At 36.1% G+C, this 144179-nt stretch overlaps 2 protein-coding genes and 1 long non-coding RNA gene across 6 annotated transcripts; all 3 read right to left on the reverse strand.

Moving 5' to 3' along the window:
* Window positions 1-22836: 22836 nt before the first annotated feature.
* LOC125760982 (uncharacterized) lies at window positions 22837-90416 on the reverse strand. The gene is made up of 3 exons (XR_007418073.1): window positions 88415-90416; window positions 67112-67152; window positions 22837-29781 (listed from the first exon to the last, which is right to left on the reverse strand). It is a non-coding gene; the product is annotated as an uncharacterized LOC125760982 (long non-coding RNA).
* A 9268-nt stretch (window positions 90417-99684) lies between these two features.
* LOC125760970 (homeobox protein abdominal-B-like) lies at window positions 99685-125893 on the reverse strand. Of its 3 annotated transcripts, none has more exons than XM_049421632.1 (9): window positions 124346-125886; window positions 123490-123580; window positions 116849-116901; window positions 113896-113947; window positions 109222-109659; window positions 108693-108880; window positions 108413-108572; window positions 103513-103724; window positions 99685-103418 (listed from the first exon to the last, which is right to left on the reverse strand). In XM_049421632.1, the coding sequence occupies exons 2-9, from the start codon at window positions 123503-123505 to the stop codon at window positions 103224-103226; spliced, it is 1314 nt and encodes a 437-aa protein (XP_049277589.1). In that variant the 5' UTR covers window positions 123506-123580; window positions 124346-125886; the 3' UTR covers window positions 99685-103223. The 3 variants fall into 3 exon arrangements, with proteins under 3 accessions (XP_049277589.1, XP_049277588.1, XP_049277590.1); XM_049421631.1 differs by having other exon boundaries at window positions 123490-123681; window positions 124520-125885; XM_049421633.1 differs by having other exon boundaries at window positions 108693-108862; window positions 123490-125893.
* A 6747-nt stretch (window positions 125894-132640) lies between these two features.
* On the reverse strand, window positions 132641-138988 carry LOC125760963 (zinc finger protein 271-like). Of its 2 annotated transcripts, none has more exons than XM_049421621.1 (3): window positions 138784-138988; window positions 136261-138638; window positions 132641-135724 (listed from the first exon to the last, which is right to left on the reverse strand). In XM_049421621.1, the coding sequence occupies exons 1-3, from the start codon at window positions 138864-138866 to the stop codon at window positions 135438-135440; spliced, it is 2748 nt and encodes a 915-aa protein (XP_049277578.1). In that variant the 5' UTR covers window positions 138867-138988; the 3' UTR covers window positions 132641-135437. The 2 variants fall into 2 exon arrangements, with proteins under 2 accessions (XP_049277578.1, XP_049277579.1); XM_049421622.1 differs by having other exon boundaries at window positions 138717-138793.
* Between the last annotated feature and the right edge of the window lie 5191 nt (window positions 138989-144179).

The following is a 144179-nucleotide window of genomic DNA, read 5'->3' on the forward strand; positions in this document are numbered from 1 at the left end:
TCCGGTTCATCCGGCAAATGTGTTTTATTTTTAAGTGCAATAAAAACAAGTTTATCTCATTTTTTGAATTGCTTTTAGATTGTAATCCATTTACAAAATAAAGATAAAAACTAAGCGATAGCACTACTGTTTTACACTGATCTTTTGAAATAGCACTGTAAATTAATATAAAACACTATAACAAAATAAAACAAATCAGTAAATTAATAAGCACGGATTTCATCTCATTTTGCTACAAATGCCCTCGCCCGTATTTATAGTTCCACTAAACCTAATACACAAAATAATAAAACAAACGTAGGAAAAATGTGTTAACATGAGATGAGATTACTTCTTTAAATTATCGCTATTATTAATCGCTTTTCATAACACCTCTAGCTTTAGGATATTTAAGCAATTAAAAAAATAGAAAAAAAAAATTTCATACTTGTTTCAGTTCAACTGGGGCGGCCAAGCAGTGTATGTGACAGTGGCATTGATTTCATATGACAGAACTCGTATAAAATCGCTTTTGGACAGTTCCGCTGTAGTAACGGTTGACAACACACGTTGGCAGTACAAGTAAGGTTAGTAAACCAAAAATGACCAATATAAACCATTAACTCGTTATGCCTAGCAGAAGAATTCATATCAAAATGGAAAAATTATATTCATACGGAAGTAGTTCAATAAGGTGTTGCGAGATGACAACAACCCTAACATATATCGTCTCTGCCTATCGTGGGTGGGCATCGTTCCCTATGATGATTAATTGTACGTCTTAAGCTCCGAGAGGATCGTAAGTAAAAATATTACACGCAATAGGACACATCATCATGTCACAGAATATATGATTTATAGAAAACAGCTATCGTTTTCTTTCTAAATACCGTTGTAGAATGCTTCTATAATAATAGATAAAAGAAAATTCAAAACTTAAAACAAACATTTATTAAATCGAAAAAAAAAAGTTAATAAATGGAACCCTTTAAAAGTATCCTTTATTTAATAATTCTGCCTTACATACAAGTTAAATAAATAAATTCTCTAAATGATGGTTTGACTAAAACAATGAAACATATACGTTTACAACAATGTACAAAAAATTTCAAGCATTCCTTCCTTCTTGCAGCAGACGCATATGTTTCCATGTCTTTAAAATGTCAAAACAAGCTCAAGCTAACAAAAGAAGAAAGGATAAGCGTACAGATTTGCAAATAAAACGCAGCAATAAAAAGTGTGTAATTGCTTCCTGAGCACATATGCATACAAACGCTTGAAGTGAACACTCGTTTTGAAACATTTTCCAATGCAGTAAATATCCTATTGCCTGTAGATACAAACAGCAGCAACAGAGAAAGCCATATATTTCAAAAATAATCTAGTATCGAATCTGCTTCAAGAGGATTTCCGTACATGAAGAATTCCGAATGCTCAGATGGAGGTTTCACAAACGATTTAAGGTGCATGTGTGTGAACAAACCACACACTACCGCAACCTTATGACAACGCATGCTTCACACGTACACCAGTAAAATTTCAAACTCACATTGGTCGAATGGTCTATATGAAGCACCTCGTTTCTTTGCTTAGAACGACCATTCAACCATTGAAAGATTGTTGACGGCCCATCAACGATTTGCTCAAGTTTGATGGTCGGGATGATGATCCATCAAATGCATGATTAAGACGGTAAAATTTAAATTTGATGTACCATCGGAATCGCAGACAAAAGATAGCAACAACAACAACAACAACAACAACAACAAAAAACCTTATGTGCTACTTGGCCGTTCCACCACCTCAAACTACTCATGCATAGCCGTGTAGGCAAATGCATCCGAACAGTAAATTTATGACATCTCCTTGTCCTTTTCTGGTTCAATAGCAGCAGCAACTTCGCTGTTTTTTTTATTTTTCTATTTTTCATTCTGTTTCCATCACGTTGTCGTTCTGTGCGGCCGGCATTTATGCCATTGGGGTTTTGTTTCTCCCACACTAGCCACAATGTCTATGGTATTAGAAACGTTTCAACATGTTTCTGTGAAAGAAGAGCTCTGGGCTTGGTAATAGACCATTACGATGCAGAATCAGCTCTTTTGTCATTTATAAATATTTATTTTTATTCATTAAATCGCTCGTTTGCTCACTGGTAAAAGCAATTGTTAGTTCGTTATTTCATTCGTGCTTGTCGCTGGATTTCGTGGTACAGTAGTAGCATGGTACCATGGTTCAGAAAATTCTGTTTTTATAATTTTAGCCCCAAACAAACTAAACACTATCGATCGGTTTTTCGAAAATAGTTTGTAATAAGCACAAGTTTGACTTTTCAAACATATTTTACTCATTACCCTCTCTCCGAAGAAAGCGTCGAAAAGAAAGCAGATCCCATAGAAAACGGTGCTCTACGTGGGTAAACGTTGATGTTTTCCAAATTGTGAACATTACATACTGCAGTTTGAAAAGTACACGATGAGAAGTGTATTAATTTTAAGACGCTTATTTCTAGCAGAATCATGAAACACATAATGACCAAAACTATTGACAAGGAGCAATAGGTAACTTACGCTACCAGATAAGCGATCGCTAAAAAATACACGTAGGAATGTGTTAGCAAAGCGAGTCGTAATTGTAGCGCATTATAAACGTAGCGCTGTTACAGCATTTTATTACTTCTTTTACTACTCATGCAGGCACACACAGCCACGAGGTGGAAAATATATTTCTTCAGTGGGTGCTACACATCTCTCTCTTAATTACTGAAGTGAATTTTTCGTTTTCTTTTACCACGCATGTTTCTTCCCCATTTGTCTGTATGCGAGCAGCACCGCTCATTTTCGATCAGAATTCATTTGAGTGGGCACGGCTAGTTTACGAGATTTAATTGTGTTGATAATTGGGTAGTAATTTATCAGTTATTTGCCATAAACACTAACAATATCAAACTCTAGACAATGTGCGCATTGGGACCGACAGAATGATCGAAATTAGCATGGTTGTTCAGTGAGCTTGTTCGCACTAACACTTACAAAATGAGGCGGAAGCCATCATTGTCGATATACCCACCATCATCAGCGCCATGGCGCGCGCGTACAATAAACATTCCGAGAGATACATTGATCTCGTTCTTGCACGTTCTTTCCGGGAGAGTTTCAAGCGTAGGGCGAGAGCCGACGTTTTATAGCTACGTATACGCTAGAGAGACGATTGGGTCTGGGGCATTGCGATTGAGTGAAACGAATCTATACGCATCAACTAAAATCAAAAGAGATGCAAGGATTAAAATCTAACTAGCTATGGCTCGCGTCAATGGGTGTTTGCTTAATACCCGAATAGTTTTTGCTTGCATTTTACTGTTGTGAAAAGAAACCCTTCAAACTAAATTAGTTGATAATGAAATATATGACTTATATATATGGGGTATGACCGTTCTTCAGCGAATAAACATAAAAGAAAAGTATGAGCAACTTGAAACACATCAAGCACAAATATGTGTGCTCATGTTGTTTCATAAAGATGATGCAAAATAAGACAAATTCAATAATTAAGTCAAGGAATACAATTAATAATATTTTCCATTTGTGAAGCTAAAGAGTTAAAGATTGTACAGCACAATAGTGAAAGAAAAACAAATCATAAAATTAACCATGGAATGTCCTTTTTTATGCAACATTTTTTGTTCACCATGGTGCGATATGTCGTGAATCTACAAAATTACGGATATTATAAAGACGAGGAATCATTTCTTCTTCTAGGTCTAACGCCAACGTATAAAATGCTACGGAAAAGATTTAACTAAACATCAATCAACATTAACAATAACCATAACTGATTACTGAAACTGATAACTGAAAAACATGAATCAGGGCAAAAACTTCTAAATGTGATATGATTTAGATGAGTTCAAGTTCCGCTTGATTAGTGTTTCGTATTGTTACAAACACTTTAACCCTAAGCATCGTAAGTTTTACCAGTGCATGTATGTTTTGTTGCCAATTTGGCTGTTTATCGATTTCGGTCTCTTTCATTAGTATGTACTTTTACTTTTCTTGATATAATTATTTTTTCTGCGAACAAAATTTTACTAAAACAGCTTTTAATACATGTAATACGCTGTTCGAGCTGAAAATATTGCCTCACCAAGAGCTCTGTCTAAAGCGGCCTTTCAATTTCGGATTCAACGGGGAGAATGTAAGTGGTACGTTCTTTTGCTTCGAAGTAAAACGCAGCACATGGAATCACGCTCAGAGCAAAAATCGAAACAAAAGAATTAAATTACCATAAACTTCAATATTTATGGTCTTTTGGGGAGTCGCTTCTCCCTGTTGTCCCTTGCAAGGGAGCACCATCGTCTACCTATCCCCATTACCGAAGGTCGTAAGTGCCGAAAAACTAGCCTTTAGGGAGGAAGTTTTCAGTACACAAAATTCAAACGTGTTTCTTGGGGAAAATGAAGTTTCATGGCCCTCTGCTCACCCCAAAACCCATCATTCCACTACCTCCCGCTCCCCCTCCTGCTTCCCACGTTTTGACACGGCACCACCAATTGTGCGTACGCTCTGCCCTGTTCTTGTTGTTCGTTGTACATATAACACACTGCTCCGTTCTAACTAAGGATTCAGTTCACTGTCCTCCCTTTTTGGAAGCGAGCAAAACATGCTTGCTTTGCCTTCGTTTCAGAACTATCGGTTGATGATTCTTGCGTGCAATCTTTACCGGCTCCCGCTGGGACGCGCTTCGAAACTTTGTTTGCTTGTGGCCGCTGTCGGCTCTACGTGACGGTGACACGAAAATCTCATTATCTTTTGCGAAAGAACGTTTCATAAGCCTGCCTTCCTTGTCGACAGTCAGACCTGTTACATTTTTTTTTCTGCTGCTACCTTTTTGTCTGATAGTACTGCTCTACGGACCAACCAAACGGAACTGAACGGGAGGCTTTCGTGAGAGAAGGTAGCATTTTCGATGAAAAACTTATATTGACGATTCTCGGTTGCTGCAAAACGGAAGAAGTTCTTTCAATTTCAACCCTCCTTTCCAACCAAATTGAGAAAGAATTCAGGAACGCACATACACTCAAACACTGCGGATTGTGGTTTCTGCTATCGGCAGTAATATATTGCAGCTTTTTACGGGCTGCTTCGAAGGAACTGCATTGTAGAGGTAGAAGAGTTTAAGGCGCGTAGGCTTAGAATAAAAACGGGAAAGAAGCGAAGAGTAGAAGTCACTGAAAATTGAAATCACCTCCACATGGTGAGACGCAAACAAAGCACCACGAATGAAGAAGCAGTGGGAAGTAAACGAGGTTGGAGCTCGACTGGCGACTTGGTAAAACGATGTGGTGTTACGCAGCGTTTCTGCTTGTTTATTTAGCCATGAGCAGAAACTGATAGGGACACAGCAAGCAGTGGGGTTGGGGGGAGCTATGTTTTAATTAATATTTACTCGTTTAGCTTGCGGATGACTTCGAAAACCATCATATCAAACGATCGTAATACGAGATAGGCTATCTGTTTTGTAGGCATTTACAATTTGAAAGACATTTTCAAGAACATATTTGATCGCGTTTGCAACGGTTTGAATGTAAAATTCATTTCCCTTCCGACGTATCCTTTTGATCATAATTGCCGATGAACTTAAAATTTCCAACGCTGTTCAACAGTTTTGTTAATATTTTAACGTATTTCTTCTCTAACAATCGCTTGGATCGAGCTCTACTATCTCTCCAAGCTTTATTTATATCAATTATTACACAACACATGTACAAATCGCTGTAATCGAAGCAGAGAGCCCGTTTTTGTTTTGAAATGTTTTTTTACAAAATATTTGTACAAAAATGCTTTCAAACTTAACGCAATCGCACATCCACGACGACGTTTCATTTTATTACAATTTGAATGTAAACTATATCACTTTTAAATTTGTATTCTCACACAACGGTCAAGGAATCCATTTTTCCAAATGTACTGCCATTAGCAGAACTAACATAAGGCTAAATTTGTTCCGTTAAAACTATTCCTGTTAGTAATCGATCAAACTCTCTCTTCTTCTTGGTTTAACGACATTTAATGCGTCCTTAGTATGCAGGGACGGTCGGTATGTCCAGATTTGATATCCGTTTCTCTCGCGTGGAACCGGCGCCGTGTATTACATACACAGCCGGCCGGACCTTAAATTTGATCGATCAAACTAGTTGTTGTAAAACAACAGATCTATAGAAGCTCTGCAAAAAATGGAATATTCTCTCAGCTGATTGAGATAAATCTAATGTATATTGGTTACTGTTATGTTGACAGGATTGAATCTTCTACCATTATTAATCTGAGTTAAATCTATGACGGTACGACCTACGACATATCCATCATATACAAAGAGGTTTTGTATACAGCAAATGCTGAGAGATTATGGCTGCAGGTCAACAAAACAAAACGGTAGTGGTGCCTGATAAGCACGTAAGGACGTGAGATTAATTTCTTCTAACGACCAATTACTAAACAACTGTGGGTTTTAATTATTGATAATATTATGAACTGATCGTCAATATTGTTACGATAGTTACTTGCTGCTTGTTTCTTAAAAATATAGCCTATAGGAAAATTTTAATGATTTCTTTATGCTTGGCGTGAAGTTTGTTTTTAAATGAATCAACATCATTTAACAGCTAATGTTTCACAATTTCAATTATTGGTCATACAAAACGCAAGACCAATGGTAATTTCATTATTGAAGGCTTAAAAAACATCGTTTTCATGTTGTTAGTTTCTACTTTCAATATTAGCAATCATTCAGCTTTACCGTTTAGTTTCCAATGTTCGTTCGTTCTTCTACATATTTAATTATGAGATGAGCTTGAATATTCAATACAATGTTATTCAGATCATATCTCTCACTAACAACATATAACTTCAAGCTGTATCACCAACTAACATAGAAACGAAATTAAATAGACGACACCTGCTCCTGTGCTGAGAGCCACATAGTATGAATAACATGATTATTCGTATAATCTCTAGTTTTATTTCGCTCTCCTTTACATCTTTTAAATTTACTTTGTAAGTTCTCTAACATTTCGTGGATATTCCATTACTGCGCCTTTCGCCTTAACCCACATGAGTAAATAAAAGCATTCATAAATAAGCTAATCATTTACGATTACACCTACCCCAGACCGACACCTGTTTGCATGAATGTAAAAAGGTTTCCAACCAATTTAAGAACGGAATGCAAGAAGTGATGCATGTCTCTTAAGTCGATGTGAACGTTGTAAAATGTAAATCTTGCGTATATTAAGGAAATAGAATATGCAAATTCCATGAATTTATGCAACCGTATGTTGAAGAAAAATGTTCAGTTGCGGTTTAATTATCAATTGTAGTTATATCTCCTTGAATTTTCTTAATTATGCTCCTGGTAGTCAAATAATCAGAGTTCAGTAGCAGAAGAAATTCAAAATATGTTTAAATTTGCCTACCCAAACGGATCATTGGATAGACTAAATAGCTAAAATTACTGAAATACTTCTATCGAAACATATTGCGTAAAATAAATAAATGATTAACCTAACGTTTGGTATTATAATGCAATATAAAAAATTACCTTATATGAAATATATATGGTCACACAGTAAACTTTTTGGTTGTTAAAAATTTAGAAATTTTTAATTATTTTCTTTTTCCTCTGAATCTGGTAATCGTCATACTGAAGATTTGGGCTTAGATTTATGATTTTCATCTGAAATGTTCGTACCATGTAGACGGTCTGCATTACTACCAGGGTAAAAAAGGTTTTGTTTTTCGGTATATCGGCTGGGGTGGTGTATGTGATAGCGGTGCCGGTCAAACACGGCAGAAGCTGATATCAAATCTCAACTGGACCGCTGAAGCAAGAACCGACTATAAGGATACATAAGAAAATAAGTCGAATAAACCAGAACTATTCAACATGACTTTTCAAGATGTTATACCACTAAGAATGTGTGTGTGTTTGAGAGAGAGATAGAGAGAGAGAGAGAGAGAGAAAGAGAGAGAAATGAGAGAGTGTTTTTATTTCTACAAAATCTCATTCTATTAAATGAGATTGCCGTTACTTTGTAATTCTTATACCTTACCTTATCAGCGTTACAATTTAATATGGTTAATAAACGAAGTACCTTCCATAACATGGTTTCAAACGTCATTAACTAATTTTTATCACCGGTAAATGTATCCTTCAACATTCTGTGACGATCGCGTAACGACATTGATCTTATACCTACTAGTGGCTTGTTAGACGACTTATTTTAGTACATAGTAGACTATCTAGAATATCCTTACCTTAGACCTTAGGGTTTGGAGTTACGTCCCGATCAGATTCGAATTCAAAATCTATGTCATGCCGCTAAGCATCTATGACAAAACATGGTATCGTGTCTCGTTGGAGCTTATGTATAAAAAGTTTGTTACTCATAACACGATTTTTAAATCGCGTAGTTACCTTTACGCAGCAATGTCTTTGTTTTTGTGTTATCTAAAACAGCAAAATATCACTGATACTTTCGGAAATTCCGTTCTTTGATAGCACAAGCAAGCACTGCACCCACTCTAGTTCAAATGTGAAAATAAACTGGACAGATCATAAGAAATAGCAATGAAAAGCAATTTGATTATTTTGCTTTTCGCATTCAAACACCTTTGACCTTAACAGCACAACCTGTGCTCCAGCAAAAGAGTTGCAGCAAAGGTTCATCGCTTACTTCTATGCTCATTATTACTCAACAATTTCAAGGACATAGTTCCACATCTATGGAATTCGTGAGGTAATCCCTGTAGACAAATCTACCTACTCGTATTGTTCAGGTTAAAGCAGAAGGCTTGCAATAAATAACGATCGTATAGGCTCAAGGACAGTAAGTAAAAAGCATCCCATGCAATCGAAACACACTCCCGGGGTAAGATAACGGCAATAGAACCCTTTTACAGCTCATTCCCACCATTGGTGGCCTTAACCTGCCTGTCAAAGCGAGGCCGACGAACGTCTGGAATAAATTGTCGTTCCATCACTCTTCCTACATGAAGATCGGGCAATACATGTGTGCATGTATGTATGTGGGGAATGTGTTTTGTTTTGTTTTGAATCAAAGCTAACCAGTCTTGCGTCGATACGATTGCAACATGGTGACACTCCCGACGGTGGTTACTTTAACTCTTTTGCCACTACAGCAGGATTTACACCAAATGTTGGCAACTTCACAATGCCAAAGCTTTGCACATCCTGAGCCAAACTGAGTGCCTAGTTCGGGATAAAATGTACAATAAAACAGCCTGTCACGACACGACAGGCGAGTATGCAGCACTTTCGACCGGGTAAACGAAAGAGTAAGGAAAACTTCAATGAGGGACAAATATTCGTACCCAAACATAAATACATAAAGAAATAGAGTTTATTGCGTCGTAAAATATGCAATTTTGTTGTTATATTGGCGATTTAGTCTTTTCGTTCTTTTTTGCTTTTAATTTGTATGGAACTGAGATTGTGGCTGAGGTGGTTGGAAAGATTTGCACGCCTTCGGAGCTAGTACCGTGCAACCGTTGCCAGATTGTAGCTCTTTTGACTTCTCGGTTAAGCTGAAAGGCATCGTCGCTTCGTTTCACTATATGTATTTCTACGGTGACGCACCCAAGCAGCGTGTTCCCAAATCGACGATCTTGTTTGCTGAAACGTAATGTTGTGATGATCAATATTTCATTATTCTTTTTAATTATGTTTTTCGTTTAAAGTAATGGTATCGTTTTAATAGAAAGTAGATACACAATAAATATACTGGGCAGGTGCTAGTAACTGTTTAATTACTTCATAAAATAATTAATAAGCGATTATTAAATAAATATTTACAATTAAAATATTTCGAGCTTCGTTTCATGATGTTTTTTTTTTCGTAATACGCTGAAGGTTATGATTCGTTACCAATCTCAATCGGTCTCCATAACACTAATTATTCATCATGTAAAGCATTATACAGCTGGATTGTGGTAAGTCCATAAGGAGAATTTTGTTGCGTTAGACATTATGTCTTGCATTCAAATACTACTTCATTTATACTGGTGCTATGTGATGCTAATCGATGAAATAAAAATATTGTAATTTTACAATAAAAAGAATGAAATGCTTATATTGCTAAATAGTGACTAACACGATTAAACGAGATAAATACGACCAAGAAAAAAAAACATTATTTTCAATTTCACGACTACAAGTATACCACAATTTCAGTGCCTCAGTATACTATTATTAAAACATATACAAATTTCTATCAATCAAAAGTTTGCTAAAGGTTGCCCATGGTGTATCATATACATTCCTTTTCATTATCTCCTAAACATCCACTGATTCTAAATGTCTATGTCGTTCGAACAAGCCTTGTGTGCAATTTAAATTTCGGGGGCAATCAGTAAAATGTAGATTGAGATATAACACAATGCTGATTTATATTTTCGATTCGATAATAAATTGTTAATCTACGGTACCAAATGAAAAAAACAGCCGTTTCCGAATGCTAGTGTATATAGCTCGTGTGTAATAAGAAAAAGAAACTAATCCGTTAGCAACGTTTCCTTGTATGGGCTAACATTCTCTCAATACCATCAGTATTGATTATTTCATTGGATTGTTCTCATAGAAGGTTCGATGGAAAGGGTTTGTTGAGCTAAACCCACAATCTATCGGACTTCGGGATTTGGAATAAGTAACGATAGAAGAGGAGTGCAGGGTTAGGCAAGTCATTAGCTGAGATAAACAGCTTGACATCAAACGCCACTATTTACGACCACGATGTGACTGTTACTTTACTAGTTTATAGTTGTACATTCATTTAGACTAGTTTGCTGATGTAGTTGAAAATAGTCCCAATTGGACAACGCACGAAGCAGTCATTTTCAATGGAATATGTAGTCTATGAGTCCTAAACAGTTTCGCGAATAAAAATGAAAGCAAGTTAATTAAGCAATCAATATTATTTGAAAAATAAATTTATTAACTTTCATTAAAGCATAAATCAATAAACCAAAAGCTTATAATACAATATTATTACTGCTACTAAAATATGTTCATATCCCCGTTTAATGTATTTAGTTTTGTACTTGGTATATAATTGGCTGTGTGACTAATCATTTATTTATCTTTTTTCAATAAACATAACAAAGATTTTTTTACGATCATAAATGTGTAAAAAAAAATTATTATTCAGGTAGAACGGCCTGGCCGTATTGATATGAGTAAAATTTAATACGATGTTAAAAATAATAACCTTTCATCAACGATGAAAACAATTAGGCTGTTGTACAAAACATCGGAATGGAAGTCAAATAAAGGTAAAAATACCGACGGAAGCATTTGAAAAGGTCGCTAGTAAATCATTAGTTGTCATTTAGTCAATTCTATAACCAGTCAGGGTTCAACAATAAAAAGTTTGTTTCTTTTTTTCGATTCTTCATCATCGATATCAATGGGTTGATTTTCCGATTCTTTATCATTGAACGCCATTTGTAGCTTTCTTGTTTTTCTTTCACAAATTTACAAAGATATACATTTCCGACGGCTTCCACATACATTATTACTGAATTTATAATAAATTTTTAAAGCTAATCAATAGAAATAGTTTTATTATATCTTAATTTAACAAGTTTTTTTTATCAATTATGACTTTACGCATATCTTTAAGAACTATCCACTATCCTAATCTACCATATTAAACGGTCAATCATGATTGGCAGCGTGCGCCGGTTTTTTCGATAGAAAAACAAAACAAATAAACTTCACACTCTATGAAAAAATGATTTAACAACCGAACCTAAGTGAGCTGCATAGCGTTTATGAAGCATAATTATTTGTTTACCTCGTTTACATACGTTAAGCCATCGTAAATACATTCATCATCATATCTCAACGGCGTGTGGTGGAATCTTCCTTCTCAATATTGATGATTGCAACAGCTGAGTCCAGTTTAGCAGCTATTTCAATTTTGCTAAACTCTACCCAAACGCAAGAAAGCTTTTTCATGGACGTTTTTCTCAAAATTCTGCACCTCAACTTGAGTTGTGCTCCTGAGCGGAGCATATATTGTTGATCCTTTTTTTCCTGTAGCGTGCAAAACGCAAATCTAACTTTCTTTCTCTTTTAGAAGAAAATCAAATCACCGTGGAAACCATAATGGTTGCCTTTTTCGGCAAAATGCGTATGCGCATTATACGATAAAGCAGGCTCGCTAGAGTTGCTACTCTGGACTGGTTTTTAGTACAGAAACCGATTTACAAACAAGAACGCAAAGCAAGAGTAACGAAAGCTCACAATTCCCGCCCCTATTTCGGTATATCGATTTTCCTTCTCGCTTTCGTTACCCCTAACGTGCAGCGAGAAGAAATAGCTGCGCCATATTTATCTTTTTCAACACACATCCGGATAGCTCACACTTTTAGTACAGCCTCGGAGAGTCTGTAACAGTCGAATACAAAGTCTAGCTTACTTTACCAAGTGCTTTCGTGGGTATCACCGGTAACCAAGGTGGAGGATTCCTCTTGCTCACTAAACAGGTCTCGACGAGCTCGGTAAGAGATATTCACTTTCTATCGCACCGAGTGCTAATGTTTGCTGGTAGCTACATAGGTCCCAGCTAGATGGTTTGTGCCTTTGCTAAAGTTGGGAAAAACTTTTTCCTCGAAATTTCCCGACAGTCCTTTCACCACTGGCCGATATCGGAAAATTTCCTTTTTCACCTTTGTTGAGATTTGTTTTCACCAACACAAAACCAATCCACTGGTGAAAAACGGCTCCTTTGGTAAGAATGTGACAACCTACGCTGCAACACAAATCATCTCTTGTCATTGACGGCAGGCCTTGGTTTTGTTTGTCAATTTTAAGTACTGTTGCGATGTGTGAGAAGGTTTTGGCTGTACCGAAGAGACAGTCAGTCGTGTTTTTGGGGGGTTAAAATAGAGAGTTTTTGTTTTGATCTTGTCAGCTGAGTTCGAAGAGTAGCACGGAACTATATTTAATGATTAATAGTGTTTGAAGTCGCTTGAAATTGGTCGCGATTTTTGTATTTTTTTCAACTGAAAGTATTTAATTTTATCACTTGATTCGAAGGGATTCACACTATGAATATTTATTTATCTTTTGCTTACTAGCTATTGGCCATGCCAAAAGACTGGGTGTTTGTCATACGATTATTGTTTGTCGCATGCAGATATGCATCTCTACTTTTATTCATATTTTTAATTTGTTTCTTTCGTAATAAAATAATCAATCAAAATAACAGACATCTTTCTAAAAGCTTTCGTCTTAATAGTTATGTTAAAATATGACTGATTTTCCAAAGACAACTGTCATACGTGTGAAGAATAATCGGTCGACTTTGCTCATTTCTTTCATTTTCCTTTAAACTGACCAATTGAAGAATCAAAGTTCCAAAATTTTATGTAAAAATTTTTGATTTTTTTTTCCTTTATTGTGTTTCTGGAAATCCATCTGGTATTTACTTTACAATAAGGTAATCACAAGCTAAGTTTAGTATAGCATTGTGACAAAATTCTACATTGTGTAGCATTTCAAAATATAGGTTTCATTGTATTTCTTGTACTTTTTCATTGTATTTAATGCTGTCTGCATTTTATTGATTATGTGAACAAATATTTAGCTTGTATCACTTCAAGCGATAGTGCCCATTCAGATTAGATTTAAACTCAAACCCAAAGCGTACATTTTGCACAGCACTATGGGAAAGCGGTAAATAAACGTGCAAAAGGAACCAACCTAATGAGATAGAATGTATACCGTTTCGTTTTATAGTTTATGCTTCGGAAGCAAGTGATTTTCATTCTATTTTCAGAAATTACTGCAAGACCTTTGGTTTTCTCTAGCTTGATAATAGATTCACCTTTTCTGAAAGTGCATGTATTGCAAAACAACATAAAAAAATCTATTGCTTATTTTGCCAGATATTTAAATAGTTTTGGGCATAGTTATGACCATATCGGATGGGCATGTGCGTATGTATTCTACGATACCGATTGTGCCGATGGAGGCATTGGGCTAGTGCAATTATCATCTTTCTTCTATCTATAGGTTGCCACCTACGCACACAAACACATGTAATGTTTAGCATTTGCCCACTCACCCCCTAGAAACAAGGCCGGCACAAATTTACAAACACCATTTCATCTGTCCATTCGTTTTCACTAACACTCGCCCGTACGGCATCCATTCAATTTCTTTGTCACATAAAACGTATCTGTGGTTGCTCGAAGCTGTTCGTGCAGATCAACCCACACGCGCACACAACCCCACGCTGCCCGGTTGTGTTGGTGTGTGCGTGTGATTTTGTGGCATCGCCTTACATATTCACATACACTACCAACAATATGTAACTCGCACACAACCGCATTTCTATCTACCACACAATGGTTGGTGTATTGTATTTACTTTGCAAACGGTTAGCTGCAAACGACAAAGGGGGTCATGTTTTTCACTACTGAACATTTTCCGCCTGCCGCCGTAGTAAGGCCGGGACCAACGTGTAGACTATCTAACTAGGGCTCGTGTCTGGGACAGTTTTTCACCAAAACGTGTTCAAACGTTGCCGGGAAAACATCGTCGTTGTTAGTAGGAATCACGCATTCGTTCATACGAAACACAAGTCTTTTGGGTGCTAGAGGCAACATTCGGTGTTCTGTGGAAATAAGTCTGGTTTCTATCTGGAGAGCTCTTTACCCAACTGTAACAATCACAGAGTCTCAAATGTTGGGAAGAGGGCATGTATCAGGCTACGGCGCAGAAAACCATAAGCTACCGCAAGTTGCATCACCAGTGAAAAACCCCGTTGGGACGTCAATAATGTCGAGCCAACACAACTGAAGCACACACAATCGAAACATTATGTTCGGCAAAGTTCAAGTTAAACGGATAAGAAGTAATAACACTTATCAGTGGCATCCTTTTGCAATGCCACTTAAGTTACAAGCGGCAAGCTTGATTCAGCATTTGTTACGCTGTTTCTTTTATATTGTTTGTCTGGTTTGCGATATAATTTGGGTTTTATTTCTATTGCCAGGTGTATTAATGTGTTTCTGTATATGTTTCCAATTGCTTTGGTCCATTACATTAACTTCAATTATTTGTTGTAAAACGCAACTTCAGTTTTCCTTTTTCGTTTTTGCTTAATTCATTTTTGCTACACTACCTTCGATAGGACTTGCAGATATGTGATTCATTATTAAGTGTCCTAGCATGTGTAAAAGTAAACAATCTGTACCAGCAGGATGCCGGGCTTTTGGAGGCCACGATCATAAATGTGAGTATTAAACATAAATATCTCCCTTTTTCGCTGAAAAACACGCAAAATGTCACCGATGTCTTCTGAACGACCTATCGGAGAGTTTAACCTTTGGCCAAAGTCTTGAAGCATGGGAACGAAATTGCGTACGATGCTTACGTATTGCTTAAAACATCGTCAGTTCATCATAAAACAAAAGTGTCACTGCGCTTCCACCTGTCTTCCCACTCACACACAAACAAAAACCTCGAAACATACATAAATACACTCGGCTCATGATGGAATCACGTAATGACACGTATTTTTTAACGGGGTGAAAACCCTTGCAAACTAACCATCTCCTTCTACCGTACGACGTTCAACCTTTCCATTCATTCATTCCTTCAACGCATGCATTCATCAATGCGTCAGTTGATGACTCCCTTTCATTAGTATTTCACCCACTGTGTTGATATTATGGCGTCTAATGTAAACCGTGTGCTTCTGCTAGCTTCAGAGCATGCGAGACATACTAATACGGCCAATCAGTGAGAGGATGTAGGTGTACTGCTTGGTGCGTGTTTACATGTCAGCTGGTGATCTGTCATTTATTCTTTCGCAGCGATGTTTCATTGCTATACACATCACTCACACCATATCACTTTCAATTCATTCGCATCATTGATTCGTAGCATGTGACACAGCTTTCCTTTGGCACAAAACGCTCTAGTTACAATACAGTTTTATTTGTTTTTCTTTGCAAAACTTATCAAAACCCGTAAACCGTGGTATTGGCAACGAAATATTATTCTTATTATATTTTATAATATTTTCCTTTTGGTATTACAGCTTTGAAGGTTTTGGCCTGTCATTTCTAACTTTTCTTGACTTTCGTTTACTCTTAGATGGATGGAGCTGGACTGAAGTGTTACATGTTAGGTATATTCTAATAAATTCATATTTCTTCCTTTGGGATTATAAGTATTTAACATTAACGGTTCAGCCTTTCAGCCAAAATGATTACAGGGAGTCCAACAGAAAAGGGATAGTAATAAAGAGATATGAGGAATCAGCACTCAACGCTTGTTAAAGTTGCAGAATAAGCCATAATAACATGCTACTTTCCAACGATACTTTTTTCACACCTCATGACCGTGTCACGGTGGTCGTTTGCTTCATTCGTTGTTTCAAATGCAGGTGTAGTATCTAAAATATCCTTTGTTCGGCATTTTATAAAAAGAATTCAGTATAGTATTTGGGGGCACGTTATTACACTCAAATGCACTTGCGCAAATTCAGTAATTGACAAAACGCACAGTCGGTAATAAAAACCGATAGCAGAGATAAAAGCATATCTGGAGCAAATCCAATTTTTGTTCTTGGCCATCTTCTCACACACTAGTAGCTGCTGCGCCCTGATCATAACAAGAAACGCAGAGGAATTCTCTTTCTCGTTTTCAATGTCCCACACCCACTATCACACACAACTACACAAGAAACAAACGTGGAATCGTGCATGTAAATACTGTAAAATGTGAAATAGAGGCGAGAACCTGTTTTGGTTGCTATAAAAGTTGCTCCTTTTCATTTCTTTACATGACGCTCCAACATATCTGGATGGGGAAGGGAATGGGAAGGGGGAGGGGGGGGGGGGGAGGTCTTAAAACTGGGCAACGCAGGAAAGCTAGTTACGAGGCGAGTAGGATGGTAATAAGGTTCACTTTTCGTCTTGCATGTATTGTGATGGTATTTGAAGTCTTTTTTACTGTTTTTGTTTGTTTTTTTTCATTTGGAGTTTCGCGTCCTATTGCAGAATATTCCTACATTATCGCGTTAGGTCACAGGAAAGAAATCAGAATACCCTCCGCACACAGTAGATAGCGAATGGCAGATAGTCGAACAAAAAAAAATGCGATGTGGGTGTTAAATTTGCATAAGTATGGAGATGCCATCGCTTGATTCGCCCGGGAGAGCGTTTTGGGTGTGTGTGCAGTGTCTTCATTTTGAGCATAATGCAGCTCTATACAGTTAGAAAGAGTAAAGTAAGGTATAAAAAGATTGTGGTGATAGAACAGCAATAACAAAAACAATGGGAACAGTAAAAAATACTAATCAATAGAAAACGATTCATTCCATTGGTTTTCTTAGAGTTAAGCGTCACAGTTGCATTATGTGCCATACGAGGTGCGTTTTCTTGGTTATTCAGATCAACATACAGACCATGCTTTAGTTAGTTTTAAATGTGTTTTCTTCTGTTGCATTTTGACACTATCACGTTTGGTAGTTTTACTGTAGTTTGCCTACTAGCAAATTGTTTGTAACTTTACATAGTAAACCTAGTACCTAGTAACGCGCATGTAGGGTTTAAGTATGCCCTTAGGTTATACGGTTGGAATAGGAACTTTTTGTTAAGTCGTGCGTTGAAGGAATCGAACTTAGATTAGATTCGACCATTTAGTTTAAATATAATCGAGATTGGCATAGATTTTCTGCTCAAGTCGTATAAGTCATATATGTCGATCTTTACTAATAAAAAACATTATCTTTCGACCGAGCAGAGTTAGATGTATTGACATATGTAACATTTATATTTGATTCGATCTGTGATTGTAAGTGGTAATAAAAACTAAACCAATCTTGACTTATAATGAATCAACAGTTTTACAACTTCAGTTGTAAAAATCAATGTAATCATGAGTATCAAGTCATACTCCTTACAACTTTTGCAAAAACTAGCATGGCTGAAAGTAAGAACTTCAGAAAAAAGTTCCAAGCATTTCTGATGATTTAATTTTATGTTAAGTAAGGAAATAATAATGCAAGCTTATCAAACAGAATGAATATATGCAATCGCACTAAAGGTTCAAGATTCTCAAGAGAGAATAAATACTTTCACACGTAGAAATGTAGGTTGAGAGAAAGAGCGTAAAAAGGCTGTCTGAGAATGAAAAATAAAAGTAAATAAGCAAAAGGTAAAAGGAAAAAAAAGCTAGAAGCAGAAGGTTGGCAGTTAGATATTCGCTAGGAGAGTCGAAAACATTTGACTCCCAAAAATTCTCGCCACAACCTATCAAATCTAACATTATTGCACACTCGAGGAAAATCCTGAACCCGTTCGATACATTCTGCAAGAAACATCCCTAAGGGTAGAGACTGATAAATCGAATCGGCACAAATAACATAGAGGAACCCATTTCTGCAGCGAGAAGGTAAGAAAGGATGTGCACGGGTCGACGGGCGAGTCGACGAACGAATTAAGAACTGAATACAACCATCAATGACGTTTCGTCGGGAAACAAGGAAACCCCGGGCAAGTGTGCTGCGTCTTGGTACCGCTTCACGCTAGTCCCCCGACCCGATTTTGCCAACGGTAAATTCGATGTTCGCATCATGAGAACGATTTCGTTCCGTTTCATCAATTGGTCCATTTTGTTTCGGCTGATGTTGTGCATTCGTTTGTTTTTTTTTATTTTTTTTTTTTTCAATTTCAAACCCATCGTTGTGTGTGCACATCTGGCCACTTCAAACGATCGAAGTAACCCTTCGAATGATATGACAGAATGTTCCTGGTTCCAGAAATCGTCAAATCTTCTCGCCCACCTAAACTGTAAAAGGTAGGTTTGGGTATATTTAAAATATTGGATTCTCTTACATTCTCTCCGTCCCCCCATCTCTTCACTCTTTCATTCTTTCATTTTTCTCTATCTCTCTCTCTCTCTCTCTTGTTCACAACCAAGGGTACAAATTGCCATTTGCTGAAACAGGTACAATTACATTAGTATGGTTACAGCAATATTTGAACTTTTTATATTTTTATCACATACTTTTTTTGGTAATTTGATAATCTCGAAGTTATATCTATTCTAAACTACGCATCTTAGAAAATCTGAGTGTTTGAATTATTTTCCAGTTGAACTTTTTAGAAGGACCGGTTTTCTTTAACACTTATGTTGAATACCCTACATGTACCTAAGCACCAGCATTTACATACAAAAAAAACTACACAACTTCTTTATCCTGAACAGCCTGATGGTTGAAAATCACACACTTCCCCTTGTACAACGACTCACAGGTGGCCAGCATCGGGTTTTTGGTGAGTACAGTAAGTTTAGTATAACGTTTCGTAATTTCTATACGCACATTGGCAGACACTCTGAAACGCTGGAAGGAAGCTGTATGCGTGCCGTAGGAGAAAGAAAAAAAATCGTTCAACGACCACCAGCGGATAAAATGAATCGACGGTAGAGTGGAAAGTGGCACCCATCCCAATCGAGATTTTCTTCAGTTCCTGTTTCCGACATCCACCGGGTCGGGTCGTCAACGATCCCACTTTACGCAAAAAGCGCACGCGCGCCAGGGCGCTTAGAGGTGTGCGTGCTGACTCACATAATCATTTCCGAATTCTTTTTCTCTCCAGCAGTTTTTGGGCAGTCTTCCATCGCACTCTCTCCTGACACCCAGTCAGCAGCAGCAGCTGGGGTGCTTTGATAGTCGAGAGAGGCACGCTCTTTCGGTGTTTTTTTTTTCTTTTCGTTTTTGATTATACTGAAGCAACCTTTGTCAATTGCCGGTAGCTACTTCTGCTTGCTATATTGTGGTGTAGCGTTTTCGGCCGTCTCTCGCAAGTTTTGGTACGAACAGTATATGCAACACGCTACACTCTCACAACCCAGCCATACGGCCAACAGAACACATCGTCGTCATCTTTAACGCCATCGCAGTGGACCGTGCGCTGCTTTCGTTGTCATCAACGGATCGTTTCTGTGTTTTCTGCCTTCACTCACCCCCAGTTTTCCGCGGCATCGTTTGCTGTTACGGCCATAGGCATGATGTGATTTTGTTTGCTTCAGTTGCCACTACAGGACGCAGTATCAGTGAATCCAATCGCTTTTCTGAATGAATCGAATCGTTGATAAACGTTGGTGCGAAATAAAACGTAGGGTTATAAACACAGTTCAGTGGAACAGTGTGTGGTTTTCTTTAGTTAGTTTTATATTTTCAAAACTCCATTCCGATTGGTGAACCTCTGGCATCTGCGAGGAAACGATTTCGACCTTACGTAGAGGTAGAAGAACAATTATGTGAACTGATGTTGTAGTGATTGCCGTTGATTGCTGCCAACTTCAAACCAGTGCATCTTATCAGTTTTCCGTGTGATTGTAAGTGTTGTTCGAGTGCCGCTTCATGAACGTATACTGAATGTATCCTGAGTGCTACTTATCCGGTATACCTTCAGTATACGTAACAAGAGGCGACACAATCATCGTTGCCGTTGTGCTAAGTGTTGTCCCGACAATCATCGTCGCATTAAACGCTGTAATAAGTGGAAAGTACGATGTTCTACTACGTCTTGATTTGTTGTTGAATCAATTTCGCCGAATTTCACCAAAAAGGATCATAAGTGAATCAATGTTGTGTATCTTCATGCATACGTCAACAGTAAAAATACTATTCGTTACCATTTCAGACAAATGTTTCCATTCTACCGTCACTACACCTTTCCATACCATCTTATTGTCTCAACTCCACAGGTATCAGCCGGTTGGCTTTTATTAGTCGTGTCTGGTATAGCTGGAAAACGTGAAACACTATCGAATCAGAAACACAGACAAGACACATTATGCACATCATAACAAATCATGAAGGTCGCGTAAAGATGAAGCATAGGAGGAATGAGAAATAGAATTGCATTTAAAACCCAACACGAACTCAGAGAGCAGGAGAGAGAGGGAAAGGCTAGAAAGAGCGAGTAACGTATATAGAAGAAATGCAGAAGAAAAGAGAGAGAGGAAACGTCTTCACCGCCAGAAGCAACCCAGGCCAACTTAGCTTAGATGTGTAGCAATCGGAAACCTTATCGCGATGATTCAGAATGTAACAACAACAGTAAGGGATATGAGAAACGAATTTATAAGTTAATTTCTGATTTCTGCAGTGCATGTTGGTATATTGGTAGACTGTAAAACTGAAAGCATCACCCAAGCTCCGAAAATATTGCCGATGGACGAGAAATTTTCTACTGACAGGCGCACTAACGATGGTCTGCCATCTCTCACGCACGTACAATCTCTAGAATATACCTATGTAACTGTTTTTGTTAAGCGAACCGGTGGTAGACTAGCGGAACATATCAACTACCTTCTATCGGTCCCTTGAGATATGTTGGTGAAATGAATATGAAATGTGATATTAATATTAAATTTTTGTTCGAATAAAGCTTTTTGTGGGATACAAAACACCAAATCGGGCGTGCAAATATCTAAAAAAAAATACCTACACAAATACCATTGAAAGAACTGTTAATCCATTGCATACTTTCCGGAGAAAATACTTTAGCTCCTCCCAAAATTTCTCTCGCTCTGTTGAAACTTTCTCTCAAGCATATACCAGCACCTCTAGCGGAGTTTTTGTGAACATGGAGGGAAAAAGAGATACGATCAAAAATTTAATGCTTATTGGAAACAGGTTTTGACCACCTTTGCAACAAACAACTTTTTTTACACACAACTAAGACTTTTACTCTTCAGTGCATGATGTAAATGTATATTATAGTCTATCGAGAAACTGTCATCGACCTTTTAGAAGTAGAACAATTCACATGATATGTTTTTTTATAGTTGATGCTGCGTCCGTTTCTGACGAAATACCATCAATTGCAAAACGTTTTCTAGACACGCAATGGTACTATGCGTCAGTTTATTTATACAGGTAGCGTGTTGTTTTGCAATTTATCGAACATAACAGACCATAACGGTAGTTAACAGAACGTTGTCTCCAACACAATACACATGATGTTGTTAAAAAAGCTTTCTCAGTACAGCTATGCTTATAAAAAGTAATGCAGTTTTTTGAACAGGAAAAAACATATTTACATTTCATACGTTTCATGTTTAATGCAATGTAAGAAAAAGAAAGAATTTTTAGTGATTTTTGTCTGTCCATGATACTTGAATACTTTGAGTCACAGGCTACGAAAACCCATTTTTATTGGGGCAAATAGTTGTAAAAGCGGCAGTTTTTCACACGACATGATCATTTTCACACGACATGCGACATGAAATTCCAATTAATAATAATAGTGATTTAAAACTACAAATGGAAAACCAATACCTTCAACAATGTAATATTAAAAAAGTAAGAAGCAGACGCATTCGTAGGGAAAAGAAAATATACAACGTTACACTTCAAAAACAGGTCTTTTCCTATTTCATTCTGCGCCTTTTTTGCTAAAGCGGGTCCATCGCAGGCATTTGAAACCTATGTTACATAGGAACGCATATTACTTTTGTTTAAACTTAATTTTGAACATATTTGATGTTTACTAAAGTAAGTATAATGTAACTGGTGTAGATTTTTTACGAACTTCAACACAAGATTCTTCTTATTTCAGTTGTTCGGGATCTTTTATGTTAGTTGCCTGATTAGGGTTAAGTTAATACATATAATTCCAAATTCAATTCTGTATTTCTGTACCTACACAACTGTACGGTTTACTCATTTTATCTCATAAAATAATCATATAAGTCTTAATACAAACAATTTTAAACTTATTATAATAAATCTCTTTATCAATACGGCCAGGCCATTCTATCTGAATAAAAAAAAAATACAATAAGTCTCCTTTAAATACGGTCAAAACAACTCCTTTATTCAAACAAATTTCGTTAAAGATAAACTCCAAGTGTTTGAGGCTAGAAAATTAATCTTGGTACAAAGGATACACATGAGATTTTTTGAAATAAAAATAAATTTATATATTTATATATATCTCTCTCTTAGGAAGCTTTACACACTAGTTAGAGTCTATTTTTTATGCTTCCAAAAAAAATGCATGTTTCCTTTTTTAGATAATTGTTAAACTTGGTTGAATCTACCGATGTTCAACAACTACTTATAGTGTCCTAAGCTAAGCATATCACGTTATTTTATTTATTTTCCTGAAGTTGCATTACACAATTTGCGTACGCAGTCTTTAAATGAATGACTTACTAAACGCGTCTCAGATTGGAAAACATCTTCTTTCTATGGTTTACTGCCAAAAGCAACATATTTCATATTAAGTTAGACAATATTCAGGGTACATGTAATACAAAATATTCGCCAATAAATAAAAACAAAACATGTTTTCATGGTTTGCAAATTCCATATCTTTTTGTTTTAATTTATTAGGCAAGCAACAGTTGACTTTCAACAGTGAATATGTTATAAAGCAAATATTACATTACATTATCTTAGGTATAATATGATTTTTTGCATTCATGTTACTGCATTTAATATTATTGCTTTTCTGATAGTCGCCCGAAACAAACTAAAATATGCGTTCAACGCATCACTAGCGCTCAGGTAGCTTTTCCCATTAAAATGTTTAATTTTATCTTTTATTTATTTTTATTCGATGAAACAGTTCCGAAAACGGTGAACCAAAAACCGCATTATCATCTGCCTATAAGGGCGATACATTATAATTCAGTAAGATAGAATGGGCGAGAGACCGAAAAAAGTATGGCATCAAGAAAAATGTCACACAAACATGGCCGACAGTTTCATTCGTTCTGCGCAGTTCCATTTCCCAGCGGCTTGAAAGTAAACGAAGAGCAAAAGAAGATGGAAACGAAAATGAGAAAGGGAAAAACTTGAATCTCACGCAGCCATCTGTAGATTACAGGGGTAAAGTGAGTCAGGTTGTGTGCACCGCAGCCATTATTGAGCGAGCTCCATGCGAACATCATCTGTTTCGTTCTGTTAAGAGGTTTCATCTGGCGTACGGTCTGCTTACAATACACCTAATAACTTTCAATCTTTTGCTTAGTTTCTGAACTATGTAATCCATTTTATCGAATGGAAACCACAAAATAACGTCTTTGTAGACAAAAGGCTTTTAAACCTGTATACATTACTGCAGGCATTTGTTGTTGATCGTTATATTTTATGAGGAATATATTTTATAGTTCTAATAATATATTTTTTATCATAATATGATTCAAAAATGGACAGGAATCAGGTTAGAATTCGTGTAAATGATGTTTTACTTTATTAGATGGTTATACTTATAACAAGTATAACCCTTTTTTTCTCGTTATCCGCCTATCTTGTTGAAGAAAATGTCCATTATTTAACAAATTTTGATTCAGTTTTGGCTTAGATAACAATATGTAACAAAAACTTTAGAAGAATTTCATAAAAAATGGGGTTTCAGCAAGCATTCAGAGATAATCTTTTCTGCAATCATGAAAAATTGCTTACTGTTACACAATTCTGTTTGCCAGGGGAATTAAATTAGTTGTATTTTAGTATTTTAGTAGTATATGATTAGGTTTTCAATAAAATTTTGCATGAACACTGCAAAAAAATATACATATTACTTTTTTTCGAAGTTTCTTTCGCCTATCTCGGTCTGTCTTGCTATTTTATTTGGCTGTTCTTTTTCAAAATCTGCTGCGGTTACTCTCTAAAAGAGATCCGTTTTCAACTTTGACCGATCGATTATCTTTTGTTCTCACGAAAGATGCTCACACACACAACGTAACAATTATGGATACGGGGTAAGCGTAATAAGAGGACGTGTGAGATTTTCACTGAGGCAACTTTCAGTATTACTTTCTCTTTCGATACCTTCTCCGTACCATGTTATGGAAAACGTACTACACAACATAGCAAAATATATTTCGTTGTCACGTTGCGATATCTCAAACTTGATTTTTTCTTGATAGGGAAAGACCACCGTATCATGTATAATGAAGAATTATTCAACATAATTTTGCACTGGATATAGGTTTGTGAAATTGTTTCTCCCATCAAATAAACATAATGACCAAAAATGACTATTTGTAGCAGTGTTAAAAAGAATTTTATAAGTTCGTAACCAGGCTATGATATGGCTGTGTAGTACATTATTTTATCTTAAACAAGTTATCTGCCATTTTATGAATAAACTGAAGAACACATCAATAGGGTTCGAGGTGGAAGTTTTATGTATGAATATTCAAGCACGGTTATGTTTCATCACACTATTACTTATTAACATTCTTTAGTTTTAATAATTCAGTTAAAAAATCTTTTTAACTTTAGTTTGCCAGTTTAACGTCTTCTTGTTTGAATGTACTAAAGCTTCTTAAGAAAATATAAAAACCATTGCTTTTACAACCATACTTTATGGCAACAAACATTGAAAACCACTTTTAAAGTACAATGATTATTGACAACATCAACAAAGTGTATTGCATGTCTCCTAGCACCACAGTAATTTCATGATTATAATTAAATATAGTCGAATCATTTTTTAATCGATAAGATCGATCAGATCGTGTTGCTAATGTTAGAAAACAACTTAATACAATACAAAACACTGCTGGAAGTCTCTTACGCAAAGCGATAATGGTTAGCAAGGGATAATGGTATTGCGTGAAGGAAAATCCTTGAACTTAGTAGCTGCAAAATACCGATTTTTATTTGCATGCTACCAAAAATTTCCACCACCATTCTTCCACCGGTTAGTTGTTGTTGGCAAACGTCTGGTTCCACAATTGTTCCTTTTTTACGAATAACTATCATTTATCATAAATGTCATCGATGCCAAAAGTGGCAATGCAGGGAGTGGCTCGCCCAATGAAAACCTTCGCTTGAGCCTTTTGTGAAGCTTGCAAAGCGACCGTTATTTGAAGGCAGGATTTTGTTTACGCTCTGTAAGCTCGACTGGTGTTATCGGTGACGTTAATAGGGTCATTTTTTAGCTAACTTTACTACCACACCGCTTGTATAAGTGCTGCGCCGCTGTGGAATATTTGTAGCAATCAACAAGAGCAGGAATTGCACCGCTGCCTCCAGGCGTTAACCAAACGCTAGCAAACGTCACATTCTTGTGGTGTCAATAGGTAGACTTCAAGACTTCATTCCAATCATAAGACCACAGTGGTTGTTATTGTTTGTACAGATTTTACAATGTGAAACGATATGGTTAACGTTTGTCAACACGACGCCTAAAATTTATGGCTCCGGATGCGTACCCTTCAGCTAGAAATTTTGAAAACAAATCTTCGTTCGAGTCTAGTCTAACATTGGCAGCCACACAATCTCTGAGAACTCGTTTGTGCAGGGTTAGATGATTGTTGAAAACATTTACAAACCATCGATACATCATTATTGTATATGCTATACCAGCATTTGTTTCAAGTAACTGTTACATGATACGTGACTAAAACTATTATTTCAAAGCATAGACTCTTGAAACCATACCACCGAAAATAATACTCACGGAACGTTCATAAATCATGCAGCAGCAGGGCTGAAGACTTCCAAAAACTAATTCATTAATAATAAATGCAGCCCCAAACGCGCAATCACGTTAATTAAACTCAATGTATTCTTACAAATCAATTAATTGTAGTAAAAACAATACAGACATTTGATTTCACGCAATACATTGAAGCATACTATTCTAATAAAAAATAATAACCAACGAGTAGTATTTCATCTCTTTTACATTGTACGGATATGAATGAGGTGAAACGTAATTAATGATGAAAAAACACGATTTCCACGGTTCTTCCATTACTGTCTAGTCACACCATCATGTCGAACTTATGAACTTTAAAAAGCTTTGTGCTATGCATTTGCAGTTCATCAAGAGTCAAATGGAAATGGAACGACATGCTCAATAATTGATTAAATTATTCCGCAATTCAACTGACCAAAAATCTACTGAGAATAGTTTTGAGAAGGTGCACATTTAATATTCTTTCGCTTGTGCTTTCTTTGCACATCCATCATCATTACTTGAGTATTGAGTAGAGGTTCACTTCGCACCTGAAATGATTCATATTTTAGCAATTGAAACCCTTTCCGCGGGTTAGCCGTTTATACTTTCAATAGTGTTGTTACAGTTGCCGTCAAGGGAAACACGGTCCATTTAGTAGCGTTTTTAATTGGACGCCACCGCAGACTACTTGTCTGTTTTCTTTAATGCCAAACACTCAATGTCATAATGTAAGACTGAAAAAATATAATCAGCGTTGCTTGACATCACATGGTTGAGACCCGAAACCATCACCAAAATCCACCGACTTGAAAGTAAGAAACAAAAATAAAACCAACACAAATAAGATATACGTAAGAACTATGCTATTCCCAACCGACCTAACAAATTCAAAGCATTGGATGAGTTTAGGTGAAGTAATTCCCTTCCCTTTTAAATTTGGTAGTGCTTTTGTATTTTTTGTTTTCCATGGCCTTCTCATTTGAGTCCCCAATATTCCAATTATCTGCAACCGCCCAACCTATCCCGCTAGCTCCCATCTCTGTTTTGTTAGGCTTTGTTTCGACCTTTTTTTCCTCAGTTTTTTAGTTTACCATGGATTTCGGCTTTTGCCCTCCATTGAATATAAATTAGAATAACAAATTTTGTGTGATTCTGATATTCCGTTGGCTACTTCTTTTTTTGTTGTTCGCTTTGCTTTGTAAGAACATCGTAGCAACTACAACGACATATCACAGGTAGCCGCTTGGTTAGAAAACTCTGCTCCGTAGGGTGGTTTTTTGGATTTGTTCCATTTTTGATTCCAGCGCGGAATATTACTTCTGTCATCAGTTTAGATGACAGCGAGTTGAAACAAAAGTTTCATATTTTCTTTAGCATCAACGCAGATGTGAGCATAAAACGAATGCTATCACTGCACCGATTATTTCCTACATTTTGATTAAAAAAAATACGGAAAAAGTTTTTGATTATGCTCTCGGTCTTAATCCTGCTGCGAATGGTGCTAATTACCCTTATAGTGTGCAAATCAATAGAGAAGCATTACAATAGAATTCTATGTGTAATATTACTGTAATATTTCATCATTTGGAAACTTAACAGTAATGAAGCACACATTCAAACAAAATGGTCGGGAAATTTTTTTATGGAATTTATCACCACGCAAATAAATGTTTGTTTTAAAAGTAATCAGCAAAAACAAAAGATACGACGAAAAGTATTATAACGGAAAAAACTTCATACAAAAGCTGCCATTCCTTCTCTGCTGCCTTTTTGTGGCAAATCCCATCGGTATTATCGAACGCGCTTTACCCAGAACAGTAGATCCGAGGGCTTTGAAGCGTTATAAAATATGCACTAAAACAGAACGTTCTTATTTGCATATTAATGAAATTTCCATTTTTCTGTGAAGTTTCGGCTTCGAAGTATTTGCTAACAAGTTATTCGCACATAGGTGAAGGTTTTGCAGATTTTAAAGTCGAATCAATATTTAGAAGCATTCGAGAGAAAATTTCATATTGAAGAAAGTTTTACTACTTCTACGAAAAACTTTCTGTTATTTTTATTCTAAAAATTTCCAAAACATTTATTTAAGGAAAATTGTACTAAACATAATTCGTCCACCTTCTGTTTCTACTGTTTTAACCGACTAAAACAAAGAGCATCATACGCGTAGAATCGAACCAAATGCTAGCTGAAAATGAAACAAATATATTTTGTTGCAGGTAGGGATACACTAATCCACAGCCACTTTCGCACTTTATTGGCCAAGTAGTTCCAATCTTCTGCTCTTTCAAGAAAAATATTCAGCAAATAAACGCAATATAGTGCTCCACTATGTAAGTTGATTAAAAGTGTCACATCTGGTTCGCCAAATGCTCTAGTGCGGGAAACTTTCTGGGGATAAAACTAATTATGGTATTTGGAAATGAAAAAAGAATATGCCGGATAGTGTTGTCTTCTCAATAACACACGGTGAACACGTAACAAATCAAATGCCACACATGGACCAATTTTGGTAAGAAACAACAACTCCATTTATATCCTTAAGCTTTTGTGTAGCCAATATCTTTATAATCAACTTCATTTTTACCGATGCTGTTTTTTGTTTTACTTGTGATGAACGATTAACAACAAAACAAACAAAAAATTATCTCCTTTTTAGGAGAAACTTGTTTCTACTGTAGACATTAATAACCATAAAATGTTTAATTTCATCATACTTGAACCATACTTTATATCCCGTCAATGATTTTTAGTATGAAACGAAATCTAGCCTGGTTTATTTACTAGGCTGTTTTGAACCTTTTTTAGTTGAAAAACACATATCTCTGCTCATTTTAGACAAAAATTGATTAAAGTATTTGCGAATAAAAAAACACTTTTTGGTAAATTTTCAAATACCAATATTTGAAAGACCATTTCAACAATACGTATTTTGAAAGTATTACTGTAAAAACGACTTTATTGATGAAGATAGTAATAGTTATCCATAATTTTTTTGTTGTGTCTGTGATCGCATATGAATATGTTAGCTGTAGCCACATATTTTTATGGGAAATAATCGATATTGTTTATTAAAACCATGTCTAACAGGATGCTGTGGCATTATTCTCCATTGTGTAAGAAAAAATCTGAAAGATTTTTTTTTGTCTTTTGCCAATGTGCGATCCTTGTTTTTTTTTATTTGGTGCATTTAACTAACTGGAAAAAGAAAATAACTTACCTAATAATCCACAAAAAATCGTACGAATGGTTGAAGATCCTGATTTTTCTGTAAAATAGAGATTTGAAGATATAGTTCACTAACATTGTGTGAATATAGTTTATTAAAAAAAAAACAGTTTATCAAAGCGAAGCTCTCGAATGTGGTTAAAATACCATTTGTAATAGCTAGCTCACTGTGTCCATTTTCTCTTCCTTTATGGATGTTAACTATTAACACTCTCATCGCTTTCGTCGAAAAGCAACACATAACTAAATGCTGGAAAAGGTTCGCCTTAATGTGGATTTTGATAAATATTGCAAGATAAAGTAAATCAATTTAGAACTAACACATAGATCCTACACATTCCAAATAAACACGCAAGGGAAAACTGAAGAATAAAACAGGTAATGAGAAACAAAAGCCTTTATCTAGAAATCTATATACGATACTAATCCTAATAACAATGTTAAACAACATTTTTTCGGTTCCTTCGTTGTTTACACAGAGCTTCGTAAGTTTCCAAAAAGTCACGTGCGTCCATCTGGAAAGTAAAATTTAGCTTATCAAAGGGATTCATGATATGGAATTAGGTAGTCCGTGAAGGTTTTTTTTGTGGAGTTGTTTGAACACATTTAGTAGTTGTGTGTAATGTCAACCCAACTAAGAATAATGCTCAAGTTCTACCGTTCAAGACTTCGTCTCCACAAAGCTACGCTTTTTGCTAGCATCACCAAATGCGCACGAAGAGCCATAGAGCTCCTTTGTTGTTGGAACTGCCTATGATGCATTAAAAGAAAAAAAACTTTCTATTTCTTTCGTAGAAAGTCTCTTCGGCAAGGACATGCCTCAAAGGATACTTCAAAGATACAGCATCGATTGACATCTTCCAAGGTCAAATATGCAGGACATGTAAGAAATTCTTCTGTCAAACCGGAACGTAACCCTTTCTGCACTTTCACCTAAACGCTCGGATGTGCATCGATTTGACTGAGCGCATGTTTCTGGGTTTTCATCCAACGTACAAAATGCATTTCGAAAGCGCAACAACACAGGTAAACGTAAAAGGTTTTTTATGGTTACAATTACCTGCCGTGAGCAGGAAACCTTCTTTTGATTTACAACAGTATTGTCTTGTTTGTGTGGACTGTTGAAGCAGGAAAAGGGTTACGTTGTATTTTTTATCTTCCACAAAATTTGCGAATCACAACAAATGTCAAGACGAAAATTTCTAATTCCGCTAGCAATTAGTGTACGCACTCAAACCTCCAGCGATACTAGATGTGTTATATGTTTTAATAATAATACTTAAAACAATTTTATTTGCTACAAACTACTTACACATCACATAAAAACTCATTACAAACTATCTCAGAAATATCGTTTATAGACTAAACGGTTAAACACAGAAGTACAGTAGTAACGAATGATCTGATTTATGATATTGAATGACAATATATTACGAAGATCATAATCTTCATATATGGAGCAGCAATGTACACATCACAAAATTGTTATCTTCCATGTTTGTCCATTCAAGGATTGTGTACCAATTAGCAACAGTTAAAAAACCACATTCCGATTGTATAATGATACTGAATCATATCGTAAGGGCCAATTAGTTGTTTTAAAACACAGTGATGGAAAACGCGATTGGAAAATAATAGCCGCTGGAAAAGTTCAGCCATTGAATCAAAAAACCTAACAAAAGTTGCTTACTATTTCTGTTGAATCCCTTACAGCATTCCCTACAACGTACAAGTTTACAGTTCAGTTGCTTCTGATAAACAGCTTAAACTTCCCATCTTGAGATGGTAGTATTATAAATTTCATCCATCCTGCAAGCCACCTACCTACGGTGATGGCAAAATGAATGTCCGCCCTGATGAAACGATTGGTGTGGAATCCATCCTATCAGCAGTAGGGGCCCGCAAGATGCGCCACGCAGTACGGCTGCGCGCAAAGCGGTAGTCAATAATTTTCATAGTTTTATTGCTCTTCGCCAGCGTATTCTTTTCAAGGCAGAAAATAGGTGATTAATAAACTATCCCAAGCGCTAGGGGTAACTGTGTCAGCACCAAAGCACCCGCTGGGGAAAAGACCGCCTAAATAGCTTAGAAAAACCTCCGAATAAGAAGGTGGGGTAGCAACAACGACATCTGAAACTAAATACAAAGTTTGAAATGCTGTTGTACCGTGAAAGAAAATACGGCAAAACCTAAGTTGCGCACGAGTTTTGTCCCATGTATTATTTGGATCGATACTTTCTGTGGGGTTCATCTTACGGGTACGAAGGATGAAAATAGATCTAAATATTTAGAGATGCTCTGCAAACCTATTAAATCTAACAGCAAAGGTAGGTTCTTTTCGTACTGCTACTACTTTCACATGCTTTAGAAAAAGTTTTTCTTTGCAAATCCACAATTTTAATCATAGTCCTACAGCCAACATTGTCAACAATGCCGCCTATAGTTTAGCAATCGATACACGTCTTTCAAAAATGCTGTTGAACACAGAATGTGGTCTTTGCCGCATATGACAGTACAGAAAGCAGTATCCATCTACCAAAGATGCAAATGTTGTTGATTTTTTTTCTTTCGTTTCATTCTTATTGATCATGCTACGGTTTTCCATCGATAAATATTTATAAGTGTCTTGGAAAAACGATATGGTTGATCTGATCGAACCTTTAGCGACATGGGACCGCGGTGTGTCATGTTGCGGTTGTGAGCATATGCAAAAATAAATGTCTAGCGAAACCGAATGGCACTCACACGTTCCGACATCCGTTGACATGTATGTGGATGAAACCAATAGCGCTAGCGGAAATAAGCGTTAGGGGGAAAAAGATCGTTACGATAGTGGACTTTGTATAGTTCCCTAGACTCAGTAATGGCCGGATGATAAATAGGTAGAACGTGGCAGGTATGCTGACAGCCACCGTTTGTCCCCTCGGGAGAAGAAGAAAGCAGCATTCTCAAGACACCGGTGGTTTGGATCAACGTCATGAAGAATTCAAAAAAAACCATTTCGATAAAATAGATAGCTACCGTTTCGTTTTGAAGCAAACTGTAAATGCGTACTTTCATGGGATGAGACACTTTTTGGGCAGTGCAAGTTAGTGTCGTTTCTCTTTGCTGGTAATATTCCTGATCCTATAACAATCATCCCATATAATTGTATTTTTTAACAGTTTCAAACAAAAATGCATCAACCTTTTATTACTAGTTTATGCATTTGATCTCACGATGAACGTGTGGAAGAAATATTGTGTTATTCTCATGCTGTAAAACTGCTTTAGTGTATGTATTATTAACTTTACACCTATTTAATGAAAGCACATTATGACCTTAGCGTTCTTAGATTCTAAGGTTTACAGTATTGGAATAATGTCGTAAGTTGCACAGATTATTTTAAAACAATTGTGTATGCTCACAAAACTATTTATATTTCTTTACAATACCAAAACCTTGCTTACATATGCACCATTATTAGGCGTTGGCTTCCTATTTCGTTCTACAACCGATATTAGAGCAACGCTTCCGCAATGCAGATTGGATTGCTAAATAATTTTAATCAACTATGTCAATTAACCATTTAACAATGAACAGATGATGCCTTCAATAAATGGTTAGCATTTATAGATGCTAAAACTATCTGCCATGAAATTTTATATTGTATCATGTAAACAACAGTTTTGTTCTAATATAGTACTGCAAATTACAAATTCAAAACCAACATTCCAAACTTCATCCTCCTACGCCTTATTTTCTGATCCTTTTTCAAAACAGAACCATGAGTACTGTTATACCCCGACGGCATTTTCATTTCATTTTCGTGACGTACTATTCAGCAAATTTCACAAGCTCTACATTCCGTGATTAAATATGTTTAAAGTTTCAGTTTTCTGATATAATTACTGAAGCATCTAACATAAATCATTTGTTTGCTGACCAGTTTTTCTAATATATTCATATGTATAGATTACAATAAAATTGGAATGTAATTATAATCATAATAATATATGTTTCTTAGGAACGGTCAGGCTGTTATGACTTATTTTTACCACGTAGCCGGATAGTCAGACTTTTGGTGTACGGCCCGGATGCGAATTGACACTCCGTCCTGCCGTGTGGAACCAGCACCGTTTATTACATACACCACTGGGCCGTGCCGAAAAATTTATATAATTTCATCTATTCATATATATAATAAATTTATATATATTTCAAAATTTTACTCAATAACCTTATCACACAATCTATTCGTTTGACATAGCTTTTACTGGGCATGGTTCTATCGCTTTTATCATAAGTTTAACACAATGCTGTTCTCTTCAATTTATTTTTTCAGTTTCTTTCATAGAAAAGAAAAACAGAATGAGAATTTTGCCGAATGGGGAAAAGAAAACAAGTGTAGAGTGAAAAACAACCCAAACGAAATATACATTCTCCCTCAGCCCTATAACCTCCCTCACCTCCCTTACCCCTTACTCAGGCTCGGCCATGGCTCGGAAGCGACGGTGGTGTGTGAGAGACTTTTGTCGACGATGAAATTTTCCATCCGCATCCCAAAAGAATCCTATCTTCCGCTTATGGCTCAAAGGAACACCCTCTTAAAAATAAACCACAACCATTTTTTGTACAAAAAAAGTTATATTTTCCTTCCTGACCACTCTGCGAATTCTATCCTATATTCCAAAGAAGCTATTACCATTGTTCATTTTCCTCACTTTACAAAAATGTGTATGTATTACAAAGTACAACGTTAGTTTTGGAAATTATTATATTCAGGCACTTTTTAAATTTCATACTTACACAACTGTATAATTCAATGTTTTTAAAAAAAAATTCTAAATATAATTTAATAGAATGTGATTGTATTTGACTTTTGAATAATGGTTTATACAAAAACATTCCTAACACAATCTTTGAAATACACATAAAGGAGAGCTCAACCAAAATGTTTCATTTTTCCAATTGGACTCCATCGATCTGAACGGTAATAATCCAACTACCAGATATATATTTACGGAGGAACATAATTCTGCAACCATACAACATAAACCATAATGTTCCATGATTCAATTTTGTGTAAATTATTTTTACAATTATATGGAAATTAATGTATTGTTTGTAAAGAACTTTTTTTTCATTTATCATTCATGCGGATTTGGATACATAATGAAAAGTGTATTTTTCTGCGAGAATTTATCTGTTTTAAATGGTATTTCCATTTTTTGAAATACACCATATTAAAAACAATTTCTATTACTTCTAATAGAAAAATCATAAAATCGAAAAGAGTTGTATATCTTTCTTAACATCTACCATTTATTTGCATTCCTGTAGACAGAACCGAAATTAACCGTTAACGAACCTAGCGTAGAACTGTTGAACTATTTTACCAACCCCAGTCACAAACCAGTGTTTAGTACAGACACAAACCTCGTCGGCAACAGCATTTGATTGAACTGAATATCCAACACATTCAAATGCAAATCGTTTAACAATTAAAAAAAACATTCATACTGATTATGCTGAAATGGGTTTGGAGTTTAGATCAAGTTTTTGCCAAGCGAAATTAATCACAAAAATCCTATCTGTATTAAATCACAACGTTTACGATCCCAAGCAAAGTGCAGGGTTTGATGCTACATTCACAGGAGCACGAATAAATAAAATTATAATTCATTTCGAAAGATTCTTTACTACTTCGTTTAACTGAAAACGTTCTTTTAATTAACATAAGGGGAAAAAATAAATCTAAACATAACTATCATTGATTAATTATTGCAACCTACATCATTAATTTGTGATAAAAAGAATCACATTCAATTTGTTTTTGGAATCAAAGTCTCTACCAAAGTCTCTACCATGAATATTGATTTTATGCATTAATCGAATTTAAATGAAAAAAATTAGATTGAGCTTTCATTCGTTTCACTTGTAACCAGTTCAAGCCAGCAGATGTTAACTAAATAGTTATTTGTACATGTAAAACATATTTTAGTTTTTTTTGTTACGTGCGATTTAACTCAAATTCGCATCAGAACAATATATTTACATTTCAAAAAATTTCCAAAACCGCTTTATCATTTCGTTAATACGATCCAGTGCTCTGCTTCCATAAAACTATTAACTGTTCACACTACGACCCCTGCAGTTCCTAGCTACTTTCAAAAAAGAGGCGTGGATTTTTTCATCTTCTTCTGGACCAAACACACACTACCGCAGAAAAATGCCAAACATGCAAAAAAACATGGATGCCCTCGCATTGCGTCGTATACAGTGCTTTGTGCGAGTGTGTGTACTTTTCAATATGCTAACGTGTTACGGTCATGCGCCGTATGAATCCCATTCAATCGATCGACCATCATGATGTATTAAAAGAATGAAATCATGGCGTTTACAGAAAACATTCTAACATTAAGCCCTTTCCCCTCAGAGCCTAAATTTAATTTACCAGGCTAACAGAATATAAATGGGTTTCCATTGATACTTTCAATCAAAAATTGAAAATTGTTAATAATTTATAGTAAAAATTTTATCTTGTTTTTCAAAACTGTTTACTTTAAAAAGCGTTTCGCAAATTACTAATTTTCTTATTCTAAAACTAGTAGCATCAATTATTTCATTTAAAGTTACTATAATTTTATTTTGGCATCACCCAAAACTAATTGTCATGTATTTAATTTGAAATTCGCTCATACCTGCGAATTACTTGTATTATTTTATTAACTAACAGCATTTAATTTTTTTACAAATCCAATCATTCAACACACATACAACTAGTACTAATTTAACTGCAAAGCAATGAAATGCGGCACATGAAGGTAATTCATGGCTGTTATCATCTGACCAGCTTAACCTCACAAGAAACTTTAGAAAAGCTAAGCGAAAAATGTTAAACATTCTTCCCGAAAACGTTGCTCAGCGCCCATCTTATGGATAAATTTAATCTCTCCAATAAAATCAATATGTTTATAACCGTCAATTTGGTCGATTAAACCGGTTTTCATCTTTTTGTCCCGATTCGATCTTCAAACAAGTTCTCCAACAAGGAGAAACTAAATCAGCGTTTTTAAGACCAGCATCGCATACTGAACAGTAAAACATAAGTGTATACAGGAAACACAAATTTCGAATCGTTCCGTAAGGAGTCTGCTTATGCTGTAAGAAAAGATGAAACCCACACTAGAATGCGATAAATTCGAAATGTTTATATGGACAAAGTATACCAATATTTTTGACAAAAGCAGTTTACGTTGGCATGTTCAAAGAGTCACGTATAAGGGATCTTGTGATTTGTTGTTAGACTGGTAAGATAAATTACATTTTCATTATAAGCAAACATATAGATAAAGCATAAAAATTTCACCAACCTACGAGCAAATGACCTCTGAGCACGATATATGAAAAATAAATCACTACAGAACTCCCAACTTAATCAAATACAATGAAAATCGTTTTCGTAAATATATTTTAAGTATTTAAGTATGTTATTATATGTCTCGATGGCAATGTCAATGTACAACTTCAATGTTTATGTTTAACACAATTTTATGTGTGCAGTATTTTCCTCGCGCCACTGCTGCAGGTTCATTTCAATTTATTCTTGTCTGTGAGTTTTTAAACGATATTTTGTTTCAAAATTATAAACAGTTCGCCCAAATTCCTGCTTATTCTGGTACACTTCTTTACTAAAGGCATCTCGGTCAGAAGATTTCAACTAAGCTAGGTGGTTTTGTACATCAATTTTGTATATGCCATCATTGTTTGTTCATCCTATCTATGCATTAATCTTGAGCTGCTTTCATATTTTCTGTGATGCTTGATTTCTACCGCCAGGGAGACACGGATTTTTTAGTAGTATGAAACGTCAGCAGCTAGCTTTTTCGCATGCCAATATTTGGTTGTTCATGCGCGTTGAGAGCAGGGAGAATTTGGTATTCGTTCAGAAAACTCGCTTCTACCTTTGCGACTCGAGACACGGCAAAGAAATTGCGAAAAAAACATAAGATATGTATAAAAATGGTAACCTTTTTTGCGCTTCGTTTCTTTTGCTGTACATATTTAAGAAGACGTATGATTAAATATTAATACAATGAGTATTTCCGTACCGTAAGTATAAGTTTGCCGGTAAAATGTACTTTGCAAACTGAACTAACATCAAAATATACTTTGGTAAGCTGGTATAATACAAGACTTGGTAAACAAATTTATGATGAAGGCTTTCCTCCCTTCATTGTAATATATAAAAACTTTCTCATTCGTGAGTTCGTTTCTTCCTTTTGCATATATATGCTCCCCAAAACTGGTATTTTTTTAACATTGGCACAAAGCCTTCAGCCATCCTTCCATACATATACGCAATACATACAGCCTTTCTACTGACTAGGAAGGTTTGAATAAGGGGTTTTGGAACATTTTCTATAAAAACCCATATTTCTGTTGCAAAATGGTTCTCCTGCCCACCGACTACACAAACATATTCTTCGCCCTAATCAACGCTTTTCTCACTCCCATGTACTACAGATGCGAGTAAAGTGCCGTCGAAAACGTAGATGGGAGAATAGGACGGGAATGTCAATACCAATTCTGCCTTAATTATGATAATATTTTCAAAACGTGGGTATAAGTGGTATAGAAATACGAAACACTCTTCACACTTGAAACGAGGGCTTCGATGTTTCGCACATGCTGCACATTTAGTTAGTATGCATCGAAAACCAACATTTACGTTGTTGCTGAAAAGAAGTCACGTGCTCGATCTGCGGTGCACAATATTGACTTTATCAGAATCAATGAAAGACAGAAAAAATACCAAGCGAATAAAGGGACATTATTTATTCTTAAAGCTGTCTTATTCCGAGTACAATTTCGATCATAACAAGAATCGCCAATGGAGCCTTAAATTGTGTGTTTTTTTGCGTAAGCATTAAATGTAACTGTAAATATTAAAACATAACTTTTTTCTGAAACCTTAATAAACAGAAGCAAAACATACTTTCCTCATTTTGTAAAATGATAATTATTTATTCTTGAACGAAGCGCCACCAATTTCCACAGCAACAACAACAACAAGCCCTCGCAACGACGGTGGATCCGATGTTCAGTTGTTACATAAACCATGGAAAACAACATGCGCAAACATTTTAGTTAGAGACAGTCTTCTTCGCTCGTGACGAGTAATATTGATTAAAATTTGAATATTTATCACAAACTCGAGAGGGGCTTTTGTGTACCCGGAAATAAGTTGAGACTTCGACGAAAAGTTATGTAGAATTAAATCACATAGGAGTGCGGTGGAAACATTCTGCTATAAGCTCCGTTGCCACCCTCGATTTGTCATTTGAATATGAAATCCGACTGTGCACCAGCGGTACTCAAGAACTTTGGACCCATTATCTGGGCGAGAGTGTTTCATTACCATGAAAACTGCTGACGCCCGCCGCGCAAGTAAATGAGCCCAAAACCTAGCACAGCGTCAAAAAAGCTAATCAAAATTATAATTAAAAAACACAACTCCGACCGCACCATTGCTTCCTTGGGATCTAGATATTTTACGCTCGCTTGTTTTCATTCTTATTACTAAGCAAGTAGATTATTTTTCTATGCATTCACATTAACAACTGAAAAAAAATCTTAGTAATGCCAAATTTAAGCTGTTGATTTTTTTAGGAGATAACCTAACTGTTCATAACAACGAAATTTTGTTTATTGTTCAATCAAAAAACACAAATAAAGTTGCTTATATTAGTGTGAAATAAATACGAATGAGTTTGTTTTTTTGTTGTTGTTAGGACGTCCATACGATTGTATAGATATTAAAAAGTTGACCACAGGTAATGTCTCGCTGAAATGAAAATGCAATACTATTTTAATAATGTATGTGTAAACAAATATGTAATAATCTTATAATTTTCGACCACCGATAGTACATAACTTGCTTCAATTATTAATAAAAGACAATGGCATGCTAGCATACTATAAACACAAATCACATAACCACTGAGCCAAAGGAAATCCTGTAACATTTTGAAAGATTCTAACAAATGAATCAAACACCCGCATTAAAAATATTTATCATTTCAAACACGTAGATACTGGAAATCGAAACCGTACGTGGTTTGATATTCTAAGCTATTAAATCTTTGTGTTATAACTGAAATCTTACATTAAATGAATGTAAAACATTTGTGAACGAAATGAATGAAATACGTGACGAAAATAAAGTATTACAACATGTGTTATCGTCCAAGTTCAACTTTTCCTTCAAGTGCCGTCGGCTCACAAGCCCGCGATTAGACTACAATCGTTTTCACAAAACTATACCGATTATGGTATTGCGTGCAGTAATGTTAAGTCGATTTAAACACTATATCCTCACACCTTCCAGTCAAAACAATGCAACGTAATACTCAGATTAACAATCGGTACACGATATGCCTTCTGCATTCTAATTATTGCATGGACAAAGTGCAACGATAGTCGATAAAGCAGCAAAGAGTGTTGTTCTGAACAATACTACATCAACTGTCATGTAATGTTTTTATTACATTCCTGTATTCTAAAACACAGTCAAACTAAATGTCTTACCATAAAGTTTACCTTCTTGCAATTAAATAGTTATAGGTTTAAATCTATTGACACGTAATCAAACACAATAATTTAATACAATCAATGGATTCATTTTCTCACATAATTCAAGTCTAATAAAATACATCTCTGTTCATTAGTTTTGAAAAGGCGACGTTGTTCATTTAAAATTATTTTTCAATTTCTGCAGAAACTATTCCATCCAGTTAGGTACGAAGGTAACAAACAGGTCGCAATAAACTGGAGCGCAAGAATACTTGTACAGAACAGGTTGAATAGAAACTTTTTCTAAACAAGAAATTCTTCACAATTCTTACTTTTTCCCTGTACAATATGCAAACTACTATTTATTTTTGCCACAAACAATTAGGCCAAATCCAGTAAATACAACGAATTAAGCGGTCGTGGTCAAACTTCAGCTAAACATTCCTCTTCCAGAAGGAAAATTCTTCTTCCATTCCATAGCAATACGGAGAATGTGTTTATATCCAAAAACTCGTAAATGATGAACAACCGGTAACAAAAATCCGTTATTATTACCATCGTAAAACGTAACGTAAAATGTCAAGACTGCCCAAGGGTTTGGCCACACTGACGAGACAGTTACGTTAACGTGTGTCGCAGATCCTGGGATATCTTCGCTACGTTAAAGTTACACGATAGACACGATGCACTGCCACTCCGAATGCTGACAAATAGCAGACGACAAGCAGCTGATTGACGAACGACTGGAAAATTTGCTTCACTCAGCCCAGCAAAGGCATCTTTAACCATGCACTTTCGGTCGCATCGTCACGTATGCATCCGGAAGCCTAAGCGGAATAAGTGTGAATGAAATCCGCGCCACCACGCTCTAACACGCTCACTACTCAGAGCATTTAGGGAAGGTATTTTATGGAACACTTTACAAGGCTCGACGAAACATTTGTTCTTCGTTTCAAGTTCTAGATTTATGACCATTGTAAACGAAACGGCTGACTTTATACTGGTCTGGCGGCCTTGGCTACCTTTATCCGAGGTCGTGGTAGCAAAAAGGGTGTGTATTTTTGTTGCCACTTTTTATGCCCTTCAAACCAATTTTACTGCATCCAGACACGATCGCTCATCTTTATTGTCTTTTTTGGTGCATCCCAATGTTATGCAGTTTACTTTCGTTCGTGTGTCCTTGAAGTTGAGGCATTCGGTGGTTTCCATTCGATTTTTCCTGTATGCGTGGTTAAAAATCATGTTTTTTATGGCTTGCAAATGCGCTTTAAATGTCAATTCTCGTGATTCAAGTTGGCAATTTTTTTATTAAGAACTTTAATTCTTCTGCTTTAACTAATTCCGTTTTCTGTTGAAATGTTCCATTTTTTAAATTTAATTAGGTAATGCAGGGTCAATGACCTATTATGGTTGAGGGTTTTGTTTGGATTTGCTAAATAGAGCTCCATGAAACAAAATCATTCTTTTGATTGTAATCAAAAGCTGGATCGTAAACAAATCAAATGAAAAAAAAAAAGATTTTTTTAGTTGAACTAATGCTACAAAGCTCAGATAAGCAACAAGAAAATATTTAAAGTGCAAAATTGCACTGCAGAGATTTTAAAGTCACAGCTTGTTGTAAAAAAAGTTACATTTTTTGGGAAAAGTGCATTTTTTCTCACATTTGTAGTCTGAAATTGTAAACCTATGCTATAAGTGCAAATTTGAAAAGAAATTGTTTGTATATTAAAATTAACTCTAAAAAAATTAACTGCAAAATCTGTTCTGTCGACTACTTCAATACTTTGTGTCTCTGGCAAATAATACTCAGTGAATTGTATTAACAAAAATTTTGAAATAGCTACAGGGAATTACAATCTGATTACAATCATGATGCAATATCAACAACCCATTCAATTCTATAATCAATATGAATATGTTATTATTAAAAAATAACATTTAAATTTGGCAAATTTAGTGTAAAACATCTTTGAATTTATACATATAAATATATAATATTATTAAAAACATTTATACACGTATCAAAAGGATTTAAAACTTTCAACTTATTTCAAACCTAACGAAAGATGACGCTTGTATTACCTAATTAAGATAACTAATTCAAAATGCGATTAATATAGGTATCTTCATAAATTATAACTATTCAACCTTGTTAAATAGTACATATTATGTTGAAAATGGTCTAGTTCGCGATAAATAATTTTGGATTAGTATTATTTTTTGTATAAATATAACTTCAGAGAATTTTTTTTATTTGTACTTTATCTTTCAAAACATAAACTGTTCTTCGCTGTAACTGTTCTTTGTAGCACCATTTCTGCTGAATATTAGGAAATAATATTACTTATCCGCACAGCATCATACCTTCAATCTTATTCAAGCTCCATTGACACCAACGCTACGGAAAATATATTTAAACAATGTTCCAAAACAATTCCTTTCCCAGGCCACCCGTTTCAATTACGTTTGTACTCGTTATGTAAAAAAATGCTACATTTCCTGTCTAAACTCATTATGGGCACCCTTACCATCGCTTCCCTTTTGCAATTTGCTGCGTGGTGAATCGATACTCCTTTCCCGGTAGCTACACTTTCATACTTTCCAATGTGAAATACATTTTGGTTTCATTACGGTAAGAAGTAAATACGCACTATGAAAGCAAAACGATGATGAACGAAAGCATGGAGGTAGAATCTACATTACGCCTTCTAACATCAACGTTACGTTATTCAAGGTAGCAAAAACAAAATTATACATCCGGGTGTAATTTATTTTCCATGTAAGAAAGACGATGAGATACCAAGGTAGAGATGCTCGATGAATGTAAATACACATGTCATTCTTGCTACTTTTTCACATTTTTTGGCATCTCAAACGAGCCTCGAACACAGTTATCTTATTTACGGGATTCTACACAATCCCCGAGCCCAGGCAATGTTTTATCTATGCTCCAGATGCTGCTTTTCTGCAATACCACTGACATTGTGATATCAAAACATAATTCACCAACACAAGTCCTAGGCTAAGCGGTTGACATACAATGTTATGTATTAAATATATTACGATACAGTGTGATACACGCCGTGGTATTGTAGTAGTGTTTAAGCGCCACCGAATTTCACACATACCACAGCAGATTAGATAAATCTTATATGGAAATATGAGACATGTATATAACATGTCTCAATACGCAGGGAGCCTTAAATAAATAGTATCACAGTACTATGTATTGTTCAAACTACCAGTCCTGCCACTTAGATTACAGCGCATGCCTCAATCAGATATGCTGCAAAATTACAAATCGTATGTATGGGTGTGTGTCATTTGCTCTTTCAAACAATACTTATGTACGATTCCTTGGCAATACTTCACAAACACAGCTTTTGCATCACGTGATTCGATTTCTCACAACCCTATTTGCAAGAATATGTTTATAAATTGTCAATTCCGCACTTACAGAATACAAAATACAAACTAAATTTTTGGTTCCTATAGGTAATCAAAACACCTTCAACAAACAACATTGAATGTACACTGTAATATTACAATCCATTAACGCAACTCATCATAGTTCTAAAGCACATTCACTACCATGTTAACATGTAAGCACTGTAAAACAAACTGAGTTTGAATCAATCGTAAGCATTTTAAGGCTTCTAGTTGATGTTTTTATTACCTAGTTTAAAAGATTTAAAATCATTATCGCTCTTATCGCTCAGATTAATTTGCTAATGACACTAAATAAAGCTGCTAGAAAAAAGAAGATGCTGTCTCGTATTTTCTAGAAAACAGTCGCTTCATTGAATCCTCTCGCATTTTTTGGCTTTTTAATATTTCTCTTCGATATAACTCCATGGGCCATCAGTTTAAGTCAGCATCTCCAAGTTCTACAAAAGAAATAATATTTTAATACCTTCAATCAATGATAAAGAGCAATTTCATATTTTAATTCATAATACGCATCACCTTTCGTTACCTGATTCGTGTTTTGTACACATAATAATGATAACCTTCACAGATTTAGCATAACTTTTGATTTCAAATTCGTCCAAACTTTTTTTTTTGTTTTAACTATTTGTAACCAAAATTGATCATCAACCAACCAAGACGATTAGTTACATCTAGCGCCCTCCATCAGAAAATTTCCGTTGCACAATCCAAGCTGTATCAAATGTTAAACTTTGTCCGAAGCTCCTTACACACTGGCAAGGTCTAGTGCTTTAGCAGTGGCTTATATAAAAGCGAAACAACATGTTCTACGAGAAAAAGAAGGAATCACCACTACAGTGAATGCGAGCACCGTTTCGTTCTTCTGGATGTGTCATTGGCCACGATACAGACAAACTCCTGCACCAACCGCTGAAAAAGACTATGAAAGCTAACACTTGCTACGTTCTTGTTTCCATTCGTTTCCTTACAGCGCTGATAAAAGTTGTGCAGTTTGAATACACCGTTCACTTGTATACGAGTAATATAAACAAAATGTGAATGTATTTATATTATTACTTTTTAATATAACGCATATTAAAAGCTAAAGATTTCTTAATTTTTCAATATTTTTCATACGCTGCAATACCACAAAGCGTATCCAGCAATGCTTTCGTCATGCTCCATATTGTTTTGCCATCGCCATTTTGTTTTGCTTCTGCCATTGGTCGGAAAGAAAGACTATGGAAGTTTCAGCCGCATGGCGAAACCGACTTGGATGTCTCTAACCGTCATTCTGTTGTGTATCGTCGAACGAGAAAGAATTTTGGTTCGTTTCCTGTTAGATGGAGTTACTTTCGTTACAAAACGTCAAATGTGCTCCGTTGTTTCTGTCAAAATGTGAAACCACGATCTTATCGTGGTCTTTAAAAAATACGCAACAGATGATATCTGTCCGTTTGCATCAAACAGCTGGGTTCGGAACCGTCGACAGTTTATTTTACAAAAAAGAAAAACAAACAAGTGAAAACATTTTGTGAATGCTAAATTCGCCAAATGTGTTAAAAGTTTTGTGTTTTCCTAGTGAATTTTATTACAATAAACCTACGCTTTTTCAAGTACATTAATTTTTATCATCAGCCACAACGGTCAAGATTTCAATAGAATTTCTTATTTTGGTGAAATGTGTAGTTGAAAGATGTTAGATACATTGTTCGATGGTCGCGGTGTTCAATTTCCCGTGTTCAGTACAACCTACCAAGTCATGTAGAAAAAAAAGTTAAGGAAATCTAAAACTACCAAGAATCTAGGGTATTATTTTGATATTCTTATTTTTATAATCAAAGTAATGTCTTGAATACACTAGACACTAGAAATTCTGTTTTCACCCTTAAGATAGATAAAGCACGTTGGAATCATAATATTCTTGCTATCAAGATGATCATTGGCAATTAAAATGTTATGCAAAATGCACTTGCACATATATTCAGTCTGAAAATCATTTTTAAGTAACATTTATACACACACAAACATACACATACACACACATACACGCACCCACTAATGCAAACCTTTACCCAATTCGTATTACCTACAAATGCTGTGATATCATTTGCATTTTAGAAATAGTGGAAAGAACATGTTTGAATAAATTATAAATGAACAAAGCTGATTAAAAGCAAACGATGCTTACGAAAAATATACCTTTTTTGTATCCTCAGAAGAAGATGCCCAAAAACGGAATGAACAAATTAACAATCCGCAAAACGTGAAAGAAAAGGCAAAAGATGTCTACGAAAGAAAAAGATAGCAAAAAAACCCATCGATTGCTCGCTTGCACGCAGAGGGGAAGCAAGAATCTAAATATTGCGGATACAGAGCGTAACTGGCCCAAAACACAAGATAATGATGATGGGAAAGGGTTAGAAGATGGCCGTCCTTGGGCACTAACAGCAGAGGCATGTGTTGGTTGTTATGTTTACTTGTTTTTTTCTTTTTCGCAAACGATAAGTCTGTTTTAAAATGTATGAAATACAAGCAGACGGGACCAAATGCAAACTAGACGGCTGGTACTCATAGCTAGAGCTAGGGAAGAAAGAAAGCAAAAAACACCATTCAACATTTAAAAAAAAACGTGATTAACAACACAACAGATTAACAAAACAAGCCGTAAGCATAAAGCTTGTAGCTCAGCTGTTTGAGGTTGAAAATGTATACAAATAAAAGAAGTTTAGTTTCTGCTTGTTATGCTTTGCTGTTTCAATAATAGTAAATTGTTTGTTTGTAATATTTTAATTCATGTATAATAACATTTCATTTCGGATTTTGAAAAATCAAAACGCACAAAACAAAAACAATATTAATAAATTATTATTATTGTTATTAGTACAAGTTATTTTTTCTTCTTGGCTTATTAGTAAGCTGGTTTGATTATTTTACTAGGTTAGAATACAACCTTGCACCTAGCAGTCGCTAATCCTTAAAACATCTGCTATGTTTTCTTCTACTTACTCATTCAATTCCATCCAATTTTCTAACCATTAATTTATTACGGAACAACTTTGCTCCAGCCAAACGGTGAATGGACTCGTTGCAAGGTGTTTGTTTGAAGTGCGATTTTTCAACAGGGTATTAGTCTCGCAGCACTACTTATCAAAGGTTATTATTTTTCCTATGCATTTTGTTTATTATCTTTGTTCATGGTTGGAAGATGAGCCAAAGCTTTGCGAAGCCCCTGTTTGCCGTTTTGTTTGTCAACATTGAATGACGAGCTGAGAAACATTATTGAGGACAAAAACTATCCTTCGTTTGGTCATTCTTTCGCTTCGTTCGACAAACGAAAGTTTTAATGAAAAAACTTTTACTAGTTTGTTGCTCCCTGTACTGAATGCTGGGATTCAGAAGTGTGACATTTTTTTTGTTTTGTGCTTGTCACTTGCTGGCCTAGGATAGATTTTTGGGGGTTCAACATCGTCGTCAAGCATTGCCGTAAATCTTCGTTACTTCGGTACAAGATAGGAAAGCGTGAGCGAATCCTACTTTTCCCAAAGGTGTTTCATCTTTTTTTTTTTGCAACAGATGCAAAACATTGGCATAAATTAGCCATCTTTCTTTCTTAAAGCGACAATTTGCGCGTCATATTTTTTCACACTGTCCGGTAGAAATGCTATTATTTACATATTTTTTAAAAACATCATCATAGTCACCAATTTTACTCAATGCTAAAAGTCAGTACAAATTGATTAAACAACTGTTGCTACTAACGATATTTTGGAAAAAAACAAGGATAATTTTAAAATGTACATTGAATTAAAATATTACAAAACTCCTCAAACTGTATTTTCATATGTAAACATAAACACAAAATCACCAATACTCAAACTTTTCTAAGCCACACTTTGCATGCCATACTTATCTTCTTTGCGTTTCCTAACATTAATTCTACATATTCTTTATGGTATTACAACCGCAAAGGAAAGAAGTGCTGCCATTTCTGGCTTCCCTTGACTATATTTTTTTTTCTATTGGATAAACATTGCTGCGCACGGAAGGCCGGTCCAGTTTAGATTCAGTCTTAGAATAGAACATTTTTCATGATTTTTTCAATTAAACTTTTTTAGATTTTTCCGGAAATCCTACAGTCTGCATGGGATTTGCATGGTTGTATGGTTCTGCTAGGCAAGATAATTTTACCACAATATTTCTTATTATTGTATAAGAAAAGATTGATATCAACTGGCAATACAGCGATCCACGTAACTTCCTAAAGCTAATGCAATTAAAGCATAGTCACATTGCATCATCGATGAATCTATGCACCAATTGTCTATCAACTGGACCACCATAATAACACGTTGTCTATGCATTACACTTCTGTAGGACGTGTGGTACCATAGGATGGGAAGAATGTTGGAAACACCAATTCGGTCTGCGTGTGAGTGAAGAGTAGCTGCAGTAGTGAACCTGGTATCTTTTATTCATAAAAGTCAATGAATAATAAACAATTCAATTTTCTGAAAAGAAGGCGTAGGTCAATACTCTTTTTCTTTATTATGGAGCAAGCTTTTGTATCACAATCTTGGGGAGCATTTTTTCTTGGATACAACACTATCCTTGGCAAGTGAATGTAGCATTGAAAAATGGGAGTATTTAGGTGAGAAATTCAATCCAACCTCAAACTATCTTTTGAGATATTATCAAACGCCGTATTCATCATAAAATCAATTGCATCAAATTTGTATCACCGTTTGTTTTGTTTTTTTTCCCTACACCAAATGCTCACGCTACCCACGCTAGGCATCATGCCTAATAAAAAGCCGCAAAAGGGAAGCGACGTAAACAACTGTGCGTTCCTCAACCCTCAGAGGGGACACAAAATTGCACCAAAAGCTACACGGTGATAGTTTTAGTCGTATGACGTTCAAGCACGCTAGCAATATGTATATTAAGAAAATAGGTTACACTAGTGGGTGTATGGAACAGAGAAAACAGCCGGATATGCACTGCTGTAAATAAATTCATGCATAATGCGGCCAGCATAACTATTCAAAATCAAATCGTTCAGATGTTATAAGAAACGATTGTTTATGTCTACGGCCTATGACGATCAGGTGGTAGAGGTTCGTTTGCTTATTACTAACTAATAAAAAATTTATAAAAGTTTTAAATTTATCAAAATATTAGCAATCTCCGTTTTTGAGAATGTTTCATAAAGCCAACCAGAAAACAAAATATCACATTCCATTACACTGCGCGATCATCTCAAGCGCCTGTTTGGAGGTGAACACTGTCTAGCTTTGAGGGCGACTGGAGAGAATTTACAAAATATCAATTAACTTTGAAGTCATAGTGCTTCTTGTTGCAGAACATCATCCATCGCAGGTGGTATTCAATTTGAAACCCATCACTCCGCACCAGAAACCACCAACTGGTCTGGTCATTGCTGTTCCACAAACATTTCCTCACCCGTTTCGTTTGGACGCCGTTATCCAACTTCTTATCTCGCTTTAAAGCGTGCTTTAACTCGAGTAGGCAGTCTGTTGTATAAAGGGCACGGTTCATTAATACAGCCGTACCTTAGACGGTTGGTGGACAGCGACGAAACATCTTTAAATTGTGCACACACAAAAACCAACAACCTGCCAGAGTATTGCTTTCGAGAATGATGTTACCAGTTGTTAAATCGACCACATCCAAGAACAAACTGCAATAGACCTCGACTGGCAAAGAGCTCCAGAGGAGAGTAGTTGGAGCGATAGAGAATTGTACTTAACTTGCAGATACTGCAATGTACTGTGCCACCAAACACAGCAAATAAATTCAAGCGACTCCTTCCTTCTCTCACATACCGTGTTTCGCTTGCTCGTATCCGAATCGACTGAAAAAACGACTGAAAAGGAGAACCTGTGTAAAAAAACCAAACAGGCGGGAGGAGATGAACACACCAAAAAACAAAGCATAGAAAATCACAGCGAAAGAGAAGAACAGATAAAACTGTAATGATGTACAAGAGTGATAATGAAATTCATCAGATTTATTCCTCAACTACATCTTACACCAAAGAACTTTTGCTTGCCAAAACTGAAAAGCGGACACAACAATACCCCGAAACAGACACACCCAAGATGGTTGGACAAAAGCCTCCCTAATTTTATTCAACCCGTACAATTATGATAATGAAATCGGACTGCAACGTTGTTGTTCTTTTTGTCGTTTCTTCTGTGGTTTTTCGTAGACAGGTAATGGTAAAGATTGGTTTTATAATTAGAATACAAATAGTTCGGAAGAACGATCGAGTGTTACAAAAGGTGCTTTTTCATATTGTTTTATCCAATGCTCAAATGAAACAACGGTGTTTTTGAACTATTTGTTGCACTTTTGTACATCATATTTTTCATGAAGAAACTAAAACTCAGTGTATGTTTCCCAATATCATACCATAAAAATGTGATATTTGGCATTCCAAATATACAACATTTACAACGACACATTCAGATACAAAACCAATTAATCAATGGAATTTAAATTTAATTCGATGCCTAACATCAACGCATCATTTGCGTGAGCATCAAATTAAATTCACATTGGTCTACCTTTCTCGTTCCCACAAATAATCACAATCGTTTTGGATGACCACCGATTACACAAGGAAGGAACATAAAATCTGATTCTTTTACAATCGAGTTCTTTGATAAATCTTCCAAACTCTATCTTCACCATCTTCACTAGGGCCAACCGCGGCTATAATAGACTGCTGACGGTGATGGTCCAGTTTATCTTTTTTTACAACCATCAATACACTTAAGTGCCACAATAAAGCTAACGCTTTTGCTCGTTTGCCCATACCCAAATGTACGAAAATAGAACTACAATTGCAGTATAATTTTACGGGCGCAGTAGTATCACTAACCTGTTTTTGTTTTCATTTTGTTCGATTAAACGGTGTTATTATTAATCACGATTTCATTAGATGTTGAAATTATCATAGGAAACCTGTTTCAACGAAGTTAGGTTCACAGACATTTTTTTTTTATTTTTATCGTTTTGAGATTCACATTTACTTTCACACTGTTTAAGTCAGATGGGTATGTATTATTTCACGCCATTCTTACTCACTATTGCATTAATTTTGTAGATAAAAATTTCATGTAAATTTTAACTCGCAACACAACAATTAAATAATTACAATATGTATTGTAGTTCCAGTGGCCGTTAAACTGCATTCAAACATAATTCTAAAACTATGTTCTCCAAACATGGTTTCGTATAACAAATATTAAAATCGCAGTGTGAGTTTCAACCATTGGTTCGCCCGCCGCACAACTCATATTGCGGAAATGTAAACGCTACCATAAAGCACCGTTTGGCCATTTACGACAATCCTTGGGTGATAGCTGTCACTTTCCGGCTGCGGGGATGGGTCTTGGTTGGAAGCGAAACATTTTATGACAGCAACAGGCATGGTATCATGCGGGTAACACTGAATGAGACCGACTGGCGACTCCGGTCGTATACGACGAGTGATGATCAAGAATGGGCCAGAAGGAAGGCCATAAGAATCATTTAATGTCGTTTGTTAGATCGTTTCACATTTGGAGGTATGCACAGAATTGCCCAAAGATGTGCATGTTGTAATATGCATATGCAATTCTAGGCAGCAACCCTTTTGCTTTGGGGGTTACTAAATTGCTTTCAAAGAAGCAAAGGGGTTTCAAGGTCACAACCAAGTGTGCTTCGTAATATTTCTGTGCCAAACTGAGAGTGAGAGTAATAAAAATCTTTCCCATTGAAGGTCAATGACGTTACGCCATGGGCAGGATGGTAAAACCAAAGCAAAAAAGCACGAACACACATGAAAGTAAAAGCATAGGCATATGTATTTTTATGCTGTTTTCAATAACAATAAAGAGAAAGCGTAATTATCTCCCAAACAATTAAACAGCAATTCTACAGTAAAAATGCAAACAAAATCAAAAACAACACAAAACTAATACAACGTAAAATTGCTACGATTTTTTTTTGTCAAAAAATGAGTTAACGCGTTGAAAATCGGTAATGCGAAACCAAAAAGTACCCTTCCTCGGCATGTATCAACCGACACCAAACATAATACTGACAAGTTGTTGTTGAAAGAGATATTTGCTCGTTTTCATCATTATCATTCAGTAGCAAGAACAAAACTAAACAGGATAGAGAGTGGGATAAAAACTTCATTTGCCAAAAATGAGAAAAAGCATAGGGAAACTTTTTGCCATTTTTTGGCTGGTGGTTGGCCGTTTTAAGCGGTGCAGTCGTTCTTGCTTTTGAGAAAAAGATGTTTACAAATCCTCATATTGGAAAACGTGATTGGGGAGACTATATGAAGTTGCAACGGGTGGTATCCTGCGCTACGAACGAAATCCAATCTTGTTTTCATTTAAAAAAAAATCTATTTTGTTTCTCCCCCCAAATACACCTACTCGAAAGACCGACAATCTTTTCTACTTTGTGTGTGACAATCGACTCTCTCTTCATTCATGCGCCTTACCATGCCGGGACAGACTAATGCAGAACAAAACCCCATTTTCTGTGATCCCCGAACGCTGTACAGTGGTAGGAACATTTGTGCGATTTCTTATTGCATTCCTTAGATGGAACTAATTTGTTAATGTGGTTGCATTATATGAACCAAAATTAGACACCAAAATCACATTTCAGGTAATAAGACAACATGTTCATGATCATGTTCGGATAACAATGATAAAAAAAAAATTTTATTTATTTTTTATTTATAATTCATGATTACGGCTTCGGCCGTATTGTCAGCCTCTGGAGCTGAAGCAGTACAATTGTCACAAGGCATTTCCTCCTTGTCCTTTGCCTTATCCCGGGCATACTCGGTTATAAAAAAAAACAAATTAGTAATTTATTTTGTTGGTTATTCATTGCATTTTTTCTCATTCAAGTGTATTTGGAAGGTTCATAATTATGAATTTTAATTACATCTATACAACTCCTGTTGTATACACGCGGGCGGTCCGGTGGTGCATGTGATAAACGGCGCCAGTCCACACGGCCGGACTGGGTTCAAATCCCATCCGGACCGTTCCCCCGTAGCAAGGACTGACTATCCGGCTACGTGGTAAAATAAGTCTAGTAAGCTAGAAATGGCCGGCGTGACCTGTAAGGTCGTTAAGCCAAGAAGAAGAAGATACAACTCCTGTTCAAAATATTCACTACAGTGACGTTATGCGCGATCAAAGGAAATTGGCCATTGACCTATAAAACAAATGTCTTTTGTTGCATAGCACAGTATAACTCTATTGGAAGGCGCACGAATAACTGTATTCAAACACTACGCTTAATCAATCTGTCACCACTGTTAGAGGACAAGCTAGACGAAATTATTTCAAAACAGAAGCGAAAATCAAGCAGCATAGCGTTGCACATACGTTTGATTGAAATTGTTGATTCTCTCGATGCCACGTATGTTTCAGATTTTGAGCACCCGATGGTTGTACCTTCGTTCGTAGTTCGATTGGAAAATCACAATAGAGAGAAGATGTAACATTTTCATTGATTGTCATGCTGGGCACCGTGATGCGATACATTTTTATTCAAATTTCATTCATCTTATTCGTACAGCTGCAGATACACTCTGCCTTCCTACAGAATTTTCCTTCACAGACAGACGCAAAAAATAAGGGACACTAAAAAAATCTGTATCCCAACCTCTATTGCAACCCCTCTATTGCTGGTTTCCGAAAATGATGTTCTCGACAAACCAACAACAAAGAATGGTGTTTGTTTCGGTGTTATCTTGTAATGATCGAATCAGCGTGCCTTTCTGATAGAAACGCAATGTTCCAAATGCTTTCATCCACTGCCACAATCGCCATGAATACGTAGAATCTGTACGACGACACACAGAGTCAAGTGAACCAAAACAGTTTTTCGATCGAAGTGAAAGGATTTGGGTAAATGAACGTAAGAGTAATCTGTGGCTGTACATTGGTATACTGTGCTTGTTTGTGCATTGCACGAAAACGTTCGTGTTGAACTTTTGATATATTTATGAATTTTAATTATATTTTCACTTTGGATGATGTCGTACTTTCTTTTGCTAATCTGTGTATTTTTTACCTGCAAAATTTTGATATTATAGTGTAAATATATATTTCCTTAATCTTAATAATTAAAATAAAACTCTCAATTTTCTAAATTGATTTTTTTTATTCATGAAAAACGGCCGTGCTCTAAACATTTCAATTGATGTAATAAGAAGCAAGCTATAACAAATTTTCCTTTAATTTATTTTTCATTCTTCTGAATCAGTATGTTAACCACCTTAAATACATTTTTGCCATATGTGTTCTTAAATTCTGATCATCCATCTTTCGGCAGTTTTTTATTCTTACTGGTGAAATGGTAAAATGAGATAGCAGGGGAAATGTTAAAAAACAATAACAAATAATGTTGTTGAACTTGCCTCAATATGACATCATCAGTTTACCCAAAAAAAAAAACGTTTTGAAGAAAATGTAACGAATTTATAGGTATATACCGATTATTTACGAAAGCAGCTCATCTTGCTCCTTTCTCTCAAAACCAATCATTGGATTATATCTCAAATGTGTTGTCTCAAATTGAGCCTCATAGCCTTGCATATTAAATAACGTCCTAGCTCATTGTAAATCTCGCCATAATATGTTTATTGCTAACAAATACAGTGTCTCCTATTACTTCACATAGTTCCAATAACTTATAAAAAATAAAAGCCACATCAATTTGTTCAAATTCCAATATTCAAACAAATCAAAGAATAATCAAGAAATAAGAATAAATAGATAAGAAATATAATCTGGTATATTACGTGTTTTCTTAACTGCTTTTTAAATGCGTTTTCATCTCACTTTTTCTCAGCTTTAAACAGGAACTGTGCTTTTAAATGTATTTTTTTTAACATAAAATATATAATTCAATGGATGTATTGAGTTTTTAATTTTTAGGTTCTAGGGTTTTATTGTACTTTTTTATTTTTTATTATCAATCAACATTTATCTTACTTTTATGCTTCCGAAAGTGGCTTTTTCAGTATAATGTATATATATACGATTTAATCTAACAATGATTGAAATTTAATAGAATCCCTTGTTCGCTATTCAACGCCACCGTTAATATGCTACAAAGTAACAATCGTCTACTTTATAATGTTCATGCTTTAACGAGGCAACGAAAAGGGGTAATGGTAGTGATAAGAAACTAAATACACGTGCACAAGTAATCAGATAAAATAAGACTTCTAGTACCCACCGTTGACTGCGACCGGCACAAGTGTGCGAAGACCAATCAAAACGACGGTTTAAAATGTGATCCATTCCATTTGTAACAATAGCAGCTGCCAACCCTTTCGATCTTGTTCGGACGAGTAACGTTTGTCGATATTCAGCAAGATGGGAAATGTGCGATTTCAATGCTTTTTAAATACATTTTCATAAGCTTTAATTTTGCAGCTCTTCGATTGTGTGACAAACATGGTAGGTTGCATAAAACTGCTAACGAAAAGGGTCAACGAATTTAAAAAAAAAACCTCCGGTCGGATGAACTAACGTTCAGGCTTCAATTAAGTAAAGTATTTTCGCTAAGTCAGAGGTTTTGAAACTTTTATTAGTTCAATAATACCACACCGTATTAGTTCAACCTGTACACAAGCAAGAATTAAACAGCAGTATTTTTACCGATAGGGATGTTGACCTCAACCATCGAAAGTAGAAGAACAAGCACAACAATAAGTCGACTGAAAGCATCATCAAACCGGTTTTCTTTTGCGACGAATCGCCACGCGGGTGGTGATTTAACTATGATCTCTGCGCTAAGAGATTTTTAAATAAACAAGTAACCAAATGAAATTGATGCCAGGATCAATCTACACTTGTGTGATGTGTTATCAGATTGACTCACGAGGTAATCTACATTCTATAATGGCAAATCGTCTCCTACAAGGGTAGAGGAAATTCGGGAGAGCAAATAAGATCGTACCTTTGCACCAGTGCTTTAACGAACGAACGTGGTCAAAATGCGGTGGCTTGGGCCATTGAATTGAACCAACGACATTTCCACTGTCTCCTAAGCCAAGAGCAACTGTTTGTTGTTTTTGAGAGCAGGAAAACACCGAATATCTCACCAACATTATCTCACAGTTGCCAGTGTGTGTTTGTGCTCTGACTCCGCCTTTCTACCAACACTATTACAACTGCTTCCCCTCCGGGGTATAAGTGTGAGTGGGTCGGCGTAGTGTGAGTGTGCCATCTTCACCGTGAGATGCTGCCCTCTCGTGGTGGTGGACGCAACTAACCACGTGGTTTCAAGAGCAGTACGTGTATATAAGAAGCAAAACATACATCGTGTTATATTTTTCCAACTTCTCCTATATTTGTATGCTACGCTTTTAACGCGATAGATACAAGCGAACCACAGAATGGTGCAAACATTTTTAACACTAACTCAACTACTAGACCACCAAAGGAATGCATCAAAAATATTCAAAACATAACTTCAAAGAAAGACTGTTATTTTGTTTTTATACTATTAGCATCAATTGAATTTTTGTACTGCAGCATGATTTGATTTTGCAGTGAAGAGAATCTTAACTAATTTGAAACAGTTTTAGCTCTGTTATCTCAAACGTTCAAAAACTAGCAGAGCAAGAAAAAGGAACAGACAACCTGAAACGCAAATAAACACATAAATACACATATTTAAGGCCCGCCGTTCTAAAATTGTCAACCAAGCAATATTTTTTAAACGTTTCGAGTATTTATGTGACGTGTATAAATACTGAACAGAAAATCAGAGAAACGCTGGCCTACAGGGGATGAACTCTCGGAATACTTTTCTTGTCACGTATGTTCTTCGCGCTTCTTTAACATTTCAAGCGGTAACAAGCGGAGACAAAAGAACCACGATACACTGATGCGATGATGCTGCCGGAATGTGATATGCGTTTGCGATGCCAAAATAAATTAATCTAATGAATGTTATCATAGCGTCCGTATCACAAAAAATGTATTTTTTATCCATCGTATTTCATAACACCATGGCGAGAATCCAGTTGGAATTTGATTTTCATTCCAATTTAAGGGGTATTGTTGGTATCCTATTGTAGATATTGTTTCAAATTCCATTTCCCAATTAGCCTTCCATTTTCCAATGAACAGTTCTTTCAATATCATACAATAGGCATAGGCCTTTAAGATTTGGCCTATAAGAAATAAATTATACTTTTCACATATTTTATATACACGCAAACGACAAGCATTTATTTAAAGCACAATATTTAAAAGTTTTCTACGTTAACAAAAATTATGAAACCGGTTTTTGAACCAGTAACTGGGATGGATTATATGTATGTATTCAAACACTATTGATATACATTTAACCGAAACTACAAATAACGACTGACAACATATGTTGGTTAGGCTGGAATGCAAAAGTACATCTATTACAGTCGTTTTGTCGCACATGGCGGTGAAAGAATAAATCATTTGAGCCGATCATTTGAAAGTCGTAAACGACTTTTACGACTCTTATTATAAATACAGCTATTTGGCTACCGTAAACCTGCTGAATAAAGCCATCACATGTTCACAAGCTATGTTTCGATTTCAAAACGATTATCACCATAATCAACACTATTTAATCGACCAAATGTAAATGCTTATTAATAAATCCATTAACACTTAGTAATCCAACAAACTTATTTTTTGTGGTTATCATTAAACCTTTGCGAACGATAGATGCTATATTTTTTTACTCATCAGTATTTGTATAGCTGCAATTTCATATATTGTTGCGTATATACATTCTGTTCTGTCTGTTAAAATATATTTATCTCAAAAACTACATACTGGTTGAAACGAGACAAACAACTTCTATTTCATCAAACCCTTGATAGTAAGCATCCTATATCATTATCTTATCTTTAGAGCTTCATAAATCAGTCTCACTCATTAGCTAAGTTATTTATGACATTCGTGTGCCGTATTTTGCTGCATTTCATCTTCTCATCATGCATAATTATCATGCATAATGTGATCTTGGATGAAACAAACAACAAACCTTAATACTTACTTTTGACAGCCTGCTGCTGCGGCAGTGAATAACAAAAATAACGCATTTTATAGTGTCGTCTATCAGCAAAGTAATGTATGAAATTATCAAATTAACTAAATAACTGCCATCGAGATCATAGACAAATATAAGACCCATCTTAGTTACTTGGCATTACAAAACATGTTTAATGAAAACTATAGCTCATATGTTTTTTAGTCACAACTCATCCAAACTGAAGCTATTTTGAAAGTTAAAAATTATTTTTGACATTTTGATTTACTTTATTCTCGCTAACCATTTTTATTATAAAATTAATATTTTTAACCAAGTTTATGTTTTTAATTATTCCGCACTGCCTATTAGGGTAAATCAGTGTAGTTACTATTTGTGAGATCCAACATTCTGAAATAATGTGTGAAAAAATGTGATTTCCATTCAACCACCAGAAATTTAATCTTTATCCTACTCTTTATTTAAATATAACAATAGAAACATTTCGTAAAGATCGCATTAATTTGAGAAAAGGCAAAAAGTTTTTCATTTAACTCGTCTTCTTTTTCTTCTAAGCTATTTATTAAGTGTTTGTGTGTGTGTGATTCTTACATCTGATGGTGTTTGATTTCAAACCATATCCAGTACCATATACTCACATGGCAGATTTTTCTATGCCTAATAAAAATACAGGAAACCATAACCTTAACAAACCCCTCAAATGACGGTTTTCAACTGTCATCAGCCTTTAAATATCTTTTCTTTTGTTTCATTCTTTTGCATCAGTTTTAATTTTTCGTCGATTGTAAACAAAATTCGCAACTGGAGCCTTATCTTGCATACGAGTATTACGATCATCGCCCGGGAATAAGCTCAGTAACACCGATAACTGTCAACATTGTGTCAACCGTTGTGCGATTTTTCTCTTAGACCACACAGCGCGTTCCATTCAAAATTTTGCATATTTCGTTTTTTCTTAAGAATAAATTAGGTTTACTGATTTGTCTTGCTCTGATAGAAGCTTTATAATTTGTCAACTCATCTTGATTTCTACAACCATTCACTTTTCTCAAATCATTTTAATCAACTTTCCTTCTGCCTTCTGCCACGACGTTCCCACACCGCAACGAAAAGTGTAATGGACGGAATCTAGCTGTTCGCACCATCAACCACGATTATGAACGGACTGTGTGTATGGAAATTTATAGGCATACTTGCGCTAGATGTCTGGTTTTGACTAACAACACGGTTCACGTATAATCATCAAGGCTCTGTCACCGCAAGCACTGGTTGCAACGTGGCACGAATTCACTTAATTTATACTCTTGTGAATATTTTCCTCCATTTTTCTTCCTTATTCTAATTAAAACCAATGCCATCGACGCCCGACACCAATCTTGCCGATTGGGGGACTGTTCATCATCGGACCATGTCTATGATATACAAACGAAACGATCCTTCCCCAGTATTTGAAACTTTGTGGCTGAATCGTACCATTTCTAGGGAGCAGTTCAGCCTAACGGAAAGGTCAGCAAATTAAGAAAATAATGATCCACTAGTTCAGACCGTGTGCCGAACTTTTGGGTAACAAAGGATGAAGGAAAGTGCCGTACAAAACACAATTTATTTCAACTCAAGGTATAAGCAAAGAAACTGCAGAGGAAAATAGGCCTCGGTATCAATTTACAAACGTTAACCCGGTACACAATTTCATCAAGCATTCAACTGCAGGAAAACCAGGGGGTTGTAACTGTTTTCTCGATATGAAAAGATTGATGATTCCGACTCGTTCTATCAAGCACCTTTATCGAAATCAATTACAGCAAGATTCTAAATGTATAGCTACTGTTTTTTTCATTGGAGCAACATGCCAATCTTTTTCGTTCTTTGCTACACTAGACCATTCGTTCAGTACGCAGGGAGCTACTATTTCAATTACTAGTTTGCTCTTGTTTCATTCACTTGATTGTTTTCTTTTAAAAGCCAGTTTGTTGGCCCACTATCTTAGCAAGGCTAAACTTGCTACTAAAAGGTTAACTAAAAGGTTAATTACGGTTTTTCGTTGAAGTGAGTTATTGTACTTTATATTTGAATACAAAATACAAATGATACTATAAAAAGTATATATAATGTACGATTTATATATATATATATATTGTTAAATAAAGTATACGAAAAATTGGTTTGGTATAGTTTGACGCTTTATTTATTAAACTAATATGTATAAATATTTAGTCAACAAAAACCGAAAAAAAGGTTACACTTTATTTTTCAAATCGTTTCCCATGTGTTCGCGCAGTTTATTATATATTTGAAAGAATGACTTTATTTACATAATGTTCAACGTTGCTTCTTCATACTAAACATGCTCTCAACACAAAAGCTAGCTTTTATAAACTTTCTTTAAAACTTACTTTTGCAAATTCCTCATGCATTAAAAATAATATGATCTGCTGCTTTCATCCGCAAAAATATGCACAGCTACACCTGATGTTATCAACTCCTTTCGTTATTTCGCTTTAAAACGATTCTTTCACTTCAAGTACACCCGTACCTTCGGTTTAAGCATCCACTGCAGAATGCTGTAGTACTATACATCCAGGTATGCAATGAAAGTTTTTGGGGATTGTAAAAGGCAACCAAAGGAAGGATAACAAAGAATTTCTCGCTTGATAGAGCCTTCACCACACCACAAGATCCAACATCTAAAAGATGGTACCCCTTCGTAGACGCACAGATGTGTGTCCCTCAAACCGGATAGTTGATGAAGCCAATAGGTGCGTTGAATTGAAAGGGAGGGAATAATGCACGAAAGCAGCGCGCTTTCCTTCGCCGCCGAAAGATAGATGGCTCCGGCTCACTGTGTTTGGTGCTCCCGGTTGGTTAGACTGCCATCCGGTAAAGGATGCAAAAAACGAAGAGAAGTATAATTCATAGGACGCAGGATTTACCCCAGGAGATTACCCTAGATGACGTTGCCGTTGTTTGGCAACAGCAAACAGATACCATACTGCCACAAGCTCTGGTACACGTCCTCGCCAGTCACTGATGATGGAAAAATCTTCTCCCGTACACTTTTCCATTCCTTTCCATCCTTTGGATGAGGATCCGACTTTTCATTTGGTTCTGTCGAGCTTCGTTTGTATGGTTGAAGGATAGTAGGCGCAAGTAAGGGCGCAGTCCGAGGATCCACATCCGGAGGAGTGGTAACCAATTTATTCCTCCGAAAACCCCGTTCAGGCTGCACCATCGTTCTCGTGGGGAACTTTATTTACTATTCATATAATTTTTCTTCCCCGGAAGGCAACCCTCACACGATTGAGGCTGGGCTAAGGTGAAAACAAAAAACCACTCGATGTGCTGGTCATTTTTCTTCTTCATCAAGAAAAACTCTTTTGCGTGTTCTATTTCAAATGAATTATTAAAACTTTCATCAGAAAACCTACTTTAGTATAGCAAAAGGAGAACGAAACATGCGCTTCATTATGGGAAACATCCATTAACTAACAGAATGCAGAAGAAGGCACACAGAAACCTAAACAAACAAACGATACTGGGCTCAAATGTGGAAACTAGTTGTGTTGATCAACTTATTAAATTAAACAAAACTTGCCTAACACGCTACTTCAACTCCACATGGACCAAATATAAATAAATATGTCCCAAGCGTTGTCGTAGTCATATTGCTAAATCAAACAAAAGCACTTAAAGCTGAGAAATGAAAACAAACAGAATGCCCCAAAACGGAGATGCGCATAATATTAAGTCAAAAGTATAAACAAGCACATAACCTAATATTTCACCACCTGACTGTTTTATGTTGAAGTAAACTGTAGTGATTTTTAATGTATACTTAGTATCATAAGTTGGTTATAATCTTATGCATACCTATGTATGTTAACATAAATAAAATTTTACCAAAATGATTATAAGAAACCTATTTAATGTCAAATAAGATTCAAAGTTGGTAATGATGATGGATAAAAGCATTTCATATTTCAGTTTTACAGATATTACTTTAGAGAGAAAGAGATAGAGGGAGAGATTGTAAGTTGCGAGTGATTTCACTGTACCAACTATATAATACTATAAATTTACTTACCGTTATTGGAAATCTTCACGGAAATATTTATACAAATGTAACATTACTAACTGTTGGTTGCATAAAATGAAACACCTGTTTTCGATTCAAAACGATATTTTGAATTACTTTTACTGATTTTATAAATCTTCCCTTCGAAATGTAGTTCCAACACAAACGCTGTTCAAGCCCGGAGTGGCAGTAGTGAACAAGAATCGAAAGGAGCACCGAAGGAATAATTACGTTTCTTCTCCAATACAACCATGCAAAAAGCAAAAGTGAAAGTGAAAATGTTTAGAGGAAAACAGAATAATAGCGTTCAATCGGTCTGTTTATGGACATCCCCGATATATAACCAGGTCGGTGGACAATTCATGTCCTCTTCTCTTTTGAACCTCGTTTACCCATTTTTTATGCGTTGTTCGGAGCAAATGTTTGTTCGTGTCAAACCCTTTCCATGCAATAAAACAATCTCGGCGCAGGAAGTATGACGAATAGCATGCGAACTGTGTATGTTTTGGAATTTCTGTCACCTCCTTACGCCCACAGTCGTTGGCGTAGCAATACACCAGAGCAGAACTAGTTTCTCCTTAGTTTTGTTCCCTTATCTTTTATACACACTTTATGGTCATTCGCCCAAGAAAAACATGCCAGCGTGAATTATGATTTATGATGGTTGCAAGCTCACATGTGCTCGATACGCTTTCTCGTCCCATTGAGTAGCAGCATGCCTGATTTATTTATTTATTTGTTTCTATTTGTTCTGTTTCGTTCAATCGAGCACTTTTTCCTCTAATTACCTCTCTAACTCTCTAGCAAATGCTAGATAAAAGTACTGTTTGCTGTTACTATTTTACCTCACAAAATCCATTACAATATTCAACAAAATCTATTCTGTTTATGTAATCTGGAGTGACAAGTTGTAACGCTCTTGGTAATAATTGCTAATTGAATAAAATATGTTTGTTTCACAATAACACCAACAAAAATGTGTATAAAGTAGCAGTCATATTTCTAAAAAGCACAAAATATACCAATGATGCATGTCTTAGATGTCGTTTTGCTGGCCAAACGTATTCCTTGTTACGTTTTTTAGAACCATGGACACCTGTGTGTGCATTGCATAAACTTTTCTTCGTTTAGTCATGTTACATAACTAATATACAATGAAAGTGCGTGTATGAAGCGTACTTCTTCACCAAAGAAAGATGTTGGCTTTCTGATTCGTTTGTAAATTAATCGATCAGAAAATTCAAGCCCAGTCACAAACAAATGCGCTTAGCCATCTGCCAAATTGCACAAGCCAGAAATGTATATTTTTAGTCAGGTGTTTTTGCACCATTCTTTACGAAAAACTTGTCCTATTCCCTAAATGTTACATTTCCTATTCTTCCTACTGCAATATCATGCCCCGTCAGGCAGAGTACACTTTCCCCACTTAAGCGAAAAAACGGAAAATACGTTGAGCACAGGGGGAAGAGTAAAAACTGTTTTAACGCAAACGAAATCTTCCATCCGTGAAGGTGGTTTAGTGAAGGATCCTAAAGAACGATGGATAGATGGAACGAACGCACCGTAATATGAAACGTGAATATTTTCGAAAATGGGAAGGAAAGACTTTCATCAAACGAAGCATAAGAAGGTGGATGGATGCCAGCGACGTGAAACGCCACGTCCAAAACGAGCGCAAGACGAAGGGTATATGAAATAAATCGATGCCAGCAGGGCCCCATCCATATTGTATTCGCCACAACGAGTGAATGCTTCGACCGTTTTGCGTGTGCTAGTATGGAGAATAGCTTAGTGAATGTTCCACTTTGTCTTCGTTGGTTTTGTCAAAACTTTCCCTGCCGACGACAAACCATACTGCTGCACTGAAATCATGGATTTGGAGGAAAATGAGATTGATCGAACCGATCAAGCATCGATCAAGTTGATTAAAGTTTTCATCGAATCACAGAACATCAACGTGACAAAATTGAGTTTTTTTAGCTTTTAACACCAAACAACAAAACTTTTTAACTAACATTCTTCGTATTTTCTGATCGATGTTATTTTATTTACAAATAAATTGTAATGTATTCAGATTTCTTAATTCTTAAAGAAGTTTTATTTTTTCGACGAATATTTTATCATTATTTGGTAGAAATAAAATAGCTGATTTCCCAATTCAAAACAGCTGTATAATGTAAAATGATTTAAAAATGAGACTATGTGATCAGTGAATTGATAGCAAACAGTAAAATCTTAAGCAAATGGAAAATTGATCATTGATGTAATGATTATTAGTATTTTGATGCGAATGATTTATCGCAGATTGAGAACGGCAAATATATAGTAAGGAGGCAGATTTAATACCTTCATTTTCGATTCAATCGGATGAATTTTTTCCAAACTTTTTGAAAACAACTTAGCTAATCAACGGTTCATTCAATACACAATACACTTCAATATCTTAGATTTTAAACCCTGCACAATTATTACTGCTTGTTGTTTTACTACCTATTACTTAAGATTTAACTATCTATCAAATACATTAACAATAGTTTTCAACTTCATGACATACTAGTATTAATAATTTTGCTTTTACAAAAAATAATAAAAAAAATCTCACAAATACAGGTAGTGCATACAAACTATGTTTATATTTTTGCTTTTCTCCATACTATTAATTAGTATCTTTATTGAATGTACCAACAACTAATACAATAATAACATTACATATCGTGCGTTTCCTCACTTATAGCACATGTAGTCGGTAGCACTGTTGAATCTTTAATGATTTGTGAATGTGTTCAACATTTACTATTTATCCCCTTTCAACCAATGAAAGAACATCCGAAAACTGTAACAACTAAAGCTATGATGTAGCTTTGGTGGTTCGTTACATTATAGGGAATCTTATATGAATGCAGCTTTTTTGTTTGGAGCCGAACAGCTCTTCATTCCATCCATTCATCCAGCCATTAGTTAAGAAAATGAATTCCATGACAGTTAAACGGAGCTACCAACTCCAGAACCAGCTCACACACAACTTATGCTTACAACGCACAACAGGAAGCGAAGGAATTCCTTTTTGACAAAATGGAAAAATTATTCTTTTCATTAAGTCATCCAACCGTACCTTCGGGTAAGATTGGTCCATTCCGTTGGTTGATTTCGGTTTTTCATGGCTATGGCAGAGTTCGAAGGGAGATTACAAATAACAAACTTTAAATATTTGGCCGCTGCCATGGTACATCAATTTAGCGGCCCCCCATCAGTATGCACCCTTTTACTAAGGCTTGCAAAACCCATCCAAGAATCTCTCAAGAATCCTAGTATTGAAACCCAAACATGCACAAGCACGAGATTAATGATACGAGACGAGTTCACAAGTATAATTTGGCACATCGGCATGTCTTTAGTTAGCTCCAAACCAACTGTAATATACTTAGACATAGAAAACTACATACGGTTTCTTTTAAACCATCAAAACATCACGCGAAATTTCGTACTCTCATATCTAACATACTAAATTGTTCTTGTAAGCAGATAGGTTTAATTTAAATGTATTTTCATATCAATTTTAACTATTTCTTTTACTCCGTGGAATTTGTTTTCATGATTTTAAATCTCATGCTGTTCGACAAGTTAAAAAAATATGCTCGTTCTAAGTGGAACAAACTTTAACATTGATATTAATTTAACATGAAACAGTCACTGTGTTGTCGTATTTTAACATATTATTTTTACCACAGTGCTTTATACATAAAACCTTTCCTGATATTTGTTATCGTTGAGCATGTTATCAGAAAAAAAACATATTCTACGGTTTTTGAAATAGATAACATTCCATCAACGGCTGCCATGGGACAAAAAAACAGTGTTTGCCTCTGGGAAAAGAACGTATTACGCATAACAATATGCACAGCACACGAGCATGAGCAAAAAACAGCACTTCTATTAGAATCTTTCTCCAAATAGATGAACTGCATGAAGAGCACACAACATGGAACTAACAAACGTGAGCAGAAGTAGTGCACAAGTAATCACAATTTCTACCAGATGACATTGTGAAGAAGAGAGAATGATGATGATATTTTGTTGCGAACTATGGAGCACATTTTTTATCAATGTTGTTTTCGTGTAGCGTTTCATCAGTCCTTTTTTATTATTTTTTTCTCCACCCCAATTGTGGCATCTTTCACTGGCAAGCTTGAACGAAATTGATAGGGCCAGCTTTTACTTTCGTTGCCAAAGAAACTTTCCTGGCCTATGGGAACACCGTTTCGGTGATATAACAGAAACAAGGAACTTGAATCAAAACCTTTTTTGTACAAAGAAAACTGTTTTGCTCTTTATCTCAATATAGGTTCTTCCGAACCCGAGATAGTGAATGTACCGTTTCATGGGTACATATTACAACGAGATGTATGTGGTTTTTTAGGAATAAGGAAAACTCATTTTTTTGTTGTTGTTTTTCTTTCTATCACATCAAAGCAATTTTAAACAGGCATTCGTTATATAACTTTCACAAACATTCGTATCCACATCTTAGCCGTTAACGATGATGATGTAAGATTTAAATATATTATCTATCGTTCTACCTTTCACTTTCCTAGACGCGTTATAAGTTTTGAGCTTGTGGCTAAAAGTACGTTGTTTCTAAGCAGGTGAATAACATCCCGTTCCCTTTATTGACCGTGAAACTCTGTAATCGCTAAAGGTTGGAATATTATGCACATACAATTATCTTACACACGATACGATGGTGCAGAGTTTTTTTCTTTCGTTAATTTTTTGTGCTGGTTTTCCAACTTCTTTCCATTTTACATTATCGCTTTGCATTTGGACACCTGACTGCATAAATATGTATACATGCATTAAGTATTATATGCAATCATTCAAAAATTACACTTCTCAATTACATGCCAAACATTCTTCAATCATCATACATTTGATCTACCATATTTCGAAGAAATCATTCTTTCTAATTATATATAATTTAAAAGGTTATGTAGGATAAACGCTTTATATACGAGAATAACATTACTTACTTTATAGTAATTACTTGAGTACTCAATTCAAAAATCTATCATAAAAAAATCCAACCTATACTATATTACAGCAAAACATCAACCGTCCCCACACAAATAGTGCGTGCTGAATATTTATCAATGTCCGTCGGAACTTATAAACGTCGTTTCGTTTTATTCCGCCGGCGGTTAGTATGAAGGCTTACCTTTATTCCACGTTCGACAATCACGGACATCGCCAGCTCGACTGCAACGAAAAAATAAAATAAATGGATGATAGTTATTACAAGCTTGGATCTCAGCGATTTCAAACCAAAGTTTTGGCTTTATAAAAATGACTTCGCATTATGAGTTGATTGGCATTAACCAAATTAAGCCAGAGCGAGTGGCAACGTACAGCACAACGCTTCCGAAATGCTGGTCGCTCACCATGCGATGCAAATGAACGAAAATGAAAAGCAAACAGATTAGTAGTAAGAATGTTTCGCTCTAAACATTTCTTTGCTATTGATTTCGATCACAATTCCAAGTTCACAGTTCGACCGTACCATTGCGTCTGCTAGAGAGAAACGACACAGTGGCAGATGAAATGCAACGATCAAAATGGGAAATCCATGTCACGAACAACGTCATTTTGTGCTGAACCCATTTTCCACATTCCCTTAGCAGCGAAGGGAACCGACATTCGATTATTGCCGTACGCCAAAACTGCGCAAGATGGGATGGAGTGGTTTGATTACATCACTTAGCAGAGAAGCAGAGAGAAGAGACTGACAAAACACGTTGCACATGAGAGAGAGAAAGCAAGAGAGCAGCGCTTGTAGTGTTTTGAATGTGTGCGTGTAAAATTTCCGTAAGCAAAATAAATATGGCCGATGAAGAAGTTTTTTTAACACTCGGCGGTGTGTGTGTGTTAAATATATTGAGCTTTTGTAAAAGCTATCCATCTTTGTGAGGGGTAGGAATATGCTAAATCGACATAGAAAACTGGCTGATATTTTTTTGTGTTGTAATATTTTGAAAAATTTAATTTTTTGTTAAATGATCTTAGAACAAATCGAAATAAATGCTAACAATAAATTAGTTAATGAAACGTAACATATTACTGTGTTTTGCTTGTATTATAAAGCGGTTTTATGCAAAAAACCAAACGTTTAAAATTTTCAACATTCAAACAAGAGCTGTTTATTTTTTAACAGATAAATAATTACCATGGACAACTCGGGCTCTTTACAAAGTAAGATCTATCTATATTACGTACTTTTATTATAATACTGGGCATTGAATATGATACAAAAAAAATCAATTTTGCCGACAGGTTGCAGTACTTATGCAGTAAACAGGTTACAACACTTCGCCAATTGTAAAAGCGAAAAGAATTTAAACAGAAAGCAAATTGCTTTCCAATTAGAATTTTAATTTTACAATTTCCTAAAGTTTACCCACAGTGAAAAAGCTTAATCTTCGGCCCTAACCTAACCGGTTTCATTCCACACAAGCACACACACAAATACACTCTATTTTACGTACGAACCAACATGGTCTCCGCTGCCGCCCAGGGTACGGAACAATACTAGCACCAAAAGCTTTTCAGATAAAATCAACCAATGGCAGCCGTTTCCGCGTTTCTCGGATTGAAAATAACAAACAGCGCATGTGCTTTTCTGTGTTGGCATTTTCGCTTCTACAAGCGGCCATGAACAAGGCCAATCGAAGAAGCTGTCCAAATATAACGCTTGCCCGGATCGTGGCACTCGTGGAATGCTGGCACAAACTCGATCGATAATATTTGGGATTTTATTTGACGCAACCATTATTTCGGCTGCGCTTGCTCACTTGTCACCGTTTGACAAGCCCAAAGCATCAGGCTTTTTGCACTCTGAAAGTTCTATCATTTTTTTGTGTGAGACTACGTGTACAGAAAATGTAACTAAACAAATCCATATATTTTAATTAACTTTAACATAACTTAATTGAAACCCAAAATAGGTTTTCTTCAAGTGTACGTTTTCTGCGCCAATATAGATGCAACAACTAAATTAACGCAGTTTGTTTTTGTTTTTTTCGAGTAATATAAAACAATAGCATAAGTGGAAAGAAAGAACGACTACAAACACCACAAACACTAAAGGATTTTTTTCTTTCTTATTTCATTTTCGAAAGAAAAACTTACATGGTATTTCAATATTTATAGCGTTTCTAAACCATTCACAAACTTCCGTTGATTCATTTTCTGTATTTTATGAGTAATATTGAGCTGCTATTTAATCATTCATCCACCGCCTGTGCCATTGTCACGGCCTACAACGAAAGCAACCCAATAAATTTATAACACTCCAGGTCCTCCTATCTCCTACATCACAACCTTACTACCATTTCAGGATACAAAGTTAAACGACCATTGCACGTGTTTTTCCTTACACCCTTTTTGTGATTGTCTCCTCCACCCGAATAATGGAATTGTTTTGCCTGTGCATTGTAAGGTAAGCAGATTGTTACCTTTCGGCTGGCGTATTCAGCAAATACCGGCGGTGCGGTCGTACTTAGGCCCAAAGCATTCACGCACTCTCGTAAAAACTTCCTACCGTAAATAGCTCGTAAAAAAACCCTCTCATTGCTCGGAAACAAACCATTTACGCGATGTGCCCCGAATAGGCACCAGGGTTTATCAGCATGGTAGTACATTCCGACTCAACTTACTTTCCTGCTACCAACGGGCAACGTCATTCACTGCAGGATTCCACACTCTAAACCTAAGGAATATTCACCGATTCATTAAATTCAACTCGCACTGATCCAGGTTGATCCCTAAGGCCAGGCATCTAACGGTCTAATCCAACATCGTATTACACTACTTTTACCCATCCCGCAAGAACAAACACGCCTGTTAATAGCTCCCATTCACTACTTTATAGGTATCACCATCCCCCAACTTTAAGTGAAAGTTATTTTAAGCAACACATTTACATCCCAGGTGATGTCAAATAACGTCATTTTTTCAAAACTATTTTTCCCTCCAGATGCAATGAAGCATATGTAGGCTTCAACTAAATGATCATTTATATTTAAAAAAAAACTCCATGGCAACATAATTCAAATAAGTTGAACAGTCGACAATTACTTCAAGCCTGCATCATTATGTCTGATCGCCATGATCACCATCATTCTTATCTATATTGAAGACCAGTGGTACATAGAGATACGAGTACGATAACATACGATTGTTTTGAGTCTCGAGCTGGCGTACCTTTGATATTTCGCTTTGAGATTCGTGCAAAATTTGATGTACGAGTCATTACATACTAACTCGTTGCATAAAATCTCAACATGGTCGTGTGCTGTGGCGCTTGCTGTGGTCTTGAGCAAAGTAGTAGAGGGCAACCAGAGAAACACAAATGTTTTAATTAATTATTTGTTTATGAGCAAAACAGATGCAAAAACAAGTATTCAATTATTGAACTTAAACAGCAACATCACAATTTATCGTAAGATAAAAAAATAAAAAATAAAATAGGTATTTATATCATGAACTAGTTAGAACGGATAACCGGCATTTTCATGTTGTTCAACGGGAAAAATTGTTTAAAGATAGAAGTAATTTCATATAAGCCTAATGCTAAGGAACAAGTTAATCTAGTTAACAAGAACTACAAGTTAACAAGAACTACTGTATATGAGACAAGAATGATCCATGAGCACCGAATAATTTTCGCTTAACAAAGAATTTAATGGGCTGATGGAAGTGACGATTGTCATAGCGGCTCTAGATCCACACGAAAGACCCAATAAAACCCCTATTTAAATCATTCTTTCGAAGCATGCACTCACTACCACTCTAGGTTGTACAAACAAGTTTTGAATGCGACCTGGGGTACAAAGGGTGTCGCTGTTCTATCCAACTGTTTCGCTGAAATAAGATTAAAACTAGATATAATTTTGTACAAAATTGCAGAAACAGTTTTTTGAGCTCTGTACACAACTACTCATCTAACGCATCTATCAAAACTTAAGCCCTTTTCCCAGAGTCATAAATTGTCGTTAATGTAATTGCCATCCATATCGTTTGCTCCATGTTTTGTGTCAATAAAGAAACCAATACAAACCCTACAATTTTCTTAATTGGTTTGCTTTTTACAGACAACGGCTCACCGTTTGCCTTCTTAGTAATGAATTGTTTACCATATTTCACATTCATTCTACTTGGGAATTTCTATTCTGCAAAAGGGAATATCGAAAAAATACCATTTTTATTTTGTTGGAGTTGGAAAATGGCTCATAATATTTGTTTTATTTACGAGAAGCACGCGATTGGATCCTGTGTACTGGAGTACAATCGATTTTTCACATGCCAAGTACACCTCATCCTCCTTAAGAATGGTATACATATTTGTGAATGCTTGATCATAGTCTCAACCTTAAGTAATTTTTATTCAGTATATTAATTTAACATTACTAAATGATAATGGTACTAGTCGTAATGTGGGCTGGGCCGGACAACAAATCTCATAATAGTTATAGTTATACACTTTTACACTTTACACTTTATTCAAAACTGTGTAGAAACGAATCGACAAATATGTTTTGCAAATTATGGTTTTGAAGATACAGAAGCATCTATCCTATAATGTGTTGGTCACACTCTTTTGCACCGTTACCACGACTAATAAATTAGCTCATGACCAAGCGTTCGGTAACATTTGTCACCATACCAACAGCTACTGCTGTTGTTTTAAAATTTATTCTCGAACTCACTCCACTCCATATTCCACGGTGATAAAATTCCTTCTCCTACGGATTTTTCTAGCGCTCGCTTTGACTAGAGAGCGTCACATAAAGTAGCGCGTAGAAGAAATGCTCTGCTTCACTTCTAACGGCCAGTCCAAATCCAACGATTCTCTAGAAACTATGCACTTAAGCCCGCCAACGGAAATCTGGCACGGAAAAGAAGAAAAACAAGCATGGTGCGACCATAAATATCCCCTTGATCGTACCAAATTTTGAGTCAAAATCTTACCAACAAAGCAGCTTTACACGGGAGTTCAACATTATACTAGAGAGCATCTACGGTAGGGTTTTGAGTTTTGTTTCTATTTCGAAACAGTATCGAAAAGTTAGAAATTTGTGCTTGACCGATAACGCTAATGTTCCAGCTATTTATTAAATGTGAAATAACCGTAAATTTCTAAAAACCCTGCGACCCTACTTGTTTCTAAATGGTATATTACTGTACAAATATTAATTATAACTGTATGCCACGCGTTTAGTCGTATAGTTATATCATAAGCAAGTTAACATAATTTCACATTTTTTCTGATACAAATTCTACGGCCCAAAATGGACGGAGAGACCAACCTACGTAATTAAACTACGTAAAACAACCATGAAACATGACAAGGATGTAAAGGCACGAAAAGATGTGCTCGTGTTTTATTACGAAAAATAATTAAACAATGCAAAAAGTTTTTTACGATTCATTACAGCATTTTACAACATGGGGACCGACTCATGCTGGTGCTCATCTTCCGAAAATGGTTACTAATTGTACAAGTGTCTGTGAGTGATGTAGCATACCAGCATTCAAGAGCAAACTAAACTAACTTTTGAAACAGTAGCAACAAATTCTCTAACTAAACAAAACATACAAACAATATTTAGATTAATTTGCAGAACGAAATTTTCTAGTTTGATTTTATTCCACAGGAAAAGCAGCCGCAGCTGGGAAAGTGTCATGTTTATAAAATGTCCCTTCCAGCATAATTCATTCTACGATTCGATGTGGACAAACAGTGAACCAGCAGTACAAAGAAACACTTTTCCCACGGAAATCTTCTCATTCTTGAGCCAAACGACAACATCCGACAAAATCCAATTTTCCGATTCATTTAACTTCACACGAAAACTTCAAACTTCTTACAGTACCATCGGTCTATGCATGGGGCATTTCGAGATACCTCACTGTCCCGAACGGAAGACCAAAGCAGCGATGATTTTTCCATGCATTTTCCTTTTTCATCACCATGAATTTTATCATCGTGGTCCCAGTAAGATTCGCTACTGCCAGTGCTTCATCAAACATTCCGCTCGCATCGTAACGTTTGCCTCGGTTCTTATGCTCTCAATTTTAGAGGTTAGCATGTGCTCCGTACTTTGGCATCAGTAGAAATGAAAAATTGACTTCGGCTATGATTTCTTTTTTGTTTTCTTCTTTTTCACTGCTGGTTTCCTACTGCTATTTCGTTTCAGTTTTGGATACTTTTTATGATCATTGCAACACTGCTGCAGAAACAAATCTTACCGTTGGTCTTTGCCCGTTGATGCCTTTTTCTCAAAATTGATTCTTGAAGATAAAACATTCTATTCAGCGCACCACTCTACTACCAAAAAATTGGAACAAATCGAAACCGAACTAAGTTTCCCTGTTGTACTACCATATACACTGATTATGTTTAGAAAGAAAACTTAGTCTAAAATGCTTTAATGCTTTTTAGTCATTAAAGTATCACAATAATGAACATATTATCACATATTCTCGATTATTCCTGATGCAAATTTATAAAATTATTACATATCCAAAACTATTATTATCGTTTTCCCAATCACTTTATAACTGTTCCGTTTGAAACTCTGAAATTTTAGGCAGATTTCGATGTTTAGGAAGTAATTTACGTATCGGTAGTGGATTTTTTTCCCACTTCGTCCATTAAACTGTTATACTAATGGAGCGGAAATGGCCTATGCAGGCGATCAAATTGGACTGCGTGCACATGCAACCGCAATTTCCATTACATGGGAAGATGTTTTTGCTTACTTTTTAACTACACTAATCTTCATAACTAGCTTACACTACTACTAAAATAGAGGTATTTAAAGGCTTCAAGACATTAAAAGAAGGGGGAAACCGTGTATTGAATGTACAATTGATATGCTTTATCTGCAAGGGTCTCGATCAACTTATCTGATGGTAGAGTTTTTCATGGTTGTATATATGGAATGGGTTATTAAAATCACAGCTAAGTAAATATGACGAAAGAGCTTTTTTATGAAAACCGATCAAGCTGTATTTCTTAGCAAATATAAAACATCCATTAGATGACTCCAATTCATATTACTTTCGATAAAATATATTTTTCATCTTTCGTGGGTTATTTTTGTATTTTGCATTAATATTTTATATTATGATATTACTTTACCTACTTGCATTAGGTACCTTTTTGTACCGAGAATAATTTGTTACGTACAAAAGGTTTTGGAATGAATCCATAAGTTACCTACGTTCGAGACTTTCGATTTCGCTCTTTACACACTCTTGCATCGTCCAGCTCATGAACGGAACTAATTACCGTCTCAAAATTCAAACTTCATTGCGCATATTGACGCATAAACGAAGGTCAACTATCTTTGTAAAGCAAGGTAAGAGTACGAGCTAGATGTGGAAAGATCAAGGTCTTAGAGTTAACGGTAGGCATAATTGCTTCTGGGTTGAAATGACACAAAACGAAAGTGAAAGGTGTGCTAACCAAAGCAATACGTAAAACGTACGTCAAAGAGTTGAATAAAGATCGAAGCAAAACACGAAACAATATGGAAACAGAAAAACTATAAGCTATTAATGCGGGTCAAAGATTGAAACACCATCGACCGTTGGTTCGACCTTTCCAATAACCATTAAAGGGTTAGGTGAAAAAACGCAAGGTCTTGTAGGTTTCCTACCCTTAACCATAGCACGTGGTGTCCAGACAACGGTAATTTTATGTTGCTGCTCCATTTATGACGGGATGAGATAATTTTTCAAAGTTCATAAATCTATTAGCTAACTCGTGATTCAGAAGACGAGTTTTCACATGACCTTGCCTATTATTTTACTCCATCTATTCTGTTCACCGTGTATCATGGAACGTTTTATTACACACTTATCTTGTTTGGAAACATTGTAGCTTCACTATCACAGATGTTTGATCAGTATTGGTTTGTATCATTTGTACTATTAGGCTGTGACTTTTAATATGAATTTGTAAAAATAGCAATGCGTTTATATTTACACTAAGAATTAAATAGTATCAAGGAATTTTGATTTAGTTTATGCAACCTTTCTTTATTTTGTGAAAAGAATCAGTATCAGTTCCTTTTAGTTTTTTTTATTCGCTACTCCTTTCATTTTTACCGATGCTATTTTCACTTTTTGTAGTTTTATCTTAGAAACTTATCTATTTCACTTACGGCGTAGTATGATGGAAAATCAATATTGAAACTGCTGTAGTCGTTTCCCTTTTGTTTCGCCGTTGATTCGTACGAAAATCATTACCATCTTCTTTTCTTTCACAACCAGCATGATACTACTACCTATCGTTTGTTCCCTAAAACCTTAAATCTCAATCACAATTCCAATCACATTGCTACAGCCTTCATCTGAAGCATTCCATCAAGATTACGGTTTGACTTCGGAAGATTTGCCCACCTTTTCTGAAACCCGCTCCAGCTATAGAACGCGCTTTTCGATGTGATTGCTTTTCGTAAAAAAACGGCTTTTTATGATCATATCTAATAAAAACCATGCCGCCACCAAGTGGTTATCATGGACGGGGATACACAACATTCCTCTGACAGATTGCCTGAGTTGATTGATTGCTTTATATTACCGTAACAGCACAGATGAGACTTGAAAGCTCGTATTGAATTTCCTTCGTTACTTGGGGAGTTTAGTTTAGTTTTTTGGGTCGTTAGTTTGGGACGCAAAAAATGTTTTCGAAAACTAATACTTGCTCTCTAAAAGGCAACTCACCCACCGTTCTATTTATATGACATATTCTTGTGTGATGTTAAACTTGCGCATAATCACAATAATGATGAACAACAGGCTCCAGGTAGGATATAATTAACTATACGCTGTTATTTTGATTCACAGTGTAATTCAAACACCAAAGGTTCAAATAACTAATACGAAATGATCAAGCGTTTGTTTGTAGAAACAAAACACATGACAACGAATGGCTACGCATCGCACAGAAAGAAAGATACAGAAAGAAAGAGAGAGAGAGAGAGAGCGCGTTCAATACCCAAAAACCGTTCGCTATACCAGCAGAAACGAGAAGGAAACCACCAGCCATGATGTTTAAGGGCGTGGCAAATTCATTATGGCTTCGTTTCTGCTTCTCTCTTCCTATGTTTCGAAAATGACTGCAGTGTTTTCGTTCTCTAGCGCCAATTTGCAAACCTTGTTCAATTTGACCGAAGTTTTATACATTCACTGGTTCGATGCGGCACACTGATACCCTTTATACGGTGTGTGCTACACCCGTCTGGGGCAAGGACAATCTAGGCAGGACATAAATTCATATGTTTGTTTCACAAACACGCTCTTCATTAGCTACGAAGCTGAGTTTACTGTGCTCTATTCTCTGTGCTGTAGGTTGCTTTCATCAAGTATAAATGTTATTTAGCATCCACCCTGCATCACCCCGAAAATATCACCGTCCCCCCCACAACAACAAAAAACACGGATGCTGCGATCGTTCCTGGGTTGCTGGTGGAATGAGTTTTCGTTTTCTCCCATCCGAAAAATAACAACCATTCGAGCGGAAAAAGCTAGCACGGACATAAAACTTTTCCCATTTTCGGCAATGGGGAAGCCTCCATTACCTCCTCGGTGGACGGGGAGTGACTCAAAAAGCCCAGGGTTCCATGTTCTACCATCGTTGATTCGAGCATTCTGGAAACGTGATGGAAAGCGTACAAACAACAAGAGAAGCACGATTCGGCTATAAGTATTACCAGCAATGTTTTACTGCCACGGCAAGCATGGTTCATGTCATCGAATGTCGATAAGTAGATTGGCAAAAATGGAAAGAACAACATTTTTCGACTCGAATTATCTAACAACTTTCTCCGTTCAGCAAAACGTTGAGTTTCAGTTCCTTACTGTAATGTTACTTAAATGTTGAATTAATTTATTTTATTATATTAAATGTTTTGCATTTAATTTTCATAACATAACTTAGTTTTACTAAAACCAATTGTTGGCAAACCAATGATGCTTCAATCTTTAAAAGTGTAATCTTCTTTCTAACAATATAATGTATGAACGGAAACGGAACGAAACGCATTGAATTCTCAACACGTTGGAAATAAACTGCAGTGTCATGGTGTCGCAAATAGTTACAATGACAACAGTTACAAAAATAAGTTTTACCAGTATCCAGTCCATTGCATAATTTAGTCGATACTACACGATTTTATGATAGTTCCATTGTACTTTAAACCACTTAATATCTAATAACGTTCACATTTTCTCTTCCTCTTCAATATATAGAACTTTTTCTTCAAGTAAAATAATTCAACAAATTGATTGGTAGCTAAGAATGTTTAATACCATGAGAAGACAAACATAGAAAACGGAATTATAGAAATTTTTATATATTTTTCAAAACTGTTGTTATAAAAGTTATGTTACATGTAAAAGATTCACTAATTAATATTAACAACACCATTATCAGCAACTTCAAAACTATATCGAAAAACACAACATATCATTTTATTTTTATTCACTCAAGAACGGTAACATTTAAGAAATACAACGCTGCAACGACATACCCCACCGTGGTAATGGAAATAAAAAATAAAGAAATACAACGATTGGATCAAGATTGTTCATGAATTCTTTGCAGCAGTATTTAAAGAGGGAAGAAAATCATAATAAAAACATTGTTCATCATTTTACCATTCTTTTGCGAATAAAAAAAAACTACATTGTTCATCGCATGGTACAATCTTAATTTCATATCTTTGCATAACTACTCGAAGTTGTTGTATGTGCGTATTCACATTTTAGATGTATATACATACATACGTCCTAGCAACATTAAATAGAAACGCTTTTTCTTACTCCACACCACCTGAGCTCAGAATATTGTTTGTGTGCAACCTATTGCTTACTTGATGGAACCATTTGTGCCTGCCCGCACCAACTCCAAACTAAAATAAGTATCTCAGAACACCGCCAGCTTGATGAATTATTTATAAAATCCAGCAGCGTGAGCGTCATAGTCACTAATCAAGAAAATACCATTATGCCGTGCCAATCAAGTTGGCTGTTGGGAGAAGAAAAAAAAACAAAAGCGAAAGAAGTCAGCAAGAGTCCAAGAATGCTTGACAAAGCAAACGATACCAAGGCGGTTTGCTATCTCAGTCTGTCCCATACAAAGAGGTGTAAACCAAACCTCTTGAAGTATCATCCCTTCCTCAACAAGCAATAGGGCTAATAAGAAGAACAAAAGATTATAATTCGGCTAAAAGATGGGGCTTCCTCTCATCTTTGGACCACCATGGAGTGCAAATACAACATGGAGCAGAACAAATATCCGAATCAGCATCGTGGCACGATGAAGAAAAAACCGTACAAAATGTGAGGGGCTGTCAGGGTAGAAACTTTGATACAGGCGTTAACAGTACGTTCGTTCTATATTTAGTCGTACTTCGAGCAACTCCAACCATGATACAACTTCTTCTTTCATCATGATTGCATTACGCGAAAGATAACAAATCTTTTCTACTAAACTCTAATGAGATGAAATAAAGCATCCTTGCCTACGTGGTACACAACGCTGATATACCATAAACCTAAGACGTGCCAAGGCATAAAATAAATGAACGTCCTATCCTTCTACACTGCGCTGCGAGCTCCAGTGTCATCAGAAACAAACACCGATGCAAAATGCGCTTCATTCCGGATGAACTTTATTTAGCGCTCTGGATGTTACCGTTTTTTACTCACATGTAAACAAAGATTTCTCCGCGAACTTTATCCACATTAGTCGCCTTGCATGAAAATACTAATAGTTAATTGAATAAAGTAAACTTTATTTGCAATAATCAATATGCGTTACAATCGGTAATTCCATACTTTTCTTTCTTCTTCACTACTCGAATTGTTGTAATCAATATTTATCTACAATATTGATTTGTTCTCGACACGAAGGCTACGGACCATTTATGTCCCACAACAGAAAGCTGGGCTGTGTGTTCTGTTCAGCAAACCAGCAATAAGAATCCGATATTAAACACACTCATGCACTCCCTCTATTTCCGTAACGGCAATTGAATGACACGCGATCATGCAATGTTTGTTTGCAGTTTCACGTCAACCCTGTTATGATCACGGCTGCAAAACAATAAGTTGAACCTTTTTAATGGCTTTATTTCGTTAGTCTTAAGTGATTGTGCACATAAAACGATTTACGGCCACTGTGACAGTTTCTATTATTCTACTACGTTTAAGGAAATGTTTTACAATTCGTTTGATTATGGTCACTAGTGTCAATATTTTATATATTTATGCACATGTACAAAATAGTTGCAAAACTATATTTTTAAACTCTCTTACATCTTTGTACACGACTGTACTTTAATATAAGTGAACAGATATGATTCGTCGTAGCCAGCGCGAGGAGTAAAAATACGTTTTACAATTATGTTTTTTCGTAAACCTTCTTGACACATATCGTGTACCACTTTTATTCTACCCTCCAGTTGCACAAAATAAACAATTGTATTCGAAATCAATAAATACGTGCAGCACGTTTGAAACATGTATTTTGTTATGCTCTTGCATTTATTGTTCCAATATGAAAACTCGATTGCCGATGCAAAACTAATCAAACAAACCAATACTTTTACGAATAAATTACCAACTATGCTCACATACCAATCAATCGCATTCGTTTTCAAAGCCGACTTTCTATCATACATTTGCCTTATGCGTACGTCAACCTATAACCTGCGGCTCGTAACTGAGCCCAGGGTTGAACATTTGAATACATCGATCCATAAAAAAAATTATAGGCCATCCTCGAGTTTATGATGATAGCACACTCTCGTTCGCGTAAAGCATGGAAGTAAAGTAAAATGAGAAATTGACTAAAATTCGACAGTTTACAGCTTCGTACAGAAGCACAAAATCCCGCGTCGTCTTTTTTTTTTCTTTTAAATAACGTTCTATCTACGTTTTAAACTATTCTGATTTCTGTTATACATCGTATCGTTAACAATTATAGTACTTTACACATAGGAAGATAGGTCAAAAAATTAACGCTCTATTACTCCATATCAATAGACAAAAATAAATGCTGTGCCCGCTTCGACAATCAAACCCAAAAGGCTATAACTCAATCAGAACACAGCCTTTCGAACCATATCTCAAGTAGAATCACTTTCATAATAAGGCCAACCAATTCAACCCATGCTCTTACCAACTATCTTTATTCTTTTGTTTCAGCGCTTTGGAAAAAACGGTTTCAAGACGGGTCTGTACTTTTTACATGTCAACATAATCTTCCTGTGCATAAATTTCATATATCGTTAAGCAAAGAAACTTCACTTTGGTTGATTAAAATTATTCTTTTTATGTTTAATCATATCCGGAAGAGGTCATTTTAAGTTCAACAACCAGCGTCCTAGTGTTGAACGAAAAAGAAAACACACACAAGACTCTTCACATGATATGCATTGCTACTCTAAACTGGTACCAATCTAACCTTAAACATCGCGCTATTATTGTGCCTCCTTTTTCATCTTTTCCATTTCTACATCCTAGTTCAACTATCCTTTCATCTTCACTTGAAGATGTTTGCGCTTTGCTTTTCATACATAATGTAACAGATATCTGGAATTGTTCAGCTTCTTGCATATTTTACATTAACGCGCTTACGACGCTCGACAGAAATAGTAATGAAAACTGCCAAACCCACGCTCATGAAAACGAAATCACAAGTGCTGGAATAATATAATCGCTCAAAGTATATAATAACGCATCAATACGCAGGAGCTTCGGCAACTTGGCATCCAGCTGGGGTACAAACCTACACATTTTGATAGGAATAAATCCAAACTTTGCAAACATAATTTTCATTCTTCAGTTAACCCGGTAATACTTCAACCCTAATGATAGCAAAGCAAACCAACAAAACTGTAATTGACGTCAACAAAAACGACAAAACTCTCACTGCAACCATTTTATAAGTTCTTCGATGCATTAAAGCGCTCAGGCGAGAAACAATATACATATTTACTAGTTATTACTACCAACCCAGCATTGGAGCACTTCCTGGAGAGTTTTAATTAGCTAAACCCACCACCGTTCTAATCATTACACCACAAAAGCAAAGGGACTAACTATGAAACTTAAAGGTGAACAACGGGTTCCAGTACGACTTTACCCGATACCTTGGCATGTACTTTTATTCATTCTGGAGCCTCTCCTTACAAATTTCAAATACAGAAGAAATAAAAAATATAAAATGATAAACATCGCTCTTTCAAACCTACTTATAATGCACCCCATGAGGCTGATAGCATAATTCGTAGTTTTTGGTTCCAAATCTTTCCATCACGTCCGAAACGAAACTTGTTCACAGCCAGCGCATTAGATGATGAATAATATATTCGTCATGAATAATCCATTGTTGTTTGCCATGTTTTTTTTTGCGATTATGTTCTTCGACTAAATCTTTGCGACGTCTCTGAAACTATCAATATACAATTTTGCATATAACTCATCTATCTTCTAGATGCTTGAATTACTTATCCGTGTGTACAATATGATCAAAGGGTGCTACTACGCGCTTTGGAAAACGCAAAACGTAATAAATTATTTCCATTACAATACACTATTATTAATAAAAAATACTAACCAGTTTTGTTCAGCTATTTATGCAAGATTGCAAAACATATCGAGTATGTTCAACATAATGTATAATGCCTCCTTCAGAGCAATGAAAGGTCTTCTATCGGTAAACCTGTTTTCCAATTCCAATACTGTTTTATCAAACCGGTTCAAGCCAATGACATTTTCAGTACATCTTCTTTACTCTAAGAAAAATGTATGCAATATAATGCAGAAGCTTCTGCTAAATAACTGCTTCTTAGACTGTGGTTTCACATTACCGTCGTATGAAGGAAAGATAAACTCCATGAATTAGTCGTTTGGGAATAAATAAATGATAAACTCTTCAACATTACGACCATTCGGCTAATCTATTCTACATTGATAAACGATTAAGCTTACCGGACGAACGAATCGTAGTTGAGTCTGTAATAAGAACTTTTACGAATTGTGCAATGTAAAACTGCGATCTGAAACTTTTACATGTTTTTTAAACTGTTTCAAAAATTACTGCTCAGCTGTAATGCATCGTAGTTTTCACATTGTTTCAACCAACATTATTTGCTATGAATCGATAAAGATAACTTTCCATCTTTTCGTCTTTTACTTGTTTTTTTTTTTATTTACAGTATTGAAAGTGCATGAAACACACTCACGGTGCTCTTGTACTCATTTCGACTTGTCAATAGTTCTAACTAGAAATTTTATAAAGTTTTTTAAATTGAGCAACACAATTTTCTTATAACCATCATTTATTAAATACTGATTACCTTTGTAATGTTTCTTAAAATTTATCCATTTTTATAAAAAAACAGCTTCAAGTAATGAGTGAAGTACCAACGATGGCGGTAAAGTTAAATATTATATTTTTGGTTTGTTTGATAGCAAATAATGCAACCACTTTCTATGTAGGTAATTGTATATATTAATCAACCTGTTAAATATAATTTATATGACTGCCTAAAAAACTGACTTGTTCCTCTCTCTCTCTCGTTTAACAACATTTATACTATTTCACAGAGGTACATACGAAAAACGACTGCTCAAGCGCACTGTGTTTCAAAATACACCAAACTTTTTTGGAAACCTTTTTTTTTTTATTTTTCGCAATACACACACCACGCTTCATGGTTGGGTAGACTGTGTGAGTAAATTGTGAAGAAATTATTTCCTTCTCATGCCGTCTGTAGTGCAAGTTTCCAGCGATAGATCGAGCTAGCAGTCGTATACCCACCGCAAGGCAAATGGTTTGTGACATGGATGGAATATAGCCGCGTGTCGACATTGTCGACAAATGTATACCTTTCGAAGAATTATCATTATCACCATCGCCAGTATGGATTTATGACATTTAAAAAACTCCAAAATTATAAACCAATTAAAATAATATCATACTTTTGTTAAGAGGTTTGTTGTGTCTTTTCTTTTGTTCTTTTTTTGTGTAATACTCAAATAATGTATTTTCATTGTAATAACGTCATCTAGATATATATTTATTATATTCTCGTGTTGTGGTGTTTGTTACCGAACTTCTCCGAAACAACTGCACCGTTTTTTTAATGAAATTTTGTTCTATGTACCTATTAGGTAAGTATCACAAGAGCTTTTTAAATATTTTTGGTGCCAATGAGAACCTGTGGCCTTTATTAGTCCTTCTTTTCCGCTGTTTCTGCGGAATTTTCCACACTAATATGCATATCAACTTTTGTAGCACGATTATTGTTAATCACTACTGAAACGAATATCATGAAACGGATTTATAAATTAAAGCACACATGACGTTTTATTTGTGATATTTCATTCAATAAAATCTAAAAATAATGATAAATAAAAAGCAAATATAGTGTGTGTTTACACGACCAATCCTGAATATGAAGTCACAACCGTACATTAGCCTGTATGGAGGAGTGGCAATCATGCTGCGGATAAGTAAGGTAAAACCCGAAATGTCAGGTCTCTTGCAGCTTTAGTGTCACTGAAGGATATGAAGAAAAAGAAGTGCGAACTTGCACCCTGTGCTTGTGAAGTATCAAATACTAGCACCGACAATTGGAAGGAAGTCAAGATCGCTGGTTCAATGTTTGGCACACAAACCAACAACACCAATAAGCACAGCAAATTCCCGCTGTGAAACATTCGTTTCGTTTCTTTCACCACGCTTACAGGTATGAGCGATGTATGTAATGAATATTCGGCTCATCTAAAGGTGGTCATCTGTACAATGGACAATGAATGATCAGTTTGTCATGTGTTCAAGTTTTAACTTTGTCATGTGCTAGTTTTAGTTAAGGTGGTTTGTGTTAAACTACAGTAACATTGTTTCTATCGCTAGAGCTGATGAAGAATGTTCTTATCAACACAGATTCTGATTGAAATGTTTTCCAAAAATCTATTCAAAAATATATTAAGTGTTTCTAATAAATTCTTCTACGAATGTCAAGAGTTATTAACGACATACTATGTGAAGACTAAACATACAAAATGTCCACTAGGAAATTCCTGCGCGCTTTTCAGTCCGCTGAAAACAAAAATTTTTCAGCTAAGATTCAGCTATGTTCCGAGCCCATCAGAAAGTTGAAATATATGATAGTATCTTTTATATTATCTATTTATAGTATCTTTTTTGAAGATGTTTTTTATAAAAATAATTATACCCAAATGTTAAAACGACCGTTTTTCATGATTTAGGAAATTAGAATTTGTGGTTATTGTATCAAAAGTCTTAATGAACGTTAAATTATATGTAATAATGAAACGCGAGATGACGTAAAAATGATTTATGGATTTCAGCTTTTTTAAACTTTCCTTCAAAACTGTTCCTTATTTCATTTCTTGCAATACAAGAAAAATTTCCGACCGATCGATCTAATGCTTAATAATATACATAAGTATTATCTTATGCCATAATAGAATCTGAGGTCCGCGGGAGCTATGAGTTGAGCATCTATATGTAATATATACTATGCCATATTCATTTCACACTGCTTCGAAACCCCCCGCGCCTAAAATCAAGCACAATTTGATACGCTTCTGCGAGCATATTCAGCAAGAAAAGATGCGCGCATTGCAGGTAACAGCAAAATTTTAGGCTGGATTTGGTTGGGATTTGGAACTGCAACAAAATATCCACTAATTTTTTTATTAAATGAACGCTCACAGACCTATATATTTCGCTATTCTCTCTCTTCTTGGCTTAACGATCTCTAAGGACACGCCGGCCATTTCTGGCTTACTAGACCTATTTTTAACGCGTAGCCGGATAGCCAGTCCTTGCTACGAGGGGACGGTCCGGATGGGATTTGAACTTCTGTCCTGTCGTGTGGAACTAGCGACGTTTATCACATACACCAACCGGACCCGGTTAATTAATTGTGTATATTTAAAATAGGTCTCCCGATAATTTAAAATCTCCGAATTGAACTGATTTTCTTGTTTGTTTTCTAATTATAAGCGCATTCGCTATTTTGTTCATGAAAACGCAGAGAGCTACTAGTTATACCCAGTGTATTAAAGCAAAGTTAGGTATGAAAAGCTTTCACTTTTCTAATAACTTCAAACATTTCTAATTATTAACTCTTTAATTGATTTCGATTCTGGATTGCGATCGTTATCACTGTTCCATATTTTACATTGAACTCTAGCCAAATGTTGATCGCAACGAAAGATAATTTCCATACTAGTTAGGTATAGACAACTCAAATATAAAGCAGGTTTCATTGGCATGGTCTATGATTAGCTCTTTTTGTTTACTTCTTAAGAACGACTAGGCCGTATCAAGATGATTAGCTCTTCACTCTACGGACAAACCACCTTGCAAATAGAGTATTTGATTATCTTAAGTTGAGGATTCTAAATACAGCATATTAAAGTTTAACGAAAGTTCAATTAATGACTTAGAAAATATTAGTTCTCCTTGTAATTTATGGTCATTTTCTATCCTCATAACTTCATACTACCTAGCCATCATTTATTTTTTTTTTAATTTCCTAGTTCAAATTTAGGCTTCTTTAAATTTACTTCACCTAAATATATATACCTGTTAGTTACTTCTCACGCTAATAGCTAACAGTAAGCTCACATAAGACCTTTAGAAATCTGCATGAAATGTATGTACTGTATTGTGCGTGTACTGCATCATTCAATATTATATAAAAATACGAGAATTGAACTCTTAAGTACTGATGAATAGTTTTTTGAGTTTTGTTTTAGAACTACCATAAGGTAAGGTTTCTATTAAAGGTTTTTTCTATTAGTTTTTCAATTTCAGTTTTTATAAACATTAATAATTACAGACTGCGTTTGTTGTTAAAAATGAAGCAGAAGAGAAAACATATTACAGCAGACTAACAGAGACACCCCCGGAATCAAATACGTTGTCAGAGTTGTATTAATGCAATATTTGAAATATTTTATTATAAAAACAGGCATATAAAATATCAATTACAAAACGACGGTCATTATGCATAACAAACGAATAAATAAAATAAAAACACATACTACTTGGAGCTCACATTTTTCCTTACAATTATCAGATTTTATATCATTGTTGCATTTCGTCTGATTGATTGCTTTTGTAGCTTAAAAGATTTCCTTGAGTCATTACAATCTCGGATGTCTTAATTTGTCATTTCGGGTTACCTTAAATTTAATTACTCCTCAGTTCCCCGTTTATAGGGAACGATCCGATGGGTATGGGTCCTGTCATCCGGCGAAAATACCGGTTGCGGTGTAGCTTCATATAGCGTATAAAAACAGTAATTGTATGGCTCATCATGTACACAAAACAAAGTTGACCAGATAATCGACATTTATGCTTTGCTATTGTTTTTTGTGATGTGTAATGCAATTGGTCTTTGTTATTAGCGTCGTAATCGTAATCGAGAACAAGTTGACTGATTTTCCCAAAGAAATTATTCATACATTTTCGACAAGCGTTGATTGTATGAAAATGTCAATTATATCAAAAAGGAAAACTTTACTGCGTATGTTTATACTACATTGCCCCAATTGTTTAATTGGGCCCCTGTTTGCTTAGTGGCACTAACTAATACATTCTGTTGCGATCTACAACATTATCTACAACAACTGCTAACTGGGTTCTTTATTATCAAGTCTAGTATTAATTTCACTAACACTTGATTTGCCGGTCACGTTACATTAGTTTAATTGTACGGAATCATGATTACATAAAGACATCACTTATTATTCTGATTTATGTTCTACAAACGGTTCCATGTCCAGGTTTATTTCTTTTCGTTTTTTTCGGCAAAGTTTTGATTTCAATGCATGTTTAAAATATTTTTGTGTAACCGCGTCATGTGCAACGCAATGAAATAAACTATTTAAAATTGAAGCATGTGTCTTCCATTAAACTCGTCATGCATGTGTCTTCCATTAAACTCGCGCCATGCCTTTACAACGTTGCCGATGTTCCGTTGCAGCCAAGGAATCGCCATTAGGCCACGCCTTTTCAATATGGCCGCTAATGCCATAGTGTGCGCATGAGTAACACGCACACATCCTTACAACATTGCTTTCATTTTATTGTGCATTTCCTCCAAAGCACAACCGCTTCTGAGCTCTTGATTTTCTCACTTTACTTGCTCTGTCGATAGTTTCTATCGTCAGCAAATACTTTAATAGAAGATTAGTAGAATAAATTACACAAAAACCCGTAAACCCTTTTTTCATAAGACTATTTGCTGTTATTTCCAAGTTCATAGAAAACAACACAATTTTTTTATTTATATGTGTATTATACATCGATAATGAATTTCTATAATTTCTATAAGTCATTAATTTAGATGCAACTGGATAGTGAAAGAGAACGGCTATATTAATCTCCGTACTTTAATGAAATTTCAAAACGTTTACCAACTATTGCCGAGTTGGGAACTTTCATTCAAATCCTGCCGAAACCCGTTACTGCCGCTATGTTATCTAGTTACATTTTTCTGCCTATTCGAAGTTCAATAAAAAAAACAACGGTAAATCATACAGATGCATCCTTCGCAACTGGAACATAACTGGACGTGTCTAATTCCTTTCGTTTCAGCTCGGATCTAACGGTATATTCCAGTAAACGCACAATGTTATACAATAAAACACAGCAAACATAAAAACATAAACAAACATACTGAAATAAACTTCTACCCTTTTTGCCTATTCTAAAAAGGTTTCCTGTTCGCGATGTCAAGCTGTTCCGCCTCTGCGTGAAATGTAGAGCAGCAACATTTAAGCAGTACATTCCAAACAGTTACAATTTGCACACGCGTTGCATTTTTCTTCACCAAAAAAAGCGAAACAAGATAGAACCCACAAAAACCAATCCTTTTTCAAAAGGGTAAGGTCTGCATCATAAAACGACTGAAACAACCCAATACACTGCCGCACGATGTTCGAAAGGTATCATAAATCGTCTTTTGCTACCAATATTTACCCTTTTCTCGACCCAGTTGGCTCAGTAGGAGCTTTCGGGTCTGTTACGGATAGTGTAGAATACGTAACACAGTGAATTTATTTTTCACAAAATAATGTTTTTAAAGGTTTTTATCCGTACAAATTTCTAATATTGTAAGAAATCCGTATTTATTTCATGGAAGTCTAATTTTTCCGTTCTACCACACATGTGGAGTGCAGATAGCTTCAACGCAAACAATCCAACGAACAAATAACAATGTACTACTAGCAATAGTTAAGAAAATCAAATTCAATTTCAGAAACCGGTTTGAGCAACTAATTTTTATAACCTGTTTCCTTGATGTACAGACTGGTAAAACCGGATGGGTTTCGTTACATGACAGAATAAAAACAAGACTCATTCAATGTCAAAAAGCCACCAAAAAGGGTCACTCACCTTTACACCTTGATGTGTTTTTTTCCAATTTTTGCCATCACTGCAAATACGCACACGCACAGAATACATGATCACAGAGTACACAAATTTCCCGGTACTACCAATCACGATCAAAAAGTTTTTTTTTCGGTATTTGCTCTAACCCTTTCGGTACATTCCATTTCGAAACATCACTAAACTCATTTTGGATCTTTTCTTTAGGAAACATACGAAAAGGCACGCAACCATCAATGCATTTATCGGTGTTGCTTCATAATTTATACACAATTCAATAAGATAACACTCACTTCGATTCATCGACAGAATAGCATACACACACACACACACATCTAAATTCGGTATTTCTTTATGCATCGACGACCACCAGATATGTCAATTAACAACAATGTTGCGACAGGTTGCATTTGCACCATTTCATATTTTATGCACGCACGCACACACGTTGATACTATGCAAACTAGAGCTTACGTGAATAATTTTCAGCTTCTTATCATGTATACACACTTTACTACCACACGAACAAAATATACACGGTTGCTAAAAGGTCAACGATGCTACATTTGGTACATAATTCAGTAGACATCAAACACTATCATGGTAAGTTTCACTGCAAATTACATATATTTTTCGTTCACTTTGATCTCGTACACTTTTCACTATTTAAATGTGCTAGTTCACTGTTGGAGCAATCGCATGAATTTGTCGATTTCACCTGCCTACTGGTTGTTGTACAGAAGCCGCAAGTTCTCTTATCTTCACTGGAACACACACTTCAAAGCTTCCAGTTTTCCACTGTAACGAAGATGTGTACTGCTCGATTTTTGCCTGCAATCGACGAAATTGAAATTCACCCACTACAAAATGGTTCTGGTTCTGCGGACCAACCAACCGGCCGGGCCATCTTATTGTAAGAGAAAACGAATGTAACTTGATGTTTGGCCTAACGCAAACGGATAGTTGGAAGAAAACGGCAACGATGATGATGAGAACAACGCAGTCGATAGCTGTCGACAAACGGTGACGACGACGCGAAAGTTGATTTGAAAAAAGATGCTATCAGAATGAAAGACTTCTGATAGAAAACTGCCCAAAATTTGTACCACACAATCTTTTCTACAAAACAAAAAAGCTATAAAAGTTTCCTTCGTTTGAATGCATTGGTGGTATATAACGTAAAAATTCGTATGTATTTTTGAAACCGTTCACTCTCGCTTGCTCGCTCACTTCGTACTCGCGGAGTACGATCGAATCCGACCGATTCGCTACCTCAACTCACTCGTTTACCCTCGATAGTCTGCCTTCTCACTTGCGCAACGAACTTCGCGAGAATCTGGGAAACTCGAAACTCATCTCACTCTCATTTGCGCATCCCTCTCTTTCCTGTTCTTCTCCCATCCACGGCGCCTTTATTGATTGCCTTTGACTCATGCCCATGCTACAGATGTTCAAGGCAGTTGCAATTTGTTAAACTGTGTTTCCATTTTTCCCTTCTACAATTGCGGTTTTTTGTTTCTAGTTAGTGCTATCAGTAAGCACTGTAAGCTCACCGTAAGAATGTTTTTAATTTATATTTTGATCTCGCAAAATATCACTCTGTTTCCACTGCTACACAATAAAGTTAATGGATTATTGTGAAATCTTGACACTTTAGCAAAAAAAAGCATCCAGCATTAAGTGCAACTTCGACTGTTTGTACAACAAGTTTTGAAAGAAAAAACTATTCAACGCCCTGCCTTCTTGCTCTATCATCACTCCAATTAACTCGAAAAACTTACAACTGCATCCGTTTCTACGCGGTACACCATTGACGAAAGATTGACAGTTGCTCTTTTCCAAGGTATCTATTACGGAACAGGCACCAAGGATTAGTGTCTTCCATTTTCATTTGTTTTTTTTTTCTCTACCAACCACCCTCGTCAATGCACCCCGAAATGTAGCAGGGTGAAATGTCACAGACACATGCGACAGCCATCTACCACCAACAAGCAATATTACACATAAGCTCATGCGTTTGCATTACACACCTCGAATGTTACATCGAGCCGGGCCAAAGAATAGGGGGAAAAGGCCGAAAGATCGTGCCGCCTAAAGATGGTTGATTGCTGTTCGTCGTCAAACTGTTCCATCCCCGTGCACCGACGCACAAGTTACTGTAGAAATTCAAGAAGGAAGTGCGCAAGTATGGCAGCGCCCTTCCTAGTATGGAATTCGGTCTAGCTTGGCAAGGTGGCAAAACGAAACAGTCGCTGAACGGGAACCCAATTTGAAAGAGTGGGTCAGCAATACGGCAAATAACAAGTCGAGCGTTCCTGCATGAAAAAGAAATCCAACGAGCAGCATCGGTTGCTAGGGCAAACGAAGAAGCCGCCTTGGCAAGGGCATAAAAGATAACAAAATCCTCCGATTGGGTATCCGAACGTAAATTATAACTTTTTATTAGATTTCTGATGAAAAATATAAACGCTTGGCCGATGGTCGGCGATGGCTTGCCGGGAGGAATGTTTTCTTCTCCTTCTTTGCGCGTAAACTCTCTTTCACGCATCCGTATTTCTAAAATCCAACGAAGCGTCTCCAAAAACAGCAACGGTCGTTGTCAAGGATCAGCGTCGCCATCCATCCCCTGGCATACGTAAGTATCGCATTTTTTCATATAGGTTCATGCAAAAGAACAATAACACAACTACAGCGAACGAGCGAGACAAACGCTATGGAGAGCTCAGATGACTTTTCCTTCGTGGCGGGGTCGTCCTATGTTACATTTTTATTACAATTTTATTTTATATATCAACTCCTCGACAGTTCCACCTCCTCCTCATGTGGTTAATGCACCCTCAAATACAATACACATTCGTTTGCTATTTCTTTCCTGCTCTCGTCAGTCTAAATGTTAACAAAACAAGGCTACACTAAACGAACATTTATTAAGCAGTACATGTTCAAATATTTTAACAATAGAATGGTAAAATTTAAACAAATGTCCTTTTCGGTGAATAATACTTGATATAATTTAAGTATATTTTTTTAAGCAGCTAAGCTTTTTTATCCTGTTGCTCGAATTACTTCGAATTTCAATTATAGACGTGATAACTACAAAACCGTCGATAAATAAAATATTATTATTAAACATGTCGCAAATTTGTCATACATCAATCGGCATACATAACAACATACATCGTACATTTAGTTATATAAAAATTAACAACAAAAAGCCATCGTTGGAACCACGCTTCTTTATATTTGTTTCAAATTCTTCTATATCTTTCTACATATATATACGCTTTGGTATGATACGATACGATTCACTGCAGTGCTGCTTTGAACTCTTAGTCATAATAATAAAGAAGAATAACAAAACCAATGGTACAGTGGATATCATCGGCTTCTGAGAATAAGTTGCTTAATTTTCTTATAGTCTCATGCACCATATCACTAACGACACTGTTCACAATAACGCTAAAAGGAGCACAAAGAATGAATAACACTACTACGGAAAGAAAAAGGTTAAACAACTCATTTTCAATTCCCAGCCCTCTAAAACTGTTGTCTTATTCCAAGCCGTCACTTAAGTTGAAGTTTGTCAGCTGCTATGGGTGCGTGTTGTTCTGGTTTTTTTTTTTTTTTGTTATTTTTTGTTTTTGTAATAATGAGCTCTAAGGGGGAGTGTCGATGGAAATCATTATAGAACAAGAATACATAAAGGAATATATCGACCCCTGCTGGAAGTTAAGTGTTTTCTGTTCGATACTTTCGCAGACCCGGAGAAATTAGAAAGCAGCGTAGGGCAGCTTTTGCTACGCGTAAAGGAAAGCAATATTCACGTTATTAATAAAGATATCACTTTCACAGGCCTGTCTATGATCCCTTTGAACATTATTTACACCTAGCAGTGAAACTCAAGAAGTTTTTATACATCTGCAAAGAAAAAATGGTTTCATTTTCCATTCTGGTTCCAAGTGGTTATTATTGCTTCCTTCACGATAGTTTTGTGGAGTACTGCTCCTACCATAGTTTGCGGTTTTTGAACAAATTTAACTCGTAGCTTCAAACACCTTAACCTAAATTTTCGTTATTTTTATATTTTCTGTACATAACAAAACGATCTGTATTTTACTTACAGATTTAGTAATATTTGTGTTATACATGCAAAGAAAGTTTTTCATTTTCTTTGCTAGCTTGCTGAACATTTCATCTTTTATTATTATTAAATTTTGTTTTTTTGCTGCTACAAATAACAAAACAATTTAGCGCGATACGATACAAATGTTTTATTTATTTATAGTTACATTTCCAATGCTTCAGATTAAAAGTAAAATTCCACTATTTATTACAATTTTTACCTTAAAGGTATTGCACAAACGCACAATATTCCCGTCGGCAACGTATGCTACTTCAACATGGAAAGAATTTAGTAAGTAACAATTTTTGTTTTAACAGTTCTTTAGAGAAAAAAATAATTCTAGCAACTTCTCTTCTGATCAGATCAGTTGATTTATTTGCTGTGGCAATCGTTTTCTTAAACTGATTTCATTTAACTTTTGTACGTTTTTTAAAAGATAACAATCTATCTACAAATCTCTGAAGAGCTTTTTTTCAAACTTGATTTACAAGAATACATAATTAAAATGTTAAGAAATCTTTTAATTTTTCTTTATTGAACTTTCTACGGCCCTCGAATAAGTACTCGAGCTCTTGATACGAAATACTTGCTAAACTACTTGCTATACGATATTCGATCTTCGCTTAAATTCGTGCTACAAGGACACCTTTAGAATACATACATTGATTGTGATTTTTTTGTTTTAATTATTTCAGTGTTTTTAGCTACATTTTGGTTTGATTTTCTTATACATTTATTTACTCCATAACATTTGATTTGAAAGTAAAAACATTTACTGTATTTAAATTATATTGTCCAATACACATATATTCTGAGCGGTATTAGTATAGTGTTTATTGTACTTTGAATATATAGCAAACAAACAAACAGCAACAAAGTACATATTTATATGTTTTTCGCAACTAACATTACCCTTGTTCCTTTGAGAGTAGATGACAAGTAATCTATCAATTGTAGATCCACTGATAAGTTGTGTATAGAATTAAACTTATGTACAAATTGATGTGGTAACATTTTCTAAAATGCAAACTGTACACAACAAATATGTTTACAGTAATTCATACCAATAATAATATCTGCTTTCAAACATTTCTACGTATTTACGGAGTGGAGCAATATAGAGCCATATTGTCATCTGAGTCGAAAACTATTCCGTGGTTTCGTTTACGACCAGCAAGGATGAAATTTAGGCAGCAAATTAACGTTCTCTCGAAAATAACACTATATCCTAAAAATACGTACTCTTGACTTCCTACACAAGATGACAAGAAAGTTCACGCCTTCATAAGCATAAAACGTTTCAAATACGGAGCTTTGATGTGCTATTCATTTAACAATGAGAAGGTCAAACATCTGAATTGTTGGGTCAATTCATCATGAGCTTTGGATCGTCGTTCAATTTTCACCTATTGGACTATAAAATGCGTTGGTTGATACATGGTATAGAAATATTAGAAAAAGCCGACTAGTTTTGTTTGTGAAAAAATATTAAAAGCCGAAGTAGGTTCACCAAGGGTGCTGTCTAAAATTAACTAACATCTGTTTGGTTGATCTTATGTTGTTCATTCAGTATCTTTTTTTTTCTTTGCCTTTGCGAGTTTGTGTCGCGTATGCGCTTTAGAAATATACATTCACTGTTTAGCTTGTTTATGTAATAAACAATGAACCCAACATGTAAACTTTATGTTATTGTAATGTTATGTTATTGTGTAATGTTATTTTTTTGTTATTAAATTTCTCCAGGACCTTACAATTTTCCGATGCAAACCAAATATCAACTTTTCATAAAAAGTATATTAACCGTTTGAGCTTAGTCATTAAACATCATGGTTTTTCTCTACCGGTGTTTAAGCATACACTCAAGACAGGAACAACAGTTGTGTGCATGTCACTTAAAGAAAGATTGTACCGAACAACATTATGATTGTGGCCAAAAACTTTGGATTCCAATTTCTCCAGATGATAAATTTGCCAGCTCTTCTAAAAAGTGCCGACTTGATTAAAAGCGATGCGCTTTCTTTTTTTCTTTTTTTTTTCTTAACAACCTACAAGGTAATTGGGGCGGCCCGGTGGTGTATGTCATAAACGGCGCCGGCCCACACGACAGGACTGGGTATCAAACTCCAACCAAACCATCCCGCCGTAGCAAGGAATGACTATCATGCTACGTGGTAAAATAAGTCTTGATACGGCCAGGCCGTTCCTGAGAAGTAAAAAAAACTAGAAGGTAACGTTACTAAAGGGTTAACAAGTGTGTTTTTGCAGTGAAACTGTTGATCACGGACAATTAATTTATTGCGCTAGACGGTTAGTAGATAATTATTTTTGTGAACTAGCTAGAATTTTTTTTTAACTAATCACTATTAATATTGGTTGCAGAAAAGGGAATACGACATGTAACGATATATTTGATATCGGTGACTTAAAGATCGGTGACTGGGGCGGCCCGGTGGTGCATGTGATGAACGGCGCCAGTCCACACGGCCGGACCGGGTTCAAATCCCATCCGGACCGTCCCCCCGTAGCAAGGACTGACTATCCGGGTACGTGGTAAAATAAGTCTAGTAAGCCAGAAATGGCCGGCGTGACCTGTAAGGTCGTTAAGCCAAGAAGAGACTTAAGGATCCTGCGATTCGGATTTAAATATCTTGCGTATGCCACTTGTGCATTTTCTTCTACTTTCAGGCTTTTAGTAGGAATTTAAGGTTATGACTGTTATTACATTTTGGATTTAGATTGACTGAATTTGGATCTAATATGTCACCATTAAAGATAGTTAATTATTAGAGCTTACTAAATACGACGCACGATGTCAGCATTATTGGAAATAACACATTAATCTTTAATTAATTTAATTAACACATTAATACATTAATCTTGCATAACGCGTATTGAGACGAACGAAACTTTGTTTTCATGTTTTAATTTATTTATCTGTTTACTGTGAAGGTTTGTTTTGATCGTTTTAGGCCACATTAGCCTAGATTACTTTTTAATAAGAAGTTAACTTTAAGAAGCGTTTCAAAATTTATAAAGATGAGAACCAAGGCAGAGCGTGCCGTTAAGTTGTGTGGAATCAACATCAAGTTGGTAACCAGATAAAAAAACAACCAAAGCCTTACCGTCCTTCGGGACACTTTCTCGGGCCGTACAGTGGGTGTTACTATTTAAACAAAATAACTTCATTACAGAAATCAATCGTCCAGTCGACGAGTGGGATTCTGATCCCTTTACAGTTTGTGTACACCCGGTTTTGTTCGGTCTTGTAGCTCTTTTAACAAGCCAATTAACTAGTATCTTTCAAATGACACTTATCTTCAACTATTTTGGATGAAATGTCGGTTCCTACAACTTATTGTAAATTGTGACGACGAAACCAAATGACATGGCGATGGTGATTTGTTAGATACATTCCGGATTACACTGAGTTTATCTCTGTGCTCCTTTTTCGGTGGACCCGTGAATAAAAAACATGTATATTCAACAACAGATTAAGTCTGGTTTCAAATCACACAAAGATCGTTTCCATATTCTATACGAATCACCCTGCTTTAGGTATTCCAAGTCAACTATGAATAATTTAGGACAGAATGATTTATTTTCGGTTTTAGCTGTTTGTTACAAATGACACATGTATCATAGCGTAAACTATATTTATTTAATTCAATATGTCCTGTAAAAAAATATGATTCTCGATTTCGACCAATAATTTGTACGCCCTTATTTTTTTTAAAAAAAAATCATAACTATTTACAAGTTGTCTTCCATTCTTCCTGGTGTGAACGGTTGCTCTTCCGTAGTCACGAAACGAATAATTCTCGCGATGGTCTATATAGTGAGTAAAGTGACAATAGTACACATCTGTACTACACCGCGGTAACTTGTGATCTTTGGAAATTATATATTATGATGTATTTTTTATTCCCGCATCCCGTCTCATTGTCGTGTGATCATATATTATGATGTATATATTATATTTATTACTATTGAATCTATGAACTTAGTATTAATAACATTGAATCGCTTTCAACATACAGACGTAAAAGATAGCCAGTCTGGTTAAGAATTATTAACAACTCAGGAGCGTCAATGTGTTCGCCATTAGGTTGGGACGGCCCGGTGGTACATGTGATAAACGGCGCCGGTCCACATGGCCGGACCGGGTTCAAATCCCATCCGGACCGTCTCCCCGTAGCAAGGACTGTTTATCAGGCTAAGTGGTAAAAATAAGTCTAGTAAACCAGAAATGGCCGGCGTGACCTGTAAGGTTGTTAAAGCCAAGAAGAAGAATATTAGGTAAAATATGAACATATATTTTACATTGTATATTTTCACTTCTATCTAGTGTCTCAATTCTTACCAGCAAACTACGGGTCGTTGGAAAATTCGGCATTCACAAAAAAAATAAAAACAAACCCAATTTACTGCTCCACGGAAACCATTAGGCATAACGTTGGGACAAGTAGCTCTTTTAAATGCTCACCAAGACGAACGGTTAGCATGAGGTAGCTCCAATGAGCGCGATAATCCTTAAAGCTCAAATGAGCTGTTTCGAGCTGTTTAAGCGTTATACTCAATGCGCCCATTCGAGCTCTAATGATCAACGCTCTTTTTACTCATTTCAGGTCTAATACTCAGCGCACTCATTTTAGCTCAAGTGTTCAATGCGCTAACTGCTAATCAGCGACCTTGCTAATCCTTACACTAAACTTTACCTACCTTGAGTTGATAATCAGCGTCGACAACAACATTGATGTTGAGATACATACTAGGGTGCTGCCTGCTAGCCGATCTTTTTACAGTCTGAGGGAACTTCTCTACTGAAAACTCTCGTCGCGACGGTGGGATTATGTACAACCTACATAGACAGGTTGCAAGGATAGACTACGTGGTAAAACAAGTCTAGTAAGCCAGAAATGTCGTTACCTCTGTAGTAATTAAGCCAAGGGAAGGAGGAAGAGGAGATAAGTCATGTACTCAAATACGCAACTGAGACATGTCAAAAGATGAAACCAATGAAACCCTCTTAGCCATATGTTCGAAAAAAAGATGATCGGAAGGATTTTGGTTCGCATGTATGGAAGGACTGGGCTCATCAAGTCATTCGAATGACACCGGTCGACTCAGTCCGTTAAGTCCTTTAAAGCAGTGCTCGCCAACCTTTTTAGTACCGCGGACCACTTTTTGTTCGACATCAGTATATCGCGGCCCACATGTGCCGCCTATGAACGGACTCGTAATGTACATATGTATATCGTTGTTAAGGCGATTTTTAAATTAGAACATTATTAAAAATTCTAATTGTCCACAATCTAACACATCGAGAAGCGTAGAATGATTTCGTCACGTAAAAACGCTTGAAATGGTAAACAAAAAGTGTTAAAATAATCGGTCCAACGACCGAAAATTTCTTCCGCTGACCACTTCTAATTAAGCCACGGACCACAAGTGGTCCGCGGACCATAGGTTGGGGACCACTGCTTTAAAGCCGTTCACTTGGACAGAGGAGGCGTGGTAGGCTCTAAATGGAATGGGGCGTGAGCGTTGGCGCTCACGCGTGCGATACAACCGTTAGGTGTGTTAAGTAAGTAAGTAAGCAAGCAAGCAAGTAATTAAATAAGTAAGTAAGGAAGGAAGTAAGTATGTAAGGAAGGAAGTAAGTAAGTAAGTAAGTAAGTAAGTAAGTAAGTAAGTAAGTAAGTAAGTAAGTAAGTAAGTAAGCAAGTAAGTAAATAAGTAAGTAAGTAAGTAAGTAAACACAACGCTCAACGCATTTGAGCTCTAATGCACAACGTGCCCTTATCTCACAACACTCAAATATAATTTCTCATAACACTCAAGTATAATTTTGGTTTGTGTACCTTTCATCAGAACTTAGAATTGAGTTACTTGTTTTTCTAAACCGTGCGGACCAGTGGTGGAGAAGGTATCGGCGCTTCTTTCTATACGAGCAGAACGGGATCAAACCAACGTACGCTGAACTGACCATCCTGCTACTGGTACATAAATAGAGGAAAGCCAGTAAACACCTCTTGAGGTTGTAGTGACGCAAAAGAAAAAGAGGTTATTCTGAACGTAGCGTAGTAAGCTCGCTCAATGAGTTCATGTTGACAACATGTTTCCGAGACACCACGAGTTGTTGATTCTGCAGCCGTTAACAATCACTTTCATCACAACCGAGTATGCCCGGGATAAGGTAAAATACAAGGAGGAAATGCCTTGTGAAAAATGTACTTCTTCAGCTTCAGAGGCTGACAATACGGCCGAAGCCGTAATAATTAATTATAAATAAATAAATAAAAAAATAACAATCACTTTCATCGCTAACCGTATGGAACAATTTCAAATCGTTCAATTTCAAAAGACAGTCCTGACTGTCTGTCGATGTTGTTTTGACATCATCGTTCTTAAAAACAGAATCCAATAAGGTAACAAGACTCGTTTAATCACGTAGTTGTCTTCATTGATTCACAAAATTTGCTGTCAACGTCCACTCGATTGTAAAACCACTGTTGGAATACCTATATGTTCAAATATACGTACGTACGTACGTAGGGGTGTACGTTGGGGCGGGCCGGCGATGTATGTGATAAACGAGGCCGGTCCACACGGCGACAGGACCAGGGATCAAATCCCATCCGGACCGTCCCCCCGTAGCAAGAACTGACTATCTGGCTACGCGGTAAAAAATAGGTTTAGTAAGCCAGAAATGGCCGGCGTGACCTTAGAGCTCGTTAAAAACAAGAACAGAGATCCGACACCGTTTTAATCCCAAATTTTTAGAGTTTTAGACTACATGTTATACACGGTGCTACGTGAATCCATTACGTACCAAAACAAAGAATTAAATACATAACATGATTTTCCGTAATCTCCTTACAATTTATTAAAATTTACAATATCAAATGAGCACCCAAATCCCCCCACTATATTTTTGGTTTTGTATTAATATAACCATACAGGAAAAAAGAAGAAATTCAACGACAACGAAACAGTATCCCATGTAGAAAACAATTACCTTGAATAAACTAGAAGCAAATAATAGGCAACTCTATTCACATGTTTTAAGTTTATTGGGCTTGTCTAGCTCGTTTCCCAAACCCATTCGCTATTTCTACCAGAATTGTTTTGAGTAGACTATTAAAAATATGTATTTTATTGTTTACTTTCATTCAATATATTATTACTTTTATTTTGAAAGGATTGTTCTAAATCTAATCCTAATTACAGTAGTTAAAATAAGTGTAGAAGGATCTTTTCAGTCCTAACCTCATCAACCTGATCTTATCAGCCTACACTTATCATTTACAGCGCTTGTTAGTGCCACTTTCGACAAAAAAAAACATCGACTCCAATCACGTATCTTGTACATGTTTTATTCAACGTGGAAGATAGATATTTGTTACTCAAGAAACGTTTGCCGAACATGTTGCCACTGAAATATTGCTGTTGAAACGTAGATTCTTGACATAAAATCTTTCCATATCTTTGTAACGATTAGCGCAGCATTTGTTTTCTTTTTTATTTATATTTATGTCTCCTTTTAATGTAATATTTCATACTTGTTCAAAGTCTTCTTACTTATCTTTCTTATCGATGACATGGAGCTTGGATACAATGTGCTTTTTATGAAAATTTTCTGAGACAAACATGAAAAGACAACGGATCATCGCAATAAGCTTCAAAAAACCAAAGGGTGCTATAAAATAAATTACATTACATTACAGTCACTTTGTCTGTCTCATATGCATGATGAAAGAACTTTAAAGAAATTCGTTTGAGAGGTTTTATGTTGACATATCTTATATGCACCATTAAGGGCTGTAACAAAAAATTTCGGAGTTTATATCCCACAGTAAAATGAAATAGTTCATCAAAACATGTAATATTTTGATTGCATTACAATTTAATATTCCCTTTTGAATGATTCTTGAACTTGGATTTAGAAACAACCTACTGTACTATCAATTATGGTTGTTTAGGATAGTAAAACAATATAGACGATATCGCTTTCTTACACTCTGAACAACCATTTCCATAAATTAAGGATATAATTATTATTACAACTTTCCTCTTTGTTGATCTACATTCTTTAGTACTATTGATTCTGTGTTGTTTTTTTTTACCTTTATATCTTCGTCTTAGTATTATTTGGCTTCCTTATTTGCCTTCTGCCTATACTGTACATTACTTTGAAGCTCTATCATTGCTTCAATCCAACTTAGGGACACACACATGCATGGTTTCATTTGCCTCTTATTTATGAAGATTTTTCTTACAGTAATATTCTGTTCAAAGTCCAGTAGCACGTCATGTACAAACGAAATTAATGTATGTTCTTGATTGCCAAACATTTTAAAACATATTGTGGAATAGCAGCTAAATATACATCATAACAAAAACTCATGTACATGGAACCCAAAAATGGGTTCAATAGAAAGTTCCCAAGTTATTGTTCGGCATTGTATTGTAAACCAAAAAAATCTAAAAATGTTTATAGGATAGTCTAATGAACATAGAGTCATGTTAAAGGCTTAATGCTTTCCAACCAAAGATCACGGGTTCCAATCGCAACTTCGAATACCTATAGCAAGATAGACTATCTGGCCACATGAAATGCAGAAACGATATATACAGTAATTGAATATAAAACTGATACAGGTTATTTATTGTTACTGTATTCAACAGGGGTTTGGGACTCACTGTTTCGTGAAATCATTAAATATACAACAAAGCTCAGCATTCTAAAAGAAATGTGTTACAAAACAACAATAGAATACTCATACCCCTGAGAATCGAATTGATAATCAATTAAACCCAAGCTTGTCCTACATGACCTCTGAATGTGTTTGATAGTTTTTTAGATAAACATTGTTCCAAAACAAAATTACTTCGTACATTCAGGGAACGCGCGTGCATAGTTTCGAAATGAAGGTTCACAATCTTCTTAAAGGAAAGTATAAACCGTAATTTATTTTGATTCACAAAATTCGTTACAATATTTTGTCAAACCTAGCGAAAGCTTTCATAGCATGTCACTATGCCATTTCTGAAACAAACAAACAAAAATTAAAAAAAAAACATATAAAACGAACAATGCAAAGGTTCGAGAAAAGCGAAACATAACAGAGTTAAAATACATTTGACTACATTATGCAACACAACAGTGTTTTGATAGTCAATACTTATCGATGTGAATAATCATAAAAGTAATAATAGTAATAATAATAATAGTAATCACATGCATTTCAGTCACGTTTCCCTCCAGTGTTACATTGTCTCTTTTGCTTTTGTTTTGATTTTATAATGTAAGCCCAATGTTTTCATTATTATTGTTGTAAAATCGTCATGTTGTCTTCAAAATTCAGAAATTTTCCACATTCAATTTCTGGCCAAAAAATCATTGTGCCTATCTCTCAATCATCGCAAGATGTGCTGATTATTCTTGAATCATGGTCATTTTACTTTCGGTTCTTCAGTATAGCGAAAATAACATATTTTCTTTACTAGTGAATTTTATTTCGGTAGAGAGAAAGGTTGAAATACTGTCAAAATATTACTAATGTTTGTTACTTGATGTATAAGTTCCTTTGTTTCCTTTCATTGCACCTCCGCATCTTATGTGTAATATTTAAGTTAAGTTATTATTAAGATGAACTTATACCAATCTCTGCTTTTATCCCCTTTACCAACATGTCCATCCATTTGCATGCACCTTAAGTAACTTAAAAAGGAAAAGTTTGATTTTAAATATTTATGTTATGTTATGAACTACCTGTTTCATCTACATTTCTCATTTGCTACATTGCTTCAGGACGAGCAAATTGGGCCGTTTTTTTTTTGTCATAACCTTATCTTTCCACAAAGCAGTGGTTGCTTGATTTATTCTACTAAACCAATTTTTGTGTTTGCTTTCCTTTACATTACCTCATACTATAATTAATGATTCATTGAAAATAGGCATTACTCCCTTACTCCTTAATTTAAATCACCTACTCACGGTCTCACATTTTGGACTTTTCTCACTGGCTGGATAGCTTATAAATAATTACTATTTACAACTGTCCCAAAAGCGCCACACAGTCTCCAGAATAATCCTCCCAAACGCTCCCTAACACTACCGCATAAATTAGAAAACAATCTGTGTTCGGTGGATGCCTTTACGTGGTTCGCAGAGCTTTTTAATGCAAAATTTTGCACTTTCTGGGAATTGGTGGCGACTTTCCGATACATTTGTTTACTGTTTTTTTTGTTGTTGTTGCTGTTGTTTATTATTACTTTTATTCAAAACTCGATTTATTTACGTATTAGCTTAGCCATCATGGCTCATTAATTCATCGCGCACGGACAGTCATTTGTAGCGTCTCGCATCGTCGCAAATCAGTGTTGGTGATGATAGTTCACCAGATGTGGATGAGGAAAGTGGCTGCACATCGTTGTGGTAGGTGTGTCACATAGCTCCTGTTTCATCTGGTCACCATTAGCTTGATGAGGGGTTTGATGGATCAAATGTGAATGCAGAGGATGAAGTTGCAGTGGCTGAGATTGCGAGAGCTGTTGTTGCGTTTGATCCTGCAAAGTGGTCGAATGGGGATGGTGCTGCAATTGCGATTGAAGTAGAGTCTGTTGAGATTGTTGCTGACTAAGCTGTGACTGTGGCTCAGATTGGTGTGTTTGTTGTTGCTCTAAAGGTCACTGATGCATTTTCGAGCCATGTAGTGTTGACATTCCCAGACCAAGACTTATATGATGAGGATTATGATGGGCCTGAGGCTGGGAATGGCTGTGACTGGAACTATTGTTGCTACTACCACTATTTGCTTGCGCTGATTGACGCTGACTGTTTTTCTTATTTTTCATCCGCCGATTTTGGAACCATATTTTCACCTACGACAATTGAATAAATACAAACATATTCACAGCATAAAGAAACATTTCTGTGCTTAGCTGAAAATAACGAATAAAGGATCACTACAATTACCTGACGTTCGGTGAGGTTGAGATTCCGAGCCAGTTCCCATCGTTTCTGCTTTGAAACGTATGCGTTGAACAGGAACTCCTTTTCTAATTCCAACGTCTGGAACTTCGAGTATGGCTTTCGTTTCTTTCTCACAGTCACATTTCCTGTCCATTCGAGTGGGTTGGAAGGCGTACATGAACCTACACCACTAACACCAACCGATAAGCTGGAACCTGTGCAAATAAATTAATTGATAAAACAAACCATTAAAGTTATGCTGCGAAGATTGTATAAAACGAACTTGGCATGCCAAGATATTTCACTGATATAGAATATACATGTTTCAGTGAATATTTTAACCATGAATGGGACTCATTTTAATATATTGGTCGGTCTGAAAAATTACGCCGATTATTCTATATTTCTTAACAAAATATAGTAAAAACTGGCTGTGTATACAAGTTGATTATGTGTTAATATAGCTCAACACAATTAGTCAGTTTCATATAATGACTAACAACTGGCACGATCTATTCAAGGACCAAACTAACAACTTACTGTTTGAGCCACAAGAACAAATTTACTTGAAAATATTAGGATTTTAAATATACCTACAAAATTATGCACAAAGTATTCGTCGCATATTCATACAATTGTACACTCAATGTAAAACTTACTAATAATCAAGTATTTCGAGATTATCCGAAACAGTTTTATGATTAGGAATGTCATTATTATAATAAACAAATGCAAGTAATAAACGAAACAATTGGTTCTTTGTTATTTAATCAAGTGTGCACATGATTGTATTTTTCTACATAGTTTTTTTTATACTTTTTCATTTGATAAAAATATTATTAAACCGGTAGTTGTGAGTAATGTTTGCAACATATATAAACAGCAACATAACAAGCAGCAATATATGTTGGGTATACAGGTTCCACTGGCATGTGCCCATCAAGATACAACATTTGATATTCGAAAATAGTTAAATAAAATCATAGCTAGCCAGCAGTTTCGCAAAGCGAGTCATTAATCCGACATGCCTGTAATGCCAGTTAACAACAGAAGATCTATCAATAAATTGTTTGTAAATGTTTTTGTTTCAATTTCTAATTATGTTATGTATTAAAACGGAGATAAAGAAAAATTCTATTGTGTAGTTTAATTCTCTGACTTCGTTATAATGGCACCGGGGGGTGGGGGGAAGGGTAATCCATTAACTTGAAATAAGTATATAATATAATATAGTATTGGGGCGGCCCGGTGGTGCATGTGATAAACGGCGCCAGTCCACGCGGCCGGACCGGGTTCAATTCCCATCCGGACCGTCCCCCCGTAGCAAGGACTGACTATCCGGCTACGTGGTAAAAATAAGTCTAGTAAGCCAGAAAAGGCCGGCGTGACCTGTTGTAAGGTCGTTAATGCCAAGAAAAGAAGAAGTATACAATGAATTATTTTCTATTTTTCTTAAACCTTTTTAGCTATAGCCATCTTCTGACTTTTTATACATTAGCTCAATTTATATTTGTTAACTATAAACCACCAGCTTTATGTAGCGTAATAATTCTAGGTTGCTAGGGCTTTACGACCACGTTGTCAAAGAAGATCGTTATCTAAATTGATGAGAGAGAACTGGATATTTCTTAGCACCTACACTAGCCGTTCATAGTTACAGATACATAGTTTTTAAATACATTGTACCCATCGAAAAGTGCATCAACCATTCGATAAAATACTTTGTTTCTTATGCTTTAGTTACTAAGTATTAAATATTGTAAAAATTATAGATAACAAACAATGTACACATTTACCATTCAAATTAGCATTAGTTATAAATCACTCTAAAATTGTCCAGAAATATCAGTACTTAGGGAGATCCAACAGTTTCATACTTATAATGTAGACCTAACGGTCTTTGAAACCTGTGTTGGGTTAGGAGGTTTCATTTATCATCTTTATCATCATCATTCTCTGTGTAAATTCAAGTATGGTAAGTTCTTCAGTACGGCGCTTAGACGTTTCGACGCTTAAATGTAGGAGCTGAGACGAGTTTTAATGCTCCTTATTTAGACTTTTTTGTACTTTGGTCTTTGGTCAATGAGAATTCTGAGCAACGAGTATCAATGGACATACTTGATTAAGTGTAAATGTACACTATTAGTCGGAAATGTACATGAACAATATGTTAGCTTGAGATTATCATCAATAATTATGATATCTTACCCACAATAACATCAACTAATGAACTTATCTCACACAAACACCCAATAATGATTCGCATCTGTAACTAATAGATTGTGAAAATTACTTCGCAGCGAACCCGAAGCGAATTTCCTTATTATCCCATTTAAAGTTAAATAATAAACTTGCCAAACAGTCCAAACACAATGTAAATAGCCTCCTGTGTACCGTCAGTCGATCCATAAGCTATGAAATTATTATACCCGAATACGCTAACGTAATATGTACACAAACCACACCGTGCTTAACAAGGTACCTGAATCCTTAAACACACTTCTCCAACAGGTGTTATTGTCTGAATTGAATTATTAGCATTGATAATCATTTGCTTTTATGGCATCTATAAAAGTAACACCTTCATAACCATCACCATTATCACCATCATTATCGGGATATATAAACATGGTAGCTGATGTCTACATTCTAAGACCGATTATATTAAACTATTCACTTTTAATGGCTTGGTTTTATGAGATGAACTATTTATTTAACAATTTTAACATGCTTACGCGTGCATTGTTTGTATCATGTAACGTAGCTATTTCGAGGGTATTAATAGTCAATAAAACTGTTAAATGTTTACCGTTTACGATTGCCATGAGAACGGTTTGTAAATGCTGACAAAAGAATGTCACAATAGATTGACCTGCATGGTTCAGCCACTGATAGGAATTAAAATATGACATCCATTAAAGTTAGTTAATGGGAGGATTTATTGATATTCATATTTTAATAATTCGTCTCCTTTTGTCTGACTTTGTCTGTACATCAATTTTTTCACATCGTATCAACTTTTATGCTACTTTCAAGGCTCTGTAGTTTGTACACCGGAGTATGCATATTGCATTGTGTCCAATTATTTTAATACATCCTGCGTCAATCATAGTCAATTTATTTCGAGGTTAAATGCAACTTTGTATCAGAATTAGATAAAAATGAGTATATGAATTACTTAACAAGACGCTAATCTCTAAACGTACCCTGAATTAACAACATCGATGCAGATCAACACATTTATTCCTTTTTGCCATGTAACTAAACCAGATACAGCATCGTTTATTCGTTCGTTCAAGAATCCATACAGTGCTTACCGAAGTGTTGTAGCAAATGCCAAAATATAGACAACCAATAATGTAAACAAATCGCATCGTTACGGAGTTTTCGTTTCCGAAATAACACGATTCAATGCGGAAGCTCCTCTAACTCGATAGACAAATAAATAGTAGAGGAACCGGACCGAAACCGCCTGATCATGTTGACCAATGTTGTTCCGGTAACTGAGTCTGAAAAGGAAGTTTTTCTTAAAGAGAATTTATAGCTCACAGTGTTGAAGGCTTCCTCCAAAGGTGCCTTCGTGCAGAATATAAACAAAATGCGTAAGCTTGTGCTTCTTGTGCCAAACGTTTCACGCAATGGTTTACAAGCTCAACTGTAAACAAAAACATGTGTCTTCTGCGCCAGTCTAGCTGTTTATATTTGAATAACCATGTTTCTTGGGCAGTTGCTTTGCGGAGTCCATAAAAGTATTATTATTATTATCGTCAGCCCTTGCAAGTCATATAGAGATTAGACCACATGTATTAAAGATTGAGAATAAAATCATTTTCAAATTATCAAACTCTGTTCCACATTTTCGTTCTCGCTACATCACTTTTACATTTAGCTTTCACACACTCTCTTTCTCTCTCTCTCTCTTTTCTCTCTTTCTCATAAAGTATGTTCGTCTCCTTTTAAGACGGTTCTTATACACTCTCTCGCTCTCTCTCTCTCTTTTCTGTACTTTGCTTCAATTTTTATATTTATAGTTTCAAAACAACAGCAAGTTACAGATAATTTCCTAAATGACCATTATCCCTGATCATAATTGTAGAAAATTCTTTTCAAGCAATAGATTACTATTAGTTAGTATAATTTCCACTTTACCTTCTCCGTTGATGGCATTGCAATACATAAACTCATCGCTTCGCAACTGCGCAAGTCTCGCTAGTGAAGGGATGGATGAAACCTTCCTGAACCATTGAATCGTGACATCAATCTCTCTCCTGATTCGTTACAAGATAGACCACAAGGCGACATATCTCGTGTAGTATAGAAAAAATGATAGGTTTTTTTCCGTTTCAGTGAAAGGTAAACGTACGGAGAAAGGTACGTATCCACGATAGAGAACAGAAATGATTTGCATAATTCAATTACATGTTTCTCCTACAGTTCCATAAATGGTGTCACCAAGGTGAGCAAGGTGTCAATAATGTAACTTTTACACCAGCGCAACACGAAACTTCAAACAGTAAATATTTTCACGTATTCTTTTAGTAAACAATGTCTGTTGTTCAGAAATGAAGTTCACTTTTGCGTCACTATTATTATTATTATTTTTTTTTGCTAGTAAGGAAACCCCAAAAAATAATTTGTCTCATTTTTCAAAATACGCTTTACGGACGTTCACGACAGAAAGTCTTCACACATATCCGACTCGAATAAATAAATCACTTATCCATGTAAAATGTTCATTCAAAGCACAAATGAAAGCATTCTATTACTCTAAGCACAACATTCGAAACATCGTTTTTAATCACCGCTTGCGATTTGTCATTTACGACACCACCATTCGAACAGACCATTTCAAGTCTTTTGAAATGTAAAGCTTAGCGACAGATTACCACAATTCAATACTTACCAGGATTAGGATATGTTTCACTGGAATAAGATCTCAACCCGGACGAGTTGTATGATTCATAGCTAGACTGCAAAGAAGGTGGATCACCTGCGACTCCTCGTGATCGTTCAGTTGAGGCTGCTATGTAAGCGTCCGGCTCATATTTTGGATAATAAGGATGCTGCGTTCATAACGAAAGAAAAGCAAGAAGAAATGTGTGTTTTAATTGTATTTGAAACGGCGTAACACCACTCCATGCCGTGGTATGTATTGTTTGCGATTGTTTTCCATTGCAACTTACTGGTTGAAAATTGGCATCGGTTGGGTAGCTTGGATAATACATTGGTTTGATATCAGTCGCCAGCGCATAAGGTGGATACTGTGCATGGTAAGCGTAATCAGCCGCCGACTCGTTGCCCCATGGATACGAGTGCCTCAGCCGGGAATCCGTATCAAACGCGGGACGTTTTGCTGGTATATGAATAGGACCTATCGTTAATGATCACACGGTTTTTGGCGAATTCGGTGAATTCATAACATGGAGAAAGTAAAACATAAAGAAAAAAAAAAAAACAAAACAAAAACACAATCTAAAATTCTCATACTCTACTAACACATTAATATAAACTAAATGCTCATTATGATAGTGAGTTTGAGTTGCCTGAACTGATCGTTGTAAATTACAAAATTTGGTCGGAATTTGAAACAAAAATGGAAATAATCAAAATTTAAAAAAACATTCCATAAAATTCGTAAAGCTCGCAATTTCCACGCAACTTCGTAATGTGCACTATCTTCTTTTTTTTTTGGTTTCGTATACTGATAGCTACCTGATGGTTGGGAGCTTACGCTTCCCGGCGATTCACTAGCTGCGGAAGGAGGAACAATTTGCGTTGCTGGGGATACCACGGACCCGGCACTGCTCTGCTGCTGCGTTGTGTTCGACGAAGAAGTATTCTGTGTTTGTTGGGGCGCTGCCGACTGAGTTTGCACTTGCTGTTGTTGGGCCGCTGCTGCTGCTGCTGCTGCAGCAGCTGCAGCCACTTGCTGTTGTTGCTGCTGCTGCTGCTGCTGCTGCTGTTGCTGCTGTTGTTGTACGATATGATTGGCAGCACTGGCGTGGCTTGCGGAGTTGTGCATGGAGGCAGGAGGGCTGCGACTGCCGACACCAGTTTGCCCTGTCGTATCCTCGCCATACATAGCCGCTCCGACCGTGTGCATCGGATGGGAATGCTGCCCCCACCAGGCCCCGGCAGCAGCGTGCGACCCTGCCGTGACATCGTGGGGATCGTGGTATATTGCGCACGCCAGGTCAGAGGTGTGATGAGGATGGTGGTGGTTCAGCAGTGTGATCGTAATTTTTGCGGTTGTTTTACAAAACGGTGTGACCAAAAAATGTGATAAATTAAAATAACTGAAAGCGCTACTTTACACTGTATTATAGCCAACGAAACACACACACAAACACTTTGGAGCGCAATACTAAATGCTGGACTACAGTTTACAGATTTTATAAGTATGGTTCTAAGTTCTTCTAACTGTTTATGCTTCGCTCTATATCGGCTGCTACACAATTTTCCGAGACACCATTTAAACAAACATACAAAACTTTCGTAGAACTATTTGCAAAAGATTTCACTACGTGTAATTTTTTATTTTGCACTTTTTGTGAAGCACAGCGGCGCTTCACTAGAAACTTTACTGCCGAAGCAAATTGAGCAGATGCACACAACACATCAAGCAATCTAGCGGCATTTGTTTAACCGCCAATTTGATCACCAGCTTTGCACAAGTTTATCTCAACGTCAGACAAATTCTTCGTGTTGTACAATTCACTACATTTACGAGTTTTAAATTCCCATGTGTTCTCAATTCGTTATCGATGGTAATACATACATCTCTGGGATCGTCAATTAACGATACGTCTAGTACGGTTCACAAAACTAAACCACGCACATATTGACGGATATTTTTACTTCCCAACACTCCAAAACTTTTGCGTTTTGATCAAACTGCACACGCCAATTTTTTAGTAATTGATTAAATTGCACCACCACAGTGAAACATACTTCCGGCTATAATCCGCCAATAGCACTCGATCGGGTCACAGTTTGCTTTCCACAGCAAACAGTGTACGTTTTTGGTTCAAATCGCCGCCAAAGGCTGCCGGTTATGATGTTCTTTTGTTTTAGTCGGCAATGTACACGCAACCCAAGGAGGGGGAATCGAAACAACGGGCCAGATATTCACAGCCTGATGATGTACAGGCCCGATGCTGCCAGACATAAGACGGCTAATAATTCTTGACGTTCACAGTACGCATTGGTATGTATGTTAATGAAGTACCGAAATCGATCCATGGATTTATCAAAAACCAAACTTCTCTGTCGCTCTGCTCTGAAACTGCACGACCACGTTCACTCAAAAAACTGAAACGAACCGATCTCTTACAACCTTTCGCCTGCGTTAACAGATGCACACGTTTTGCCACTACCCTCGCACACCCTTGCCGTACGCTATTGTCGTCGTCGTCGTCGTTGTCGTCGATCCGGAACCTTTCGTTGCCTTACACTCCCACTATGCCCAAGGCCAATGTGTGCTTTCTGTGTGTGTGGCGCTACGACTTCCCGACTTTCGTCTTAACTTGAAGAAGTTCAGCTTTACACTGAAAACAAAATCATAGAACTTGCGTGTTTGCACAACACACCGCAAACGCGCTTCTTTTGCTGTGTGAGATAAATAAAGGCGCTCTTGCGCAATCCAAACATTTCTTGCCCGTCCGACAAGGAGGGAACACCTGAACATGAACGTGGAAGCGAGTGGCAGCAACGTTCGAATGAAAGAGAGTTATCCTACCTCTCGCAGTCTCTCTCTCTCTCTCGCTCGTGCATAACACCTTACATACAATTGTTCAACTGAAGAAAAAACCTTTTTCGATTCCTCTCGCGTATCGCGTTACTCGCAGCTCCTTATTGCGTGTACGTATACGCAATGTACTGATACAGCTGGTTGGTTGTGTATGTGAAAATCAAAAAGTGGGGGAAACATTTTTACGCAAGTCAAGTGCATCGTGCCCATCCACCAACACACACTCGTGTCTGCTGCAGCCGCGCCATCTTTCGTCCAATCACCGCACTAACTTTGCAGCCAGCGACTATTTTATGGCCGAATATCGACTGCTGCCTGGCCTTGCAGGTGAAATTATTTGACTTTACAAAACTCTCTGTATGCTTATGCTGCTGTATCAACGCGCACATGCTTCCGTTCTGCGCTATCACCTGTGGCGCTCAGACAAATGTAATCACGCGTACGACATTCACAGCAATAAAACCCACTGGTAAAACAAAAGAGTGCAATATAAATTTATAGTCTCACATATTGCATGCCTAGTAGGATAAAAAAATGACATTAGCAACAGCATACCACAAAACGTTCCAGTCATTATTCCATAGCTCCATAATTAATGCAATAATCATAAAATAATCATCATAAAAACCGAGATCGCTTCTTTTTTTTACCAAATTCGTTGCTCATCATCCACGCCATCTTGAGTTCCACAACAAACACACGTACATGACTGAAGAATAGCTCAAGGTACGCACGCTTCGTACCATTTAACAAACACCATAAAATATAGGAGATACACAACAACAAAAAAGCTGGCGCTATAGCTACGGTCAATGTCTCTGGTTGAAGCTGGATAGTCTGAGTCAATTTTCACTTCCTTATTGATTGATTTTACAGTTCTGCTGAACCTATCCGTAAGCCTCACGCAAAACTGCATCAACGTACGTCGACAGGAATACGTCAAATCATCTATTACTACGGTAGTGTTTCAAATTTTTACAAACCCACAGAACTTCAAAAACGATATAACTGGTAGTAGTGCTACCATTTTCATCGCATTCTGTTTTTTAATTGTTCGTGGGATTTCTGAGTGTGTGTATGTGTGCGTGTCTGTGTGTGTGTTAGTGAGAGAGTGTTGATTTTTATGTTATATGACCTACACGACCATTAAACACCAACTTTTATAACGATTGTTTATTTGGCGTCTTTGTCGTCAAAGGAAAGAACCCCAACAAAAGCACAGACGTGGTACGGAAGCATAAAAAGGATGACGAACCAATTTTCATTGCAGTCTAGCGCTGGGAAAATATGGTAGCCACTGGAATCATTCCTTCGAACGTACGAGCTTTTTCTCAAACCTCAAACGCAAAACAGACTGTTTGGCGTAAGACTGCTGCAAAAAAAAGAGCAGAAAAGAGCTCAACAAATCTTCGCACTCGTTAGCACCACGCATAACCCATATGGACACCTCAGAAGTGTCAATAAAAATCCAACGATGCGAGAAGTTACCGAGGGAGCTTCCCATTAAATGGTTTTATTCATTGACAAAATTTCCCTAAAACCTTTGCTGACAACAGTGTGCTCGTCGTCGGGTTGCTAGACACGGTCAATGTCAAATAGCCATAATTATTGAATAAATCAACCTTTTTGTTCACACCATTCTCAATTGATATGTTTATTACAATGGTTTTTGTCGCACTGCCCCGGGGCAGTACGAAGACTTTGTACACAGTGCAAAACTTAATTTTACCAATAATATGATATGTCTAGTGACGAAAGTACAAGTTGCTTTCATAATTTTAAAAGGTATGTTTACTTTTTAAAGATAAAATCACAGCAAATACTGCGTTCAGTCATATGAGTCATAGCCACAAGTCATAGCCTATTATAAAACGATAAGAAATGTTAGCCAACAGAACAGTTGGCAATAAATTTTAACCGATGATCACAGCGACCACTAATACGTCGAGTTTCAGACACACTGTATGGAAAATATGATTATATTTTCTTAATATTCATATTATTTAACAACCTTTTCGAAAACCCCAAACATCACGAAAAAATTGTAGCATTTAAAAACACATTCTGTGTAAATATACAGCTGCAAATAGCCTGAATGTGATCAGTAGGTTATGTCTAGTTGTGTTAAAAATTGGATGCATTCTCCTGTAACAGAATAGCAGTCCAATAAACAGGGGTTCTATCTAGATAGGCTTTCAGACTCGATCCTGGCGTGTATGCCTGGCGCCGCTACCACATGTACAAGTGACATCTTCTATCCTAAAGTTAATATTTTAGAACATTTTCACAAAGTTCAATTGTTGAATATAAATGATATCAGATCGAAAATTCGTAAACATTTTAATTTCTATGCTTATGTACATACACTAATGTTGTTGTGAAATTTCTTTACCTTGCAGTCGCTTTCTTGTCACGAAGTTTCATCTGCAATACATTTCTTTATGTACCTATGTTCGTTTGGTTTTTCTAATGAAACACGGCATTACAATTTCACTGCTACTTCAATGAGCATCATCAATGTTTTGGATCTGTATTACAATTAATTACAAATATCTCGGAGAATCGTGTGCTACCGATTGCTTGATTTTGGATCTAACTAGAAACTTAACCTTAAATTTAACCTTCAAAATACGTACCGTAAGCTGCGCTGGCTAAAATACTATTTCTTCCAATCAGGTTGGGAATATTCTGAAAATAAAGATACAACAAATATGTGGAATTATTATTGTTGTTGTTGTTGTTGTTGTTGCTGCTGTTGCTGCTGCTCTAAGCGAAACAGTAAGCAATTAAGGTACTCGGAGATACGAGATTATAATCTTGAATGTATAATTTTGAGTTTTGCTCATTCTCTTTCCCTTCCGGGCGTGCGCCTCTTCAAATGTGTGCGCTCCAGAAGGGCTCGCTGCTATGTGTTTTTCAACTATATTTAAGCAAGCAAGCATAAGCAACAAACATCACAAAATGGCGTCTAGCTGCTTTCGGAAAACAACATGACAGTTGCCAGGTGTTTGGAAGAAGATGCCTAGCACTTTGGTAAAACTGCCTCTCTACAGTTTCGGCAATCTTAATCTGAGCAACAGAGCAACCAAAGCACAAGACACAGTTCCTTTACTCCTCGTTTCGTTTCCGCCGTAATTTCTCTGCAGCATTCCTACTGAAAGCAGCCAGAACAACAAGAAAACAGACAACCAACATCATACTAACAGATGGTGACTTGGTATACTTGGTCATTGTCATACACTCGATATGATACAACGGACGGATATCTTGTCTTGCATTACGGTTGCCGTTGCATGACTTTCTTTTGCTCTTTTTCTTCCCAATCCAGCTATCTGTATCTCTTGAAACATGATCGTCATGCGTTGGAATATGGCAGCCAATGTTAAAGAAGCCCGACGCATTAATACCAGCCTAAGCTAGGTGGTGGTTATAGGATGGTTTATTTCTTACCATGCCACGTTCACGGTGCCAGTTCAACGATTCTTTTTCAAGCGACAGGGTTGGTGTAATTTATTTGAATATTTTAAGATTCTTGACATGTCTCTTGTGTCTCTCCTCGGGCGTACTTTCCACCACCACCATCCACAATCATTGGTCACAATTTCAAACCGCTGCAGCAACTTAAAACCAACATAGTACCACCACCTTTGAACACACTTTTGTTTGTGCGATGTCTGACTTTTGTAACAAATATGTATGTTCGCTACATGGTCTGCAGACTCTTGACAAATATTCGTAATAAGTTAGGATACCATCTTCAATGATCTTCAACTCTATCTCCAATGACACTTTTTTTTCAAATATACTTTCTACAGTATGTCTGATGTCAAGTATAGCAAAAAGATTATTGCCTAGACAGCTCTTGTAATTTTCCCGTCCAGTAGCATTTTTTGTTATACCATATTTATAACATTTTTCATTTCTAAATGACATTACTATGTCTCTAAATGTGCTTTTTAACGTAAAACACTAACCAAACAAACGCATTGTAACAAATACGAAAACAATAAACGAATTTAACGAAATAATTCAATCTTTTGACACATGCGTGTTGTTTTCAGTGTTATTTTTCTATTCATCTTGCATTTGTTTAAAAGTACTGTAAGTAAAATACGTTATAACTACCGAATTTTTCCGAGTATGAGATGATATCGTGTAAAATGTGTAATTTTAAATTTAGGCATATCTTTATGAGTAAAAATCAAACGCTAAAAATGTTATCATTAAAAATAAATTTCTTAATAAAGTATTTTATTATTAATAAAGAGCTTTTTTTTATTTTTGCCATCTAACTCGGTTTCATTTACTTCAGAAATATTCGCATTTAAAAAAATGCCGGAAGATTTCATTATCAGAGGATGCAATATCTTCATAAGCAATGTCGTACTGTGTGTATCGTAGTGATACACGAGTACCTTTAATATGAAAGGACAAATATTGACTAAAAGGTGCATCTTATATGTGGGAAAACATAGTACTAGTAATTACTCTTAATACATTTGTTTCACCACATTTTTATGGCACCGTTATTTTGTGTTTTATATACAAACAATATTTTTCGAATAGACTCACTAATATTTTATTTTTCTGTTTTAAAGTACTTTTTCCTGATGATATTTTTTTTAACATTCTGCAGTTGCAATCGCTTGTTTATTTTTTTCATTATATATATTTTTGGTGTGTTCTTCGTAATATGTTAAAATATTCACATTACTTTAAGAATTCCTTTTTATTTCAATAAGATCAAAATTTTAAATCTGCAAATTCAGCATCAAACCCAATCTTCGCCAGAGAATAGAGTTGTATAAAAACTAGACTGTAAAGAAGAAATCCATAAAATGTTAATTGATTCATTAGCATTTCTCCATTTCTTGCACCGCCGCCATCACACGCTAGTCCGTTGTTCGCTCGTTTTAGATATTTCCAGCTCTCGCTCTTTCGTACAATCGATCCTTTTATCAGTGTGTCTCTTTATTATTCATCCTGTTTCACATATTTTGGTCCCATCTTTGCGTTACTTTCGTTAAAATGCCCTTGAGAAATGTGCTCTAGTCTCAAAGCAAATACCAATTATCGCACAAAGCCAACAAAACGAGAAAGGAAATAATCGGAAAGTCTTTTCATAGGATATTGCTTGATTGTTGGAATGGAGCATATTATCATCCATGGCTTGAACATTCAGCGACGTCAGGGAAAAAAAATTATCCCGACGGACTATGTGTATATAACACGACGCAAGACAAAAAGACCCTTTTTGTTTCTACTTCATTTTTCTTCATTCTGCTCTTTTTCCCTATGAGGCAGTATTTTGCCGTTGTTAATATTGTTTCTTTTTTGGTTCAAGATTCATTCGACTATAGGAAGAAAACCAAAACTTTCAACAGAGAAACACCTGCTCACTATTTACAACGATTTAAGGAGCATGCGCATAATTGTTTTATCTCAACTAGCCGAGCCGCCGTTTTTAGCTGGGGTTGCTATCTGTGATGAACCGTTTTATTTTATTCTTAATAAAGTTTTGAGACATATGGATTGAAAAGAAACATTTTTATTTGCTGTAACAGAACATCTACAAACATTTTCACTTACTTTTCTTATGAGATCACTTACGCGAAGCGAAGGGTAATGGTTATCATTGTTTTCTGAAACGAAATAAACAATATAGAAATACTTTTAATATTTTCGCAAAACAAACATACCTACTCAGTAGCAGGTTTTGCTACATTGTACAACAACCACAGTATCGATTCCCCGAAATTGATGGACACATCAAACCAGCTAAGTTTTAATTACATTTTGCTACAAAACCTGAACCGATAACGTTTATTCTGGGTGGTTTGACATTTACAAACGGTGCCGCTTGACCTCGTTACACTGGTAAGCTTTGCTTTTTATTTTGAATCATTTCAACATTTATACTTGTCAGATGTACGGTCTGGTAGCTCGTACAAAAATACAAAAAAAACCTTCATGCTAACCAGGCGAGTCTCAATTTAGTTGCCAGACATGACCAGATCAGACGAGCGCAATCATGCACACTTTATCTCTGCTGAAAGAATGGCTCCCTTAAGTCGGCTCATACCAACGTATTAATTTCCTAAATAACTTTTTAAAAACACAGGCACTGAAATAAGTCTCAGCTAAATGTAAGAAACATTTTTCCACCACTCGACCAAAACCCAGTGCATAACAGCATTTAAATGATGATAACTATGGTGAAAATCAATGTGATGTGCCGTCCAAACTGAAAGAAGATCCTTTCTAATTAAGTTGATTTACATCGATTTTAACTAGTTCGTTCTCAATTTTTTATTTTTCATTGCCAAAAATTTCATTGTAGAAACGAAGTAATAAATCGAAACATGAAAGCTTAAAATAGCGATGTTGAACAATGTTTAGCGCAGAATTCGTAATTTTAATTTTTTAATACATTTCTTGCACAATGGCCCTTCTGTGTTTCATATTTCATTACGAACGAAAAAAGTTTTCTGTGCGGCATTAATTTGGATTAGTATTAAATAGTATTTAATCATTCACACTAAAACAATATCAAATCAATTGGTTTTAACGTTTTTTTGAACTTTTTCCCACATATACGATTAATAATATTGTTAAGTACTATAATCCAGACTTTATAACATTCCACAATAGGGACGGCCGGGTTGGTGTATATGATAAACGGCGCCAGTATACACGACAGGACCGGATTTTAAATCCCATCCGGAGCATCCCCCACCCGTAGCAAGGGCTGACTATTCTGATACGTGGTAAAACAAGTCTTTATACAGTATGGCCGTTTTTAACAAGCAAAATAAAAACACATTGAAATAATGACGGTTTAACGATGATGTGATATAGAAAACATAGGACAAACTTTATTGTCCAAACAGTTTTCAATTGTAGTTTGTTTTAATAGTATGTTCTCAAGAACGGAAAATTTTATATCTTTCAAACAAACCTACCATTTGTAACAAGTTGGTTAAACTTAGTACTTTTCGTTGTTTTGCTAACTTGTTATAAAAACATCTTAAATAGAACGCAACGATAGCTATCGGCTGATTCATTATCAAGAAATTCATTCTACACCACATAATCAAAATAAATGAAAGCAGTCCATGTTACCAGCCTTAAGCATTCTGCTCTTTTTTGCAAAATGGCTTCCTTCTGCTTTATGTAGCATGTTGACGAAATTATTTGAGGGGAAAACGGCGTATGGCATAAAGCTAAGCAAGATTATTTCGTTTTCTTCGATACAAATCATGCCCACGGATCAAACACCCAGTCCAACTCCAGGCCGGAGCAGTCGCAGCGGCGGTAATAGTAGTAGCAACAAAAGCAATATAACATTCACATTTTTCGTGTACCTTTTATCCACGAGCTATACGCGCATCCGACACGGAACATCTATCAAGGGGTGTTCTGTGAATGTTGCTTTTTCAAATTCCAAAGGGATTTTCCGTCCGCCTGGTTTTCTGTATCATTCCATATTCCTTCCCTAGCCATATCAATGATCTAGGTCTATCCCGTTACTTTGTTCATCTTGCTGTCTTAGCAACAGTGCTAACGGTTCACAGAAGATTGAGACAAATTCATATGTTTGGAAAAGGTAGAGTCCGTTACTAGGTTTCAATGTAAAAGAAGCAATTTTTTCCTGATTTAACTTACTATGTCTTGTTATCATGCTTCTTAATGCTCATAACTAATGTACAAAGTATATTGATTGGCCCAATTTTTTAAATTCCTTTTTTCTGTGATTAGTTGTAACTATTGCATATTAACTTTGAGTTATTGCATCTGCTTCTATTGATTTATATGCATACGTTCACACTGCATAGCCATCGATGTATTTTGCCACTAATAAGGCCATAAATTATTTGTTAAATAACTTTATAAATAAGTTTTTTTTTTAAATAAGTTCATAAATTTGTGTATTAAAATTCACCCTTATACCGTAGCTTTTGTTTTTTTCTCAGTGCATAAGAGGGCAACCAGCTACTCAACTGCTACAAATTTCTTCCTTTTCTCTTTACCATTTTGAATGTCACGTATTCGTTAAAGTTCCACGCTCATGCTAGATGTTATTTATCATTCTTGTCATATGTTTTGTTTTACATTCATGAGCTTGTAGATTTGTTCTCGTACTCAATTCATGAAACCGACATGACCAGCAAATTTAAATAAAGAACGTATAATATGCAGAAAAATTAATGAGAACAACAACCAACATTGAGCCTAAGACCAGTAGCGTAGTATTAAAACCAATAAACATATTCAAAAGAAATAATGGATTTTTTAGACCGCACTTTAACTTACCAAGTGCTTCGACGACTTTGTAATGAGCTTCATCTATGTTCGCGTCTGCTGGTTTTCTTTTATTCAACTCCGTTTCATTTCTGTTTTATACCAGTCGCCACTCCCACTTATTTACAAAGTGATCAAGTGGAATAACAAAAGATCTTTAATAAACAAATATAATAACCTAATATTATTATCATAATAATATCTGTCTATTTGTTTTCCGCTTTTTAATTGCTGGCTTATGTCATATTTTAAAAATAAAAATATTTGACTGAATTAGAAGGAATGAAATATAAACCAAATCTTTACTTATTTGCTTATGTTTTGTGGTATAAAATCACTGAGCTGTAGTATGGCAAAATTCGCATGTCTTCAATTCGGCGTACATTAGGTACTGTATAGTCCGGGGACTTCCCAGTTCTGAAACGTTTTAATTTCAGTAATAAATTTTAGTTGTTCTTTTATTTCATCCGGTCTTCTTATAGAACACAAAGCAGTTTGTATCAATATATCTAAAACACGTTTTATTTTAAAAAAATATTTGACTTTTTTAACGTTTGTTTAGATTACCCTCTCTAACAAACCCTGTCTAGGCTCTGGTTCCGACAAAAAAGCGCCACCTGTTGTTTGAATTTCTATTCCGTATTTTATCCTATACATGAACCCAATCCATTCAGAGCCATAGATGGCGCTAAAATTACATGTTTTAAATTATTTTTAACTATTACTTATCTGTTAATGTTTCTTGCTGTAAACATTTTCGAAATGCTTTCTTGTTCTGAAACTTTGTTGAAGTAAGAGATTTTAATTAATCAATGTATTTGTATCGCCTGCCGCAAGAATTTCAATTTGCCATTGCTAACAAATTGGGTGCCATAATTTGTGTCGAACAGTTCATAGAATGATGTACAGGTAGCCCTCACGTTATGCAGTAATAGCCGGTTCCCGGTGTAATTTCGTCTAAATGTGATAGGTATAAAATCATCTTCCATCTGCCTGAATGCTTTCCACACTTGTAAGACGATTTTTTAAATAAATAACATTAACTGCTTGACTTACTTTTACTTACCTACTTTTATACTTTACTTTTGCTCCCTTATTAATAATGTGCCTTGATAAATATTGTTAATAATTAATCATTATTAGTAATGTGTTGTGGAGCGCGCAGCAGCTTGCCTTTTAAAATATCCATAATATGATTTACATATGTTTCGTTAATTTTATAATCTACTTTCCTATCTATTTTCCTGAACTAAAGTGATAAAAAAACTCATTCTTGTCCTATATGCGTTGTCTAGGGCCGTTTTTTGCATTAGCTAACTTGATGGTAAAACTTGTACGGCTTGTCATTAAGTTCATAATTTATATGGACCAACCACCGAGTAAGTTTTATGTCTCATCCCGTTTTTTGTTTCTATGTGTGCAAAGCTTTCAAATAACCAGTCGTAAGTAGTATAGTGTATTTTGCCTACATCGAAGCCGTTGGTGTGTAAGCTGAAACGAAAGAATCGCTTTTCAAGAACCATGTCCAATAACATCTGGTGTAAAAAGTCAATAAACTTTATATCGATGTGACAGTTTTATCCACATAAGGAATGCCATCATGCTTAATCGACAATGAATTACATTAATAGAAGTTAAACGTTCTATATGTTTTCCTGCCGAATTAAAAAAAAAACAGTTCTTTTTCTCATCGACCCACAATTCAAGTTAAGCACTAATTAATACATTACAAAAGGGTATCATAAACATTCCACAATCCAAATCAATCCGCCTTGAAAACTAATTCCACTTGAGCAAACCATTTTAATTGGGCATCAATGACATTACTATTTGATTCATTCGCATACCTATAAGATACCGTTTCGTATCAAAAACTAGTACTAAATATTTCAATAATAATGCACATAACACCGTTCAGGAGTTTGGTTGTACGCAACGACATTTCGTACAGACAAACAACTGCAGTATCACCACCATCAATCAAAGAAAAATTAAGTTTCCGAAAGCAAACCATACAAATTTCTCTATTACAACCCATTCGTAAAGTCATTTTGAGATGAGTAATTTACAAAATGTACCAAATTCCCATCAGGCTTGCGCTGTATAATTATAGCTTTAACGAAACTCGAATGATCAGCTCTTTTTCCAATATGAGCCACGCCTACTTTTCTGCTTCTCGCCATCTTGGTTTTTTGGGGTGGGCGGTTCTTCGTTGAGTTTTATCTTCTAAATAATTTCAACGAAGAAGCAAAGTCCGCCATAATGCGCACGCTCCATTGCGTGCAAAACAAAATGCAAATGGATGCCACACGAAATAAATTCGCCATACTTTTGTGCAATTGTATTTATGTTATAAACCACGTACTACATTGGTACCGCAAACTGAGAGACTGTTTCATTATTCCTTTCACAATTTTCTTGCTTTAGTTTTCTGGACGACATTTTTGGTGCACTAAAGTGTAGGTAATAATAATAAAAACAAATCCCACATTAAACCAAATTATTTCAAGGGATAGCCTGTAATTACCTTCTGTGTTAGCTTACAATCACTTATAATGCTTTTGTTTACCACGTTACCACATTTCCAACCAAAGTTGTAAGAAAAAAAAAACATGTACGCAAAACAATAGAGCGCCTCTATAACAATCGTCAAAGCAAACAAACATTTAGCATCATGCATCGATTAGCTCTTATTTACTGCTAACAGCCCACTAAAGGGTTTGAATAAAATCAATAAAACATAATAAATCACACCTTCAAACCTTCCCAGAGGCTGACGCATCTGCGAAGCGCATAAAGGAAAGCATCTTCAAAAACTCACTTATGTTTATGAGAACAGTAAATATTTGCTCTCCATACAAGCGGCATGTTTGTGTTTACGTTTCATGTGTATAATGAGCCCATGCGGAAAACCTTTTTTCATGTCAAAGTTGTCCGAAATTTATTCCACCAAAGTGAAACACGGTCTTTCGGTACATGTAGGCATGTTTTCATAGCGGAGTTTCATTTACTGAAGAATACTGTCGTTAATTTATTTTTAATTTAAAATCGTTTTCATTCAATTTGATTTTCGATTACTATAACTATAACATGACAAGAACATCATAACGCTTCATAATATTGCAACAGTCATAGAATAGAAATTTGTTTAAAGAACATTCTCACCGCACACTAGCTACGAACGAATCATCTTATTTTTTTTCAGTTCCTTGGCTCTCTTTCGACTGCAGCGTAGATCGTAACAAGGCATAATGATTATTTAAATGTTTGCTTTCCAAAACGTTTCGTTTGCTTGCATTTCCGTTCTATTTTTTCCCCCATTGTAACGGCCTTTTTTTAAGACAACATTACAACGAGGTCAAACAAAGTTCACAACTCGTAACTGTTTGAACGGTTTATTGCGCCCAAGGTTGTGCACGGCTCAAAATCATAACACTGCTGTGCATTTCAAAGGATTGCCTTAGGTTTTTTTTAGATCCCTCGTTTCGGAACCTTCAATCGTGAAGGTTTTAGTTTTTTTTTTCTTAGTTTTGCTCTAGTTCAGTAATCCTTTGAGGTCTTTTGGCTGTAAAATGTTCGCAACATGTGAAGGTCGACCCATTTCTGTTTAAAATTCAAATAAATAGGTTCAATTGGTGCTTACCGGCTAGGGTTTAGTTTTTTTTTATCAACATGATTTTGTTGTTGCTTTGTTTAAAAAGTTTCTCTTCATATATTACAACTTAGGCAGACTATCATGATTTCTTACACGATATAAGTGGTATGTTCAAGGCGAAGAAATAAACTGGGCTCTCTCATGCAGTGCAAAATTTTACATATTCAAACACGATAAACTCAATCAACGTGTTCCTTTTCATTTATTGTTATTTATATTTTTTTTTTGAAACAATTATTACGTGCGACAATATTGCTGAAACAATCATATTTACCTTTTTTTATAATCATTTTCACAACGGTGTGTAATTCGTTTCTTATCAGTAAATTGCACCACTCCTGTTCACTAGGAACCACTCCTGTTCACTAAATATGCTAACACAAATTATAGTATCTATTGCCTTCAAAACCATACATCATACCTACAGATCGAAGCCAGATATGTTGAATCATGCAAACACTTTTCACTGAAAGAATCTTGAATGATCAATTATCATTCCAAACATTTCAACAATTCGGCTTTTTTGTGCTCGTCGCAATGTTCTAATATCATACCTTTTGTTTATTATAGCTTACACACATACGCACCGCGTGTATGTGAAGCGCAAACCAAGAGTTTTATGATTTTATAATGCCCGTTAAAGTTTATGGTGGGTTATTTGCTACTATTTTTCGTTCACTCATTTCACTAAACTGTTGTTAAAGCACCACTATAACGTGAACACAGCTTTCATCCTTTTTGTTGCATTCTTCGCAAATGCATCTTCTCAGTTTCTAGGCCATGATTTTGCACACCTCAGTTTCTATTTCCCATCGTAAATCACCATTTTTGTTTAGTGTCACCTAAAAAAAAGCACATTCTTTTTTATTGAGCATTCTTGATGTCACTATACTCAATGAAAGGTTTTTTTTAAATAAGCTTTCGTGTTACGTTTTAACGCATTTCTAAATTTATAATTTCATTCCACGAATACCACTCGGCGAGGTCCACCATTATCAGTACGGAAACCACATTCACTAAATTTATTTTCCTGTATATTACGTGCTGAAAACATTTAAAACACCTTCTCAATATTTGTGAAAAATAAAAAAAAAACACACACACACACAATCACACACTATTAGTTACACCTCTATTCAGTCTTCACCTGATTTAACTTATCACACCTATTCCATTTGGTTGTTTTGTTTGAGAGCATATTTTTGTCACTCTTTCACATTGACTCGCTAAGGGCTGGTTCACCGTTATTAAATGATTATGAGATTGGTGATGTAAATAAAAATTTTATGGAACACCATCATCACCGTCGGAAAGGACCGTAAAAATTGCTACGACTGTGAGCACACCCCGTAGGAAACACAGACTGCCTCAATGACTGCACGCGTTCAACTGAGGCTAACAGCGTGCAGATTCAACCGCACGACCGGAGTAATGTGTCCAAGGCAAAAGGACTCACTGTCAAACTCTTGGTGCCGGCGTCTCTGTCTAGAAGCACCGATATCTCGAAAAAATTAAACACCCCACCGTTGTCCACCGTTTCCGCGACCAACCTACCTACCGGCGAGGCCGTCTCCATCCAAGGGCCATTATCATGATCACGGTAGGCGCTGTGCTTTTCTTTCATGGCATCCCACGGCATCCCCCATGCTTATACTTATAGGTAGGATTTCGTGCTTAGCCGATGAGCGACTGGTGTTCTCTTTCTATCTCTACCCTGCATGGGGATGAATATGTTCCCGACCAAAACGTATTTATTGCTGCTTCGGGCTAACATTTCTTCGCTCCAAGTTATATATGGACATTATAACACAAACGTTTAACCTAAACCGTACACACATACACAAGCAGCAGCATAAACCATATAAACAGAACACAGAACACTCAACATACTAACGTGAATATAGTATCGTGGGAAGGACCATCTCCTATAAACATATACGCACACACAAACAAAAAATTCACGACGGCGTAAGAGTTCGTTTTCATGAAACGTTCGAAACACACCATTTCAAATTTCAGAAACCAACTCGAACAATTCAACTATATTTAGTGTAATACCGAAAAAAGTACTGCAATAGAAAATGTGACAATAGTTTGCCACGACATTCAAACAAAAATAAGATTCCTTATGTATATTTTAAAACTAGCCATCTATACACACAAATACCATCTAATTGCTACAGCTTTATGGTGTAACAGTTCGATTTCATTGCACATGCGCATTGCGTTCACTTAAGCCTTTTTCACTCCTCTAACATATTACTCGGTACTAAATAGTAAAACATGCAAAACATTCCTTTCACAATAAAGGGAAACGAAAGCTATGAATCGATTGAGTACATTTTTAACCTTAATGGAAATTTCTAATCATCGTAATTGATCGTTCTCGATGGCAATATGCTGTCGTTATACAATTTTAAAAATAATACAAGAAAACGTAATAGCATTATTAGAATTGGTATTTCCTATAACTTGCAAGATTTAGTAACATTGGAATGACACACATTAAAGGGGAAACTTGCTATATTTCAACATCCAAACTATATTTTGAAGCCCACAATTAATAGATAGTAAGATATATGATTGAAGTCGTTCAATTCGACAGTCGATTAGGAAATACGTTAGGGGAATAGTTGGAACTATTGAGAGTAACAAATTTTCGTTTAAATTATATACAATACCCGGTTGTGTATGTGATAAACGGCGCCGGCCCACACGGCAGGGCTGGGGTTCAAATCCCATCCGGATCGTCTCCCGTCGTAGCATGGACTGACTATCCTGCTACGTGGTAAAATAAGTCTTGATACGGCCAGGCCGTTCTAACCGAGCAAAAAAAAAATATATGTATATAAACAATACATGTAAAGCCAGTCTATTTCTTTGTGACACTACTAGTCGGCGGCTGTGATATGCTTTTTCTGGCCTTCTCTTCAATTTTAATTTATCCGTAGCTTACAATTAACTGTTCTGTTATTACTCTTGCAAGAATACAAAATATTACTCATATACTACTATTTATGTTTTCTTATTTAAGTAATTTCATTATTCATGTATAGTATTTCAGGACACTTTTTGCATAAAATACAAATTACACAATAATTTCACAAAACAATCGCCTTAGAAAGAAGTCAAGTTATGAAAATTTTATGTAGTTGTGTATAGCTTAAATAACTGGTTGACACAACCGATACTAATTTCTATGTTCAATAGTTAGTTTCATAGTTATACTTTCATTTTTTCATTCGAAATCAACATGAAACTTTTTGCCATTGTCATTATCATAATATGCCATGTTTGTATGTTGAACCAACGCAATCGATTTACTTGCCAAGTTGGATGTTGGTAATAAGAGGAAAATATTTTAGGGCACGAATCTCATTATCAGTCTCTTCCATATTCTTGTTGACAAAGAGGAAAATAGCTTTCGTCCACCGGATTATCTACAACCTTCGTTGAATTGTTACGCGAATTACGGGGTTGGAAATTTATGAGTTATTATGTTTGCATCAGCAAAACATTCTACATAACACCGAAGCTATCATGATCGTAGCTAAGTGATGGTAAAAGCTCTAAAAGTGTATGCCTTGAACAGAGGCTAAAGAATGCTGATATTGTGAAAGTTTTGTAAACTTCACAAAATAAAAGCTAAATAAAATAATACATTCATGTTTGACTTACTTTCACATTTTCCTATGAAAATATCAAAGCATTTCAACCCAACCTTCAATGTGATCACACTGAAGGTACCAATTGATATCATATATTAATTCATATATCCAAAAAAACATGATAACGTGATTATAAAAATAATTTTAACTGTTTCATATAACTAGTATTAATCTTAAACCTATTGTCCAGTCAGTAAAATGGATTTTAATATTTGAGCCGTAAGTTATCTAAAATTTTAGTAAAACCATATTTTCAGAATCTGACTGAAAATTTCAATTCCAGTGTTATGATTAAAATGTAACAACACTAAACATCACTAAAGCTTATACAGCTAATATACTTATACAGTTAATATACTTCGATTTAAAAAATATCGCTAAAATAAACATCAACCGACCATACGGCAACGAGCCCTTTTACTGGAATAAAAAAAAATTAAAAAAAAATAAACAGCTACCATTAAGTTGAGTTAAGTATTAGTCATGGTGCAATATAATCCACTTTAAAAATATGTAATAACATCGAACATATAAAAGGAATTTCTTTTGCTTCAAATCTCAAAATCATCTTAGTAAAAAGCGTATCTTCGATAATTCTTCGGTCTGCCGTTTCAGGTTTCCTTATTTATTTACTGTAACTAAATTGGAAATATTTAACAATGGTTTACTTTCAACATAAGCTCTACATGAAAGGAAACATTACCCATTTATTGAGTAATCCTATGTGATGTAAAATATTATATCACACTTGTTGTATTACTCTACCGTCGGCCTCAACGACTCTCAAAGCCTTTTTATGTTTAACAAATTGTTCGAAAACTTTATATCATCTTTTAATAAAGTCAGCCTATTTGCATAAATCATACGATTCTTAAAATTAAGTCGAGCAAACTTAACAACAATTTACCAAAAATGAATGAAAAATATGCTTATTTAACCTCATTTTCCACGGTTCAGTTTAAATGCCAACCATACAAAAGGTATTGTTTTTTTTACCGATTATACGATTTTCATTTCAACTCTCTTAGCGTCTTGAAAACTGCCCCTTAATTATCAAATGCACCGTTCATAAGTTTTCCTCCTAGGCAGTTATATTCAACAAAATGAAAATAATTCGACCAAATGACCAGCAACCCAGCTCCCCAAAACGGTCAAAGGTTTCGTTTATCATTCCTTCAATCCTTCAACAACAAAATACGAATAAGGTTTAATTCTTCAATGCTACGAATAAAATATAAGCGAAATGAAAACCTCTCACAAACCAGAAAAAATGCTACCCCCCACCATTTTGGAAGGGTTTTTAATCACTGTGATCGTAAAACTAGTGCCATGGTGATGGGTATGGCGTTTCTTTTCTCCTTTAATTTATTTGTTCCATCGTCTCCGTTGATTACGAATGCGTTGATCCTGCAGGCACTATGTGTAGTAATCGAGGCACCCGCTACAAAAGCTTTGATGAACTTTTTTTCTTTGTGTTCGAGTAAGTGAGGAACAAGAAACATACAAAAACATTTCTAACGAATAAACGGTCGGTCAATGCCAACCAAGGCGCAATGAAAATTGTTGAAGCGAGAATAAGCCGGCGGTTTCCTTTCATCGAACATCACGATATCACATTTTGTTTTTCTTTTTTCTTTCATCTATACACACATACATATTTGTATATAACGTTTTCTACCAACCGTCGTCCAGAATGCAAATCCTTGTTTCAAACATTCAAACACCATCCCGCATAAGAAACTTTAAAATAACACCAAGCTCAATCCAAAGCCAGTTTCTTCCATCCGCATTTGTCTACATTTATCGAATTCCCACCAGAAAAATCGACGTTTGTCTCTTTTCTTATCGCGTTCTTTTCACATTATATTCGAACAGCAAGTTAAGAGCCCCATGGGAATGTGCTGAGAATTTTTTTTTATTTGTCTTTCACTTTAGATCGTTGTTGATGTTGATGGAAGACATTTTGTTTGATACATAAAATATGTGATCAGAACCCTCTGCTTCAAATGGTTTGATTTTTGTATCATATTGGAAACAGTTTAGGATATTAATTTAATACAAAAAAAATTTGCAGCTTGTTCATGTCTGCCACTTCTATCTCTTTGCTCAATTAATGTTTATGTTAATAGTATGGTATTATAGCAGTTAAGAACTTTGGATAATAAAAAACATATGTATTCAAACCTTTGAAGAAATTAGTACTGTTATCAATCCAGTTGAAAGTGAGACCGAAACCACTTATAGTGACTTATAACCACTTCAAATATGTTGCTTATATGCTTTTAAGCTCTTAGCAGCACTTTCTTTGCCATTGCACTTAAAACTTAGTCAAAATCGGTACTGTCTTTATTGATCGAATGCAACAGTCCTACCGGGTGCATACATTTATCGACGGCGTCTGCGATTGCTTTTTTACGATAACTTAAAGCGGGTTTGAGCATCGTAAACTTTCCATCTCAAATGAATTGGTTTGGCTCTTCTGCAGGCTCTTTAAATGTTGCGAGTTAAACCCGCCCGACGGTGGCCCGCCGATACATATAGCAGCAATAAATCCCTTAACAACAATGCTCTGATCGCCTGGGTAGCTCTATCGGTCAGATCACTAGTAGTAGTAATCAATTTTATGATGCAAATAGAATAAATCTTCAACACTAGTTCCAAAAATCTATCCATCCGTTCGTCATCAGATCTGAACATATGACCACCTACGAAGTTATTGGTTCAAATGGAAGCGTAAAACGTTCTTCCAATCCAAACTGGCATGACAATAATATTCGAATTGCCATACTCTATAATATGTATGCAGTTCTCTGTTTCATAGCTCTTCATTTATTCACAAGTGATAACAATTTTAAAGAAACTATGCAGAAACTATTAAATGTTTTACCGCCATGTAAATAATGATAATTATACTATTTTACTTACAATCCCTCAACAGATAAGGTAGTTTAGATTTAACCATCTCAGGGATTTTTTTAACAAAAAATATTGAAATATTTGAAACATTTCTGAACCAAATCATTGTTGTACCAAAAAAAAAATTCTTTGAGTAATTTCATTAACCTATATATCCACACACCGTTGCCGATAAAACGATATTTTGCTTTGAGATGCGAACAAATTTTGTAGATACGAGTAGATGTCACATCAGAGGGGTGCATGTTCGAATCCTAAACACCGTCTAACTATCCACCATACAAAAATATTCAAAGTTCATTGTTTGCAGTATAAATGCAGAAAATTGGTTTGAATGTAATGATTTGACTTGGGTAATACGAAAATAATATATTAATATTAATATAATTAATTAATTAATATATCAATATCCTTTGCATGCTAATAAATTGAACCAAACTTATACGTTGCTTCGTTTCTTTCATTTTTTATTAAGAGTAGGATAAACCTCTAATAAAAAACAAAATCTAAATACAGTTGTTGTTATAAGGCCGTTTCTTTTAGATTGTTGTTGTTTTTTCGTAAAGAATGGTACTGTACTCTTGGATTTATTGTATTGTATGTTACCAAAGTTATAGAACCGAATACTATCGTTGTTGTTCTTAATCCTTTGGTTATCATAAATTGTTAACGTTTTAATACTGAGTTTTTTTATAATAATAAAGTAGATATACAGAAAGGCAAACCCAAGTCAACAAATAATAGAAGTGGTACGGTTTCGAGATTGTTTCGGCCAAGTGAAAGTATTATTGTTAAAATTATACACATTTTACCACCAGAGTAATTGAAGCAATTGAACGAATTTAAATTACTGAGTCGGCGCCGGTCTCTACACCACAAGACTTGTGCTTAAATCCCATGCGGGCCAAACTACCCTACGCAGGATTGGCCGTCTTGCTACCCTGCAGACGTGACCTTAGTAGTCGTTAAGTCTTGAAGAAGAAGTAGAATTATTGTGCGCAATCTTGACGCAGCCTAGTCCGTTGCACAATGTAAGTTGCAAAGAAGCAATCTCAAACCACGATGGCTGGACAGACAGGAACTTTGAAATCCGCAAAAAGAACGAATAATCTCAAATCAGTTCTCAGGAGCTCGCGGGGAAGGTTAAGGAACATGTTCTAACTTTCATATGCATGCCACTTTACGTAGCACATATTCAAGAGATGACTGTAACACTGGATTGCACCGTAAGCATCACACTTAGTATCATGAATGTTTGACACAACAGTATTCAAAATGCTGCGCTTGATGCTATTAGCTGACTAAGTGTTACTTAGAATACACGAGGCGTAATGGATAGTCCTGTGTGTGGGGAGCGCGCTTTCGGTTAGAACGCAGACGAATCTATGACGATAATGAGGTGCAATGATCACGGTAATCTCGAGTTTGAACATGACATAGATATGTTGCGTAGCCCTATAACCGGGCCGATTAACTATTGTGAGACTAAAAGACAATAAAAACATAATTACATTATCAATGAACCAACCATTTTTTAACAAGAATTGACCAAAATAATGTAATGTATCAAAACTTATTCCGATAAATAAAAATATTGAAACATTACACTACAGCTAATATTGAAATGGGTTTTCATCACTTAAGTTAGGCGATTTCAAGCTCGATCGTTTGGTGTGCTTATGACGAAACATGGATGAATATATTAAAGGCTTAGCAACGCAAAGCTTCTCGAAATTTCTCGTATTTCAAAACTAACCTGGAAATACCGAATCAATTTGCCACATTGCAATGAACAGCTGTTGCTTTCGGGATTGCAGCTTTTTTTTTGGAAAACGATGAAATATCACTCTGTCAACATTTCTAGCAGGTTTCATATTATGTATAAGTTGATACACCGTCGCTTTTTGACAAGGTCACTTTATCAGTCCATCAGACTTGACAACCCAACATAAAAGAATGATGCATTAGACTAGTCTACTAGCATTAGATGCATTAGACTTTAATCTAATCTAATCTTTAATCTTCAATCTAAGTCTACTTAGGAGGATTGAGGATTGAGGACAGCAAATATTTTCATAATAATAAACATAAAATAAAATAGTAATAAAGAATGAATAAAAATATTTTTTCAAAACTTTCATACAATTGTTCCTAATTCGGATGATTCAAAAAGCTTTGATAGCAATTTCCGAATACCATCTACTCCATCAGTTAAACACTTCACAAATAACTGGCCGTAATCAAATAACTTCAGTTTAATATAGAGAAATAGTCAATAAAACTTATGCTCGGGTTAATAGAGAAAAATAATCATTCTCGTTTTTTGAGTCTCGCTACCTAAATCAGACATTAACTTTTCCAAACATATCCACCATCTACAACTCACACTATACCTACTGAATGCTGAAAAAAAAACACACAGAAATGCTGAGAAACCAACACAATGCACTGGGAAGAAGATGAAACTTATTTTCGAATGGTTCATAAATATTATTCTGACATTTTTTTCTGTTTCTCTCATCAACAACAAATTCTTTTTTACGTTTCATGATATTATTCCATTCTACCCTAATCCGTCGTAGTTTTCTTTAGTTCTCCAACGTATTCCTCCCTCAAGCATGATATACACAAAAACATGATGCCATCCAAACGAGTCCATGCCGGTTCATTTACTTCTTTCGAACCTGGATCGTTTCAGATCTTTCTCTATCGCTCTATCTCTCTTTTGTTCTCTCTATCTATCTAACCACTTTTCTGAGACCATACTCAAATTAACAATCGCAACAATTTTTTCATCATTCATTCAGTTTTCACATTCAGTTTAACCCATAAAAATATTCATATAATGTACAAATTTTCTTTATTATTTGTAGATAAGCATAAAGTTTAACCTAAAGATAATTGTTAATTGTAGTTGTGGGAGAGCATTTTCCTCAATGTGTTGAACGATCGGGTCATGTTTGCTTGCAAGTTAGTTATCAACCGGGTTGAAAAACATTTTTACGCAATTAAAATGAATCATTTGTCCGTTCGTTTTCATGACTATGTCTACTCAAGAAAAAAAATATATTCAAATTCTAAAGTAGGCCCCAATGGTTCTCCTTTTAATAAGAAACATTGGTTAGTATGTTGCCAACTGCTGCTATACTACTTGAGAAAAAACAATGATTGTATCGATATGATGTTATATCGATCTGTCTGATTTGTAGTTTAATAATTGTATTTTACATTATGTGTACAGAATGTAGCAATTCTTTTTTCTTTTTAGAATATCAGCTCGGGGGTCTCTTTCGCCATCCAAATGACGCTTTTCAAATGCGGTTCTAGCCTAAATCGGAACAGCCCTGAGTTTTCAGGTAGCTCCGAGCTTTTAAAAATCCCTGAGCTTAATCTGTCTAAAAAACACAAAAGATTAACTCCAGATACAAAGTTCATTTTCAGAACCATGTTTTCACAAGAACGGTTACTCGTACCCAGTGGCGGATCAAACTAAGTGAGTTAAGTGAGGGAAGTGTTTAGTTAGGATATCCGTTAACCATCCAGTCAATAGCTCGAAATTTCACAATTTCAAGTCCGATGCATGTTGCGAACCATCTTTAGTTTAGAGAATCCCAGGAGCAGCTCGCTAAGCCATTTCGCTTAGATCCTACGGGGAGCTTAATAAGCCGCAGAGTCTGAATCGTTTTTGTGCTGCTTTTTGATAGAATAATTTTATGTTCATCTTTTCGTTAGGTTCGAGCTTTCCTTTTCTGTTGCATTTGGAGTCTCTTCTTCTGAAACGTTGTAGTTGCGTTCGTTAATCTTTGAAACACAATAGTTTATACAAAGAAATTTTCTAAGAGTTGCTCGCTCTCTCTCTCAATCAACGACAATCATCGACAAACAGCGACGATTGTCGAATCCAAACCATGGTTTGGTTTGGCATCAAAGTATCTAAACTGGAAAATTTATAAGTTGGCACGTGTTGTACATTGATATGAACTAGGGCGGACCTTCAGAGTGACTAAATGGTTACAATTATAATTGCTATTTATTCATATAAATCCCTGGTCCCGAGGCCTATTTACTTTTCCTCCATAAATCATAATCATAACTCATTACTAGCATAACTCTAATGCTGCGAAAGAAAAAGCTTAACTGATATGTATAAATTTTCTACCAAGTTACAACGAATATGTTTTGTATGCTTTTTTATTTATTTTTACGCACAGGGCCAAAATTGTTCAATTTTATATAACTTACGAGTAAATCATGGTAAATTTTAAATCAAAAACATGTCTATTATGCTTATTAAGTCAGCCAAAAATATTTGTAGTGGTGTATGTATCGAATAACAGTTTTATTAACAATTTATTTACATGTCTGATGTTTGTTTTTTTATTTCTGCGAGTATGCGACCCTCAAGTGGAAACTATTAGTTTGCTAAGTTCCAATCAGCTGGCATAACAATACGAGATAGGCTATTGATGATATTGTCTAAAACCGTGAGTTAATTGAGAGTTTCCAAGCTGAAACCTTTCAGATTAAGATTCCCTTTGGCAAACGGATACCAATACCTCGTATTATATCTCAGTCCATTTCTGGTGGACTAGCGGTTCAGCAAAAAGTATAACTAGCAACCATTATATAGGGTGGCCCAATAGACATGAACTTGTGCCTTGTTTGCAATTATACAATTAGTGCGAAGCTATCATTGTACTAATTGCGTTGTATCTACGATTATACTCTGTACTCATGTAGTGGATTGGGTTTGTTTTTAATAAAATATTCATAATATACGGCTATCTCAATAGACAATTTAAAATTAAATTCGAATTCATTTTCGAAGAAAATTTTTGTTTTTTACCTCATAATTATAATTCGATAGTTATACGACCGTGAAGTTTTTACAATAAAAATAATAAAACAAAATGAAATATAACTCTGCAGTACCTTCTCGATCGTAATGGCCCTTCCTAAAAATACATGTCTAGTTTTGTATAATCTAAACGAAATATATACTCTGATATAGTACCACAAAAATGACATTAATTTTTAACTAATTCCTAACTAGGGAATCAGAATTACGCGATTCTCAATCGTTATTTTTTTTATAAATTTTATCTTCGCTCTCATCAGCTTTGTTGTCCAAATCAAACTTTTAGTTATTTTTTTATCTGGTTATAGTTTTTCTAATCTACTTTAACCTAAAGGACGTTCTGCTTAAAAAGCACAATTACATACTTTTTGTAAATGTATTCGGGTGTATTTTGCAAGGATTAAATATGTACTATATCAGCGGTACTGGAAAACAATATGTTTGCCCTTAAGTAAAAAAACTATCGCCAAACGTGTTCTACAACGGAGGTGCAATTTATTTTAATTTTTTGTTTTGTTTATTTTTATTTTTCAAAATAACCTGCCTCATTAAAAATCAAATGAACTCAAATCCTAAATTAAACCCTTGTTAGTCCGGTTTTAACAAATTACATCTTTCCTTTATTTTAAATCATCTCAATGTCATGTCCATATCTGATTTATTCATTTCTGTTATGATTAATGCCAGACAGATATTCAAATATATCTACTGCAATGAGTAATGTCTTACATAGGTCTGCATTAAAATAAATCACGTAATTTTGATCATTATTGCTTCCACTTATCGTGTACTTTCTACTTTAGGAATAGAATTAGTATATTCGATTGATAATGGCAATTCTATTTGTGAATCTTCAGCACCGGTACGTACACTAAGTGGCGATGAAGTAATTACACGGCACAGGTGGTGTGTTTTGTGGCGTTTAAAACTGCTTCCATCCAAAAATCTATCACCACAGCTATCACACGCAAATGGACGCTCTCCTGTGTGTATGCGCCTGTGTACTGTCAGCTGGCCGCCCTGACTGAACCGTTTATCGCAGAACTCGCAAACATATTTCTTTTCACCTGAAACAATTAAAACATTATTAGTAATATCAGCACTGACTGTAGTATAGTACCTATGAATATACAAGGGTAAAAGTAAGCCAACATGCATAAAACATATATGTATAATGAATGAATAAAAACTCTCAAACAACGACAAAGTTGTACAGTATCCAAAATTAAAATTTTCCCATTTAAAACATTGTGGGATCTTTTCAGCGAAACGAATTTTCGTACTTAATTTTATTATGAAACCCTCGAAATTTTAAAAATCGTAAAACCCTCCTTATTCTTTTTTTCGATAATCAAACGTCTTCGTGCATGTGACTCCTAACGTATAATGAAATCAGTCATTAATTGTCATTAACCAGAAACAACTTGTACTGAGCGTGTTCAACGGAACCTGCGCGCGTTGTTTCTGTTCTATACAAAGAAAGTAATAAATATATCTTTGCCACAGTTGTCGTGACACAAACCTATGAATGTGGTCTTTTTCTACAGCTTTCGAAAGCTAGGTCAAATAATGGACACTTATAATGTATGGCACTTATACTAACCAGTATGAGTTGTTAGATGCTTAGCAAGGTTCGAGCTAGACGTAAATTGCCGACTGCAGACTTTACAATTATACGTCTTGTATTTCTTTCCAGTAGGACCAGCTTCTGGGGGCATTGCTATAGACTGCGCATTCGGTATGTACAATTTACTTTGAGGATTAAAGTGGGATGTATAATGTCGACGCATTTCCTTCTTATCGACGAATCCTTTCTGGCACAACTGGCACGAAAATGGACGCTCTCCTGTATGTATACGACGATGGATCGTTAGGGAGCCCTTCTGCGTGAAGGTTTTGCCACACAAATCGCACATATACGGTACCGGCTGATCGGCATGCATCTTCACGTGGCGCATTAGATTTTTATGATGCTTGAAGATGCGATTACAAATGTTGCACGTGATTATGCCTGGCAGTGTATGACGGAATTCGTGTTCAACCAATGATTCTGCCTCCCGAAAGATTAAATCACAGTAACGGCACTTTCTATCAGACATATCCGATTCGTGTTCGGATTTCACGTGTTGCAGTGCAATGGAAAGGCTGGCGAAGGTTTGTGCACAGAGCACACAGTGACACGACTGAATGGCTTCAGGACCAAAGCAACTGAGTTTGTGCTCTTTCAGTACCTGCCGAATCCGGAAACATTTACCGCAAACCTCACAAATGAACGGTTTCTCACCAGAATGGGTACGGCGATGATCAATTAATTTGCTCGTTTCCTTGAATCGTTTACCACAAACATCACAACCGTAAGGACTATTTTCGTCGTGATTCCGTTTCTCGTGCATAACGAGCGTGGAAGATTTGTTAAACACCTTCCCGCAATATTTGCATTCGAATTTGTTTTCCAGCGTGTGAACATTCTGGTGGCGCCGCAATGTACTTAGCAACGTATACGAACGATCACAGCTCTGACACTGGAAACGCTTTTGTCCATCAGTAACTAAAACTTTCGTGCCGTGTATTTCAGACTGTATTTTCGCTTCTTGCAGCTCATCCAAGTGTTTCTCTTGTACGTGTTCCCGTTCCTCGTGATGCTGGCAGTCAGCTAACGTTGCGAAACGCTTCTCGCAATAGACACACTTAATGGCCAGTCCGGCAGCATGCTGACGAAGATGTTCCCGCAAGACTCTGGTTGAATTTATCATCTTATTATCACACTGGCCACATTGATACGGCAACCAATCCGAGTGCATACGAACATGTTCGTTAAGATCTTCGCGGGATTTACCAATGAAATCATTGCAGATGTAACACATCAACTCACGCTTCAAGTACTCTTCGTCGCTCGATTGTTCCACGTGATGTTTCTTTTCGTGCTTTTCCAGATCATACTTTTTGGTAAACTTTTGAGCGCAGTAACGACACACAAAGCGTCTGTTCTTTTCCGCATCGATTTCGTACTGTAATTGATGTAAGTTACGCATATGTCTACTAACGGCTTGGCCACAAGAGAATCGGGCTGGACAATAGTGACAGCGGCGCTTCAACGTCAAATCATGCTGCTGATGGTGCAAATTTAAACGATGTAAATTGGTAATCGTTTCCGAAACACACATTTTACAATTGAATGGAATATCTTTCGCGTGCTCCTTTTGAAGATGTTCGTTTAGTTTCGCCCGTAACGTAAATTCCTTTCGACAAATATAGCACTGAGTTGTATCTTCTTTTTCCATCTCATCTGCCCCGGTGTACGTTTCATCTGTTTGATACGTGTGACTTTGCCGTCGCTTGCTGCTGGAAGAAACGAGCCAGTCCTCCAACCGTTCTGACACCTTCTTCCGCGGTCTGCCAACCTTCCGTCGTTTCGGTTGTTGATCATCCTTACGACGTCGCGTCTTCAACTTGCAATCATCGTTAGCATCAGCGTCATCTAAACTTAATTCTTCTTGGGCAACAAATACGTGAATGTCTCCATTGTTCGAATGATCACCAACGCGCTGTTTTGACCGTTGTCCTTCTTCAATCGGCTCATTGTTAACACTTTCCGGGTAATATACTTCGCCAACACCATCGTTCGGACGAGCTACAACAGTTACATAGGGGTTAGTTTCCGCTACATACCATTCTCGGTTCCTTTCACTCGTGTCTTCTTTCTTATCAGCGTTTTCTTGTGATGTATGTTCTTCAATAGAATCAATGTTACTTGTCTGTTTACAATTGTCTCGAGACTTGTAGTTTTCAGATGAATCTTCGTTCGGAAAATATTCAATCTCCTGTTCGATCTTAATTTCGACATCTTCGTTTACAAACGCTTCCGAAACAAATCCTGAACTTGTTCCAGAAATCAGCGGGTTCAAGTTCGATCCCTCTAAATCATCTTCTTGTTTCACAATGTAGATCTCTTCCACTTCGTTGTTCGATGGAATGATATGGCTAGAAAAAAGATTTAAATAGTAGTGAAACTGTTTAGAATATAGAATTTTATAAATGAACCATGAAAACAAATCCTACCGAAGCAGCATTTTTTCTGTTTTGACTTTAGTGCACACACACACACATTAACAAATTATATACATACCTACGTGCATGGTTGAAAATGCTGAATGCATCAATGACAGATGGTCTCGTACCCAAGATATATACACAATTTTGAAAATGCATATTGCAAACGAACGCGATAAAGTTAAAGCCATAGATTCCGACAGTTTAAAGCCGTAGATAAACAAGCATCAGAACGATTGCAGTAGGTATATCAAGTGAAAATTCAGTTCCTTCACTTTACAATGAATTAAGAGAAAATTAACTTTAAAAAGATTTTATTGTAAACCTGCTAAAAGAGAAAACATAGTTCTATTAAAAGCCACTAGAGGGCGGTGTAGGAAAATTTAAAAATTATTCACCGTTGAAAAAATGAAGCAACGCGAGGGCATCTGCTGTGCCCTTCATCTTTTGTGAATGCAGCTCAATTCAATTGTTAACGTTCGTTCTTCTGTCTGAAGGAATCCAAGTATGCAAGGATTGAAACTGATTCAACTGTATCTTAGTAGTCTTTGATATGATTCAATAAAGTTAGTTAGTCAGTACCACTTGAAGAGGCAAGTCCAATATTTGCTGCGATCCTACAGGTTATGGGCCCAGTCATACTATTCTAGAAGCATTCTAATATCGAAAACTGAAATGGATGGCGGAAAGTTTAGTATCGAAAAGCTCCGTAGCGGTGGATACGAAACATGGCGATTCAAAGTCGAAATGTTGTTAGTCCGGGAAAACCTGTGGAAATACGTGTCAACGGCCGCCCCTGAACCATTGACCGAATCCTGGAAGGAAGGTGACGCTAAGGCCCGGGCAACGATCGCTCTTCTTGTGGATTGTTAGGATAGCAAACCCTGTAATGTATTCGTTCATGGACTCTTCTGTACTTCTTTACTTTAGGCAACACTGAAATAAAGTCTTTCTTTCCGATTAGTACAAGTAAAGCGGCAACACGAGCTTCCGTTTAAACTGCATAACTTTAGGTTATGGGCCCAGAGCTAGTCTCGGAAAGATTGTGTTGAATAAGCCTGTGTTTGAAATAAGAAAAATGTCGGATCGGGAAATGGAGCTGCTTCGTATTCCTTTGTTTGATGGGACGAATTTTTCATCGTGGAAGTTCCGGATGCTTACCGTGCTGGAGGAGCACGATTTGCAGGAATGTGTCCAACAGGAGATGGAAGAGGTCGAGGAGCTGTGTATCAAGGTGGATGACAGCGAAGCCATCAAGAAGCAGAAGAACATCGAAATTGAAAAGCGGAAGAAAAAGGACCGCAAATGCAAATCGATACTGATTTCCCGCATAAATGACACCCAGCTTGAATATGTGCAGGATCATCCAACTCCAAAGGCGATTTGGACAGCTCTACACAAGGTCTTCGAGCGAAAAAGTGTTGCGAATCGTCTACATGCGAAGAGGAAACTGTTTTATTTGCGGCACGATAGCAGTACTAAGTTACAGGATCATTTTTTGTTATTTGATCGGATTGTGCGCGAATATAGAGCAACAGGAGCGCAGATAGACGATATCGACGTGGTGTGCCATTTACTGATGACGATGGGGCCGAAATATTCAACATTAGTGACGGCTTTAGAAACAATGTCGGAGGACAACCTAACTCTAGAGTTTGCCAAATGTAGGCTGCTCGACGAAGAGATCAAGTTGACAGGAAAAGACATTAGTGTGAGTGTCACTAAACGAGAGCCGCGTGAGCCTGCTGCGTTCGTAGGAAAACCGATCAAAAGGAAGAAACTGAAATGTTTTTCTTGTAATCGAATTGGTCATAAAGCGTCCGAGTGTCCAGATCGCGAGAAAAAGAAGAAAACGACGAATGCTCATGCAACGGAAAATAACATTGGTGGCATATGTTTCATAGCAGGAAATGATTACAACGAGAAGAAGATTGTTTGGTTGGCAGATTCCGGAGCGTCGGATCATATAACAAACGATAGGAGTCTTTTCGTTGAATTGAAACCTTTGAAACAACCAATACATATTGCGGTTGCGCTAAATGGACAATCCGCCATTGCGAAACATTATGGCACAGTAAAAATGATGGCGGCGATTGGAAACAAAATGAGCGAGTGCACGTTGCAGGATGTGTTGTACGCTCCTGATTTGCGCTTCAATTTGTTTTCTATTAGAAAGGTGGACATGACCGGGATGAAGACAGTTTTCGAGAACAACGCAGTTAAAATCATCAACAACAATGAAGTGGTCGCTTGTGGCCAGAGATGCGGAATGCAATATGAGATGGATTTCTATTTGATGAATAACAAAAGGAGTGTTATGTATTCATGCGGAAAGATTCTTAGATGTCACGAATTATTGCACCAGCGCTACGGTCATCTCAGTGAAAAGAATCTGCAAAAAGTCCTGGAAAAGAATATGGTAAGAGGATTGGAAAAGGGTTTCAATAATGATAAATCTGAAATCATTTGTGAATCTTGTGTAGAAGCGAAGCAAACAAGAAAGCCATTTGGCGAACGTACAGAAAAACGTGCGAAGCGCGTATTACCGTGGAAATAGACGTAGAGAGACATTTCTCGCGCGACATTTCTCAAAAGTAGCTCAATTCTGCAAACAAAGCAAATCGCTCGGCGAGACATTTCTGTGGCTACTTCGATGGAATATTTCTATGTGTTTCTATGGAAATGACGTTTCGATGCTGTTTTTTATATATGGACTTTTCATCGCATTTCATCGAATATTGACGAGAAATGTCGCGCGAGAAATGTCGCTCTAGGTCTATTTGCACGGTTAGAAGTTGTACACAGCGACGTTTGTGGTCCCGTGGCACAAGATGGTCACGATGGCAGTCGGTATTTCGTTAGTTTTATTGACGACTGGAGTAGATTCACGATTGTGTACCCCATGCGATCAAAGGGTGAAGTGTTCGAATATTTTAAAGAGTATGAAGCAATAGTAACCACAAAGTTCCGTGTTGGCATTTCGCGATTGGTGTGTGATAATGGTGGAGAATATCGCAGTAGTGAATTCGTCAAATTCTGCAAAGCGAAGGGCATTATGATGCAGTGTACCATCCCATACACACCCGAACTAAATGGCATATCCGAGCGGATGAACCGCACCCTGATAGAAAAGGCCAAATCGATGCTGTTCACCTCAGGAATTGATAAAAGTTTTTGGTGTGAGGCAGTGGAAACTGCAGCTTACATTGCAAACCGAAGCCCGGCAAGAGCGATCACCGAAGATAGAACGCCGTTTGAGCTTTGGGAAGGTAGAAAACCGGACGTTTCGATTATGAAAGTTTGGGGAAGTCCTGCATATGTTCATATTCCCAAAGAACAACGAAAGAAACTAGATCCAAAAGCTTGGAAAGGAATTTTCCTTGGGTACTGCGGCCATGGCTACAGAATTTGGAACCCGAATTCTGGCAAAGTCATTGGAGCTCGCGATGTCATCGTTGACGAAACCAGTTGTGCAAACAGGGTCGGAGAGCACAAGATCAAACAATACTCCACAGAACCAATGAAAGACGTTTTCCGAATAAGACGTTTTGCTGAATCTGACAGTGAATCGGATGAAGGAAGCCTAGCGGAGGCCGACGAAGAATCTGGAGTTCTACCAAAAGTTGATCTGAACGAGACTGTGGAAGAGTATTTGGACTGTGCAGAAAACGATGTCGCAGACGATAACTCAGCAGTTAATCAGCAAGCCGCCCCTGAAACAGAGCGCAGTACTCGGAAGCGTGTTCCTCCTTTATGGCATAAAGATTATGATATTGATGCAAATTTTGCTTTGAATGCTCTGTCCTACGTGGAAGATACACCGAAATCGCTGTCCGAGCTGAACGAACGAGATGACGGAATGTTGTGGCAGCGAGCGTTGCAGGAAGAGATTGATTCTTTGGAGAAGAATAATACTTGGACCCTGACAAAGCTGCCAGAAGGACGAAACATTGTTTCATGTAAATGGGTTTTTAAAATGAAACCTGGTGACGACGGGAAACAACCTAGATATAAAGCCAGGTTAGTAGCTAGAGGATTCAGTCAAAAGCAAGGCTGTGATTATACAGAAACATATTCACCGGTGGCTCATCTAGATAGTATTCGTATGGTTCTTGCTCTGGCAAATCGCAACGACATGTATATAGGGCAAATGGACGTTAAAACTGCATTTCTAAATGGCAAGTTAACAGAGGAGATATACGTTACGCAGATACCACAGCCAGACATGTTCTAACATGACGATGCAACACCGACGTTGGTCACACATTCCAACGGTCGACTCATTCGCTCCACCTCGGAAGTCAGGCAGACACAGGATACTCGTGTTACCAGCCTGATCTACAACGAAGGGTCGCCACCATGGTAGCAACGATCGTGAGGTCGCCACCGCGGTAGCAACGCTCAACGGTACAGCGTGGGGTCGCCATCGTAGCAAGTGATAGCACAACCCCACAACCGGAAGACAGCCCTCAGGAACGAACGAAGGAACCACCAGGAAGTCGATGGCGAGATGACGACATCGAGGGACCGCGATTGGCTGAGTGGTAAAACGCTGAGTGCGTAGGAAATCTATTATAAATTAGGGCCAGATAGGAACCAAGCTTCAGTCTTTAGGCTACAGTCGCAGGCAAAGGTGTCTCCCAAATAAATTAAAAAGAAAAATAAAATAAAAATTATTTTTTTGTTAGTAATCGACCACGAATTACATAACTGGCGCAGTCGTCCGGAATAAAAGTTGGAGTGAAAAAGTTAGTGAGTGAACAAAAGTGGACATTACCGATTAAGAAAAGTAATAAAGTGGTTCCCGCTATACACGCATCCGTCAACCTGTACGAGATTTGAGGACCCCCCCGCTTGCTGACAAAACACCGGGAGTACCCGCAACGTCCAACGAAGAAAACCGACAACCCCCACCGAAGCATTAGACGCAACCTAAGACTCCGGGTATGAATCACTTCAAGGCGATCATCCTGTAAGTAAAAACCCTTATCTAAAGGTAAAAATACATCGTTAAGTGGTGAAAAGTGAATTCAACTTTCTTACTTCTGTGCATAAGAGTGTAAGTGAGGGAATCGTGTAAACTACAAACGAGACAAAACCGGACAATACAACGTAACTTGTTGTAACATTTCCATCGATTCTGTGCATAAGAACGCGAGGGAAATTTAGGCAAGTGTATTGGACAAAACAACGCGTAAAATAAACCTAAAGGATACCCCTTTTGCTTCTTGATTCTGTGAATAAGAGTTCAAGAAGAGGTGTAACCAGGTGCACGCAACCACACAAGTCGAAGATCGGAAAATCTTCTCAAAACGAAGCGATCTAACAGACAAGACCTATTCCTAGAGAATAGAGGAATCATGGCCGATGAAGAGCTAGTCGCTCACATCGCGCAGCTGACGCAAAATCAGAACGCACTCAGAGACGAGATTGCGAGATTATCAGCAAGACCAGTAGTAGATCCATTTACCT

Source organism: Anopheles funestus, chromosome 2RL (assembly GCF_943734845.2).
Source record: "Anopheles funestus chromosome 2RL, idAnoFuneDA-416_04, whole genome shotgun sequence".
Taxonomy (NCBI): domain Eukaryota; kingdom Metazoa; phylum Arthropoda; class Insecta; order Diptera; family Culicidae; genus Anopheles; species Anopheles funestus.

What these genes read in the sequence shown, in the direction of transcription:
- LOC125760970 (XM_049421632.1), bottom strand. An exon ending in TAAGTGATCTCATAAGAAAA is followed by an intron (nt 113,948 to 116,848) that starts GTAAGTGAAAAT and finishes CTTTATTTTCAG; the next exon opens with AATATTCCCAACCTGATTGG. An exon ending in TTTAGCCAGCGCAGCTTACG is followed by an intron (nt 109,660 to 113,895) that starts GTACGTATTTTG and finishes ATGTCACGGCAG; the next exon opens with GGTCGCACGCTGCTGCCGGG.
- LOC125760963 (XM_049421621.1), bottom strand. Translation starts at nt 138,866, where the DNA reads ATGCATTTTCAAAATTGTGTATATATCTTGGGTACGAGACCATCTGTC. An exon ending in ATTTTCAACCATGCACGTAG is followed by an intron (nt 138,639 to 138,783) that starts GTATGTATATAA and finishes TCTTTTTTCTAG; the next exon opens with CCATATCATTCCATCGAACA. An exon ending in GCATCTAACAACTCATACTG is followed by an intron (nt 135,725 to 136,260) that starts GTTAGTATAAGT and finishes TAATTGTTTCAG; the next exon opens with GTGAAAAGAAATATGTTTGC.